This window comes from Setaria viridis, chromosome 2, assembly GCF_005286985.2.
Source record: "Setaria viridis chromosome 2, Setaria_viridis_v4.0, whole genome shotgun sequence".
NCBI classification, from domain to species: Eukaryota; Viridiplantae; Streptophyta; class Magnoliopsida; order Poales; family Poaceae; genus Setaria; species Setaria viridis.
The window spans coordinates 31,651,563-31,757,757 of record NC_048264.2 but is presented as its reverse complement, the minus strand read 5'-3'; the positions used below and the strand labels follow the sequence as shown (position 1 = coordinate 31,757,757).

General features: G+C 46.9%; 12 protein-coding genes and 1 long non-coding RNA gene across 15 annotated transcripts; 7 read left to right on the top strand and 6 right to left on the bottom strand.

Moving 5' to 3' along the window:
• The first annotated feature begins 24,624 nt into the window (after positions 1-24,624).
• LOC117842019 (uncharacterized) lies at positions 24,625-26,572 on the top strand. The gene is made up of 3 exons (XM_034722350.2): positions 24,625-25,636; positions 25,767-25,995; positions 26,096-26,572. The coding sequence occupies exons 1-3, from the start codon at positions 24,798-24,800 to the stop codon at positions 26,258-26,260; spliced, it is 1,233 nt and encodes a 410-aa protein (XP_034578241.1). The 5' UTR covers positions 24,625-24,797; the 3' UTR covers positions 26,261-26,572.
• A 4,955-nt stretch (positions 26,573-31,527) lies between these two features.
• LOC117844964 (uncharacterized) lies at positions 31,528-35,761 on the bottom strand. The gene is made up of 2 exons (XM_034725825.2): positions 35,511-35,761; positions 31,528-33,032 (listed from the first exon to the last, which is right to left on the bottom strand). The coding sequence occupies exons 1-2, from the start codon at positions 35,739-35,741 to the stop codon at positions 31,881-31,883; spliced, it is 1,383 nt and encodes a 460-aa protein (XP_034581716.1). The 5' UTR covers positions 35,742-35,761; the 3' UTR covers positions 31,528-31,880.
• Positions 35,762-39,203: 3,442 nt separating this feature from the next.
• LOC117843572 (uncharacterized) lies at positions 39,204-46,197 on the top strand. 2 transcript variants are annotated; one of them, XM_034724218.2, is made up of 11 exons: positions 39,204-39,915; positions 40,363-40,585; positions 40,676-40,817; positions 40,888-41,085; positions 41,366-41,500; positions 41,768-41,896; positions 42,366-42,769; positions 43,037-43,253; positions 44,011-44,201; positions 44,461-44,775; positions 45,354-46,197. In XM_034724218.2, exons 1-10 carry the CDS (start codon positions 39,378-39,380, stop codon positions 44,639-44,641), a joined length of 2,358 nt encoding a protein of 785 aa, XP_034580109.1. In that variant the 5' UTR covers positions 39,204-39,377; the 3' UTR covers positions 44,642-44,775; positions 45,354-46,197. The 2 variants fall into 2 exon arrangements, with proteins under 2 accessions (XP_034580109.1, XP_034580108.1); XM_034724217.2 differs by having other exon boundaries at positions 45,013-46,197.
• A 326-nt stretch (positions 46,198-46,523) lies between these two features.
• LOC117843574 (nuclear pore complex protein NUP58) lies at positions 46,524-51,306 on the top strand. The gene is made up of 6 exons (XM_034724219.2): positions 46,524-47,009; positions 47,605-47,719; positions 49,422-49,844; positions 50,080-50,560; positions 50,821-50,861; positions 50,984-51,306. The coding sequence occupies exons 1-6, from the start codon at positions 46,654-46,656 to the stop codon at positions 51,014-51,016; spliced, it is 1,449 nt and encodes a 482-aa protein (XP_034580110.1). The 5' UTR covers positions 46,524-46,653; the 3' UTR covers positions 51,017-51,306.
• A 2,443-nt stretch (positions 51,307-53,749) lies between these two features.
• LOC117843575 (probable thylakoidal processing peptidase 2, chloroplastic) lies at positions 53,750-56,170 on the top strand. Its single transcript, XM_034724220.2, has 5 exons — positions 53,750-54,804; positions 54,899-55,036; positions 55,150-55,236; positions 55,612-55,679; positions 55,778-56,170. Exons 1-5 carry the CDS (start codon positions 53,998-54,000, stop codon positions 55,899-55,901), a joined length of 1,224 nt encoding a protein of 407 aa, XP_034580111.1. The 5' UTR covers positions 53,750-53,997; the 3' UTR covers positions 55,902-56,170.
• A 1,912-nt stretch (positions 56,171-58,082) lies between these two features.
• On the top strand, positions 58,083-60,340 carry LOC117846127 (annexin Gh1). Of its 2 annotated transcripts, XR_004638232.2 has the most exons (6): positions 58,083-58,589; positions 58,676-58,906; positions 59,029-59,250; positions 59,357-59,446; positions 59,582-59,857; positions 60,058-60,340. XR_004638232.2 is itself a non-coding variant. In XM_034727239.2 (5 exons), the coding sequence occupies exons 1-5, from the start codon at positions 58,386-58,388 to the stop codon at positions 59,792-59,794; spliced, it is 960 nt and encodes a 319-aa protein (XP_034583130.1). In that variant the 5' UTR covers positions 58,088-58,385; the 3' UTR covers positions 59,795-59,940. The 2 variants fall into 2 exon arrangements, 1 of the variants encoding a protein (XP_034583130.1); XM_034727239.2 differs by lacking the exon at positions 60,058-60,340 and having other exon boundaries at positions 58,088-58,589; positions 59,582-59,940.
• Positions 59,888-62,026, bottom strand: LOC117846128 (transmembrane emp24 domain-containing protein p24delta3). The gene is made up of 4 exons (XM_034727241.2): positions 61,776-62,026; positions 60,452-60,661; positions 60,268-60,344; positions 59,888-60,180 (listed from the first exon to the last, which is right to left on the bottom strand). Exons 1-4 carry the CDS (start codon positions 61,974-61,976, stop codon positions 60,036-60,038), a joined length of 633 nt encoding a protein of 210 aa, XP_034583132.1. The 5' UTR covers positions 61,977-62,026; the 3' UTR covers positions 59,888-60,035.
• Positions 62,027-62,212: 186 nt separating this feature from the next.
• Positions 62,213-64,807, top strand: LOC117846129 (uncharacterized). The gene is made up of 4 exons (XM_034727242.2): positions 62,213-62,430; positions 62,537-62,636; positions 64,214-64,366; positions 64,578-64,807. Exons 1-4 carry the CDS (start codon positions 62,295-62,297, stop codon positions 64,612-64,614), a joined length of 426 nt encoding a protein of 141 aa, XP_034583133.1. The 5' UTR covers positions 62,213-62,294; the 3' UTR covers positions 64,615-64,807.
• A 1,705-nt stretch (positions 64,808-66,512) lies between these two features.
• LOC117842752 (beta-1,3-galactosyltransferase 7) lies at positions 66,513-70,036 on the top strand. The gene is made up of 11 exons (XM_034723261.2): positions 66,513-66,807; positions 66,937-67,027; positions 67,512-67,570; positions 67,666-67,856; positions 68,085-68,148; positions 68,543-68,615; positions 68,770-68,890; positions 68,976-69,063; positions 69,144-69,269; positions 69,351-69,460; positions 69,560-70,036. The coding sequence occupies exons 1-11, from the start codon at positions 66,701-66,703 to the stop codon at positions 69,706-69,708; spliced, it is 1,179 nt and encodes a 392-aa protein (XP_034579152.1). The 5' UTR covers positions 66,513-66,700; the 3' UTR covers positions 69,709-70,036.
• Positions 70,037-72,401: 2,365 nt separating this feature from the next.
• Positions 72,402-74,274, bottom strand: LOC117842337 (aspartic proteinase nepenthesin-2). The gene has a single exon (XM_034722746.2). It carries the CDS (start codon positions 73,973-73,975, stop codon positions 72,614-72,616), a length of 1,362 nt encoding a protein of 453 aa, XP_034578637.1. The 5' UTR covers positions 73,976-74,274; the 3' UTR covers positions 72,402-72,613.
• A 2,037-nt stretch (positions 74,275-76,311) lies between these two features.
• LOC117845905 (aspartic proteinase nepenthesin-1) lies at positions 76,312-78,069 on the bottom strand. The gene has a single exon (XM_034726979.2). It carries the CDS (start codon positions 77,916-77,918, stop codon positions 76,575-76,577), a length of 1,344 nt encoding a protein of 447 aa, XP_034582870.1. The 5' UTR covers positions 77,919-78,069; the 3' UTR covers positions 76,312-76,574.
• Positions 78,070-80,349: 2,280 nt separating this feature from the next.
• Positions 80,350-83,272, bottom strand: LOC117842540 (lysM domain-containing GPI-anchored protein LYP4). The gene is made up of 5 exons (XM_034723015.2): positions 82,372-83,272; positions 81,299-81,416; positions 81,050-81,214; positions 80,945-80,976; positions 80,350-80,839 (listed from the first exon to the last, which is right to left on the bottom strand). The coding sequence occupies exons 1-5, from the start codon at positions 83,030-83,032 to the stop codon at positions 80,604-80,606; spliced, it is 1,212 nt and encodes a 403-aa protein (XP_034578906.1). The 5' UTR covers positions 83,033-83,272; the 3' UTR covers positions 80,350-80,603.
• Positions 83,273-84,084: 812 nt separating this feature from the next.
• LOC140222067 (uncharacterized) lies at positions 84,085-94,122 on the bottom strand. Its single transcript, XR_011897653.1, has 2 exons — positions 93,380-94,122; positions 84,085-87,187 (listed from the first exon to the last, which is right to left on the bottom strand). It is a non-coding gene; the product is annotated as an uncharacterized lncRNA (long non-coding RNA).
• Between the last annotated feature and the right edge of the window lie 12,073 nt (positions 94,123-106,195).

The following is a 106,195-nucleotide window of genomic DNA, read 5'->3' as shown; positions in this document are numbered from 1 at the left end:
GGAGGGAGAGGCATTAAACCTTTTGCCACGTTCTACGAGTATATACGTTTTTTTAGTCAACAGGAGTCATGCCTCACGTGAACTCTCGATTAATTTTGACCACAAGTCAAAGGAGTCCAAAGTTTTCTTTGTGTAAAACAACAAATGGAAGGCAAGCAATTATCAAAAAAGGAAACAAATGGAAGGCAAGCCAGGGAAGCGACCAAATAGGCTGTTACATTCAAAGAGTGTTTCACGCCATTCTTGAGCAAGGTGATTGCCTTCTCCCTATTAGGGGCTACGGCTGTCGTCAGTCGTCACAACAACACCTGCAGGCTGCAGCTAGCGATGGCCGATGGATCAGCTTGCGCTGCTGCACTTAGCAGTGGCTGGCTGTAAGATGAAAGCGCAGGGTGGATTGGATGGTGCAGTGTCAGTTCAGGTGCAGGCTCATATGGGTGCGTTTGACAGCTGGGATGGAGGTTGGGCCAGGCTCAGCTGGTGCCACCAGCTATGATTGGTAGCCTGGTCGGCCTCCTAGGTCAGGTCGTCGCGGTGCAAAAAGGCCCACCAGCCTTTGGCGTTATAAATTGGGCCGGCTAGAGTTACCTCCCGCCGGTATAAAGTGGTGGCCACCCGGTCGCGTCGCCTCCTTCCCCTCAATCGTGCCCTCTCCACCGACTCCTCCACTACTCTCCCATGTCTTCCTTTCGCACTCGACTCCTCCACTCCTCTCCTCTCATCCCGACGACTTGGAGGTGACGGCGCGGTTGGTGGTAGGGCGCCTGATTCGGAGGTGTCTGTGGTCGCCTGCGGTTGTGGGCGAGGGTACATTAGCAACGAACACTGGATCCGTGCTTTGTCTTCGTCACGGAGCATATCTGCTACCTCTTCGTCCCCGGCCACTTGAGCAACCTCTTTGTCCCCGGCGTGACCTGCTTCTTTCTCTCCACCGAGCAGATCTGCCTCATCTACTTGATGTTCAAGTCATCCCTCGGGTCATCCACCGGCACGCGCTACTTCCTCATCTACCCCACGATGGTTGTCTTCATCTCCGCGGAGGTATGGCCCAGATCCACGATTACCTTGTAGTTAGGGTGGCGGTTCTTGTTGTTTGCGATGGGGTATGGTCTCATACGATGGAGTCTTGCTGTTGTTCTTCGATCTTTTACTACTTGTTGCATAGATTCCGGTTAGGGTTGTGAATGGTTAGGGTTCCCTCGGATGGGATCTGTCTGTTACGGTTTATTTGTGCGGTTAGTGGGGTATCCTCGCCGGATCTGCATGTCTAGTCTATGAACTATCCTAGTTTCTATGCATTGGCTTACTTTTTACAGTCGATTCATGATGTTATTTACGATTCATGTGTAGTTACCGTGCGGATGTGGACTTGTTGCCATGAACCTATCTCTATTTTTGGTCTATCTTGCCCACGAGGAGCCAGTTCATGGATAATATAGTTGTTTTGTGATGTCTATTGAGCCTCTGGGAGGCTACCTTGGGTAGCAGCCGTGGCAATGATGTTGTTGTGGGGTTTTATTCATTGGATGACATTAAGGAGGAGCTGTCGGTGTTTTAGACCGGCAACCCGCCTAGGGGGTACCCTAGGTGGTCTTTTGTGCGGTGGGTGTCGTCGAGAATCAAGGAGTCGATGGTGACGCAAGGGATATGATTTAGACAGATTCAGGCCGCTAGATCGTGTAATACCCTACGTCCTGTGTGTTGATTGTATTGATCGAGTTGTGTTCTCTGTTTTGGAGGGGGTCCCTACCCGCCCTTATATAGTCGGGGGAGCAGGGTTATAGGGCGGATTGTAAAAGTCTTAGTCGAGTACGTTTTACAGAGTCCTACTCGAACTTGGTAGAGTAGTTTCCTCCTGACCCGACTAGTCTTCGGGGAGTACATGAAGTCTACGCGCCCTGCGGAGTAGTCTTCATGTCCGATTAGGTTTCGGGTACATTCCCTTGAGTGGGTTCGTAAGTCTTCTGGTGGGCCCAGGGGTTCCTAGCCGACAAGCCCCCGAGTACTTTGTAGTCGAGAGAAACAGCTCTGAGCACTTGAGGATGTCGCTCGAGTTCCTCCTGGTGCTCCTTGAGTATTCCTCGATGCGGCCAACACTCGAGTACCAGTGCTGTCGCGTGACTGGAAGGTACTCATCAGTGTCCGATATTTGCTTCGAGTAGTCTTTGCCTTGAGACTCCTTTTTTGGTATGGTAGTGCGATGACAATCGCACTCCATATGGAGTAGCCCCCGAGCCTTGGGTTGAATCAAAGAATCAAGCTGAGGGTCAATATTGTAATTTTATTTTGAGTTGCCTTAATATTCGAAAAAAGAAAACTTTATTCGACAGTATACGTAGCCCCCAAGCACTTGGACGACTACTTTTTAGTCGGTGAAGGGATCAATCTTTTGGTCAGAGTAGCCGTTGGCCATTATGGTGGTAAACCTGAGTCGTATCTAACTGTTGCTTAATTGACGCTTGAAATCTGGAGATGCTGCTGATATAATAGTGAAGCTCAGCACTAATTAGTAATACGCTTGTTTTAACAGATGATTAATTTGTGCCCCTTTCTTGCGACCCCAGCACCGCTTGCTCCTCCTTACGCCGCCGCCGCCATTGTTGCTTTTGCTTGTTCTTTAGGAGAGAGATCTGCTGCAGTCCTTTCCTCCCTCCTTTTTTTCTCAAGATCAATTGATGCGCGTCAAGAAGATAGGAAAGAAACCTGAGAAGATCCAGGGGGAGGTCGCGGCCACCAGTAAGTTAATATCTAAATCCAAGAGGGGCAAGGAGCTCGTATTCCCGGCGCCCAAGTGTGCCTGATGAATCAAACTGCGCCGCCGCCTCCTGGGATCACCTGGCAGCATTTCGTGATGAAGGAGATGGTGGTCCAGGCTTTGGTCGACGCAAAGCTTCTTCAACCAAGAGTTGAGCTTGAGTGGAGGCCCGCATACGGTAATGCGTGGCAATTCGAGGAGCACCCCAAACAGACGGTGATGCTTGCGCATTTTGTTGAGAGAGGACTGATTGTGCCTTCTTCTGATTTCTTCAGAGGTATTCTTGAGTATTATAATCTTTAGTTAGTCCACTTGAATCCAAATGGTGTGCTGCACATGTCTATCTTTGTACACTTGTGCGAGGTGTACTTAGGTGTTCTGCCTAGTCTGGATCTATTTAGAAAGTTGTTTTGTTGTAAACCGCAACCCAGCGTGACTAGGACAGGAGTATTTGGAGGGGCTGGGTTTCAGTTGTGGAACTTGAGTGTATATCTCGAGTACGATTTGCTAGATTCTCATGGTGATTAGAAGAAGAGGTGGTTTTATATTGGCAATCATGATCCCATCTTGCCAGTAGTCACTGGCCATGCTCCCAAACATGCTGACAACTGGGTGATTGAGCCCGAGGAAACCCCTGAGATCACAAATTTGTTGGCGCAGATTTCTAAGTTTAGATCTTTGGGGTTGACTGGGATCAATGTAGCCGTCAGTTTCCTTAAGCGCAGAGTTTAGCCTCTGCAGCAACATGCTCACCCAGGCTTCGAGTATACGGGTTTTCATGACCCGTCGCGCATGTCTCCTAAAGACATATCCGATGACGATGTGGAGGTGTTGTTGGGTAAGTTATTCAGGAACTATCAAGGGACGCCAGTACTCCCGGGAGTCCTTCGTCAGTTTGATGGTTCGTATGGACCAACAGAGGTATTTTCTTCTTTACTTTGCTTACTATGGGTAGTCGAAGGTGTAGTAATACTTTCCGAATAACAATTGTTGTCTTGTGGTTTGTAGTCCCGGGTGCTTCTTGGTTTCTTGCCCATGTCGTCTGAGGGTAAGGACATTGCTATGGTTGATACTGAAACTGCTCCTTCTCCTCCTACTAAGAAACGTCGAGTAGTGCGGAAGAAAGCTGCTGCTCAGCATGTTACAACTTCATCGAGTTTGACCCCCGAGGGGTCACAGGGTACCAAGGTGCGTAGTTGCACGTTGTATTTGAGTACTTTTCAGTTTCTTGTTGACTTAGTCATATTACTTTGCAAAATACTAACAATATTAGTCTATGTGTTGGAAAGGCTGCCGACTTGACCTTTGACGATGATGAGGCCACTTCTGATGAAGTAGTCGCGATTGCTGGAGATGCAGTTGCCAATGTTGCGACTGTTGAAGAGCTGCCTGTGGAGGCGTCGCCTTTGAACTCGGGATCTGTAGCCTCCAAGCAGGTAGCCTCTGCACCGGTGGTCCCAGAGTTGATAGCCCCCGAGCAGGCTACTGGGCCATCGGTTGATTAGGCTACAGCTTCTGAGCTGGCAGATGCTGTGAAGACACCAGCGGTGGCTGCTGACGCTTTGTTGTCTAAGGATGTTGCCAGTGGTGAGTATGTGATCTATTCTGGTAGTCGTGCATTCGTAGTCTCAACCTTGGTTCTGTCAGGACTTGGCGGCGGAGTGGAGGACCTTCCTCTTGCGGCCCCTGTGGTGCCGAGTATCGAGCCGGTGGTGGCCGAGAAGAAGCGTGTTCATTTGCCACCGTGATCGTCTCAGTAAGAGTTTGTGTAATATTTCCTTTTGATGATTTTGTACTCTGTAGTCAGATTATGATCTTGTGACTTGGTTGATCCAAGAATGCAGAAGACATTATTCCTGTGGAGGTAGGGACGGAGGCTAATCCGCCGGCTATACTCTCTGGGCCCATGGTGGACTTGACTATGGATGATGCACTAGAGATTAACGACGCAAGTCGTCTAGGTACTACTATATCCATGCTTCAAGAGGTTATCTACTTAGTAGAGGGCCCGTCAGTCCCCGAGAGTTCTTCGGGTGTGCCGCCTTCAATGGTTGAAGTTGCGTCCACTGTGAGTACGACTGGTGCTAAAGCTTTGGCACTGGTTGTTGCAACAGAAATGGGTGAAGTCAGCGCAACAGGTACATAGATATTTTTTGGAAGGGGTACACTCTTGTATCTAGTAGCTGATCATGGTTTGTCTTCAGAGTTTGTTGTGGGTAGAGAGCCGGAGCCAGAAGTTGCCAAGAGTACCGATGGTCCGGTATTCGAATTGCCGCCAGAGTCGAAGATTAGGAGAGCTATCCAAAGCTTTCAGGTGTGTCATAACTTATTTTCTATCTTTTTGTGTTTTGACAAGTCTTGACGGCTTGTTTTGTGTTGAAGGATATGTATGACAAGGCTCAGAGAAACACTTGGGATCTTCAAGAGCGTAGTGAGGCCGCGCAGCAGGTAGCGCAACTGGAGCAAGAGTGTCACTGCCTTGCAGAATCCCTGAGATTTCATCAGGAGGCTGTCAAGTCTTTTGCAATTGAAAGGAATGATCGAAGTCCTCCAGGAATGATTGGAGAGTCGTTATAGATCTTTGAACCAGAGATATCAGGGTGAGTACTCATAGTTCTTGAGTATGCTTGATTGTAGTCATAAATTCTGATCTATGATATTTTTGGCGCAGAGCTTAAGAGCAAAGAGGCCGTTGCGAGTAGTCAATTGCTTGATTGGAGAAACGCTCACGATCGGGTAGCTGACGAGGCTGCCCATCTTAGGACAGCGTTGGCTGAAACTCAAGCGGCCTATGAGCGTGAGAAAGATAGGAAGAATCGGAACGCAGTGATGCTGGCGTTGGCTATAGTGTCCTGCCAAAGTCATGGTAGAACTATTGAGCGGCGGGAAGGCGATCTTCAGGATTTGACTACTGCTGCTTAGGATATAGTCAACGCCATTGCTCCACTTGAAGATGATGCTGAGCCTCGCTCGCTAGTCATGGGACTAAGAGCTGCCCCGGGTAGAGTTGCTGGACTGTGTAAGACTGTCTGTAAACAAGTCCTTGCAGTGGTCAAGTCGTATTACCCGAGGGCAGACTTGTCGGCGACTGTTGATGGAGTTGCCCGGAACTGCACAGAGGATGCCTATGTGCAGTATCTTGAGAAGGCTGAGCCGATTGCGGCAAAGATGTTATAGTTTGTATCTTTGGAGGAACCCTAATCTTTTGAACTTGGTGATATTTATTGTCGAATACTCGTTGGTGTACTTAAACAATTTGCCTTGTAAATCTTGTTTATTTGAGTTCTGTGATCGATGGTCTTCGTTTGATTGGCTTTGTAGTCGAGAAAACAAATCCGAGTAATCGAGTAGTCGTAGTATCCAGTATCCTCTTCAATTATTGGAGTTGCTGTTGAGGGTACCGTGACTTTTATTGCTTTGTACTTGCGGAGATGCATGGTTGTAGTGTTCATTTTTGTCTTTTGTGCTCAGTGTGGTCACGAGCGTGTAGTTAAAACGTATGCCTGGCTTTTGTTAGTGCCTCATGATGATCGTCATGAGCAAGCAGTAACTCTGAGTAGTTGGCGGCTATGGCCCTTCGGCTATAAATAAGCCCCTGGGTACTCGACCAAGGTCATGCTCTTCAGTATAGCGATGGCTTGCTTAAGGTTGTTGTTGTTTGATAGTAGAGAGCTTCCAATGAGCGCCCCGGTGCTAGAAGATTCCTCGTAGATTAGAGCCACCTTCCCTCCACAGACTCTTGCGCTCGTAGGGATAGCCGTGATGCTAGAAGAATCCTCGTAGGAGGGTTTGCCGCATGCCTCATCTTGCAAGTTGCGATCCAGCTCAGTCCGCATTGGAACTTGCGAGCGATGGGTGATGAGCGCCGCGGTCTTTATCCAGCTCTCTGATCAGAGGTGGAGGTGTGGCATACAGTGTGGATCTGTGCACTGGAGCTATCCAGAGAGTAGCTCGGGTAGTGCACTTCGTTTTCTTGGTACTTTTCTTCCTGATCCTGCGTCGAGGATTCATCTTTGTCGCCGTCGAGGGAGCGGCGGTGAAGGAGTTCCTGGTGTTGTCAGGGAAGGGTACCAGGTTATGGATGCAATACGTGCATGCCCTCTTTAACATGCTTGTGCATTTACGTATAGGAGTTGTTTGGAACCATAGATGCATAATCTAACTCCCTTGATCTGAACACTAGCTGTTGGACCGAGTAGATGCTTTGCTTAAGTAGGAAGCGGTAAAAGCCGAGTGATTTCCTGTCACTCGCGAGTTTATAGGAGTTGGTTGAGTTCTCTTCTGTTACAACTGTAAGGACGATGGACGGGGCAGGGTTTGGGTAACTCTTTGGTGGTCGGTTGATCGCCCTGTCTGTCTATGAAACTTGTTAAGGCCCAATAGTGGTGGTGTTCGTGATCAAGTGTTTGAAAGTACTAACCTCATACTTAGTATGGGATGAGGGAGCCTAGTACCGGATTGAACTTAGACGTGAGCGGTCGCCCCATTGTTCTTGGAAAGTAGTTTCCCCTGCTAGCTGTCGCACATGGCGGCAAGCGTGGTCACAGAACGACAGAGGTCGGGTCTGTGGAACCTTGCACCAAAGGAAATGGGCCCGACACGGGTTAGGGGATTGATGGGGAAGGCCGACACAGGAAGCGACCTTCGTGGTGCGCGGATGTCGTGAGGTTAGGTTCACCATGCATGGTTAAAGAACTCTAATCGATTCGTCTGCCTCTCACAGTTTGAGACTGCTTGATCGCTATGCTACCCTGAGTAAGAAACAATATGATGTTGACCTGGTCTTGATGATGATATATATATACCTTTTGGTGGGTTCTATGTCTGCTTAGAGTAAGTTGCTAACTTAGACCGGATAATGAACTCAGAACCTGAGCTAAAACTTGAAAATAGGGTTTTACTTAGTGCTTCTTGGCAAACAAACCCCTCAGCCAAAGAGCCTTGCATGTCTAGAATTGGTGGAGTAGCTTTACTCCTGTCGGTTAAGTCTTGTTGAGCTTAGTAGCTCAGCCTTGTTGTGGCCTTTCTTTTCAGGTGAAGTTGCTACTCCCGAGCCTTCTTCCGTTGGCACTTGGCCGCCCCAGCTCTCTCCGGGTTGGACAGTTGAGTGGGATCCCTCCTCGAACAGCGAGGAAAGGGATCCCTGACGTCTTGGCTGGCCTCACCAAGGACGTCCAACCCCTGCGTTTAGCTTCCGCTTGCTGTTTTACCTTCTGTTGTTTTCTTTGGAACTTGTAAAACTCTGATGTGTGTTTTATGACCAAACTAAATGGGTAATTTGTTAACTCGGTGGACTTGTTGTATTCACTGGAACCGCTCACCTTCGTGTGGGTTTGCTAAATGGTCCTGTTCAAGTGGTTAAATCGGAAGAAATCCGACGGCACTTCGTGTTTACTCGGTTTAGGCATGAGCGTCATGTATTATGCGGCTAAATCATGTTTTACCAAGTAGATCCGAAGTGGATCCGCCACACTCAAGCCATGTTAACGGTGCAGGTTCCATGCATATCGGGAAGTGAATGACCTTTGTATCATAGTTGCCCCCGGCTGCTTGAACTACTAGTGAGTAGCATCGTAGCTATTGGACTGGATCTTGCTTGCCATCATACTTGGTGATCCCGGTTGGCTTGAACATTTTGGGTAGTTTGTTCCTCATTACTCGTGTGGTGAATGTGGGAAAATGGTTATAGTCATCGACTTCGCATTCGCGTTCGCGGCGACGATCATTATTGATGACCTTTCTTAGGTCACTGAAAATTGAAGCTTCGCGATCAGCTCTGCGGTGACGAGGGCTCTTTGCAGAGTTAGTGCAGCTAGTTTCTTCTGCATCCTTATTTCGTCTTAGGGCCTCGCGTTCCTCTCTGTTTTGCTTTTGACTATGTTGCCTTGGCTGGTCGACTACTTCGTTACTTTTTCTTGGGGCCTCGCGATGGTCACCATGAGCTGCGATGTCTCTGCTACCGTCTTGATGGGCCGAGTTGCGAGGAACAGATGAGATTGGAGATTCTTTGTTGAGTAATTTGTAAGCTTGCTCTGCAAGTTGTGCTATTAACACGTTGCCTCGTTCCGCGAGTTGTGCTGTTAACTCGTTGTCTCTTTCATGAGGTATGGGAGTTGATATGAGATTGATTGAGGCAATTGCTGCAAGTGCACTATTATGCTCTCTGCACTGCGTCGAATGCTCTTTCGAGGTTTATGATAGGAATGTTTGTAGCTAGTAGTCGGCGACGATCTACTCGAGAAGCATTGCGTGCTCTTCTTTGATTTCTTTGTTCAAAAGTTTCATCTTGTGATGCGTTAGCTGATGATTCGTCTTGTGAAATGTCATCGAGTTGTGTAACTCAACGAGGAGTTCTCTGGAGGCTAGCGCCCGCATCGTTGTTTTATGATGTGATGACAAAGATTTCTCTATCCGGGTAGTAGCTTCTAGAGCTTGATGTTGCAATATCCGTAGTGCTTCCTTCTTCGTGTGTTTAAGTAAGCGGGACACCTTCCTGATACAGGAGGCTATGTATGTGGGCGACGAGGCGTGACTCGTGATTTTGTGCTATGAAAGATGGCTTGATTTCAGGCCAATAAACGAATCTTCCATGTGGCGTTGAAGTAATTACTAAGCCTTAAGCTAGGCCTGATGAAGGGATCTCTTGGACGTAGTCCGAGTCGTAGTCGTAGTCCTTGACTGACTCAGGTTCAAATTGGATTCAAGTGAGAAAACCTTGGTGGACCATGGCCGTGTTGCGGAGTCCGTGCGGGAATTGACTTTGAGTTGAAATCGACTTGCGGGATAGCTTGGGCGCCAGCCTGTGCGGACTAGTCTGAGTCGAGGTCAAGTCCGAACCTTAGTCGATCTCGTTGTCATTGAAATTTTTGATTTTCTTGGCAGAATCCTCTATTTTTTCAAGAAAATTCTCGTCGAGGTGCTTCTTTCCCTAGTTGCCGATGATGTGGCATTCAAAAGATCCAGCGCTGTCAGCGATGCAAAGCCAGGTGCCAAAAACAAAGGTTGTGCCCGCCACAAAGGAAAAAATGGGCTTGCTGACGATTGGTGTCATCAATCTCGTGCGGAGAAACTCGGCGACTTCCCCTACCTGGCGCGCCAGCTATCGGTGTTTTAGACCAGCAACCCGCCTAGGGGGTGTTGGAGGTATGCCCTAGAGGCAATCATAGAGATGATGATATTCCATTTGTATCCATGATTTGTATATTGTGTTCATTGAATATCCATTAAAGGCTACTTGAATTGATTTGTAATTATGTGAATTGTATGTGAAACTCTTTACTTGTATGGTTATTCTAAAGTTGTCCCTAGTCGGAGTTCATGTGAGGACACACATGAATATTAGACTAGCACATGTATTAGTTGATGACTATGTTTCACAAGTCATGGACATGGAGATGTTGAACTAATAATGTGGACACATGTGGAGACATGTGTTAGGACTGACCCAACACGAGAAGTAGTTCTCTCTTTAAACAACATATACGCTTTGTCCTTAGACCTGAGATTGTCGCATGTATTCTAGATGTGGATCGACCTACTTAGGGGCTATCAAACGCTACGCCGTAACAGGGTAGTTATAAAGGTAGCTTTCGGGTTTGTCAAGAAGCATGCTATGAGACATGGTCAATCAAGATGGGATTTGCCCCTCTCTGATTGAGAGTGATATCTCTGGGCCCCTCGAGTGATCGGATCCAAAAATGCATGGCCATGCTACGTACGGTTAAGAGTTAACCTACAAAGGGATTCCGAATCACAGGATCGAGAAAGAGCGGTCGGCTTGAAGCTAGATCAAATATCGTGAGGCAAAGGGAATAGCATGTATATTATGTTGTGATGGTTCGTCTGATATGATCTTCGTATGCGTATAGGAGTTGGCACGTCTTGCTAGAGGCCGCTACCGACTATTGGGCCGAGTAGGAGTACTCGGGCCATGTCTATACGTATCCGAACCCATAAGGGGCTGGAAGCCCAATTCGGATCTGATCCGAGTTGGATTAGGTTTAGGAGTACTAATGGGCCTCGGATCCAGAGGCCCATCAGGAACCTCTATAAATAGAGGGGTGGGGGCGCCCTAGGGTTGACACCTTTTTGGCTGAACACACTTGCCGCGCCTCCCACGCCCTCGCCTGTTGCAACTCGCGGATCTAGCAATCCGGCTTGCGACGCTTCCTCCCTGCACGTGTGGATACCTTGGAGGTGTTGCGCCTGCAGCACTTGGACGAGCCACCGACGAGCCACGACGAGCCGACGACGAGCCGCGGTACCGGAGGCGATCTTGCTGTGCACGTGGACGAGCTGCTGAGGAGCTGCCGGACGTGATCGACTACGTACGACTACGTGATCGTCTTCACTGCACCGACGCATATCTACATCTTCCGCACCAGTAGTGCGTCGAGTGGTAATCCCGTGATCCTTATACGGCAGTTCTTCCTGGTTATACGCGGTAGAAATTTTGATTTGCGCTAGCGTAGCCTACCTCGTATCCCAACAGGGGGTACTCTAGGTGGTCTTTTGCGTGGTGGGTGTCGTCGAGAATCAAGGAGTCGATGGGGATGCAAGGGACACGATTTAGACAGGTTCGGGCCGCTAGATCGTGTAATACCCTACGTCCTATGTGTTGATTGTATTGATCGAGTTGTGTTCTCTATTTTGGAGGGGGTCCCTGCCCGCCCTTATATAGTTGGGGGAGCAGGGTTACAGGGCAGATTGTACAAGTCCTAGTTGAGTACGTTTTATAGAGTTCTACTCGAACTCGGTAGAGTAGTTTCCTCCTGACCCGACTAGTCTTCGGGGAGTACATGAAGTCTACACACCCTGCGAAGTAGTCTTAATGTCTGATTAGGTTTCGAGTACGTTCCCTTGAGTGGGTCCGTAAGTCCTCTAGTGGGCCCAAGGGTACCTAGCCGACAGGAGCCTTTGGGAGGCTACTTTTTGTAGCAGCAGTGGCAATAATACATGTTGGACCTCTTTACTTATATGGTGGATGATGTGTTCAGGAGGAGACTCTGGGAGGCTACTTTTGTAGCTGCCAAGGCAGTGATACCTGTTGACTTGTTTGTTGTGTGGTTTTTGGTCAATGATGTGTTGAGGAGGAGTCTTTGGGAGGCTACTTTGGTAGCAGCCAAGGCAATAATCCCTCTGTTGCCATGTTGTCGTAGACTACCACACCGTAGGATGTCTTCAGTTCCATTTCAATAATCAAGTTCTAAAATTTCTTTATTTCCATGCAATAATGTAGATGGACTTGCATGAGTACCGTGCCAGGATGGCTTCCCAAGCTGCTGCTCTTGTTGTTGTATGCATTGCATTTCTATATGCTAGGCTTAGGAGGGCCAGGTCTAATTCATATGAGGAAGAGAACTATGTTTGGGTTTCTAGGGCAGTGGTCGATGCTGAGAGGCGGGCAAACCTAGATAAGATATATAACTGCATAGAGGTTGAGTCTGTAACATGCTAAGGATGCATAAAGCTCATTTCTTTCAGTTGGTTAACTTGTTTAGGGAAAGACACCTCCTAGAGGACAGCATATACACAATTGTTGAGGAACAGGTTGCCATGTTCCTCCTCATTGTGGGACACAACCAAAGATTCAAGGTGATCCATCACACCTTTTGGAGATCCATAGAGACCGTTAGTAGGTACTTCGCAAAGGTACTTTGTGCAGTTGGGGAGCTAAGGGTTGAGATGATCAGAGCCCCTGATGGTGCCACCCATCCTAATATCCTTGGGAGCCAGAGATGGAACCCATACTTCAACGTACTCGGGTAGTTAGTATTGTACATTGTTGTTGCGCTTTTATTTACCGAATATAGGGTACACTGATGCATGCATGTTAATTGTCCTAGAACTGCATTGGAACTATTGATGGCACCCACATTCTTGCTAGAGTGCCATTTAAGATGCAGGCTGCTTTTAGAGGATGTAAGAGCAGCACAACACAGAATGTGCTAGTTGCTGTTGATTTCGATATGAGGTTCACCTATGTATTTGCTGGGTGGGAAGGATCAGCTCATGATGCGCTGATTCTAGCTAATGCATTAGAGCGAGATGATGGGCTGAGGGTGCCACAAGGTACATTGTCCACCCAGCTTGTTACAGGCTTAAGTAAGTTTGTTTTCTTCCACTAGGTAGCTCATGTACCGTAAATCCATTCATGTGTAGGGAAATTCTACCTTGCTGATGCTAGCTATACTTTGCGGCCTGGCTTCCTTCCTCCGTATAGATTGTTAGGTACCACATGTAAGTTCGAAGGTAGGAGAACCTCTAACAACGCCAAGGAACTGTTCAACCTAAATCACTCATCCCTCCGCACATCAGTTGAGAGGGAATTTGCGACTCTTAAGAGTAGGTTTCAAATGCTAGACAATAAGCCTTATCATCCATACCCCTCACAAGTTAAGGTTGTCACTGTTTGTTGTATTCTGCATAACTGAATCTTGGGGTTTGGGGTAGATGTAGTTGTCCCAGAGAAGGATTTCTCCCCACCAGCCTCACAATCACAGCCTGCACCCACTCATGTAGCCATGTCACAAGAAGCTAGGGCCTGGGGTGTTCAGAGGGCTGAGTGGGCTTTGGCTATGTGGCAGAACAAGGGGTCTTCTAGGTTGTAGTGTCTTGTGCGATTTAGTGGAACTGTAAGGAACCATGGTATGGTAGTTATGTGATGGTTGCTGGACTTGCTGAGACCTCTACTGTACTAAATTTAATTTGCTTTCTCCTTGCATTTGTTGTTCTTTAGTTGCTGTTTGTTTCTACACAGTTTCTTTCAATGTTGTTTTCATGCTGCTGGGAGACCCTACAACAAAGGCCTCATAGTGTTTCCCGCCAACTCACCTCGGAAGTGTTTAAGGGTCCGTACAACCCGGCAAAAAGGGAAATCACGACTCGTGGGTAAAGTTGTACCACCTCTGCAGAGTGTAAACCTGTCATGACAGCTATGCTAACGGTCAAGAGCGGCCTGGACTCTTACATGGTTAGTTTGGTTTGGGTGAATCATAGAAGTGGTTTATGTGGTTTGGGTTTTGTGCTGGTTGATGAGAAGATTAACCCTAGGTTCAGGACAGGTGGGTGACCTGTGCCTTGTTGTGGTTATGGGAAGCTTATAACTATAGTATCTTTAGGTGCTTAATTAAAATATGACCTACTAAAAGTTGAGCTATGCAGTCCACTAAATAAAACCCTCCTTGCTCAAGCCTTCATGTCATTTTTTCCCTCCCACTTGCTAAGTGGCTTAATAAGTCCACTTACGCTTGCTACAGTCCATGATAGGGTAGATATAGCAAGAAGAAGAAGCTGGATCATGAACACCTGGAGTTGTAGGCAGGCGTACCCTCGGTCGATGTTACTGTGGAAGATGGTGTCGGGTTTATAAGCAACACGATCCACTAAGGGGTTACCCAAGTGGTTGATTTGTAGGTGAGGGCGATTGCAAAACCAAGATCTCGATTTCGCTTGTAGGTGGAAGATGGTGTCGGATTTTGCTTGTAGAAGTCATGTGTGCAAGTGTTCATTGCTCCATGGTTCACATGCAACTGTCATGCAACAAACCTCTTTATGATATTACCATACTTGTTAATTGCTTTGTGAAACTGTGGTAATTACCTTTCTATGTAATTTGTGTTATATTTCAACTGTTGACCTCCCTAATTAGGTGTTTTAAACAAGAGTTTATACATTCAACCTTTGTTCTATGCATTTCTGGGTGCCTGTGGTAACCTTCACCAGCGCTTGCGCATGGTAATGGGTGTTGATACCAAATTTTAGCTGATAAAATCCCAGAAAGTTCATAATAAGGAAAGGAATATTCTTTCTATAAAAGAAAAAGAAATCCTCAGAGAATCCAAGTGCAGCACGTTCAGGTTCATGAGGAGTCAAGCAGAAGACATGACGCTTAATAAGCAAGGTTGCATGTTAATGGCTCACGTATGAAAGAAAGAAGAAACAAAGACCCGATGGCAATACAAGACAAGGGAGCTTAATTAGTAAAGACTCTACGTAAGGGAAGTGAGAGTCAATGTATCTTAATATTTCCTTTCATTTTAGATATTTATGGATTAGGCAAGTTTTGTACGAGTAGTTATCGTAGCTAATAATCAGGAGTCTTTAGTCCATGGTATAAATATGTACCCCTGCTATTGTAAAGGGTTATCTCTCAATCAATCAATATAACTTTTCGGCGCCCCGCCTCCAACCCTTAGGAGTAGGAGTAATGTAGTTTCTCGATGAGTTTCTTCTAACGCGTAGGGTTGCATCGGTTTCGATCTCAGGCGAGCTTGTAAGTACTGTCACCTGATCATTATGATCTCTATCGGAACATTCTAAGTTAAGTCTTATATTCTGATATTTGGTTGTGTTGCTAGTTATCGAGTTAACTTAGATTGCAAGTAGAACTTTCTAGGCTCTGTCCAATATTCTGCTTGTCTTTGACGTTACTTACAGTTATTGAGTTGTTTGGTTTTATTAAGTTGTATCATTTTGATCTCTTAGTTTTATCAAGTGCTCACAATTATCGAATAGCTTAGATCTAGCTAGGTTGTCTTTATCGGCTCCCTTGCCTTGTTTAAACATTCACAGTTATCAGATTATACCGGCTGGTAGAATATGCATGCTTTTATTGCTTTATATATGTTAGGTCCGATAGATCTTTACTCCTGTCCCTCGTATTGCTAAACGTCACGCCTTTGACGTCAGCACGCTACTGTTAAGAGCTGATGCATCGGCCGTGTATCATCCGTATCTCACGGAAGCATGATGACATCATTAAGTCGATAGAGGTGCATACAAGGTCTTGCTGCCACGAGCTTGTCTGATTAAGTTAATGAGCCGAAGTTAATACCCTCTCACCGTATTACCTTGTCTAAGTTCAACTACATGGTCATGACATTGATTAGGTTTCATTAGTTTAATTAGTTTGTAAGCGATAGGCAAGAGGTTCTTGTTGCTATGTTCTAATCTTTTATATTAATAGGTTGATGTCAATGCCCTCTCATTCATGTTACCTTATCTAAGTTCAATTAGACATTGACTAGATTTGTTAATTTATCTTATGTGCGTATGGTGAATAAGAGCTCCTTTTATGACTGTTGTATTATAATGCTTCTATCTTAGCCCGTCGGCTTATACAACCGATGGCACATGCCATTAATGCTTCTATTTATTCACACCGTATGATTGTATTGAACATATCTTAACCGTGTTTAAAGAACAGGCTTCGCCACCTATCAACTTATTAATTTTACGTTTCCTTGTCAATTGCAGGTCAGATTGACTGGCACGCTGCGCACCTATGGGAACCAATTTAGAGCATGCACTGTAGTTAAGCAGATCTCCCAAGTCCTCGTGTGTTGCCGCCACAGAGTCCGCGATCTATATTTTGCGTCAAGAGCTCTGTGCAGCTACCAAACACATCTTGGGATAGTTATGAGGTCCACAACCGGCTTATCATAACAAATGTACTTCCGACCCAATCACCATGGGTACATATTTGTCAATCACCATCTCTGCGCTGGCGTGACCCGTCTGCCTCCGACCTGGCTCACAGGCCCGGCTGTCCAGGTTCACGGGTGATGAATCGACGACGGGAGGCTAGCTACCTGCAGGTGCAGCAGGGAAGGAGATGGGTGCATACTGCAGAGGAAGCGACAGGCAGGTAGCTGTGGGGCCGGGCACGCCTCGCGCTCCGATGTCCGATCCATGGCTGCAGGCCTGCAGCCTGCAGGGATGCGGAAGGGGATGTCATTTGTCATGTCCCTGTGTTCTTGGACAGGTCTGCTGTACATTTCTGATTTTCTGTTGCATACATGCGTCCTCTCCTCCCACGACATATCTGGGCTCAGCTATAGCTACTGGCCTCCTGCTCTACTTCTTTCTTGGCCAGAGCCCAGAGATCGGTTTGGTCTGGCTGGCTGGTTGTTCAGTCGGCAGTGGAGATTATATACATCTCCTCCTGCGATCCTAATCACAGCATCTGTCAAGCGGTGCGCAACTAGGTCTTGCTGTTAACTGGATTCATGTTACGTTGCCTAGGTGCTTTCAGTCTTAGTAACTCTCTCACTGTATAAATCATGTTAGGTCTGGCTTGGTTTCCGCTGCTTATTTTTAAGCACCTATCACATCGATGTTTAGATACTAATTAGAAGTATTAAACGTAGACTATTTACAAAACCCACTACATAAGCGGAAGCTAAACGGCGAGACGAATCTATTAAGCCTAATTAGTCCATAATTTGACAATGTGTTGCTACAGTAAATATTTGCTAATGATGGATTAATTAGGCTTAATAGATTAAATTATGGACTAATTAGGCTTAATAGATTCGTCTCGCCGTTTAGCCTCCACTTATATAATGAGTTTTGTAAATAGTCTACGTTTAATACTCCTAATTAGTATCTAAACATTCGATGTGACACGTGCTAAAAATAAGCAAACGGAACCAAACAAACCCTTATGTTACCAAAGAACTCCTCCAAGTTCGAGAAGTCATAGCAAAGTTTCCCTTCACATTCATTCCTAAGGTCATAGTACTGCAAAGAGGACACTGATGTTGAGGTTTCTCCACCTTTAGTCAACTGACAACAGCAACAGCAGGTTAGTATAGAGGGGTATTGCTTTTCCCTGTCCCAACAAGCTTCCTGATGGAGCTGAAAATATTATTGCAGACCATATAAGCTGCCACGCATGATGCTTTCCCATCGGACCTGAAACATTAGCTTAGGTTAATATGGAGTAGACCTCAGGACGTGCCATTCTAATAAACCTATTAGGTACTACACTAATCCTCTTCTGATAGATTCAGGAATGTCACCATACTTCAAAATAAAAGTTGTCAGATAACAAGAAATAGTGCTCGTATCTTAATTTAATGATGATTACTAAAAAAATAAAGTATCGTGCAATTCTCAAAGGCTTGTGTGTCGTAGTCACCACACCACACATCTTAATCGCAATTCACAGGGTGAGGTGAACCTGTTGATCCTTTCATAGTCAGATTTCTCGATAAGGTTTGTAGGCTTTGTATCGGCTGGATCTGTGAGACCATTACCGACAGCGAAAACCTAGATGAAAATTAGTCAATAATTGCATATGCATATGTTAACAAAAAGGGAACCGAGAATGAAGCGAAGTTGATTTAGAGAGGACAATAATCATACCTTTAAGTTTATATGAATGCCCTCGTTTGCTTTGTTTCCTAGGTGAACTCTGCTTGCAAATGCAGGAATGTAGTGCCCGGCATAGATCCTCCAATTATATCGAAGTCATTCTTTGCAAAATTCCGGTGCTTCTCAAAGAATACCTGAAATGTCAGTCAAGTACAATCAGCTACCACCCATGAGGCCATGACTGCTCTACTTTACTCAATTCAACCCAAACACAATCAAGCCATATACCGGTAGCCAATATATGACTCTGCTACAGAGGGATCCTTCTTTTCTGTTTAGTAAGAATTGAGATCCAACTTTTAGATCACAATAACACAACTGGTCTTTTACTATTGAATCAAGCTATCCAGCCAAATTTTCCATAATCCTTAATACTTTTATGAAAAAAAAGGTTCCTGGTTCCAGGTTGAACAGGGATTTATCTCGTTTGCATGAGCATCTTATCAGGACCTCTAACGATATCAAAGCAGAAATATCTACATTACCATGGCAGACATACATTCATAGAATATATAGCAATAGTATTGATATCCCAAAACTCTCGGTCTTGCTAATGCTAAGGCAACCGATCCTCGCAATGGACACGTTGAAGAGAATAAAAGATTAGGCATATGATGCCTCCACTGTTGGTGCCTTAGTAGTTATACCACCATGTAGGATTTTATTTTTTAAAAACCTTCGCTCTTTTTTAAAAAAAAATCTAGCCCAATAAATTTTCAAATCTGACAGATTAGCCAGACATGGGCCATGCTGTGGCCGAATCCTTGGTGCAGCAGCCCATTTAGACACCATGTGAAGGGTCCATGGCCTGCCCTAGCATGAGGCCTGCAACATTTTTCTTTTAGCGAGGGGGTGTTTGGATACCCTGCTAAACTTTAGCACATGTCACATCAGATGTTTAATACTAATTAGGAGTATTAAATATAGTCTAACTATAAAACTAATTGCACAGATAAAGTCTAATTCGCGAAACAAATCTATTAAGTCTAATTAGTCCATGATTTAACAATGTGGTGCTACAGTAACCATTTGATAATGATGAATTAATTAGCCTTAATAGATTCATCTCGCGAATTAAACTCCATCTGTGCAATTAGTCTTATAATTAGCTCATATTTAGTCCTTCTAATTAATATCCGAACATCCGATGTGACCCTACTAAAATTTAGCACCTTGTATCGTTGCAAGAGACAAGTAGGCCTGTATGGTCAACCAGTCAGAATGTGTATAGGTAAAAAAAAACAGGGCGTCCTAAAAAAAAAGGTAAAAAAACCGGGAGCCGCAGACGGAACCGGACGAATCGAAGCGAAAAAGCCGGCGGCTGGATCCAGCGTCCGGCCGGAGCGGATTCTATTCCAACTCCCCATAGGACAAGCAAAACGTGACAGTGTACCCTGTGGGCTCGTACTAGGCAAGTAGCAACTACCTTTCCCTGACAGAATCGTTCTAGCTAGTGCGATCGGGGGTGAGAAGCGTACAGACAGATCCGCGATCGTGCCCAACAGTAATCCTGTCGTCTCGTCCCGGCGTGGCGGCGTCGTAGGGATGGTGGACCGGCGAGCTGCGAGGCGAGCGCATGTGAGGGAATCGCGCAAGCAAGCTCGTCCCGTCAATTCAGGAGAGGCTCGCGTTCGAGGTCCGCTTTAGCTGAACCGTCGTCCGTCGACGGTGCCGGTGCGTGTCTGCAGAACAGCCTAACGACTCCGCTGAAAGTTCATCCTGCGGCTGATGGGGCGTTGCGTTCGAACCCAGCACGCGCACACGAAAACCGTCGCCTAACCGAGTTCTGACCCGTGACCTTTCCTGGCGAGAGGTCACGCCGGCCGGTCGACGCGGGCCACGTCGCTTGCATCAGTGCCGACGGGCATCGCACTAGGCGGGAGCAATGAGTAAAGGGGGCCTCCGCTCGGCGCTCCTCTGAAAGGCCGTGCTGCGGCCGGCGTCGGCGTGCCTTTTCCCGGGAGCTTCCCGTCCCGGCTCCGGCGCCGCGGCTCGCCTCGCCTGCCCGGCGTACTAGTCAAAACGTCAAATTCCTCAGCGCTTTTGAGGGCGCCGTGACTTGGATCGGATCAGGGCAGGGCAGCTCCATCATTCCGCCGAGGAATGGAGAGACGCGCCTCCACCAACTACTGCCAATAATTCATGGCGGGATCTCCAGAATCACTGGCGCGCGCACCGGCACCGCTGATATTCTTCCTGCCCATTCTTTCTGTTTCTTTGTTCTTGTCGCTTGTCAGAGTGCGAAGGAACTTCAGGGTGAAGGCTATTCAGTCACTATTCAGTCTGGTCTTGGACGGCATCAGATTAAGAGAAAAGGCCTTGACCGGTCATATTCATGCCCTTTCATAAGAATGTTTCAATGCTAACAATATTGCTTCAAGATCCTTGCAGCTTAGGAGTGCTAGTCCAATCCTATGTTTTCTGCATCGGAGAAAACATAAGGGCCTCCTTTGAAGTCAAGGAAAATTCAAGGAATTCCATAGTATTTGAATTCTGTAGGGAAAAAAATCATATAGAATTCTTTTTGTCAAACAAATGATTTTACCTCTAGAATTCCTAGAAAGTTCTTATAAATTGACCTTGTTCCATAGGAATTTAGGAGTATTTGTAATAAGAGGTCTAACCTCTTGGAAAAATTTTGTTTATTAATGTCTCTCTCTTTCCCCCGTTTCCTATGTTTTCTCCGTGCTCCATCCATTCCAAGCAGTCATTCTTGCATTTGGGCCTTGATTTTATGGCTTGAGATAAACTCTTTTTTCAACAAAGCTTGAGATAAACTATGACAGATAAAAGAAATTAGAATAACTTTATTTATATCAGCAGCCCAGCTCGATAGGGACAGCGATGGCCATCCCGGCCGGTGCAAATTGGGCATGCATTGCTCCGTGTCGGACGCCAAACTTTTCTTAAACGGAACGGCAAGCATCGGCGTGGATGGAAAATGTTATAGCGTCTTCTTCTTTCCGTCGCACGTCCTTTGTTAGGTCTTTCCACGAGTAAATCAAATCAAAAAAGGGGAGTAAAAACGAAGCTAGATGGAGAAAATTCGTAAAAGTACTTACCATGTGACAGCAAGAGGTTACATCGCAGTATGACCAAACTGAAAGGCAGCTTTTCTGCAGCTTCGTCGCAGAAGGACGAGGGTCTGAAGACTCTGCGTTGTCTGATGCAATGTACATGATGAGTGACGAGTGCGAGTTGAAATTCGCATTTGTTTTGGCTAAAATTAGTACCGATGCTTTTGTTTTTGTTTATGTCTTTTCTCCACTCGTATTTATTCTCTTCCTGGATTCATGTCGTGATGCAGCTGCTTTGGAGAGGTTCGAGCTACTTTTTTTTAATTAGTGCAGTGATTTCATTTATTCTTACTATATCTTGTTGGTTGAAAACTTGAAATGTTCGTAGATATTTTTTGCAAACAAAAGTACAAGTAGAAAATTTTATTCCTAGATCTGTCGCTCCTTTTCGCAAAAGCAAGTGCGATTTTCCTCTGCGCACGGCCCATACCGTAGCTTCTACTTTGTTTGAGACAAGACTGTGCTTCTGCTGGGCTTGGCGATTTGCTACTGTCTCACTACCTGTTTTACACGCTGCACGTTCTTCTCCAGTGGTGAAACTAGAAAGGGTGCTAATGACTGCATTCACAACATTTTTCTTTAGTTTCAGAAAGAGAAATGTACTCGTCGTAACTGAGATATTTTTGGTACGTGGTTTTGCCTGAGCATGTGCAGTACGTATGGGCCACTGCAGAAAGAAAGAGGGGGGCAAAAAGGCTATCTGATCTCGCGCAAGGACGTCAAAAAGATTGCTCCCCGGCTTTTCGCTTGGTGGGCGAGATGAGTAGTGGAGTGGAGCTCCAAAAAAGCTCAGGTATATGCTGTGGACCATCGGTGGGTAAGTTGAGAATTGAGATGATGGGCATCAGTCCATGACAATACAAGGAGCGTGACATGAACTCCTATCAGAGCACGCACAGTGTTAGTCTGGGCTGTTTCTTTCTGAACGGAATCCCTGGTTTGAGAGAAATTCAGCTCATTCCGTAGCTGAAAATGAAATCCATGGAATTGCAGTTTCTCACCGGTACTGAACTACTGATCTCACTGCGAGGGGATAAGAATGAGGTTTCTCTCGGTCCGTAATCGCACGCCGTGACGCCATACCGCCAAAAGGTCCAAAACATTTGTGCCGCCCATACGCTAGGCCGTTCTAGAACGAGACGAGGAACAGGGCTCGACGCGCCGTACGTCGTCCACGCCTAGAGAACCCCCCAAAGTCCAAAGAGGCCAAAGCCTACCGCACGCCGCAAGATACCGCCCCTACATACTACGGTCCTACGGCCTACGCACGCACGCCCCCAATTCGCCCACAGATTCGCCGCGGCAGACGTGCCGCCGGTGGCCGCCCGCGCGCCCCGCGCCCACACCCACCTGGCCACCTGCGCGCTCCGCTGCGGCGGCGGCCGCTGCCCGCCACCAATAATCCGTCCCGCACCGCTGCTGAATTCCTCGAGCAAAGCACGCCCGGTTTGGGAACCTAGCCGAAGCCGAGCGACTCCTGTTCCCGGAGGTGGCCACGGATTGGCCGGGCCCACGGTGTCTGGCGGGCTGGCGGCGGCTCGTGAGATGGGGAGCCCTGCCTGACGAGCGCGGCCGATGGATTGGCGGAGTCAGAGGCCTGCTTCCGCTTGCTGGCTAGTAACGCCGCCCTGACCGGACTCGGTCGCGCTGGGCGTTGGCCGCTCGGCGCCGGTTTTACTCCGCAATCCGCATCAATGCGGCCGAGCGTGTGAGCGCAGGGAACGTCGATGACACCGAGGATGTCAACGACGCCAGCCGGCCAGCATTCGTCGATGCAGATAGTTGAATACCGACGCTCTTCTGGCCACAGGTCCAAGATAAAATGGAGATTTGACACGGACAAGGTTTCTCCACGGGAAACGGGAGTTTGACTAGTGTTTTCATGTGGGAGTAGTAGTACGAAAGCACATTCAAAGCTGGTCCGAACATGCCATTTTCATATGCGAACATGTGGGAGTAGGAGTATTCACAAGGTTGCACGACCTCCTTTTCACATATGACAGTCAGCACCCAATTGCAACGTTTGTGGTTGCAAGTTTGGCTCTGAAAACGAAGAAACGCCAACCTACCACAAGCTTAACAGGGAACGAGAAGCCCGAATAAAGAGTTTTGTTTCCATTCAAGGATTTTGGAAACATTTCGCGCGGACACAATGCAGATGCAGGTGTTGTGGAGGGAAGTTCGCGGGTCATGTCAGCGGCTGTCCATGTAACGTGACGGTGGTGGCATGGCACTGGTCACCGGTGCAACCGGAACCACCCATGACCCGGAGGGCCGGAACGCTCCAAACGGAAGCACTAGCAGGGAACCGACCCGATTGGTTGGCCTCGAGTCCCTCTCGTCTGGTCCGTCTCTCCTCCACTGGCGCCACGCCGCGCGCAGCCTCTACCGGCGGAACGCGCCCGTCCCCCAGCCCAACTCGGCGGCCACCACCAATCCGTCGCCCGCGCCGGCCTGGTCCCTGGGCTAGCTAGCAAAAGCGCCCCGCGGGCACGTGCCCAAAGCTTGGACGCACTTGCGTCAGCGCACCACGCGACGCCTCCTGGCGTCTCCTGCCTTCCTCTCCATGCCCAGATCCGAAACCGGTGGGCGCCACCTCCCACAAACACGAACGGCCGCCAAACTGACCGCCCCGCTTCGTCTCCTTTTTTCTTCGGGGGGTGTTTGATACTCCTTCGCATGTTTGCATGCTAATTATAATTATAAATATTAAATATAGTCTAATAATAAATCTAATTGCATAAATAAATGAGGGCTAATTTCCGAGACGAATCTATTAAAACTAATTAGTTCACGATTAGTCCATATGATGCTACAGTAAACATGTGCTAATTATGGATTAATTAGGTTTAATAGATTCGTCTCGCGAATTAGCCCTCGTTTATGTAAATTTTATCATTAATCTATATTTAATACTTCTAATTAGTGGCCAAACATTCGATGTGACGATGTGATGGGATGCCCTTGGCATCCAAACACTCGATGTTTGGTCCAAGGACTAAAGTTTAATCCCTATCACATCGAATGTTTAGATACTATTTAGGAGTATTAAATATAGGTTAATTATAAAACAAATTGCATAAACAAAGGCTAATTCATAAGACAAATATATTAAACCTAATTAGTCTATGATTTGATCATATGATACTAAAGTAAATATGTGCTAATCATATATTAACTAGGCTTAATAGATTCATCTCGCAAATTAACCACGATTTATACAACTAATTTTATAATTAGTTCACATTCAGTTCTTCTAATTAATATTTAAATATCCAATACGACCTCAACTAAAAATTAGCGCGCGGATCGCAGCACCCCCTTCCTCGACTCGCTTCATCACATCGAGTCGGAGCCTGCTCTGCCTGCCCTGCGCAACCCCCAGCCAGCCGGCCAGCCCAAACCCCTCGGCGCGCGCCTCCCGCCCGGGCCAACCAAACCGCAGCCGCGAGACGCCCGCCCGGGCCGCGCCGCGGGATGCGCCAACATCCCTCTGCCGCCGGGGCCCACGCGGCAGCGAGACGCGACAGGTCGGCGCTGCGCACGCGGAGCTGGTCACCTCACCCTCCTCCCTCCCCCTCCCGTCCCGCGGTGGTTGTACTAGTAGCTTATAAGAGACCCCTCCGCCCCGTCCTCTCCTCTCTTCTCTCCGCTCCACCCACTCCCGCTCTGCTCCCATCGATCTGCCATCACGCCTGGCCCCCGCGCCTGCTCTAGGGATTTGAGACGGAGATCCGCCGGAGATTGAGGACAGGGAGGGCGGCGTCGGGGCCGGGGAGCGGCGGCGGCGAGGAGGGGGCGGAGGGATGGACGGCCACGGCGGCGGGGCGGGGCCCGGCGGCGCGGGCAAGCTGACGCGGACGCCCTCTTCGCTGCTGCGCTCCCCCACGGTGCGGAACTGCTCCTCGTTCCAGGCCGTGGTGGTCGAGGACCCGGAGCCCGACGACAAGAAGGCCCAGGCGCACCCCAAGGCCTCGCCCCACCAGTTCCACCCCGGCGCCGGCCCCGCCCACCCACTCCTCGTCCTCGCGCTCCCGCTCGCCTTCCTGCTCCTGCTCCTCCTGCTCCGCGGCGGGGACGGCCACCACCTCGCCCTCCTCGCGGCCTCCGCGGCCGCCGCGCTCGGCGCCGCGGCGGGGGCCGCGCGCCTGCTCCGGGGCCGCATCCGCCTGCGCCGCTCGCCCGGGTCGGGGTCCGTGCAGTGGTTCATCGGCGACGACGACGACAAGCCCCAGAAGCGGGCGGACAAGGCCGCCGCCGCGCACGGCCGCGTCGTGCGCGAGGGCGTCGAGTTCTACAGCAATGGGGACTGCTACGAGGGCGAGTTCCACAAGGGCCGCTGCAACGGCAGCGGCGTCTACAACTTCTTCGGCAAGGGCAAGTACGAGGGCGACTGGGTCGACGGCAAGTACGACGGCTACGGCATCGAGAGCTGGGCGCGCGGCAGCCGATACCGCGGCCAGTACCGCCAGGGCCTCCGCCACGGCCACGGCGTCTACCGCTTCTACAGCGGCGACTGCTACGCGGGCGAGTGGGCCGGCGGACAGAGCCACGGCATCGGGGCGCAGACCTGCTCCGACGGGAGCTCATACCTCGGGGAATTCAAGTGCGGCGTCAAGCACGGCCTCGGGAGCTACCATTTCAGGTGAGCATCTAGCGAAATTCCATGCTTTGATTTGATCGAATCAACACCACACTGTTCCATTTACCATTTATTTGCAGTTATTTTGAACATGGGTTGCTAATTTCGATCGTGCTGCGCAAATTCGTTTCAGAAATGGTGATCGATACGCCGGTGAGTACTTTGGGGACAAGATCCACGGGTTCGGTGTCTACAGCTTCGCCAATGGCCATTGCTACGAAGGCTCCTGGCACGAAGGCAAGAAGCAGGGATTTGGGATGTACACGTTCCGGAACGGCGACAAGCGATCGGGGGACTGGGATTCTGGGACTCTCAAGACTCCCTTGCCTCCATCTGATCCTGCTGTTCAGCGTGCAGTGCAGGTATACAACAATGTCCCTGTGCACAATGATCTGCCCAAGATTCACCATTCTGTGGCAATTGCTTCGGGAATTCTAATGGTCGTTGCATTGTTCCATTCAGGCTGCTCAGCGGGCTGCAGAGGACGCCTTTCGCCTTCCCAGAGTGGATGAGCAGGTGCACAAGGCGGTCATGGCCGCGAACAGGGCAGCCACGGCTGCTCGTGTGGCAGCGATCAAGGCAGTCCAGAACAGGATGGATGGCAAATTTTGTGATACCTATGTGTGAATTGTTGTGTTGGAAGACCATGGTTTTTCCCCCTTCTAACTGTACGTTAGGGTAGTGAAGGACAATAACTAATCAGTGAGGTCCAGACGACCGGGGCAGCACAACCGCTAGCTCCGAGTCAGGGTTCTGCAACGAACGGGAGCTGACGAAGATCGGAGCTGGCAGATGGGGGCAAATCCCATTTGCGAGAAACGGCTCGGATTCTGCGACATCGCCGTCGCCATCGGCGGTCCCCTTCCTCCTCCTCTCCTCCTTGCAAGCTGTAACTGTACATAGATCCAAGTGTATCAATGGAAGAGCGAGTTTTTCCAATGCCCTTTCTACCACTTGCAGCTTACTCAGAGTTATCTGCCTGTGCGCAATGCATTGCTCATATGAATGTGGTTGCCTCTGCATATCTGCATTTCCATTGCTCCAACCTAAATCTTGACTGCTTCGTTGGACTCCCATGTGCAGTGATTCCCCATTTGCAAATGTACTTGGAGGTGCACATGGGGGGACTGTAAATTTTCCTCTTGTCCTGCAAGTTGTGGCTCTGGTGTAGGGCACACTTGACATAAATAATTTCCAGGACCCTGTGTTGTCGATCCACTCCCTGCACCTGAGCCCACGATGTTTTTGAAACCTCGGGAGGCAATTCATGGCTTTGGGTCCCCTGGCTGCTCCAGATTTTTGCACCAGAACGGCATGTCATGTACGCTGGGAAAATGATTCCAGAAATGTGAAGCTGGGCACAACGCATCGCTGGTTGCTGGGATCAGCTGTTGCTTCTGTTTTCTGCATCACGACAGCCATGCCCATCCCACAATTATTCTTCCAAATTATTATTATGTGAGATATGCCACTCATTCCATTTCATAGTGTCAGAGGTCGTAATAATTCTGGATCTTTTGTCCCCGTATATATGTTCTTATCGACCATTGTTTTGTGTAATGTGTGCTTGGGGAACAGTGTGGTGATGAAATGGTTTGACCTGTAAAACGTCGAGTTCAGGACCATGAACATGAGAACATGCAGGCATGGCCCATCTGCTGTGTCCTAGAAACTGTACCCTAGAAACAAATTTCACAGGCTCAACAGTCTGATCTGTGGCCTCGAGTACAGACCACACAGGAGATAATCTCGGAGCTTGTGATACTTAAGCGGCTATGTTTGCATTCGTGCTTATGAAATGGGATTAGATTAATGTTCACGATGTGCTGGAGATACGGAATTGTTGATGATGAAGTTCCCCCCACAAACACCAAAAAAAAAAAGAATTCACTAAAAAAAATTGTGCATGAAGCTGTCCCGGAAGTGCAATCCTGCAAACATTACAAAAATCTGCAGTTTGCTGTCCCGGCATCGACTTGTCGAACGGCATTGAATGACCGAACTGATCTGAACCTGATCTTATCTCAAAATCTTCAGACAGTTAACATATCTTGGCGACTGTTGTGCCCGCCGTCGGCCACTGTGCTTGGCTCGAGCTTGAGGAAAAAGATGGGCGGGCAGCCGGAAGAAATGGCAGCCGGTTTTCTGACAGGGGTATGATATAGTAGAAAGCAGGATCCAATCCAATTCGTGCTTCTCTTTCGTTCCCTTTTTCCTTTTCTTGTTCGACAGGGGCAGCAGGCTTGAGACATAATAATTGGGCACACTCATCATGCACAGACTAATTAAGCTCGGTTACGGGTCGAAGAAAGCATTATAACCTGCTTATTAATCCATGCTCAGGCCCTCAATCATCGAAACATGTCGATCGAAAGATAAGATCGGCATCTTGGAAGGTTTATCATTCCATATTCCAATTAGATTATTCATCCCATTATTTTTTCTTTTCCCCTGAATTTCCTGCGTGAAAGAAACTGTCTAGATCACCATGCTTCATGATGCTCGCTTGCGTGAGAAGCGAGGTCACACATACAGTGACCCCTTCTTCCCCCTTTCTTTAACCTTTACAGCTTCTCTCAAAGATCTCTCTGCCGGCCCCTCTCTCGCGGCTCCAAATTCAGCGACGGCGACGCCGCAAGTAAACGTCCCTTTCAGTGCCCATCAGGTGAGGTAGCCACCCTGCAAACAATTCACGGATTTTATATGCGCTTTGTGCAGCATCATACATCACTCATGAGGGCATGATACAGTCATATACAACGTCGTCGCCGATTAGGGGAAAAAAACGGAGGCGCCGTACGGGCGGGAGCGGGACCCGACAAGGGGGTGAGACTACGGCAGCCGGCCATGGAAAGCATCGCCTCGCCTCGCCCTCGCGCTCGCCTGGCTTGCAGTTTTCGCCTCCTGTCGGAAGCGTTCTTCACCCCAGACGCAACCACTCCGTAGGAAGGACTGGACGGTAGCGACCACCACCTTTGCCGGCTTTCCTCCCAGGAAGGAAGAATGCGTGCGTCCGATGCTTTTTGACATGGAGCGGCAGGAGTTTAATTTTTTTTTTCTGATCTCCTCGTGTGTCACAGTCACTTTCACCAAATAAACATGAAGGAAAGAAAAACTTCTCATGGAGTTGGTGTGAGGGTCTCTGCTGGTGTTGTGACGCGTCGAAATCGTGTGGGAAACCATCGTGGATTCGGTCGGATCGGTCGTTCGTGGGTTTGGAATTCGAAAGCTGAACGTTTTTGCTCGTGTGAGCGATCATGTCAAGGTGGTGACGCCGCAGGTTGGACTTGGACCCTGCGGTTTCGCTTGGGTTTGCCGGCGATGCATCAGTAGTCTGCCTCGGCGCGCCGGGTAGGTGGACGGTGGTGCGTGCGCTGACTGCCGCTGTTGGTGGGTGGTGGATCATGGAGCCGGGTAACACGGGCTCCTTTTCTGTTCTCCTTGATGAGTTGAAAAGAGATTAAAATCTGAGTGGACGGGGTTCTGCTGCATGCCGTTTCAGTTTTTCAAATCTGAGTTCTTGGGCGACTTATTTGACTGTTGAAAGGAAGGGAAGCTGTATTTGTTGAGCGATTCTTCTGGCTTGATCATCCTGGTTCTGAAGACCTGAGTAGTATGTCGAAGAGATGTTTCTGAGCTTCATTGAATTCAGGACTTCGACAGATAGAACCTTTTTCTTTTTCCATGCGTCTCTAGTCAATCATAGCTTGAGAAGCGCGTGCTATTCGGAGCCTGTTACCTATTTCTTTTTGTGAACCTATGAGTCTATGACACAGCTGCTTGTGAAATACCAGTCCCTTTTAATTTTTATTTGTATATGTTACATGATGTAAGCTCAAGACGTTGTGTTGATTCATCCATGATCAGTCATCCTAATTGCCAATTAATGTTCGAAAATCAAACTGACGATAACATAAGATAGTACTAGCACCTTAGAATAATCAGGATGTCCGATCATTGCATCTCGATGCTGGCATCGGCAGACTTGAGTCTTGGGACTGCACTGCGCTTTGTTTTTTTGCCCTCTCAAGCTACCAATCGAGGGAGCTGCGCACCCCTCATGGGAGAAAAATACTCCAGGATCTTGGAACACTACCACCACCGCTGCCCCCGTTCCGTCCAATCGGAGTTCCACGGTTCAGCCACCGCCTACACTTCTCATCCACGCCACTCTTTCGAAAGCATGTGAGCGAGGTCGGCGCCCAGCGCATGGATCGGGGCCTCGCCTCGGCACCCGGCAGCGGACAAGGCTCGCACGACGCAGCGGCCTCTCGCCCATATGCGGCTACGCCGAGACACTCAATTTACAAGTACGCAGATCTTGTCCGCCGCGGCGCATCACCCGGACAAAAATTATTGTCCGGTGGATAGGCTTCGATCGGGCGGCGTCTGTTGGGGCGCTGAGCGCCTGAGCCGGACGCTGCCAAGGCGACGCCGGTGGGGTTTGACGAGAGGACCCAACATGGCCAACGAACGATGCCGGTGGTGGATGGCGCGAAGCCGGTGGGGAGAGATAATGTATTTATTCGCTGTACCGGTCGCTGTCTGAGAGAAGGGAGAGGGATCGAGCAGGCAGGGCTGGCGGGCATGAACGGCGGCGTGGCGATGCGAGCGTGAGGTGTGTGTGAACCTGCAGCGAGGCTCGGCATCCGGAGGGGGGATATGGCCGTATGGGCGCACACGCCTAGTGTGATTGGATGATTTTTCATCGTCGTGTCGTCGCGCTTAGCTTGTTCTTATCATCTTCACGATCGTTTTCTCGGCGGTCTTTGGTTGGGCAGGAGAGGCAAGGTAGGGTGTGCTGGATGGAGATGTGACAAGCAGCGCAGGTGGCGTCGTGCGGAATTCTGCGCCGTGCATGCAACAAGTGATGTTAATTTCACCAAAATTTCTTAGAGGCTGTCACAAGAGGCTCACGGCTACGAGTTTCTCCAGGGTAGCGCGCGTGGTGGGCAACCGCTTTGGGCTTGTTGGACAAAATCGTGCGTGCAATATATAAAGAGGTGCCTGAATGACTGTTTCGTGAACGGTACCAGGATCTGAGCCGGTTACAGGTCTGTTCCTGGTCGTATTCAATTTTTCATTTTCTTATAAATGATAACATGATTGAATTGTAATAAAATCCAAACAAAGTTAAGAAATCCAACTCATCGCTGACGCCGAGTAGAAAATGATCTCATAATTTTTTTCAAGGACTTCGATATAGCACATGAACAAAAAAATTATTCTAGTACCAGATCTGCCAAACTATACGTTCGATTGTATACGTAGAATGGGTCTACCTACATATTGCCATGTAATAGTGTAGATTGATTACATAGTGATACTATTAATTGTGATCATCGATCGAGCACTAGTAAACATAAAACCTTATATAACAAAGAATAAAGATAGGTTTGGTGACACATAAGATTGTATTTGGGTCAATTTATTAGCTTCATTAGCATGAAATTCATTGCCCATCTACAGACTGCCCTAGCCTCAAGGCTTACCTGTTGCCGTCTTGCATGTTGCCACGGCAGCAGCGGACGCCCTGGGAGGATGGTGCTGGCGCATGGCGACGTCTCGGCGCACACGGAACGGAAGTGAAATCATCAAATAACTAATCGTTATGGTTATTGTCTCATGGGCCGGTGGGCTGATGATATTACTTTGGACTAATTGTGAGTCTTGCTTGAGGGGAGGTGATAATCTGTGATTACCAAAATGTTTAAGGGCTGATGTGGCTGTGGACTGTGGTGCTACGGCAGCAATTTTTTTTTTTTGGGGGGGTGGGGGGGGGGGGGGGGGGGGGGGGGGCAGGCCCCTGCCTACTCGGGTATCTTCTCATTGACAAGTCAGAAGTCTGAGAGCACTTGAATAAAGGTTGAAGAACAAAGTCACTGTAACAAAGGTTGAAGAACAAAGTCACTGTTGCAAAGATTTGCTTTGATCAGTTTATTGGTTGGTCTGGCGATAGGATAGGTTGAAAAGGGTGAACACATAGCGGCCGGCAAATTGCTCAGTAGCCTACAAAAAAGTGTACCGGCAGCTATCCTGATCCATCACCATCTCCTTGCACGGACAAGAGTGTAAAGACACAAGGTATGAAATCACTGACAGGATAACTATTGCTAGAAAAAGGGTAGTACAAGCATCCAGGCGCAGTTCAAATCTAGCAGATTATTCAGCATTCATGCATCCAGGCGCAGTTCAAACCTAGCAGATTATTCAGCAATCACCAGCCACATGGAATTTCCCACGCCCTTCATTTCTTCCTCAGCTTCGTCTTCATCCGCTCAACCGCTGCCCTCAGCGTATCTTCGTCCTTGCAGAAGGTGAACCTCACCAGGTTCTTCCCCTCCTCAGGGTTCAGGTAAAACACGCTTGGTGGTATGGCGGCAACGCCAACTTCACGAATTAAGTACTCGCAGAACTCTATGTCATTGTGAAAACCGAACGGGGTGTGATCGACCATGATGAAGTATGTCCCACTTGATGGGTAAACAATAAAACCCGCGGCTTTTAGTCCTTCTAATAGTATAGCTTTCTTTGCACCATAGTCCCTCTTCAGTTCCTCATAGTAACTATCTGGTGCTCTTAGAGCTGCTGCAGCTGCTGCTTGCATTGGAGTGCAGGTGGCAAATGTGAGGAATGAGTGTGCTTGCCTTAGACCCCATGTCAGGTGTGGCGGTGCAATTGCCCACCCAATCTTCCATCCTGTTAGAGAGAATGTCTTCCCCAGAGAGTTCATGGTCACAGTCCTCTCATACATGCCAGGAATAGAAGCCATTGATATATGATCAGCCTCAAATGCCAACTTGTCATAGACCTCATCAGAAAACAGCAAAACATCATTGTCCTTGCAGAGGGTGGCAATAAATTCAAGTTCCTCCCTCGTGAACATTTTCCCAGTTGGATTATGTGGTGTGTTTATCATTATTGCTTTGGTGTTCTTGGAGACTGCAGCCTTTAGCTCTTCAAGCGGAACTGCGAAATCTGGAGCTCGGAGGGTAAGGGCCTTTACATTGGCACCGGCCATTGATAGTGTGGCCTCATATGAGTCGTAGAATGGAGCGAACAATATCACCTCGTCACCAGGGTTGATCAGACCCAGTATTGTTGCAGCTATCGCTTCAGTGCATCCAGATGTAACAGTGACTTCTTTCTCTGGGTCAACTTGCAATCCACTGTCCTTCAGGAACCTTTCAGCAATAGCTGAGTTCAGCTCTGGCACACCAAACCCTCTGGCATACTGATTCTTCCCAGCATTGATAGCTTGAATAGCAGCCTCTTTCACAAAGTCTGGGCCATCAAAATTCGGAAAGCCCTGGCCGAGGTTTATTGCGCCATGCTTGATGGCCAGCATGCTCATCTGAGTGAAAATTGTTGTCTTAAACTTTTCCAATCGCTTCGCCACCTGCAATGGAGAAACCGAAAATGGATCAAATTGCATGCTCAAGGTAGTCTTGCAAACTAAAATGGAGAAACCGACCAAATTGCAAGCTCAAGGTAATTTGTACTGACTTCAACTAAACTTCCACTGGTACAAGGACAGACATAGTAAAATCATGGGTTACAATAGTTTCTTTTGAACATAATATGACTAAATCTTAAAGAAAACATTCACCCATCAGGCCTACTGGAGTTCAAAACAATGGAAACTGAAAGTGGCATATCTTATAAATAGTCAGCCGTGGACTCTATATCTATTGAACAGGTCATGGTCAACTGCAACCTTGCACTAAAGCGAATATACGAATTGTAAATGAATCTGAATACTACATAGAGCATTTTCCTGTCAAAAAGAAAAGTAAATGTATCATTTTTCAAAATTTGAGAGTCAAGAAATCTCAAGAAGACAAACAATGACCTAAGGATGGGGCACTTGATTTATTTCAAGAAATATTATACCTATCCAGCAACCTCTAACTATGAATCTTGCACTAATGCATTACTATTGCTTTAGCTCAGAACCCTTTTCTAGAGGTTTGGATGCAGAGTATTGGTTCCTGCCTTCCTGGTGAAAGTTGCCTTGGTTCAGCTATGTCTTGCAAATATTTAAAAGCAGATTGGTTGACAGCCTTGAGCTTTATTCTTTTAATATGTCTTACTTTTGATACAGTGAATTATTTCAAATTCATGAACTTCAGGTGCGTCGACGAGGCAAATAAATATTTTTTTTTTCAAGATGAGGTGTACTAGGACATGAACCAAGGCAACAAATTTTATCAGAACACAAAACAATGTACCAAACAGCTCAAAAGTAAATAAAGCATGATTTTGTCTAATAATTGCATCCTTGTCAAATTCGGTGATAAATGGCAGCATCTACAGGACAATCTCATTGCATTAGATAGTAGTTTTTTGCCATGGTCCTGAGAAAAAGGTCAACCAGGGTAGAAACTTCCATACAGGAACATCATTGGCCATGATGAAATTGGAAATTCATATAAATGACATCGTTTCTCATTATCAAGCCTATGTTTGCTGAATGTAGGGCAGAGCACTTCTATAACAAAGGGAACAAACTAAACTGCTATGGAAATTCTGCCACGGGTGCTCTTAAGAGGAGTGCACATATTGAATAGATATACCATTTCTCATAAAACAATATGGAATGCATATTCCTTGCAATGAAGAGTATGGCATGCATAGGAAATAGATGACTTGATCGGGTTACAGATTCAGATGGTTGAGTAGTTGACAGGTTTCAGCAATCTTCAGGTTTATTTTAAAATACGAACAATTAATGAATAGCAAGATTAATATGAAGCATGCATCTTTCAGATGTCTAATAAACACAGAAAGAAGTAGCAGGTGGAGAAATAACAATACATTGAAGAAAAGGAAGATACAAACAGGTATGAACAGCACAAATATAAAGTAGAAGCAACGCTCTGTAATATGGGTGCAGCAAACGAGATAGGAATTTGATACTCGTAGTAATCAGTAACAAAGTATAAATTGGTATAAGGGTAATAAGAGTTTCTTCATGATGAAGACCTTTGAAGCTTTGATATAAAGTATGAATCTAGGAAATGTACTAGCTGACTAGATAGCTAGCTAACTTATTATGCAAATAGCTGAAACATACAAACTAAATAAATTCACTTGACTTTGACAATTGTATTGACTAATGGAACAGTATATCGCAATTGCCAAAATAGTTTGAGGAATCGCTGCACAAATTTGCTCAAGGCAAATAGCTTCCCTCTTTCCTGGCATATACTGCGTGCTATGTGAGCTTGACACAGATGGTTTTGGATGGATTCAATTGTTCCAATATATCCATCACACACGAATTGGGGTCCACACTAGTGTGGTGCCAATTCATCAAAAGCTTCTTCACATTGACTCTAGTTAAGCTCTTCCCTAAGCTGAGGTAGTCCAAAATAACCTCGCATGTATCATAATATGGTACATGAAAGATGTAATAACTTCTTTTTTTTTAGGAAGGAACGGGGAGGCAAAGCCCCACCTGAAATTATTCTATTAAGGAGGTTGACCAGGGGTCAAAATCAAACCGAGAGTATGCAGGGTACAAATGCAGTTGAGGAAGGAGCAAAAAGGGGAAGAGCTAGCGCTAGTTGTTTACATTCAGAAGGCTACGGCACCATTCAGCAGCAAGGTGAGGCAGGTCAACAACCTTAGCCCGGCAAGACTAGGGATCAGCATGCTCAGACAGGAGTGGCAAGACGGCCGGTACCCCAAGGTGAACAACTAAAGTAGAAGGTCAGCACAACATACTAACGATTACAGCATCAAGTTCGGTATTACTACACTAAGCCGATCAAAGACGCGCAAGGTGCGATACGCTTCAGTTAACAGCGCCGGGCGCAGAAGCGCCGCCCAAATCTCAGTACAGGAACCCGAAAAGCCAGGGAAGAGAGCCGACCTGGACGGGCCGCTGCTCCGTCGCCTTCGCGGCACCGTTCTCGGCGGCGATGGCGGGCGCGGAGGTGGGGGCGGCGGCGGAGGCCATCGGGGAGATCCTCCGGAGGGACGCGCGGAGCGAGCGGCAGAGCAGCGAGGAGCAGAAAGCGGAGGAGGGATTTAATGGCATCTCATGGCCGGGGAGGGCCGCGGGCTTGGGCGTGGCAAGGGAGCAGAAGGCGGCTAGATTCATGATGCCCAGCCGGGTCGCGTCCGGTCGTGCCTGCGCCGCCCCCGTCCTCCGTCACTTGCGGCTGCTGTGGGTAGACTGAGAGGCGGGGCTACCAGCGAGGTGTGGATGACTTACCGCGGATGACGGGTGGGGCAAATGGTTTCCGGGCCAACTTGTCATGTGTGTACCGGTAGCGTTGTGGGTCGAGTTGGTCTCGCCGATCATATATATATATATAGCATATGCTGCAGAATAGCGATGTGTCGCCTTCTAGCGTCGGAAGGCGTCCGCACGTGGGCCGACCCGACTGATTCGGCCTCTTTTTTTTCCCCATCCGGAAGAGTTCATCCCGCTCGGCCCGTCGTTTATTTTCATCCGGCCCAACTAAGAAGTTTTTTCTTCGACCGGCCCAATACGCAGATAAATTAAGCAAAAATAGAGTAAGAGACGAGAATCAAACTCGCGACCCGCTACAGGGACATTCACAAGCTACCACTGTGCTACTCAGTGCTTTGTGAGAAATTTGCACGACGGAGCTATTTTAGTACTAAATGGTTTTTTTCTCTCTTTTCGTTTTTGTTCTTAGTTATTTTCTTTGTTGTCGTTTTCCTTTTCATGTCTCTTTGTTTTATTTTTCATTCTTTATTGTTTTATTTTTATTTTTTCTTTCTTCTCTTTTATTTATTATTTTCATCCCTTCTTCTTTTTCCATATTCTCTTTTTCTTCTTTTTTCTTCTCTCTTCTTCTTTTCTTTTCTTTACCATCTTGCGGTTACACCTTTTTTTTCTCATTCCTTTTTTTCTCTTTCATTTCATTTTCTTTTTATTATTTTAATTCATGTTTTATTTTTATATTTAATTTAGATATCTATATATTCCTTCTTGTTATGTAGTTTATATTTAACATTTTCTTTTTTTCTTTTTGTGATTATTCATTTTATTTTACTTTATTTTTATTTATTATTCATTTGTTTCTTTTCTTTTTTAGTTTTTTATATTCTAGCCGTTCTTTTTCCTGTAAAATAGGCAAGACAACACTACGAGGTGTAGCGACTACGGTCGTTGATGTATTTTTTCTTGATCTTTTGTTACGATGTTCTTCAAGTGTGCATATTTTTTATTTAGTTTTTGTTTAGTTCGTCGAGTGAGCATATTTTTATTTTGTCAAGTGTGCATAATTTCCCTTCTCTTTCTTTCGTTCTTCCTTTAGACACAAGCCGAACCGAGTTGATTGGCAACTTCTCGGGCCAAATCCCCAATCCTCCCACAAATCAAACAAACCCACCAATCGCTAGCGCAATTGTAGAATGGTTGAATGAAATAAATTCAACAAAACCACCAACCGCTAGCCACCAATTGTCTGATCTCGCCTCACGGAATAAATCAAATCAAGGAGCACAAAGTGTGCGGAACCAATCGAATCAACAACTAGCCAGCAAAGGAATTAACTTATACCAGCATCAAGCCTAGGATGGCTCTGCTGAGATGTCCCCATTGAGCGGTAGGAGAACATGTCCCTACTCGCTAGGATGGGTCCTGACCTGCCGCTGCCCGCCCCCTTCCCCGCTGGCCCCAACATCGAGGTGGAGCCGTCGCCGCCGTCGTCGGAGGGGCAGCCCATCTTCCATCCATGTGAGCGCCAGCAGGAGTGATGGTTCCGGTTGGACTTCGATGGCAGCCGCGAGCGTTGGCGGAGGAGCTGTGATTGATCTGGGCAATGGGGAGCTGAAGGGGTTGTTCCTCTGCTAAACTTTATCACCTATCACATCGGATATTCGATACTAATTATGATTATTAAATATAATCTAATTATAAAACTAATTGCATAGATGGAGTCTAATTCGTGAGACGAATCTATTAAACCTAATTAGTCCATAATTTGACAATGTGGTGCTACTGTAACCATTTGCTAATGATGAATTAATTAGCCTTAATAGATTCGTCTCGCGAATTAGACTCCATCTATGCAATTAGTTTTGTAATTAGCTCATATTTAGTTCTCCTAATTAGTATCTGAACATTCAATGTGACCCTGCTAAAGTTTAGCACACAGTAAAAACTTTAGCGTACGCTGGCGGACCTCTTTTGCCACCGCGTGGTCTAATCTGAGACCCCGCTGCACACCTGGTTGCATGGTCCAACCTCCCTTCGGACTACCAAACCAGCCCATGGTATCCGTTTTGTTTGGGGCTTGTGGCAGACGCCGCTTTGTGGGGTAGCGGTAGCGGACAAGACAAGCGGTTGGAGCGTTGGAGCCTTGTCCGTGTCCGAAGCCAGGTGAATAGGTGATGAATGGGTTTCGCGTCAGCGTGTTTGTTCCACTTGAATCTAGACTGGTTTTCAGCTTTTCGCTGATGGGGAGGGAAAGAAATTGTGAAACAGTCGGCACCTTGCACGGCATGAATCCAGTTGCCTCGTATGGGTCGTGGACTCGTCACCGTCAGTCTGCGCTTTTGTTTAAAAAAAAAACCCGACTAGCGCCGCAAAGATGATGATGTTAATTCGTTAGTCACCACCAGAAGCCCCCGATAGGTCCGGTTTGGTCGATTTGGTTTTCTAAGTACATATTTTTTCTAATACACTTAGATATATTGTATGTCTGAATACATAGAAAAATTATAAACATAGAAAAATCAAAATGACCTACAATTTAAAATAGAGAGACTAACTTTTACAATGAGCTTGCAATTCAAAATAGAGCCTAGGGTTTATGAGTTCCATCAATCCGAACAGCTTCTTTTTATTACAATAAATTTTGGCTGTATGGACTCAACCTCCTCGTACCTATGTTCATCTGGGAAACAAATATTCTCACCGATATGATATGAACTCGAATAGAGTGGACGATCTCTAAAGTCTCTGTCAACAAGGATGCTCTGTCCAATCATGGATAAGTGATATTTATCTTGTCAATCATTCTAAATTTGATTTCAAATCGCTTGCATGTGTCGATCACATTTGAAAACGTTATGAGAATTGTATCAAGAAGTGGTTTCATACTTGAATAATTTTTCCTTGTGTTAGAAAATATTGTAACAAAAATATGTTCAAATTCATGCTTTGATGACCATGCCAATGTCCAAAAATGGAAGTACTTTTGGACAATGAAATATGAGATAAAGAGAACAATAAAATGCCTCCTAGAAAGTTTAATTCAGAAAAATCCTGACAATTTTCTTCTTTAATCACCTCTTTTAAAGTATATTGCTTTTATTAGTTGTAGAGATAGTTTGTTTTGATACTTTTAGAGGCCTTTGTAAGTTGTAAGTTTTAATTAGTTTCCCTATAAGGCCCCTCTTATTTTTTTTTAGAGAAAGGGTTGGATTTTATTGATACGGTAGTCTTACAACCGTCCCTCAGATTGAGCACCCCTGAATGGCTGAATAAAAGAAACTTACACAACAATCCTTTAAAGGAGCACCCAGTCTTTGCATGGTCGTTCATCTACAAAAGTAGCCCACCCACGTCTTGTACTTTCAGTGACCAGCCCAAAAGGCCCAACAAAACCAACTTCCCATTCCGGTCACCCAAATCCTCGCCATTTCACCTCGCCTGAATCCGGCGAACCCAAGGCCAAAAACCCACCTAAAACCTCTCCTCCGGCGTCCCGTTTCCTCCCCCGCCGCCCCAGCACCGGCGATTCCGGCTGCGTCGACCATGCGCGGCCGTCTCGACCTCCTCCCGCGCCTACTATTCCGCCGCCACGCCCACCGGCGCTCCAAGCCCTCGTCCCCACCGCCCCCTCCCCCTCCCCCCAACCCCCCGCGCCCGCCGCAGAAGCCGGACCCCGTCTCCATCCACGGGGAGACGTGGCACGACAACTACGCCTGGATGGGCGCGCTCTCCGACGCCGCCGCCATGCGCCACATGGACGTCCACATGGAGGCCGAGGAGAAGTACGCCGAGGCCTGCCTCGCCGCCTGCGGCGCCGACCGCCTCGCCCGGAAGATCCAGCTCGAGATGGCCTCCCGCCTCGCCTCGGACGCCTGCACCCCGCCCGTCCGCTGGGGCCCCTGGCTCTACTACCGACGCACGGACGAGGGCAAGCAGTACCCCGTGCTCTGCCGCCGCTCCGCTGCGCTCCACAGTGAGTTTGTCTCGTACAGTGACCCCTCCGCGGGGTTCGACTTCACGGCTGGGAAGCGCATCGAGCAGAAATTGGTGGACTACAATAAGGAGGCCGAGCGGTTCGGAGGTAAAACCACCGGGACAAAGTTTTGCCACAATTCCAGTTCCTTTCGAGGGCTTAAGTTTGCTGTTTGCCTCTGTTGATGTGTCCTACAATATACTATACTACTAACTCATTGTTCTTAATTATGTTTTCAATCCTACGGTCTTGTTATGTATCATTCATCCTGTATTTTACACTTATCTAATGTAGAAATGTCATCTATGGATTTTTGTATGTTTACAGTTTGATCAGTGCCTTACATTCTGCCTATGTTCCTGTTATAAGAGAATTTATGCAAAACATGTGATCTGTAAAATTCTCTATAAGTTTTGCATGCCTTATATGCATAACATTTTCAACACAGTACACTATAGATATGCAATGCTACACTTTTGAAGGTAGAAAGTTTTTGCATCATTTTCTCTCATTATTGAACAGATCATTAAGCTATGTGCAATCATTGACATGTAGGATACTCATATGAGGAGCTGTCTGAAGTATCTCCAGATCACAGGTTCATTGCATACACAATGTATGACAAAGATAAGGACTCCTTCACCTTGATGGTCAGGGACCTAGTAACAGGGACACTTTGTGATAAGCCTCGTGCTGATTGGGTATCAAATATTTCATGGGCTATGGACGGGAAAGCATTGGTTTATATTGTTACAAATGAGGAAAGAAGGCCACATCGGTTAGTGATTTTCTTTTCTTTTCTTTCTCGGAACTGCTCATCTGTGCTTTAGTTCATTGCAGTAGAACTTTAATTTTTCTTTTTCTTTAGATTATTTTGCAGCATGATTGGATCCAACAAGGATGACATTCTCATTTTGGAAGAACCTGATGAGAATATTTTTCTAAATATCAGGCATACTAAGGATTTTCGTTATATAACGTTAAATGTATTTTCGGACATTCACTCAAAGGTACTGTTTATTGTACACCTTATCCGTGTTTTATTTTGTTTGCTGCTCATGCCTATCTGTTCTTTTTCAGGTGTATTTAATAAAAGCTTCCGATCCCTTGTCCCAAATGAAACTTGTATGGGAAGGGGAATCCCAAGTTCATTGCATTGTTGAACATCATCGCGGATGTCTTTATTTATTTACAGATGCTGCAAGAGAAGGTGTCCCTGTTGATTCACATTATCTAATGCAGTCTGATGTGGAATCTTCTGGGCCTAAGAGTTGGAAGGTTTAAAAATCTGCTATGTTATGTTGATGTTTTCTGTACCCTTGTTTTCCAGATACACATTTGCAGTTCCTTCGTAGCTATATAAGCAGTTCTAAGAAAATGAAATGTTGTATTTTTAATATATAATTTTTTTGCAAATGCATTACAAACATCACATATTTAATTTAACTAAGCTGATTAGGACTTGGTTATTACTGCTGTATAAATATATTCTACTCAAATCAATTCAGGGAAGTGTCTTTGTGCATTTTATTTTACTCACTTTTGATGTCCGAACCAGAATGTTTTTATCGAGGAACCTGGTGTCATTCTTGAAGATGTTGATTTTTGTGATACTCATATGGTGCTCACGTTGAGACAAGGCAGAAAACTTAGACTCTGTGCAGTTAATTTGCCTCTAACTGAGGGCATCAATGTAAGTGAATTGCTTGTCCTTATATATGAGAGGACTGTATGGTGAAAGTTTATAAATTCTTGATGGTCTTGCACGTTGTAAAGATATGTTGCTTGTTAGTTTACTTTTTCCATAGTTATTCCACCTATTGGATATCTGAGAACTGCTCTCATATCTAGCTGGAAAAACTTCATGTTGTCATTACACATATATTGCAATCACGATTCTCATGAAAGCATTTAATGTTATGGAATGATAGCTTATATCTTCGTTCATTTCACTTCTCAGGTACCTGCTCATCTATCTGATTTCCACCCATTTGACCTGCCTCTTCCCAGTGATGTGTGTCAGATTGTATCTGGGCCGAATTATGATTATTGTTCCTCAACAATGCGTTTCACAATATCATCACCTGTGGTATGCATATTTTTCTGGTGTTTTTCTTAGTCCTTTCTTCCATCCTTCTAGTAGCCTTTCCCGTCTTGAGAAGCATCTTAACTAGTGTAGAATTTATTTACTGTTACTACTTTGTGTACATTTTATGCAATAATACTGCCTTGTTCTCCTCCTTTCTCATGTGTGAATTTCTGAAGTGCATCCCATTGTTCTCATCTTTTCCATATTGTGCCTTGTTGCTAGTTTCTCTTGCTTTGTTATTTCTCAAAGAGGAATGGTTTATGGAAGATCAAAATACATTAGCTCTGGGTTCGCTTGAGTTCTGTTTTCATTAAAGTTTAAAATAACATTATGGATGGATGATGTAGTTATGGAAGAAGCTATCCCATTTCTCTATCATAACCTTTTTCTGTTTCGTTCTCTGTGACTATAATGATATTCATGTTTTTCAATGCATTTTCTTCTTGACAGTAAGTTTACCATCTTGCAGATGCCTGATGCTGTTGTTGACTACAACTTACTGAACGGAAAGTGGCAGATAGTACAACAACAAAACATGCTTCATGAGCGAACAAAAGCACTATATGGTACTGCTTTTGCTGCAAATATGGGCAGGCTATCCTCAGATAGAGCTGATATTTCAATTGAAGATTCTGAAGATTGTGCTTGGAATGAGCTCTCTGAATACTATGCTTGTGAATACTACGATGTTCCATCAAAGGATGGCGTTTCGGTTCCCCTTACTTTAGTATATTCACAGAAGCATAAGCAAGACGGAAATCCAGGATTACTTCATGGACATGGTGCTTATGGTGAGATTCTGGATAAACGTTGGCGCAGTGAGTTAAAGAGCTTACTGGATCGTGGTTGGGTGATTGCATATGCTGATGTTAGGTATGTCTAGTCTACTTGGCTACTTTCTTTATTTGTGTAACTAACTAATGAATTCTTGCTCAAAAGATACTATAAATAAACTTGGGAAGATTCATATTAATTCCCACCGTCTTCATGGATAACTTCTGCACATGGCATATAATATTAAAAAGAGCCAAATATTTGTTGGTTCATGTTAGCTATATGTCATACTCACAGAATTCCAGATTTTGCCTTTTGAATTTTTTATGGTGTGAAGTATTATTCACTTAAAGCATTTTTATTCAGGGGTGGTGGAGGTTATGGTAAGAAGTGGCACCAAGAAGGTTCACGTACCAAAAAAATGAATTCTGTGTCTGATTTTGTTTCTTGTGGAGAGTTTCTTCTTGACAAGGGCATCATACAAGAAAATAAGCTTGCTGGATGGGGATATAGTGCTGGAGGACTTCTAGTGGCTTCAGCAATTAATACTCGTCCAGATTTGTTTCGTGCTGCTGTTTTGAAGGTATACAATATGTAATTAAATGTGTACATCTAGAAGACTAGAGATCAAGTGTGCTACCTTTAGACATTCCTTAATTGACGCGTCTGGAATTAGTTCCTTGACATGCTCTGTTCTCAGCTTCCCTTAAATTGCACTGAAATTGATAAATAAAATGATTAAAATGTGGAAAACCTCAGATGAAAACTAAGCATTTCAAGAGACAGCAAAACCTCCTTTTAGTGCAGTTTGATTCAATTATGTGCTTCCTTTTTTCCAAAGTTAGAATCTTCCCTTACTCTCTGCAGGGAAAGAAAGAGAATTAGGTTCTTGTACCTCATTGGAAACTTTCTGTAAAATCATTGCATTTTACTCCATATTATTCGAAGTAAATCTAAAACAAACTGCCTTCTTGGCAACTCCGCTGCAGTATGACTGCAAAAATTGACTCTTGTGGTGGCTTTTGTGTCTGATTGGTAGTTGTCTAGTTGAAGCTACAGTTCCTTGCAAGCTATATCGGTCGACAACACATTGCAGATTTAGAGGCTGTTTTTGTTCATTTTATGCTAATATCTGTCATTAAAGCTAAGGATAAAATCGATTAGCGATCATTTGAAGTAGCAGGTTAGCAATATGCAACATAGTGCTCTTGGGTTCTTCTTTGAGATTGGAATTGCCACAATAGTCATGTTTTCATCTCTGTAATCTCGAAGATGTGCTATTATCTTGTCTGATATTTCTACTGATGTTGCATTACCACAACTTCTATTTTTTACTCCAGGTCCCTTTCTTGGATGTTTGCAACACCCTTCTCCATCCTATTCTACCTCTTACAGCCATTGATTATGAAGAGTTTGGGTTCCCTGTGGACCATGAAGAGTTCCTTGCAATCAGAAAGTATTCTCCTTATGATAACATTCAGAGGGATGTTCCTTATCCAGCTGTGTTTGTGACATCATCATTTAATACAAGGTGTATGACTATACAGTTACCTGGGCACTAAGTTACTTCTCTTGTGGCCTGAATCATTGGTGTCTCTGGCATGAAATTTCCATCATTTTAATAGTTTCATATATTCCAGCACTGTAGCCTTTACTCTTTACTATATTCTTAGGCCAGATATGTGCAAAAAGAAACAGTTGTCCCTTTTTTTTTCTTACGTTGCATTGCACTTAAATCTCCTTTTAGTCAAATACTGGAACTCAAACTTTTGTTACATTTGAAATGATAGGTTTGGTGTATGGGAAGCAGCTAAATGGGTTGCAAAAGTCCGTGAAATTACTCAATATGATCCAGAGAGGCCTGTGATTCTCAACTTGACTACAGATGTTGTAGAAGAAAGCAAGTATTTGCAGACTAAGGAATTGGCGTTGGAAACTGCTTTCTTAATCAAGATGGTAAACAATGTGTGAGCAGCAAGTTTAATCTTTTGGAATTAAAAACCTGTTGCTCAAAGATGCGAAGCTGAGGCTGACAGGTTCTGATATCAATCCTCTCCATGCAACACGATCTGAAGTATCAATCCACTAACTGGAGCTTTTATGAGGTACTCTACTTACCATGCACATTTTGCTTCTCTGAAATTATCTTATCTGGCAAATTCGTGAATTTCCTTGACATTTCTTGCACCTATGGTAAATAAACCTGATTTGTTCTCTTATATTTTCACCCCCAGAATTCTTGATGAAATCATGTGCATATCCTTGAATCATTTGGGATAGTCTCATACTTGCAACCTATCTCTAATTGGTCTGGTTGTCTTTCACCATTGTTGAATTTGCAGATCTGTGATCTACTTGTCTCAAGGGGCATGCTGATGCTCGACAAGGGCATAAAACATACAATATACCTGCTGCTAAGTGTTCCCACCTTTAATCTATAAAATCAAAATGCTGTGGGGAACTCCCCCACAGTTTACCTTCAAAAAAAAAGAGTGTTGACATGCCCTCCCTGATGCTGAAATTTACATTTGGTATGCTGCTACAATGGACGTGTCTCAACTCATGGTTTATTAGCTATCATCAAATCAAGTTTTGCTATCTTCATTATTTCAACATTGAATCGACACTGATTGCTGCATAAGTTAATAGTACCTTACCAATCTCATATCGTTATGGAGGCTAGGTGGAGTAAAATTTGACTCAGACAAAGCACTGCAGAATGTAACACTGCAGTTAGGGCCATGTGCACTATGGCAGAGGCAGACAAAGCAGAACATATGTCATAGCGGCAGCTACAATTTCGTCCTGAAACTCATGACAGCTTATGAATAGCCATAGGAGGGCACAAAAGTGGACATAGCCAACTTGTTGCTATGGAATGCTCGGGTTGATTATAGGAGCATGTGCAACCTGATGCTTGATAGGGGACATCTGGAAACCACAAGCTGCAAATATGTCGCAGGCGTGTCAGCACAATATATTGAGGCTCGGTTGGAGTGCATTTATCTGTCGAAAGTGGACCTGCTGTACAAATATGTTCCTCTAATTTTCATCTCTAAATTTAAGTTTGCACGGGTGATCTCATTATCGGATTTGAAGTGTTCCAAGTTGCAATTTTAGACTGTCTGGTGTTGATGCCTTGCAAGTCGGACCACATTTGCCATTGTACTTTTCAGAACATGGACACAACCAGTGGAGTTCCTGTATGCTGGCGGTCAGTTCATTGCTCCCTAGTTACTAGTACAGTAGTATTAGTAGATTACTATGCACAGGGCTCAGGACCTCGTTCGTAGCAACACCGTCAGCATTACTTCAAATGTTTCCAGCAGCACCTGATCGTCTTAACATGCTTTACATGGAAGTTGTGGAGCTTTAAATCTGTCGCCCGTCGATTTGATCTTTTTTATCATAGCTGCAGTCTTCAGGTTCAGGATCAAGGAGCGTATCACAGAGTGGGCTTTCTAACTGGTTCTTGCTATGCGATTGATAACAAGGCTTTCAAAAGAGGTGGAATTTTCCATTTTTCCTTTCCAAATCGACCGTACTGCACCAGCAGGCACGAACTCGAGTCCATCAGTCCAACACAACACGGTCCATCATGGTCCGACCCAACCCGATCGTGATTCCTCTCCGCCCCCGACTCACTCACCGGCTCAACGCACAGCCGACAGCTCCCCTGCTTTCCAAAAGCTAACGATTCCAGCAAATACCCCTCCCCAATAGCCAGAATCCTCCATCTTGCCCTTGCCCTCCGCCTGCTCCTGCGACTCTCTGCGAGTCGTCTTTCTCCACTACTAGTAGGGGGGCAAAGGCGTCAGTTTCCCGCTCCACTCCTTTCGTTTTTCTAGTCTAGGGTTTAAGAGCTCGCCGAGCCCGCCCGGCCCAGCTAGAGCCCAGGAACACCCCCGCGGCCCCACCCTCCCGTCTTGCCGGCGCCTCGCGCCGCCGTTGCCGGAGCCAAGCTCTCCGCCGCCGAGTGCGCAATGGCGTTCTCCTTCGCCTCGCCGGCGGCGTCGAACCCGTTCCAGACGCCGGCGGCGTCGAACCCCTTCCAGACGCTCCAGACGCCAGCGGCGCCGAACCCCTTTCAGACGCCGGCCCCGGCCACAACGCAGGCGCCGTCCTCCTCGCCCTCGCCGTTCCAGTTCAGCTTCCAGCAGCCGCAGCAGCAGCAGCCACAGCAGCAGGTGGCTCCGGCGGCGCAGCCTCAGCAGCCGCAGCCGCAGCCGCAGCAGCAGCAGAAGCTGATGCTGTACACGACGGATATGAAGCCCGCGGGGTACAACACCAAGTGGGAGGAGCTGCACGCCGAGTCGCAGAAGGCGCTGCTCCAGATCGAGTAGGGTTCTTCTCTGTGTCTTTTTTTTCCTGTCCTGTTTTCTGGTAATGGTGTGCGGTTACTTGGGCACGGCGTACCTTTGCTTAGATGTGAGCTTTCGTGTCGATTTGTGCCTTCAACTAGATTTGTTCCATCTGATTAGCAAAAATTACCCCTTTTCCGTTGTTTTTCTTGCGCGGTGCAGGTGTACTTGGCCAAACTGGTAAAATGTGATTGCGTTTGTTCTCTGCCAGTGGAGGCAGTACTTTTTTAAAAAGCCTTTTTATTTGAATAAAATGTTTTGGGGGAGTAGCCCAGTAATTTTTTTTTGTTTTGCTTGTATTGAGGGACTGAGGCCTTCTATTTCTGAATGTTATTAGCATCCACTGTTTTGAACTTTTTTGTTTTGGGCGAAAAGATACATCTTTTGTGGTCTATCATCTGATTTGCCTCTGTCACATTTGATGTTCACCTGGTGATCTTAAGAGTAGTTTTGTCTGCTTTAATGTTCATCTATTTGATGTTGTTTATTGCAGTTTATGGACGACTATTTGATGTTTGAATTGTTCACTTTAAGTTGTTTTCTAAAAAATGTTGTGTAACACTGGTTTTGCAGGGATAAGATACGTGAGTACAAAGATGAGAGTGAGAGGTTGGATCAGTGCAGTCGTCTTTATGACTCCTCAATCTCGAATGTCAATTTTGAGCTTGATGCGAGTCGCATTGCTCAGGTTAGAAATTTCATCACAATCTTTGCTTTCTTGGGATTTTTTTCTTAGCTTTAGTGCAGGTTTGATTGTTTTTGTCATGCTCCACAACCAGAAGATTATTTTAGTTTTAGCTGATAGCCCGACTCGTGGTGTTGCTAGTAGGTTGTCCGAAAGTGTAGAACCGTAGAAACTGTTTTCTAGAATGTCATGTCATTGCAAACAGCTAAGGTGCCGTTTGGTTCTGAAAACGTAACACAAACGTAAAAGGAATGTGATTGCAGCGTGAATGCTTACAGAATAAGCGATCTCCCGTTTTGTTTGGTTCGAGTACTCTATAACCAAAGCTGTGCAAGCTCATCATCGCGCATAGAGGGCGATCGCCAACTCCCATGAGTTGTCACCTCCGATCTCTGTGTCCTGCTCGCCTTCTTCCTCACTCTCTCTCGATTCCATTGCTGATGCTCATGAGGTGATTGCCGCGGTGCTTGCACAGGTCATCACGCGAGCCGCCAGCAACACTGCCATACCATGCCGCTCCATATCTCCGCCGCACTCCATTGCACTTTGGGCATGATGCTGTGCCAGGCTAATCTCGTGCGGCTGCCATCGTCCCATCCCTAATTCCGGATTGAGCTACGATTCTCCTTCGTGCTCAACAAGCTGCCACACCATAGCTCGAGCTTGAGCTATGGTTCTCCTTCGTGCTCAACAAGCTGCCAGTTGCAGTCTCAGGCTCTCGGCCTCAGCAGCGATGGTGCATGGGCTCTCGAACACACTGAGGCGCAGATGTGCGGGGGCTGCCCCAAGGCAGCGCAGCAGTTGCTCCTGGCCATGAAGATCGAGCTGGGGTGTAATGTGCGAGGTCTCCTCTGCAAGTCCGATCCAATCATTATGGTGCTGCAACACGGAGAATTTTGAGCGTTATCGGCTTTGTATAGCACTGTTATCGATCCCGCGTTATCTGATTACAGAGCACACAAACCAAACACCAGCTAACATAATCAGTTTGCAGCGTAAACGGATCACGCCCTAAAACAGTCGAACCAAACACCACATAAGAGTCACATGTAGATCTTTTAACCATTTGAAATTTCATGAGGTAGACCTGTATGTTGGACAATAAGTACTGTGCCCCCTCACCGTCATAAATCCCAGAACTCTGAAACCCCCTTGCTCTTCTTCGCTAGGTAAATTTATATAAGATTAACCTTTTTCCACTACCCACTAATATTTTATCATTTTTATGTATTAGATATGAGCTTGTCCCCAGTTAGAGGTTGTCTAAATGCTATCATGGTTTAGTCATGTCCTGAACAAAACAAATTAGCATAGTATGTTGCAACCGAACTTAAGCTAGTAACAAGAGAAGCTTCATAATTAGGGGCAGTTTTCTCCTGCTGGTGCAGTAGTAAATATTCATCATAGGAGAGCTGCATATCTTGGTATTATAGAGAGATGGTGCAGTAATAAATCTAATCATCATCGCAGGGTTATTTAGTTTGAGCTTACATCCAGCTTGAATGTTGATATGCTTCTTTGGCAAAACATGACTTGCTGCGTGGAAAAATAATGTATGTTGCATAACTGGAAATTGATATATGGACGCTGAATATTTCCTTTCGTATATTGTTGTAGTGCCATTGTGGTAGCCTGATCAGTGTCTGCTCTAGCAGGATCCTGGATTCATGAATCATGAATAAATATTTGCTGTCTGTTCTAACAGGAACTCGGAGGTACCACCACTGTGATGGAGAGAGAGAAGGCTTCCATCCAGGAATTGATGACTGTCGTTAACGAAATGATGTGGAACACGGAATTTGCTATGAGGTCATACTTGATGTTGAGGCCAAGATTCATCCGTCCAGGTGCTGGTGTTGCCAATGGTGGTTCTTCAAATCCTTCTGCAGGTGCTCCACCCAATCAGCCAGTGGTAGATTTCTACAGTGGAGTCCCAAAGCGCCCTTCCCTTTTTATGCAGCATACTGTCAATAGATTTGAATGTTATCTCGCTGAGTGTTGCAAGTGGATCGGTGAGCTAGAGCAGCTGGTTCAGATGGAGAATAATAAAAGATCATCAGATTCTCTGGAGTCTCTTCCAAAAGTTATGTCAAATGTGCATGACTACTTCATTTATGTTGCTTCTAAGGTAATATTTTGCTCAAAAGGAAGTTATACCAAAACAATACCGGGTTCTTTAGTTTTGAAAGATACTCCCATGATGTGCCAATATCTCTACGTATGATGAGTCAAATATAAAGCTCTAAACTGATCAAACTTTTAGCAACAGCAACATACTGTGAGCAAAATGAGAACATTTATTTAGTTATCATTTACTAGGCTCAGTATTGCCTAAGGCATTCTCTTATGTTGCTATTTTTCAGGTGGAAAATCTTCATCAGTATGTTGAGTCAATGAAAACTGAATATCTTAATGAACAGCGTCATATGGGTAATGGGAATGATCCGTTTCTGGAGGCAAACAGAAGAGAAGCAGCTAAACAAGAAGCAGCTGCCAAAAGGGTCCATCCAACTTTGCATTTGCCTGCTCCTGCACAGCCCACAACACAAATTGCTGCACCAGCAGCAAGCCAACCACAGCAATCTTTTTTTCCATCTGGCGCAACTTCGTCAAGTGGTTTTTCAGCTTTTAGCACTCCTGCTGCCGCTCCATCCTCATCTAGTCTCTTTGCAACTCCAACAACTCCAGCTCCATCAGGCGGCCTTTTTGGCGCATCTGGATCAGCTCAATTGACCACACCATTTGGAACAGCATCCACTCCTACACTAGCATCAACACCAGCTCCTGGATTTGGGACTAGCACATCTTTGGGTGGAACATCATTATTTTCTACACCATTTGGAGGTAAACATACTTTCTCAACCAATATTATGTGCTGGAAGCTATATGTTGGAAAATTTCATGCTATTTTACTTGGAGCAACTTGGAGTTGCACATGCTTTCATACTGATGTGGCTTAACCATATTACCAATGTTTTTGCCATCCATCATATTGCTCGTTGCACTTGTACCCCCCCTAATGGGAATTAGTTCAATGTTCATTGTAAAAGACTGCTCGACATGAGGATGAAATGCACTTCATGACACACTGGTGTATTTTTCAGGTGGAGCTACAGCTTCAGGCTCCAGCTTCGGTGGTGCATCGGTGAGTAAAATTTACATCAGTTTACATGACTTTTTTCAGTCGGTTGTGCTTGGAAGAAATATAACTTTGTCAAGCTTCCCTGTTCAGCTTACCATGTTTACCCCTTTTTTTTAATGGTGCAGAAAGGGAGGTCTAAGCCCCGGGGGCGTCGCTGAACCAATGTGAAACGTGGGTGCTCTTGTTTCTCCTCTTGGCCCCATTCCCTTTTCCTCTGTCTTATGCAAAACTTGTAATTAACTTCCAATTCTAGTGGAGTTTGGAGTGATTTATCTTGATGCATGCTTAGCTTACTATTAGATCTGTTTGGATACTATTGTAATACTTGTCCATTATTGCTCTGTTCTTAGTCTTGCCAGAATATTCCGTGCTGAACTGCTACTCAAGATTTCCTATAAAGTGGTAAAGGCTGTAACCCACTAATATGCATCCCATTGGTTTCCACTAATGATATGTTTTTGCCCGAGCCTTGATTTTGAAGCATGTCTACTTTTTTGGTAACCTGAGAAGTAATATTTTTTTGGATTGGGCCGTCAAGTGATGTCTATTGTTCTTTGTTTCCGTATTCACCTGAAATTAAGCTGGCCCCAATTTGTAGAACTTGAACACTATGATCAAGACTTGTAGCAAAACATCAATGCAATAACTAGCAAGTTCTGATGGAGTCTTTTATGTGGTTATACAGAACCCCTTATGTGTCACTGTCCCAAGCTGCGATGCTATGCATTGCATTGCAGTAGGGTTGAAGGTTCATCCTGGTCCAAGAAATAGCACGACTTTTTGCTGCTTTGACTATGACATGATTTTGTAGTATGCACATGACAAAGCTAGTTTCGACATCATCCGTAGATGCATCTAGCATTTTTTGACTTGGTTGCTTGCAGCTAGTGTCCCCGCGCATCACCTCACAGATGCGCGTTTTGGACCTGTCTGTATCTTGGTGCAGTCACATATTTTCTTTTTTTTTTTTGAATAAAGTGTGGTCACATAGTGATGAACACATTTAGAGTTGAACCTGTCAGTCGGAATGTTACTACTGTTCCTTCTTCCATCCAAGTTCTAGACCTTTAACCTTTTCATCCCAGCTTACCGCATCAGTTTCAGAATTTTCTCTTCCAGTTCTTTTTTATCATTCTTTTTGTTTAAGTTACTTCATACTGTCAGTGTCACCCATATCTTAGACAGGAGTTCATCGATTATAGCACGCTTCTGTCCATCTTTTTTTTTTCTGTCCGTCATCAGATTGCGATGCTTCCTGGTTTCTTCCTAGTTTCTTTGTGCTTATATCAATAGGTCCGTGATGCTATTCTTTTCCCTGCCTCATTGGTATGATTGGTGGTATCCTTGGGCTCTGAAACGTAAGTGCTTACGACTGCGGAGACATCATATCCCAAAAAATATCGAGTCCATTGGGTTTTTATAAAGAGTCAATTGCTTAGCCTTTGACATTTTGCTAAAGCAATCGTTACTGGCGGTTGTTAGGGGATCATGGAAGTCTAGTGTGGATAGGGGGTGGTAATGGATAATGACCCTCATGTCTCCTGCACAATCCAACTCAGCTTTATCTATTTGAAAGTCATATAATATTATGGTTCAGTTCTTATTGAGCCCGATCCAAGCTAAATTAGAGAGCTCTTTACGACCCCTAGCGTCAATGGGCTGTCAGTGTACACGAAATTTTAAGTGGCCGAGCGCAGCTTGTTGAGTGTTTCCCTTTTTCTAGCGCTGGCATGAGGATTTGACCGATGTTATTTTACTGCGCTGAACATTTCTTCCTGTCGGTTTTTTTCTGCTGTGTGCATTACGCTGTTTCAGTCTCTGACTTCCAGGGGACATTACTTTTCTGATTGAGTTATCCTGTACCATTTCCTGTTCTGAATCTTTGAAACAAGTTGTTTATCTGGAACGAGCATGGACTAGGTTCCCAGCGGTCCAAGATGATTCTGGACATGTGAATGCGGGGATCTCTGTTTCCTCATCCAGATCTCTGTTTCCTCGTCCGTTCGTCTTGAAATCCCTCTCCGAGGCACCGATTCTTCTGAAATTCTCTCCCTTTTGAGGAATTGAGTAACTGCTGTGGGCCTGTGATTCGTTTCTGGGTAGTGTGACGTGCCTGGTACAGTTGGGGCAGTGGAAGCTTCAGCGAAGCAACCCGGCAGCGTTTGAGCTTCCAGTGCTGGGATGAGCGTGAACCGAGTCGCTTTCGTGGCTCGGTGCTGCACGCTCGTATGGACGCCTGTTTTGGCTGTGCTTGCTTTTTCAGTTGGGATGGTTGTGGATTATTAGTCTCGTTTTTCGAAGTCTTCTCCCGCTTTTTCCTGGCAGCGACGGTGCTGTTTACCTAACGAGAAGCAGGGGTCTTCGGTAGCCGTTTGTCAGTCACTCGATTGTCAATCGTTTTGATTTTTCTAAATTTATAAATATTAATTTAAAAAATAAACGAATGGAGGAAGTACAAAGTATTCATGAAAAATTGTGATAAGATTCTCCATTGTGTAATTCTTAAGATATTACTCATCCCATCCTTCTTTTTCTTGAGAACCCAAACACAAATGGCATGATCTTTTACAAACGCATGATGAAACTATGAAACTTTGGTGATGGATATGTTTTGAAACATGGAATGTTTATATGGTACTAATTTTGTGTGGAAATTGTTACTTAAATCATAGTAAAAATATGCTGAACTTGGGCGGATTTCGTATAAATTTCGTTTGAATTGGGAAATATCCCCCCCCCCAAAAAAAATCGCGTGTAGAATTAATTTAATTTTGCAGGGAAAAGAGGAAACATAAAAAAATCTCCAAAATCCAGGGGGCTCCATTCCTCCACGTTCTCAGAAAAGTAAACGTCCACGCGTCTATAAAACACACCTCTCTCGTCGCCCTCCCGCTTTCTCTCTCCAATTCGCCCTCACCTCGCCGCCTCCCCCCTTGACCGCCACCCTTGACCCCGTCTTCCGGCGAGGCAGCTCGCCGGAAGACCCCCCACCTCGACCTCCCCGACGCAACCTCCCACCCTGTAACCCTCCGGAATGTCCGCCGGCTTCTAACTCTCCCGCGCCCCGGTCTCCGCTTGCTTCCTCGACAGCCCAATCCGCCTCCTCTCGCTCTCGCTACGGCTCCTCTGCCTGGTCGCCATGGCGATCCGCATCACCGTGTCCTACTCCGGCTACGTGGTGCAGAACCTCGCCGCCTCTCTCGGACACCGCTTCTGCTCGGCCTCGGCCTCCGCCACCGGCGGCCGCCTCCTCCACGACGGCGCCTGGCGCCCCTTCTGCATCTTCACCTCCACCCGCCAACCAGAGCAGCACCGCAGTGGCGGCGGCGGCAACGACCGCCATGACGGCGGCGACCACAACCACCCCAAGCCCCAGGCGATCGCCGCCGGAGCTCACTCGCTGCTGCTCACGCGGGCGTGCCTGTCGTCCAAGTCGCCGCCGCCGTCTCTCGCCGTGGGACTGCTGTCGGTGCTCACGCAAGCAACAGGGCCGACGGCTGGGATCACCGGGTCGGCGGCGCCCCTGTCAGGTTCGTCGTCGATTTCCCTCGGCTTCAACCCCACGTCCTTCCTCCCGTTCCTGCAGACGGCGAAGTGGCTCCCCTGCAGCGACCTTGCCACCTCGTCGTCTTCGGCGCCCTCTTCCCCTCCCCGTTCGCTGGCGCCTTCGCCCTCCTCCAAGAAGGCGTTGATTGGTGGTGCTAGCTCTGGTGCTGGTGCGTCTGGTCCTGCGGGAATTGCGACGAGCAGTGGTGCTAGTGCAGCGATGAGCAGGAGTAACTGGTTGTCGAGGTGGATGAACTCCTGCTCCGATGAGGCCAAGACGGCGTTTGCAGCTGTGACCGTGCCACTCCTCTACGGCTCGTCCCTGGCCGAGCCAAGGTCCATCCCGTCCAAGTCCATGTACCCGACTTTCGACATCGGCGATCGGATTCTTGCCGAGAAGGTAGAGCTTCGTTTGATGAGCATTTTAGTACTTATTAGAGCTGTACTGGATCATTGTTATGTTTGCTGATGATTGGTGTTATTGTGATCTGCAGGTCTCGTACATATTCCGGGAACCGGAAATTTTGGACATTGTAATCTTCCGGGCTCCTCCAGCTCTTCAGGCTTACGGCTACAGCTCAGGGGATGTGTTCATCAAGAGAGTTGTGGCCAAGGGAGGAGACTATGTCGAAGTAAGCTTTTATCCCAATGGTAGTGCAGCCTTCTGTTTGTTTCTGGTGTTATTATGCTGCAAACAGTTTGATTCTTTCTGCTTGAGTTGCTGATAATCTTGGCTCTTTAATAGGTGCGTGATGGCAAGCTGTTGGTCAATGGAGTAGTTCAGGATGAGGAATTTGTGCTCGAGCCACACAACTACGAATTGGGACCATTGGTATGTCATACGTTCTTTCCTCCATTATATACTGCATCTGTTGGATTTCTGCCTTCATGTTTTGAACTTTTGGTTAGGTTAGGCTTAGGCATATTATTATGATCCGCGTGCTTGGTTTTGCTACTTAAAGCCATCAAAATGCAAAGTTCGAAATTTGGATTGTGCGTGATACAGAAGTATCGATTGGCTGCATTTCCAGTGCCTGACTGATAATCAGTTGAACTATCGAACGCTCAAACTAGACACATAGAATATCTCATGAAGTTGTGTTCCCTTAGGCATACTTGTTAGCATTTTACATTTCTTTTAGCATGGTGGTTCATCATGTTGTTCAAGGGTTCTAACTCTTCTCATTTCTGCTGATCATTGTTGCAGCTTGTACCGGAAGGTTATGTGTTCGTGCTGGGAGACAACCGCAACAACAGCTTCGATTCCCATATCTGGTATGTTGCAACCCAATTCAATCTGTTTTATACACGAGTTCACTTGGTACTTTGGTAGAACGTATGCCTGATTCGTTTCGAACGTCTTGACGTTTCAGGGGTCCGCTTCCGGCAAGGAACATTGTCGGGAGATCTTTGCTCCGGTACTGGCCTCCATCGAAGATAACCGATACGATCCACGACTACGAGCCTGATGCAGCGCGCCACATGGTGCCGTCCTGATACGCAGTTTGCTCCAGCGATGCTGGATAGCTGATGTTTACAATAACATTTCATGGAGCTCCATTGATGAGCGGAGCTCCCAGTTTTTTTGTTGTCTCTCTCAGAATATTTGTTTCCTTGAGTGTTGTCTGTAAATTCCCTTTGGCTGACCGATTAGTTTTCCCATTAGCAAGTGCTTGTTTAGAGCACTTCCCCAAAAGTGTAACGCCTTGCAATTCGCAAGCTATGATGATCAGTACCTCCTATATGTATATAGAGCAATTGCTGAAGGAGCATTCGAGTTCTGCATTACTGCTCTTGCGGATCTGAAAACCTCGCGAGCTTTCTTGAGCTGCAGGAGATTCCGTGTACATGTAATGCAATGTTGAAGATAAACAAAAATTATGTGGAAAAAACATTTTCACGTTCTTTTTAGTAAGCTAAGGCAGGCGTTCTGCCGTTTCATCATTAGGAAAGAAGTGAAGTTTATTTGCATGCGTTCCCTGGCTGGAGGAGCCAGGACAGGAGGCGAAGTGAAAAAATAGATGAGGTCAGGGAAACAAAAAACACCAAGAGCCGGGAGAAGCTGATTACAGAAGTAATTCTTTTCACTGTTCTTACGGCAAGCCTTGTGTCTTCCTGGAACGATCATAAGCGCAGCGCTAAGTTGCGACTCGGGAAGCTCAAAATTCATCAGCAGAAGTCGGTCTGCCATCTTTAAAAAAAGAAGAAGAAGAAGTGGGTCTGCCTGCAGCCCTGCACTGCCCCGTGTCTTTCCGTATCGGCCTATGCAGAGTGCGGTATGGTGTTTGTTGTTCACGGTGGCATCCGTTTAGTTGCTGCTCTGCTAATAATATTTGAGTTGCCTTTGTTGGGCCCGATCTCTACTAGAACCCGTGCGTGAGGGGCTGAGAGAGCGAGAGAGGAAACTAGCTCGCGGCCTCGGCCCTGCACCACATACATACACCCTGGCGCAGGGGCGCGGCACGCGGCCTGCGTCCCTGTGATTCTCTCTCGGCGGCCCCCCCCCCCCCCCCCCCCCCCCCCCCCCCCCCCCCCCCCCCCCCCGCCGCCGCGGCGTTCGTGCACGGCACCTTTTGCTTGGGGCCCCGGCCTGCTCACACTTGGTTCGCGCCGCGCACGGCGCACCAGCCACCAACCGCAGAGTCGCCGCAGCAGCCAGAATCATCATCAGCACGCGCGAGCCTCGTCTGCTAACGTCCCCGCCCGTGCGCGCTCATCGGACGTAACCACGTGAAGCACGGAATCGGGCCAGTCCAGTAGTCCACTACGCTGAACGGCCCAAGTGATTCGAACACGCACGCTGTCACTCAGGTGCAAACCGAACCGAAACACCTCGCTCGCGTGAGCCCAACGGAGCTGAGCAGGAACCAGGAAGGCACGCCACAGCTGCTTGACGTCGCGCCCAGCAGCACCCTGACCCAACCCAAAGCCAAAACGATGCCGAGGAGCGAGGCGGCACTCTGGCTCCGAACAAAGCCAAACGTATCACCCACTCACGTCTCAGATCACCAACATGCGCATCGCAGATTCGCAGTCTTCGCATAGTAGGTTTGGCTTTGGCAAACCATGAGCATCCGTGCCACCCGCACATTCCCAGCTGAGCTGACCGGTGCTTTTTGCCGAGGAAAAGAACAAACACCAACGCGACGCGCACGGACACCGCAGCCGAGACCGAGAAAATAAAGGCTCGGCCAAGAAAGCTCGCCGAGTTCCGGACGATTCATCTCTCGGCTGGGTAAAAGCGGGGAACGGAACCGGCAACAAAAAGGCAAAGCCACCGTCCAGAGGCGCGGCCTTGACTCGGCGTCTACTGGGACTCCACGACCACGAACGGGGGCACCACCCAGCCGCAAAAGTTGGTGAATGAATGTAGTGTAGTGTGAGTTCTCCACGGAAAGGGCCAGCTTTATGGATCCCCTTTTTCACAGTTCAGTGGGCAGCTGCCTTTGCAGCGCACCTCGTCGTCGGCTAGTATCTGGCGCCTAGGAGAGCAGACGAGCAGGATCTTTTCCGCCTGGCAACCACATCCTCACCTGTGAACGCCCCCACAGAAGACAGAACACACCTGCAATGAAAAACGAAAATGCTCCTCTTGTGTTCATTGGACAGAAAAGAATCGCGCACGCGACGTTTATCCGGAATCCCGGATGGTACGATAAAGTTGGCGTATTTATGCTATGCTATGCGATTCATTTGAATTCAGAGAGGATTACGAGAAGCTGAAAAGGCTGATCCCGAGATCATCAGCATCTCTGAAATCCTGACCCGGAATTCGCTCCCTCACGTAGTCACGTTTCCATTTCCTTCCTCTCTCGCCATTCGATTACCTTTCCTTTCTCCCTGCTTTAAGAGAAAGGAAACCGCGAGCAATGCCCGGTATTTAAACGGCCGGGCCGTGCGTGCGTCCGGCCGGCCTAGGCGAAGGCTAACCGAGTTCTCTACATCGAACACTTCATTTGTCCGGGCGGCGAGTCGGCGGCCATGGCCTCTGCGGGGTTCGAGGAGGCGTGCAGGGAGATCCGCGGCGCGCGCGGCCACCCGCGGCGCCTGGGCCAGCTCCTGGCTACGCGGAGCCCCGCCGAGAGGCAGCAGATCAGGGCGGCCTACCGCGCGTCCTTCGGCGAGGACCTCGTCGCGGCGCTGCAGGGGATCCTCGTCGCTGGCGCCGGCGGCCAGGAGGACGAGGTAAAAAGCGAAGGAGCAGAGCGTCTCGGCGCCGTCGAGGCGATTAGATTCCCTCACTTCTTTCTTTCTTTCTTCCATTCCAACAGCTCCGCAAGCTGCTCTACCTGTGGGCGCTGGACCCGGCGGAGCGGGACGCGGTGGTGGCGCGGGAGGCGGTGGAGGGCGGCGTCACCGTCGCCGGCTACCGCGCCCTCGTCGAGGTCTTCACGCGCCGGAAGCAGGACCAGCTCTTCTTCACCAAGCAGGCGTACCTGACAAGGTTCAGGAGGAATCTGGACCAGGACATGGTCACCGAGCCATCGCATTCGTACCAGAGGGTACATAGCTTTTTTCTAAAACTCTTCTTCAGTTAATCGTTTTTGCTGTCATGGCGTGTTAGCCAAGTGAAACTCAACTCAGCTTCTGACATTGATGTTTCCTGATGATCCGAGCTGAGCAGCTGCTGGTTGCTCTTGCGGCCTCACGCAAGTCGCACCACGACGAGCCCAGCCAGCACATCGCCAAATGCGACGCGAGGAGGCTGCACGACGCCAAGAACGGCGGCGCGGGATCGGTCGTCGACGAGGCTGTCATCCTCGAGATGTTCAGCAAGAGGAGCATCCCGCAGCTCAGGCTGGCCTTCTGCAGCTACAAGCACATATATGGGCATGACTACACCAAGGCAAGCGAACCCATCAACTACAGTAGCTCATAGCATCCACTTCATACACCCCCCTCCTCAATGACTCTGTTCTGAGGCTATCCTGAAACAATGTGTACGGATGCAGGCACTGAAGAAGAATGGCTCTGGTGAGTTTGAAGAAGCTCTGAGAGCTGTTGTCAAGTGCATCTACAGTCCTTCCAAGTATTACTCCAAGGTGATACAAACAGTTGATTCAGTATCTTTTTTCTTTGAAGAACCAAACAGTTGATTCAGTATCAGAAACAAACAGCTTATCGTACCTTACACATGTCTCATCTGATCCATTCTTTTCTGTTCTTGGTCTTTCCAGTTGCTGCAGAGAAGTATGCTATGCGCAGGAACTGACAAAAGGTTGTTAACAAGGGCGATATTGGGCAGCGACGATGTCGGTATAGATGAGATCAGATCAGCGTTCAAGAGTTGTTATGGGAGGAACCTTGCAGACTTCATCCATGAAAGCTTGCCTCAGAGTGATTACAGAGATTTTCTTGTGGCTGTGGCAAGAGGGTCAGCCGCCTCATGAAGTTGGCATAGAGGAAACCTTGACTTGTCCAGCGAAGCAAATACTGCTTTTCATGATGCAGGAGTAAGTAGAACATAAAAAACAGCAGTCTCGTGCCATCTGAACTTGGATTTCAGGTTATGAAATGTTACCAGTTTATTTACAAATTTGCTTGGCTTGTGACGGAGAAACCATCACATCTCATGCACAAAGTAAAACACAACAGTACGCTTATTGCAGAGGACTATATTACGAACGTCACTTAGATGAGCTTCTTTTTGCAGAAGTACTGTTGTAGATGCCACAACTGCAAAACAGAGACCGCAATGCAAACGCTTAGAGACAGCAAGCTCAACCACGTGATCCTAGCATTCGTCTTCTCACTGACATCTCTCAAGTTAGCTTCTCTGCACCGAGAACAATTTTGTTAAATAGAGTGCTGTGCCCTGGGAACAGACCAAAATGAAGCTAGAAAAACAAGTGGGTGCACAAACTTGGATTTGAGCAGAAGCAGGTTTTCATGGATTGATTGAACAGCTGTTTCAAGCTTGAGCATCTCTAGCTGAACTCCCTGGTTATGAAACCCCATGTGTATATGGAAGTAAATAAAGAAAAACAATAAATAATGGTATAAATAAATAAAATAACGGTATAACACAACATTTGCATGTAATTCACCTCGATCTTTTCCTTTTTAGCAACAGAATCCCAGTCTTTAGCAGCAATCCCAATTTTCCAATCAAGGTTTAGTTTCACCATTAACCCCCTGTCCTCTCCATCAATCCAAAAGCAAGCCAGGTAGTTTCCAGCTTCCGCTGTGGTGAATGAAAACCGGTCCATTGAAACCTTTTCTTTCTTATGCACAATGTCTCCAAAAGGGGATGTAACCTGAAATAATAATTTCCATCAGAAATGTAAACACGTTAGTAGAACAGAAAAGATCCAAAAGAAATGATATGCAATTAGACAACTCCCAGTCAATCTCCAGATCCCTTCACAGTAATGCTAACATTACTTTGTCGTCAATAAAGTAAAAAGGACAAAATATTTACTCGCTACTACTACCATAGTACCATGTGCAAATTAAGATGGAAACATGTGCAAATTAAGTTGGAAGCATGTGCAGATAGACTGGGAACCACTCCCCGTTTACAGGTTGACAAACAAGTTACAGAACATAATCATGAATGCAATTGGCAAACCAATCTGCAAATAATGGTGGATTCCACAACTCCTGATTCATAATCACAGCTCAATCCAACAAAATGTTGCCGGTTTTTAGAGTAACTCTACTTATTCAACGAAGGATTCCCTCTAAGTGATAGAAAAACTGTTTGACAAAAGGAAATACTGTAATATGTAAATACTCTAGGAAATGCTAAAGGAAAAAAATGCAGACCAAGGACAACAGGAACGAACAACTTGTCCTGCTCAGGATTATGTTGACTGAATCAGTGGCAAGGATACTGAGAGCCTCAAAGCAAATCACACTTCTTACTATCAGTTCTTCATCACAACGATTGTTAATGAATCTGTTCATGCATTTCAGCTACCAAAATGGTTTTCGAAGTATTTCCTATGCACGCCCACATACTGCGCTCAACACCAATGGATGGATGTATACAGTATACCCTCCCCAAATGCCAATGCCTAGTCATATGTACAATGTGCAGAGGTTGCCATCAAGTGTTATTGCTGTTTTTTTTCCGGGAATTGTTACTTTGCAACTGCTGTTTCGCAACTAATGCATTCCATAACATCAAAGAATTCACATATCAATCAGGTGTAACTTGTAACCGCAAGAGCAAGACCTATATGCAATTAATTTCCTCTTCATTTCCAATGTACAGACACAAGCACAGAAAACGCAGGGAGTCATAATTTCCAACCAATTTTGCTTCAAAAATATATTTTCCAACCAATCCTCACAATTTACCCCGTGTGGGACACTGATTTTCCCGTTGCCCCGATCAATCCTGATCCGACCGAAACGATTGGTTACCTTGACGGAGACGGTGGGGTGGGCGTGGTGGTGCTCGTAGAGGACGGAGTAGTCGCCGATGACGACGACGTTGGATTGGATCTCCTCCGACACGCACTTGGACCCGGACGGCGCAATCTCCAGCCACACTGCATCCGCCCCCGCCGCCATCCACCACACCGCCGCCGCCGCCGCCGCGGCCCACGCGCCACCTCGCGCCATCGTCGTCGACTCTCTTCCGGCCGCGCAAACGACCAACCGCCGAACAAGCACACACCCCCGGTCCATCTCACTCGACGCGCGATTCGTTAGGCCCATAAACATGCGAGGCAAAACGGGCCCAATAAAATCCCGAGTTGGGCTCTATTTGGGTTACAAATTTTGTTCTCAGTCTCAGTTCGGCCCAAATCAGGAAGCCTCCACCCAACTCCAGGCAGGGTCCAGGCTCCACTTGGAAAAATAATTCGGCAGAAAAACGGAGGAGAGAGCAAGCAAGGAAGATTGCTTGGTGGGAGGAGTTGGTGAGGAGAGGTCGCGGCCATGGAGAACCTTGCGCTGCTGTGGGGGATCATCGGGCCAGGCGTGGCCGGGGCCGTCTTCGGGGCTGGATGGTGGTTCTGGGTGGACGCCGTCGTCTGCAGCGCCGTCTCGGTCTCCTTCCTCCACTACCTCCCAGGTGAGAGCGGGAGCCCTAAGATTCGGTCTTGTGATGCCCCTTTTTCAGCGCTACCTTTGGGATTGTAGTTGATGGGTGTGATTCTTTGGGCGCCGGCGTTTTGCAGGGATCTTCGCGTCGCTGGCGGCGCTCATGTTCAACTGCGTGAACAAGGATGAGATCGGATACGATTATTACTCGCCATATGGGGACGATTCAGAGTGGAGGTGAGGTTATTGGTCGATTTGATATGGATTGATCGAATTGCTGAAAAAAATTTAGTGCTTTATTAAGTAATTGAACCAGGTTAAAGTGAACCCTGATTTTATGATGCATTTTTCAAGGAAACTAAAACTAAAAATATTAACGAAAGAATTTATAATTAATTAGTTGCACATGATTAAGAAGTTCTTAAATTGTGTAGAATGTGTACAAAAATAGTTCAGTCCACAACAACAGACACTGGCTTCCTGCTTAACTCTGCTAAACAGAAATGTGCAACTAGTTATTCTCATGTAGTCATGTCTACCCTTCCTCTTTTCTTGGGTATCCTGAATTTTTCTTCACTGTGTTTTCCTGTGATGTAACAATGACATTCGACTTGTTGATTGCTTTTAAATATCATCAAGGAAGAGATCATGGCTTCTGATTTTTAAAATTAGTGAATTTCGTTGGATAAGTTTTCGACAACCTGATTTGGTGCTAGAGGGAGTTAGTTGTGTGAATTAGGACACTAATGTGTCTATAATTTGAAAATAGTTTGTAATGTTGTTGGGATTTTTCCTACTTCTTGTCAGCCAGTTACATTCTAATTCCAATAACATGTCCTTAATAACTACCTTCACATATATGTAACTCTGTTATTTATTGAGAAGAGGTGAAGAAAGAATAGTCTTATGTTGAATCTAGTCTGATTCTTAAATCATCCTTAAAGTTCATCTTATTTTGAGAGGTCCACTAATCTGATTTGAAGTTAAGTGGGTCAGAGAAGTCCTAAAAAATGTTTTCGATGTTACTATGGTACTTACGACTTAGACAACTAAGTCAACTACTTGACTTCTCTTTTGGTTGTTTTCAACTAGACCAGTTTATATATTTGGAGGCTAGCATATCCAGTGTTAACTGATCCCTGTCTGTAGGTCGCTGTGTGTCTGTGTCTATGGGCGACCCATGAACAATGATGTGTAACATCTCTCTCTGTCAACTACAACCTGTTTTTGGTACAACTAGGACTCCACGGAAGCACTTGTAGAGTTCAAAGATGCATGTTCCATGCGATGATCTAGAAAACAAAATGTCATAACTTAAAACATGTCTTGCACGATGAGCCATAATTGTAAGTCCCATGCGATGATTCCTCTGAAGACCAATGCCAAAATTTGCTAAACCAGTTCAATGGAACTTGAAAGAATGCGTGTGATAGCTTCAAAATTGAATCTTCAACTTGAGTAGCCTAAACTTGTCATCCAGTAATCCAGTGACAAGGACGTGAACCACTTAGCTGAAGTTTCTTCTGTCCAAGTTCATGAGGGCACATAAGGATTTCAGGGTTTTTTTTAATGATTTATGCTGTGCAGTAGATATCTAAACTAAATTTTGTACTTTATACGAAAAGAGCCTCAAGTTTGTAGCATTGTGTTGTATGGTTGCATCACTTTTGGTCAGGTTCAGTAAGTCACCACACAGTCCTTGTTAGTCTTCCTCATTGGTTCTATCGCATGAGCTTAATAGACCTGTGTTGGGGTGAATGATTTTCTTCTGATGCTGCACTGAAGTATTCTAACATTGGTTTCTTAATTTGCAGAGTGAAGCTCTGGCTTTTTGTTGCATACGTCGTTTCTTTTGTCTGCCTAGCTGGATCTGTTGGTTTATTGGTGCAAGATGCGCTGACAGACAAGGGCCCATCTGTCTGGACTGGTGTTGCTGGTGTTCTGCAATGCGTTCTCGTGTTGATAAGGTATATCTGTATTTCTCATCTACTTCCGGTCTGTTCGGTTGAGATTGCTCTTGTAGCTGCAGCAGCCAAGTGAGCAACCTGAGGCTGGGTTGTGGGCATGTTGCCTTGTGCAGCTGCAGCTGCTTGTGCAGCCGGCACAAATGAACAGCTTCTTCATCTTTCACATGTTCAATTGTCCAGTGTGCGTTCTGACTTCTGGTCATCCTTGCAGTGGGTTGACATATTGGACATGCCACTCTGAAGATTAAGCGTGTAATGTTCTGAGCGAATGGTTTGCAAGGTTGGCAATCGCTTGAAGAAAATTATTTCTGGCAACTTATGGTCGTGTGTGATGGGAAAACGTGCCTACTGTATAGTGGAACGGCTATATGTTTCATTTGTGCATATCTGACTGTTTTTCGGAAACGATGCTTAACACCACTTCACGTTTTTTTCTTCCAACCTGTGATGCGTCAAGATCATGCATATTAATTATCCTGAGGGTAAAACTGAAACTGACAGTGAATTGGTCCCAGTGTCGCAACTGACAGTCTCCTGCAGGCTGCACTAAGTTACTGCCTGACGCCTCCTAGTCAGTTCCGGTTGACTTCATTTAATCCAGATGCCGTGTCATCGTTACTGCTGCTGATCGGTATACTGCCTTGGTTGCATCGAAGCTAACGTCCAGCTTTCACAGTCTGTTGTTATACCGTAGGGCTTACTGAAAACGTCATTTCCCTTCTATTTCTTTTAAGCTAGAGGACGCCGTTTCTGAACTGCCGGTACCCAGCTTTCTTTTTACGTTTTCTCGAAGACGGCGTAGGGACCACCTGCCATGGCCCTGTGTCACCTCGACCGAGAGCATCTGAACTGAATCCATTGCGTTCAGCTCGATAGCAATGTTGGGAGTAGTATAACAATTTCTACAGCAGCCGATGCCGTTCCGTTGAAAGCAACAACATTCCGTTGGCGCCTGGCGCGTCGTTCGCAGCTTCGTCGCTTTTCCTGAAGCGTACACTGTGGGTTTCGACCAGGCAAGATATGCCTTGGAATTACCGATCGCGTGTTTGTAATCCAACGACTTGGGCAAGGCTTTCGGGGTATCGGTACAGAACTTGTACTAGAATTGCAGAAACTTCGTGGCTGTACACTTGTACTGAGGGCGAAGGAGACGTCGAAAGACCACGCATGGTTGTTCTGAGGCTAGCCATAGGTTGATTCAAAAGGCTTATGTCACAATCTGTCAATTTGCAACATTGGGATTTCAGACAGGTTGGAAAACCAAGACGAATCCTGCTATCCAAACATGGCTTTTTAAGTCGTAGGAAAGATTTGTCCCAGCGAAAATTAAACTACCATACCGTACCAAGTTCCTTAGAAATTCCTGGCCAGTTCCAATCATGGCCTAATGTACAGAAATAGGCTGGCGCGCCGCCACGGCTAGTCACCGTACGTGGATTCTCCGGTGAAACTGCGTTGCTGGACCTGCCCCCGTGGCCGGTGGCAGCGTGCGAATCTATTGTCTATGGGAACGCCCCTGCTTTGCGCCCCCATTCACGAAGACGCCGCGCGCCTTGCCGTCGCCGGCGGCTGCTGGCGCGGCGCCCTCGAGGGCGCGTCCGTCTGAGAGAGACAGGCGGGGGGTGCGGCGACGCCACGGGCGCTCGCCAGATGGGCGACGCGCGTGGGTCTCCGCGGTCTCACGTGTCCGGTGCATTTAAAATTCTTTTACATGCATAAAACCTATCGATGAGTTAGAGCAAGTGAATTCGATGAGTTAGAACAAAAGAATCACTTTTCTAGTGTTGAAAGAAGTTTTTAAAAATAATGTCTAAAGAAACTGAAAATAGCCCCTATGGCTATCTTCTCTTGCATAATTAAATGAAAGAGGTATTGTCTCGTGCCCATTTAGTAAAAAAGATTTGAAAAATAAACCTTACAATCTCTAACAATAACAAAACTTAGAGAGAGAGAAACTTACTCTAACAATCATGAACCTTTAGAGGAGAGGAAGAGAGAGAGGGAGAGTTAGCTAAAAAACAGTTTCCCTTAAAATCGTCGCTCTCTAACCATCCCCTGTTCTCTCTCTCCCTCTAGAAAAACAGCTTTCACATCTTTGCGCCGTGAACGTAGCATTTGCTCCGAGTCCACCATTAAACTAGTAGTCGTCTCCCTATTGTTGTTTCCCTCCTCTGCTTCGGTTACGTCGAACCTTCATAAAGCCTCCCTCCCCTCGCCCGCCTCTGCGCTGTGATCGTCCACGAAACGCATAGGACGAGCGCCCCGCAGGCCCAAGATAGCCACGGCGACGGAGCCGAGGAGAGAGAGAGGCAGAGCGATCCAAGGGGCGCATAGATGAAGCCCAAGAACGGCGCCGCCGCCTCGGAGAGGAGGCTGCTGTCGCGGCGGATACTGCTCCTCTGCTTCGCCAGCTTCTTCCTCGGCATGCTCGTCACCGACCGGTGAGTCAATAGATTGGTTTCGGTTCTTGCTGCTTTCTTCGAGCCATGGTTATGTCTCCTGTGTGTGTGCGGTGCGTGCGATGGATGCCGTGCTTACGGGTGCTGGGCCGGCGATGGTTTTCATTGCAGGTTTGGATCGGTGCCGAGCCATGTGGTGGTGCCGCAACGGCGGTACGGCACGGAGCTGCCGAGAGTATCCCAGGAGTTTGTTGCCAGGCCGGTAGGGCTGCTTAACCCCCTGAAATTAGTTTTTTTCCCCTTCAAAATTTCTGTTTATCTTATTTATTCGGATTTATGCACGCCTTGCTACTTCAGACATTGTTATATGCATCGTCTTCACGACTGCAGATTCATATTTCCTACTTTTCGCTTATGAGCCATGGCAGTATTTGTTAGGCTGGAAAACGTAGATTGGAAAACATGGCGGTTTAGGAACAATTGAAGCATTAATGAAGTACCTCTTGTAGTCTTGATGGTTGATACCACCTGTTTTTGGAAACTCCTGCATTTGACTACATTTTTCAATATAGTACATAGATACCGTGAAAACTTAAATCAAGCTTTTCCATGAAAGCTAAGGTACAATAGGTTGTTTTACTTTTACATGGACTTCTAAATTCTTGTGCCCTCAAATTCTTCAGTCTTCCTTCCTGAGATGTGATAGTTCTCTTAACGGAATGCATAGCTCCCTTTCTTGATTTCAGAAACCAGCTGACGATAGGGACATTATGGGGGAGGTGTCGAAGACTCATGAGGCCATACAGTATGTCGGCTTGAATCCTGAAAACTGTTTTTTATCTACCAGTGGCTCTCTAAACTGTCAATTTGGCACTAATTTGGATACCTTATTGGATTCAGATATCTGGAGAAATCAATCGACACACTGCAGATGGAGCTGGCAGCTAAGCGCAGTAGCAATGAGCTACATGGGGAAAGTACAGGTGGCATAAGTAAGCAGAGGAAAAGAGCATTTGTTGTGATTGGGATCAATACCGCCTTCAGTAGCAGGAAGCGTCGGGATTCTGTGAGGGAGACTTGGATGCCTCAAGGTTCGCACTCCCCGCCGGCCACTGCAGCTTGATATTTTTCCCCTGATGCTGGTTAGCGGTTGTTTATTGTGCTCCTTATTCCTAGGCTCCTAGCTAGAAGAAATGCTGCAAGAATCTTTTTCTTTTTGTTGAAAGATCCAATGCTGCAGGAGATCTCCATTAGGGCTGACTGTTCTTCTATTTTACTGTGCTTACTGTCTGTAGCAAACTAACTCTGCTATTTATTAGGTGAGAAACTCAAGAAACTGGAAGAGGAAAAGGGAATCATCATCCGATTTACAATAGGACATAGGTAGGGTAGATTGCATTATCTTTCCATTTTAAATTTGTGCAACTATTTTTTTCTGAACACCTCTGTGGAGGGCCTGTGTATATTTAGTGAAATGGTAATTCATTTGGCTCAAACTCCAAAAAAAACTTGACAGCAATTTTTCAACCAATGACTACTGCTGTTGTTTCAAACTGTTTAATTTTGATAAGAAGCAGCACGCTAACTACTGTATTGAAATTAGAAAAGGCATACAAAAGCATGTGTACAGTAGTTGGCAGTAGTTCCTCTTCAGTTTTCAAGCATTCTGGCAGCTGGTGCATATATATTTCCTGATTTTCTTACCACTCAAGTATTTTGTCTGTCATAAATTAAAATACGCATTACTGAAGTAATAACTGGCTTTTATGTGCTGCAGTGCTACATCAAACAATGTCCTTGATAAGGCTATAGACGCGGAGGATGAAATCCATCACGATTTTCTTCGGCTGGTATGATTATTTTCCCCAGCTATTGAACCACACCATTTTTTTCCTCCTTTCTGTTGAATAGCAATCATCGAAACCTGTGTTTTTGGCCCTGGTTTGGGAACTGTCATCTGTGCGAAACTTTGTTCTGATGAAACTGTACATGCATAACACATAGGACCATGTTGAAGGGTACCACAAGCTGTCTGCAAAGACCAAGATATTCTTCTCCACTGCTGTGGCATTATGGGATGCAGACTTCTATGTCAAGGTGGATGATGATGTTCACCTAAACATAGGTACTCTTCAATATGTACCTCTAAAATCACCAACCAAGAGTGAAGAAATTTGTCAATTATTTATTAACTGTCATAAAATATGCAGGAATGCTCGTCGCAACCCTTGGTCGACATAAACTAAAACCACGGGTCTACATTGGCTGTATGAAGTCAGGACCAGTCCTTTCCGACAAGTAATTCTTCTGAAAACAGCATCTCTACTTGAAGTTCCAATCCATCAAATTCTATAGGTAGTAACATTCCATTTCATCAGAAATGCAAAATACCACGAACCTGAATTCTGGAAGTTTGGGGAAGACGGGAACAAGTACTTCCGCCATGCCACCGGACAGATATATGCCATCTCCAAGGATCTTGCCACATACATCTCAATCAACCAGTGAGACCATAGAACTTCCGTGCTGATTCAGATAAAGTTTCCATTTCTTGAGTAGCTACTGACGTTCATCATTTCAACCAGGCCTATATTGCACAAATATGCAAATGAAGATGTATCACTCGGTGCATGGTTTATCGGGCTAGATGTGGAGCACATCGATGACAGGGACATGTGTTGTGGCACACCACCAGGTCAGTTTCTACAGCTGTTTTATTATAACATGCACAGTCCCTGAAACTGGAAGTCACTATGGCACTTACTAATCTTTGCTCTCTGAAACTGCCTCTCAGATTGCGAGTGGAAGGCGCAAGCAGGAAGCGTTTGTGTCGCATCATTCGATTGGAAATGCAGTGGGGTCTGCAATCCGGTCGAGAGGCTAAAATACGTACACTCGAGATGCAGTGAAGGTGAGGACGCCATTTGGAGCACCTCATTCTGACCGGGTGCTGAACTGCTGATAAGGTTCGCAGGCTGAAGAGGGTATGATCACGAGGCTCCATTGATTCAGGTATATACAAACACTGGAACACAGGCTGTAGCTCCCTCATGTTCCCTGGAAGACTCCTTTGTATGAGAACACAAAGGAAATTAAGAGAAGAGAAGCATATGCATATGTCTGATAAAGGAAAAAACTACAGGGATACATGAGTTTTTTTTTCTTTTTTTGGTTGAGAAATAGGTGTTGCAGCTACACAGGGCTCATGTACTGATGTGCGTATACATGTTTTTCAGTCAGTGCAGAAACACGATTGCATTCGATTAGTTCATTTGTCTCGTTTGAGAATGACTACTTTGTCTCAGCGTGTTCTACCCTTGTGGCAACAGATATATATATGTTTGGAGTATACCTTTGATCAGGTAGGCAGAGAAATATCTGCAAACAGTAGTCTCTTTTCAAGACTTACTGAACTTTCAGCGTTTCAGAGATAACAGTATGTACAGCATCTATGACTGTATTCCTAAAAAAACTGCACAGTTCCGAACCAAACAAACACAAATCGAAACCAGCTTACATGATTGTACGTGCACAGATCACAGTGGTCATCAGAATCACAAGCAATTATGCATCCGCAACCATGGGCAACATCAGACTGAGGGTTGCGCATGACACAGACACGGCGTGAGCATCTCCAATAGATCCCCTTTCCTTTTTATTTTTCTTAATCCTATTTTTCCCCTCCCTCTCCCCTTTATAAATGGGATTTCCAACCTCTCCCTTTCCTTCTCTTCATTCTCTCCTTACCATACAATCTCCAACCTGCGTTTTTTTCTTGACATCTCCTCAACAAATTTAGCTGGTGGATCCAAATACCCCTAGCTAAGGGCATGTTTGGGACTAGACCTGAGCAAAACTCGAGCCAGACCGAGCTAGAAAAAGCCCGATTTCTTTCGGACCCAAAGTCTCCACCCAAGCATGCCCATTAACTCAATCGGACCAACAAAATCGGGCCCAATTCGGGCCCGGTGCCCATCCTTTTTTATTGAAATGTAATTCATTTTATTATTCGGACCGAGCTCAAGCCCGTCCATTTTTTCGGATCGTGAAAATCAGCACCACGTCCGGCCCTAAACGAGCACCAGGTCGGGCCGGGCCAGGCCTATTTTGCTCAGGTCTATTTGGGACTGCTCCACTCTGGAAAAAAATATCTCTGCTCCACCAACTCCACTTTTTCGTAGCTCCACTCAACTAACTCCAGAAAAACATGGAGCCGATGAACTTTTTGGCTAATAGCATGATTCCAACTCTAGAATTTGTATTATTTGGTGTGAATAGTCTTTCTTACCCTTGTTTCTTGTTGTGGTTTTTTTTATTTTTTCCATATTGCTACAGGCCTTTATCAAGCTGTTCCGGTTGAAGTTACACAAAACTGTGTTCGATTACAAAACAGAATGCTGCTAATTACCATAAAAAATAAAAAGATACGAGATTTCGCTTTCTCTCGTTCTCAAATTATCTCACACACACACGCTCTCATAGGTCAGTGCAGAGCATGATGATTCACGAACATGCAGAAAATTGCATCCAACATGAATGACTAATTCACTGTTTCACGAACGAAATACAAGAAGCAAATTGGATGTTCTCAGCAGCGCCTCCACCTCTGGACGCCTATGGAGCTGCTCTGCCTAGCGCACCTTCTACACCGTCATCGAGGGTGAGGGCAGCGCGCTGGACCTCGCGCAGTCGTCCGCAAAGCGAACTGCTTCGCCACGTGTCGCGGCCACCCCCTCCATCATGGAGCTTCCGGATGTCGCCACCGGGCCAAGGCCACGCTAGAGCCATGGGCAGTAGTCGTCACTGCACATCAGCTCCATGCGTGCGTTCGCGAGGAGCGGCGCGACCGCAGCACCGAGAAGCGGCGGCGGGATTGGAGATAGAAGATGATCGGAATCGGGTGAGGACCACCGTATCCATCCGTTTTTCTTGTCTTCATGGCCGCGAAGAGTTCCAGCAGGCTGGAATTGTAGCTGCGGCGGCGGCAGCTAGGGCTTCTTGCGGCAGCACGGGAGGTGGCTACCGAAGGAGATGCCGGAGGAAGCATAAGCGAACGTGCGGTGTGTAACGAGTGGTATGGTCTCCATCTGAAGGTTTAGAACGTTGTTTTCTGGAGCACCTCTTGTGAGCTCCACAAAAAATTTGAAGTTGGCTATCAGATTCATATTTTTCTTGGAGCAGAGCTGTTGGACGGGAGCTCCACAAAAATTTGAAGTTGGCTATCAGATTCATATTTTTCTTGGAGCAGAGCTGTTGGACGGGAGCTCCACAAAAATTTGAAGTTGGCTATCAGATTCATATTTTTCTTGGAGCAGAGCTGTTGGACGGTCTCCACAAAAAATTTGAAGTTAGCTATTAGATTCATATTTTTCTTGGAGCGGAGCTGGTGGACTTGGAAGTGTTTGGTTTGAAGGTTTGGGAGTGAAGCAGTCCCAAATAAATTCTAAAATTTAGCTAGCTAATAAATAGGCACTAAAGTAGAAACTAGCGCACAAAATTTGGCTAAAATAAGAATAACCCAGTGGTCTCTATAGTATTTATTGTGGTCCTAACATTAAGAAAGGCTCATCGCTGGAATAACTTTATTCCTATTCTTGTTTAATTGGGAGATAGAAGAAGTAACGGGCGAGATCTCGTCCCAGACAAATTAAGCCGAGCTTAACATTTTTATTATCCGAATACAAGAACCTTAATCATGGGCTTGCCAACTGTACCAATTTCGAGTCCAGTGGGCTGCTGGCTACCCAGCAGATCACTTATTATTACAAGCCCTTGTTTTTTCGTGCAACCCAGTATGGTTGACTTTAGTTTGCATGGCAGCGCCCGGACCTTCTCCAACTAGCGCGCGTCAGCACTGCGCCGGAGCGAACGACAAGGTCTCGGCCTCCAAATCGTAGAGCACGCGCATGTCCTGCTGCACCAGGTTGCCGATCGTCGAGCCGTCGTCGCCGGAGTCCGCCAGGAGGAGGCACAGGCGGCCCCTCCTGTGGTCATCCAGGACGTAGTTGCGCCGCGGCAGGTCGAGGTCCGCGCCCTGGAAGTGGAGCACCATCCTCGGCACCGGCACCTGCGGCGCCGACGACGCGCGCCGCCAGGCCGCCGGCACCACGAAGCACACGCCGTCGTCGGGGCTGCTGCCGTTCGCGAACGGCAGCCTCAGCTGCACCTGGAACGCCCGCACCACCTCCGCGAGCACCGCGGGCGGGAGCAGCGTGAGCGCCGTGCCGGAGTCGACGATCACGCCGCCCGAGCCGTCGGGCTGGAGCGCGAACGCCGACTCCGGTATCCGCAGCCTCCTCGCGCCGACGGTCAGGCCGGCGAGGTGGACGTAGTAGAAGGTCGGGTTCTGGGGGCTCTGCAGGAGCGGCGTGGTCTGCACGGGCCCGGCGGCGGTGTCGTCGCCGTAGACGCCGTCCGCCACGGACCCGAACAGGAGGGTGCTCCTCCTGCCGCTGGCGTAGGGCGTGAGGCAGTAGGAGAAGCGGCGGATGGAGAGCTGGGACACCAGCGAGAGCGGATTCCGGCCGAAACCCACGATGCCGGATCCGTTGTTCAGGCTGCCGACGTTCATCGAGCCGCACCCGAACCCGAGCAGCACGCTCAGCGCGTCGTCGCCGGACGATGACGTGAAGGTGAAGCGCTCCGTGGCGTAGACGCCCATGGTCGTCGTCCCGTCGCCGTAGTTGTACCGGTAGGTACACGTGTCGGGCCTCATGCAGCTGTGGTGCAGAATGTCTGAGCAGAGCGGGCTGGCGCACCGCATGGGCTCGTACGACGCCGACTCGGCCGGCACGAACAGCGGGTCTGGCTGCGCGAGGCAGTTGGCGCACGGCGCGCACTGCGTCCAGATGAGGTCGCTGCCGGTGTCGAGCAGCGCCGAGACGCGCTGCGGCGGCGTGCCGATGGCGAGGTCGACGACGTACTCGAGGTCCCCCGACGGGCGCACCGGCGTGGCGCCGGGCGCCTGCTGCTGATCGCTCCCGCCGGAGAAGCGGGCGCTTCTGCCGCGGCTCCTCACCGCGGAGAGCGCGGCCGCCCTCGCCTTGCTCCGCCGCATGGCGCGCCGGATGAGCTCGGGCCTGGACAGCTGCTTCCCGGCGTCGACATGCTTCAGCGCGACGCGGACGTCTCCCCCGAACGCCGAGGCCACCGGGAAAGCGCACGCCACCGACGCTACCAAGAGCAGGAGCGCTACCAATCTCTGCTGCATGTTTAGCTCCCTAAATTAGCGCCGCCGATGTGACCTGGTATATGTAGACGGGGATGCCGCGCACGGCACTAGAGACGCTATACATATTCTTGCACCGTCTTGATGCAAACGCATCGATGCAAGCTGCGAAGGAAAGCAACGGGCAAGATTGTGCGCCAGACTTTACAAAATTCGGTTGCCGATGGTGCCATGGTGGTCTGGGCACCGAACAAGTCGGGGAATGCTCTTGGACCACTCGGCTGCGAGGGTGAAGAGGATGGTTGGCGACCTGTAACTCACCAGCTTGCACGAGGGCACTGGAGACTGTGTGGCTACAACTCTTGACGTGATCGCCGAATTCTGAGGCGAATTTGCACATGTTTTCCTGCCGGCGAAAAGAGGCCCGGAGCTAGCAGTGCTGCCGGGGTGACTGAAGGATCAAATATTCTAGCGATCCGAAGCTACATGAGCGGATCTAATTCGGACCTAATCGAAGTTCATTTACACGGCAAGTAAATTGTTTAGGCATACACGGCATGTAAATAAATAGCTGGAAGATCTAGAATAAGAGGAAGGGATCAGAGCATGTTTGGATGATGCAAGCAATCCAAATCGCCGCCCGGCCGGACGTGTCCCCGTTACTTCTTTCGGTCAGAATGAGAGCTCGAGTAAAACCGTGTGGAGATAACTTGACAGGAGGCCTCTTCAGGTTAATTGGGTCCATGCACCCCCTATCTGGGTGTACTCTGCTGAGCTAAAGCAGTATAGCACTGGGCATAGTCTATACGGCACTATATGCCGGCCAATTTCATCTGAACCAAAAGCTGCCTCGGTTTGCCACAGAATCGTGCCTTGCTTTTACATAATGGAATGCAGGTTGGTTTGATGTAACGCGACTGAAAATGTGCGCTCGTACTTTGGAGGGTGTGTCAACACGAGGCGTTAGGGCCAGTGCCCCTGGCAATATAACACAGTTTTTTTAAGTCCATATTTCGATCTTCAACTTTGAAACCGGCTGTTGACGTGTCAAAACTCAAAACCAATCCATTGCAAGCGCCATGTGGGATGAAAACCAAGACAGAATTGCTGCCGAGTTGAATAGTTGGCGGTTGCGTATGCGTAGTGCCTGATTTCCAAAGAGAGTCCCTCCACAATACAAGGATCCAAACTGCCCCTAACTTTTATAATACACCATACTACTGGCAGAAATATCAATTCATACTACTCCGTAATTTATACTACTGGCAGAAAGAAGGGAGTAGAGTAGTATGGTGTATTGTAAAAGTTCTCCGGTTTCGTTTGGAAGCATAATATGTGTGCCGAATCTGCTTGAACGTTAACAATAATCTTGGAATCCATGAGGACCATCACGGATGCAGTGATGTGACGTAAGACTCGTCGAATTTCCACTGCCTTTTTCTAAAGGCAGTGTTGATCAATGATCAGTATCAGACGCAAACATTTCATTTGTTCTATCAGCTTTCTCATTGGCTTAACTTAACTACGTAATGAACAAACTGATGCGGTGACACTAGATGCCCAGTTGATGTTGTACCTGCCTCACTACTGCACTAGCCATTTCCATCTCTGAATATAAGTAAAGTGTGGAATTTCTACCCTTTTTTGCTTTATTCTTTGTGGCAATGAAAGGATCGATTTTTTTTTTTTTGCTTTGTGACCGATTCGGTCTCTACGTCATATTTGGTCCAAATTCTTCGGTTGACTACTTGTAACTTGTCTGCACAATTCTAAAATTTTTGGCCCTTCTGTTCCAAATTATCAGCAATACACCTACAGCATCCTTGGTTTTCCGGCCCATGAGACAGGAGCAGGCCAAGGCTCCTACGCACCTCCACCCATGTTTTCTGGTAAGCCCATTCAGCCCATAAAAATATCAATATTTTATTTATGTTTTAATGCATCCGACATTTTGATAAACTAGGTTCAACATTTATTCATAGCTTGATAAAGTAGTCTTCGGGGACAGTTTACCTTTTGAATCGGTTAAACATTATGATAAGTTATATTAAAGATTTCTTCATACCTAATTCAACTTTTTGGGAAAATAGTTTAACATTTTTTTAGAAAAATATCAAAATGGTAATTTCACAATGCTGAAATAGTTCATCCAAATGTTAAATTTTATATTAAAAAATAAAAATCTATAATTATATATGAATAAGGGATTAATATCACACTTTTACAATACTTAAGGGATGGAAAAATATACTTTTTACCTTTTGAAATCAACTCTAAATTCCACTTGGAAGTCAGTTTATTTTATTGTCAATGTTTGTTTAAATCATATGTGACTGTTTTGTGCTAATTCAAATATTTGGTATCACACAAATAGCGTCTCTGAGAAATGACTAACTTTCAGAAAATTAGCATATCCCTGTTTGTACCTTACAGACACCTCTAAAAACAGATTAGTTGCTTATTAAATCCTCAGATGTTGTTGAGAAGACAACCATAATCTCCACTGAACAGATCACCGGCCTACAGTCAGAAATCAGAATCCCTTCCGAGCACCATACCAAACCTAAGGCGCATCTATGCATAATAACTAGAAATGGCCAAATGGGATCGAAATAGAGACGCATGAAAACCAGAGCTACAGCTAGATTAGATTGCACGGCTTCGGGACGAAGGACAGGAGGCTGTTCTCGAGGTCGTAGAGCACGTGGAAGTTCTGGTGCTGGAAGCTACCGATGATGGTGCCGTCGTCGGACGTTGCCATCGCCAGGCACAGTCCCCCCGAGACGGGTTCCACCAGCATGTAGTTCTGCAGGGGGAGCTCCATGTCCGCCCCGTCGAAGTGCAGCACCACTTCCGGCAGCGTCAGCGACTGGCGCGGTGGCGGCGGCCACTTGAAGCACGTGTCCAGCACCGACTCCTCCGTCACGTTCAGCAGCGGCAGCCTGATCTGCGACACGAACGCCGCGCGGACGGCGTCGTACGCCGGCTCGGCGAGATACGTGATCGTCGTGCCGGAGTCGATGATGGTCCCGCCCGTGCCGTCCTCGTCGTTGATGGCGAACACCGCCGGGTCGATGGGCAGCCGGTAGCCGCCGACGCTGATGCCGGTCATGTTCAGGAAGTACATCGTCGGGAGCGCCGGGTTGACGACGAACGGCGTGGACCGCACGGGCCCGCTGGTGCTGGCGTTGGTGCTGTTGAGCGTGGCGTAGACGCCGAAGTAGAGCCGGCTGGGCACCGGCGACAGGAAGGAGGTGAGGCAGTAGGAGAACCTGGGGGATCCGAGCTGGCTGACCAGCGACAGTGACCCCCGGCCGAACCCGACCATGCCGGAGCCGTTGGCTAGCGAGCCGGCGTTGAGGTTCCCGCACCCGAAGGAGATGCTGGGCACGGTGACCCGGGTGGTGTTGGTGCCGAACGTGAACGTCTCGTTGGCGAGGACGCCGGCGGTGCTGGCGCTGTCGCCGTAGAAGTACTGGTAGACGCAGACGTTCTGGAAGCAGAGCGGGTAGTAGAGGGCGTTGCAGATCGGGGACGCGCAGCCGAGTGCCCGGTACGTGGCCGACTGCGCCGGGTCGAAGTAGGGCGTGGGCTGGTCGACGCAGAGCAGGCACGGCGCGCACTGCGTCCAGATGAGGTCGCTGCCGGTGTCGAGGATCGCCGAGTAGTACCGCGGCGGCGTGCCGATGCCCATGTCCATCAGGTACTCGCCGTCGCTGGCGCGCACCAGGATGCGCGCCGCGGTGATGGCGTCCCCGGGCGCCAGCGTCGCCAGCGACTGCAGCGTGGCCGCGCGGGCGCGGCTGCGGGCGACGGCGCGGGCGAGCAGCTGCGCATTCGTGTACCCGGCGTCCGCGTCGACGTGCCGCAGCGTGGCCTCGAAGCCGAACCCGCCACGGGGGAGCGATGCGGCGGTGCCGACGACCGCGGAAAGGGAAAGCAGCAGCAGGGGCAGGACGACCAAGATTGCTGCGAGCCGTGGCATTTTGGGATCGAGGGGTGGCGAGTGCGGCACGCCAGTCGCCAGTAACTAAGATACCATGAAAGGGATGTTGTGAGCAAAAAGGCTTCTAGGATTCGCGTATAAATACGGTGGCCATGCACGCGTGCATCCACTAGCTCTCACTCGAGTACTCGACACTGCTCCTGAGAACATGAGGCCTTGCTTCTGCTTGGTGGGAATGGAATAACAGAATAAGCGCTGGTTTAGTTTAGGGCATTTGGCTGTGGAGATGGCAGGGAATCTGGGCGTGAAACCGAGGGAGAGCTAGCTCGCAACGATGCGTCGCTGTAAAATAATCCCCGGCTCTGCGTTCCTTAACGTCAACGTTAGCTAGCGTAGGATGAGGCTTAGAGATCTGCGTTCGTGTGCCCATTACACCGATTAGAAATCGTGATTTTAGTTTATGTCTAGTAACCAGGAGTTGGAGTCACCATGTGACCCTGTTTGGGAGGGTTTCTCCCAAAACGACTTCACTGGTGAAACTAAAAATAGTAGCTTCATCTAGTTTCTAGTACAAAACGGTTTCACACTACAATATCTTATTTTACGCAAAATATATGAAACCGAACCAAGATAAATCCTACCAAACGGAGCCTAGTCAACTGTACAGCTACATCAAGAACTACGGATCGTCTGTGGATCGAAAAAAAAACTACTGCTGTTCCTGACAGGAAAGAATAAGTGTATGCAATAAAAGGGTTGCTTAATGATGACATTGTTCATTGAATTCCGATTCCTTTTTTCTGGAATACGCAGGAGAGTTGTATATTTTTTATTAAGAAGAAAATAGTTTACAACGTGGACTTACCAGGATGCACGCACACAGTTTTCGTTCATCATTTAGGTTACATTTTGGGCATCGATGACAAAAATCAGAGCATTCTTTGATCGATTTTGTAGCGTGATGTAAATCGGACAGAAATTTACAGGCTCATAGCGCAGTGCTGAGATGCGCGAACTAGAGCGAGGTGGGGACAAACCATGAATCTACAAAGCACGGGACCAATGGCAGCGGCTCGACAAGGCTCGATCGAAATGGACGCGCCACGCCACGCCACGCCACAGACTAGCGGGGTGCGTGTCTGCCATGTGCACCGGCAAACGAAACGGGTGCGCCCCCGGGATCGGCTGCGCTGTGTGGGAGTCAGCAGTCGGGGTCGGGGGCTCGGGGGGCGCACGCGAAAAACTGCGAATCGATCGAGTTTGTTTCCCGATCCCCGCGCGGAGGTTCTTGCTTACTCCGCTGGGGTCTCTCGGACGGCGGAGCCCAAGAGTGATGGGCACGGCACCCTTGCAAGTTGTTTCGGCTTGAGCGCATGTGGCGCTGGCATCGCTGCGAGGCGCACGGAGACATTCGTGCCGCCGGTGCGTGGGGCGGTTTTAGTGAGACTCACCAAGTGTGCAGACCAAGTCATGCTCTCGGGTGTCCGGATCGTCCGAAGTGTGTAGACCAAGTTTACTCCCGTTTCAGCGTGCGCCAAGACTATGTTGCAAGCGACTTGCTTTAAAACCGTGCTTCCCCTAGCCACCATGCCGAGAACTGGAAATCCGGGCATACGCGAGCACACTCAGGATGTGTGGCCTACTAGGCATGTGTGGTTGAAACTTCGGATTGAGACACAGTACATTCCCGCGTGCATATGACCTGGCGCGTTTGCTTGTGCGTTCCACCAGGGGACAACTTCTCGTTTCGCACGGTATTTTTTTGATGAAAAGTTTCGCACGGTATTATGTGAATCTGCAACCTATCCACCTGCTGGATTCGAATCGTTGGCTTAGGGGGTGGTTGGTTCTTTAGAACATCCTAAAATTCCTATCACATCGAATGTTTAGATACTAATTAAAAGTATTAAATGTAGACTAATTACAAACCAATTGTACAGATGGAGGTTAATTTGCGAGATGAATCTATTAAGTCTAATTAGTCCATGATTTGACAATGTGATGCTACAGTAAACATGTGCTAATGATAGATTAATTAGGCTTAATAGATTCGTCTCGCGAATTAGCCTCCGTCTGTGTAATTAGTTCTATAATTAACTCATATTTAGTCCTCCTAATTAGCCTTCGAATATTCAATGTGACATGAATTTTAGTCCGAACTAAAGATCCAAACACCCCCTCTAGCGGTAGTGACTTTGTCAAAATGGTAGATCACGTAGTCAATCTCGGTATATGAGACATGTATAATCAGCAATCGTTGGCTTAGCAGCCATTGATGTGATAATCGGCTGAGACCAGAAATCTCCCGCGGAGGAAGATAAAGTGTCAATTTTTGCAATCTTTTCCCATTTTAGCATTGTAAAAATTGCAAATTTCAGCTGATTTCACAATAGCATTGCAAGTGGCACTTAATTATTCATTTCACAGAAATGGTAAAATCCTGATGTGCCCGTTTTCGTTTTCTATGCTGTAATACAGTTTCCGATCATTTTCATCTTCACTGACAGGAACAACAATACAATCGTTCTAGACAAATATGCTAGCGTGAGTTCATCATTTTTTTTTACATTTTTATTACAGGAACGACCAATCGAATGAGAAACAACAAAATTTGGCACAATAGCCCAGAAAGAGCTAGCCGACTGCTCCTGTACAAGAATGCCCTTCCGGACACGCTGTGCTGCTCAACATGATTCTCACACACAGGCTCATCACAGGCGTATGCTACCACAGCAAGTTGGCGACGAGGCAGAGAGCGACCAGCGCAAGAACATCCCCGACGCGCCTGTCTGCTGAGGCAGGACGACCGGAACTCGCCGGCGGGCTGCTTGTCGGCGCCATGCCAGCCATCTGCGGGCCAATGCCTCCTTCAGACGGCATCGGCGTCGGCGACGGGCCGAGGTACGTCTCGAAGAAGGACGTCGTCGGCGGCGGCATCAGCGGAGGGAACTGGTGCGGACCTGCAAGTGTTTGAAGAAATGATAATCAGCTGAGGCATTACTTCCACGAGGGCATGAGTAAAAAAATCAAGACCAGTAGAGCGGCATTACGGCAAGAAGAATTACCTGGGCACTGAGGCTTCAGCGACGTGGTTAACCTGAAAGATGCAAAAGATAGTGGCCGATTCAGAGAACAGTTCCCAAGCCAAGCGTGATGAAAGGTGAGCTTACGTGGTGAGGATGGTCCCGTTCACGTATCCGCCGTAGCTGCAGGAGGTGACGCTGCAACCGGCGCTGGTCATCTGGAGCGTGAAGTTGCCGAGCATCATGCTGCTGTTGCTGCACTGCATGCTGGAGCACGTCGAGTCCGCCAACGGCGCCGGCACGCAGAACAGGCTGCAACGATGACGGGCATCAGGAACACGATCGAGACGACTAAAAAGATCCGGAGGAGATGGGGGAGTCGAGATCGGCGCCTACTCCAGGTTGCCCGGGCCGCAGCTGCACTGGACGCAGCGGTTGGCGGTGATCGCGTAGGTCCCGTTCGCCACGGACAGGCCGGCGTCCGACGTGTAGGCCGGGAATGACGAAGCGCACGCTGAAACAGCAGACGGGAAAGAGTAAGAGGGTGTCAGTAACGTATCAAAATGACGACACAGCACATGATGGTGGGTTTGTGGATTGATGATGAAATCCATGACGAGAACATGATACATAGGCCTACTGGTTATGCTCAGGGATCAATCGTGGATGCTACTATTATTCTGTTAGTCCGTGACCTTACAGAATGTCTGGGGATAATGAGGGTTTCAAAATGGCTAGTAGATCAGAAAACGCCATACTGGAGTGTTTTACTTTTTCCAGCTGACACTGAAAACGGGAAAAGGGCAAAGATGGCAGGAACAACAGAGCGTCCAGGGCAATGCTGTTGCTGCGACCTTTATGCAGAAACAAATTTTCCAGCTAAAGTGCTCATCTGTCGGCCGTCCTCTGTTAACAACTGAAGACAGCCGACGCGCGCACACATGGAGCGCACTCTGTTTACTGCCGCGCTGGACAACAATTCCAGCGTCCAAAACAGAGTACCAACTCACACTTTTGGCGCAGCACTCGTGCTGCATGCTTCGCCCCTTTCTTATCCCCCTTTTCATGTCCGAACTAAAACATGGACGGGCCCTTGTAAAAGCCGGGAGGCCCCTGTCCAAATATACAAACTGAACAACCAACCTGGCTTTTGCTTTTACTGAACTACTCTGCAGAAATGTTGCACGATCAAGCACATTTCAAGAGTAAAAACCTGCTTGCTGCTTCAGGTCAGTGATCAGCTAGCAGCACTGGTTCTGGTTGTACTGCCAGGTGAGCAATTTTTTCACCAACCAAATTTGTCGGCAAGCATGTGATCTAACCAACCGACCACGCACGCGAGTGACCGCACGATAGTACATCTCAGGCTGAGCAACGGTCCACACCAGCAATGCCAAAAACCAGATCCAAGAAAACGTGCCAGTGGTTCAATTTCAATCGAAGGGACGAAGGCTAGCAAGCAAGCTCACCGGGCAGCGGCACGACGATGATGTCCCCGGTGGCGACGTCGGCGGTGGCCATGTCGTTGACGCTCATGAGGTCGTTGCCCGTGGTCCGGAACCTCCGCGCGATGGCCGGCACGGTGTCCCCCTCGGCCACCACGTAGGTCAGGTACACCGCGGGCACGCCGGCGTCGGCGCCGCCGAAGCAGGCGCAGTGGAGCGGCACGAACAGCGTGGTGCCGGCGTCGAGCGCGGCGCCCTCGGGCATCCCGTTGGAGTCGCGGATCCAGTCGGCCGTCGTGAGCCCGCCGTAGACGGAACCCGCGACGGAGTCCAGCGTGTCCCCGGCCCGGGCCACATAGCGCACGGAGGTGGCCTTGCGGATGCCGTCGGAGCAGGCGCATGGTACCGGCACGTGGAGCGGCAGGCCCGCCGGGAGGACGCGGTCGGCGGGGTCGGGCGCCGCGAAGTCGATGGCGTTGGCGGCCAGGATGGCGAGCGGGTCGGCGGCGAAGAGCGCCGCGAGCTCGGCGAGCTTCAGGTCCGCGTAGAGCGTGTAGGAGAGGAGCGCCGGGCAGGCGGTGGACGAGGCGCAGGACTCCAGCGTCGACTTGGACAGGGCGTTCGGCACGGCGGCGAGGAAGAGGAGGAGGATGAGGTGGAGTAGGGATGACGGTGGTGGCCGCATGACGGCTGTCGGGCGCGGTCGCGTGAGTCGCTGGCACCGATGCCGGCTCGGGCCGATCGGTGATTCGCCGGGCAGCGGCTGGCGAGAGCTGGGAGCGAGACTGGCGAGAGTGGCGTGGTGGAGGGAGGCCTGGGAGTGCGCGCGAGCTTTGGATCTTGGCCTGGGTTTGGTGTGTTCGCGCAGGATCCTCTGCGACTGCCAGTCTGGTGTAGTGCGTCTGGATGGACCATGTGGAATGGACTGTACGAAACACGGAGTAATAGCGTACGTAGCACATGCTACCGTAGGAAAAATAAAGGGCAGGCATAGGAAACATTGGTTTCAGGTCAGTCAGGAGGGCAGGCATAGGAAACATTGGTTTCAGGTCAGTCAGGTTGGATTTAGGATCCTCAGACTCAGCAATGGCTTTGCCAAAATTTTTGAGAAATTTAGGTTTCGTTGCACAGAACTAGCAACAATACTAGCATTTTCTTCCATCTTAAAAAATCATTTTAGAAATTTAATAGTGTCCAAAATACAAATGAATTGCTATGTGATTGTATTTGTAAGGTAATATAGAAATAGTGTAAAAATTGCAATTATGAAAACAATTAGCCTCCTTTTGAACTAATGAAAACATATGAAACAATATTGTTGCCTTTAGTTATAATAAAACGCAGAGGATCCAGATCTGTGTTGGTGGGCCTGATGAGGGCCGGCCTATCTGTTTGAAATTTACTAGATGCTTTTGGCACAAGTCGTTTTGGGCCGTTTGCACACTCATGCAGCCTGGTGATTAGTTTTCTGGTCGATCGAGTTTGCTTGCATGGCATCATCATTCCTGTACGGGGCCACAATGAGTGGCAGTAATGGCGTGAGAAGTGGTGAGTTAGTGTTCTGGGTTTTTCAAAAGCATCTCTAATACTCTATGGTCGTGTTTGGATCCTTGAAGGAACTGTTATCAACCTGCTATTTATTTTGGAATGTGATATTCCACAACTTTTTAAAGTTTTGTCACATCCGGTTTTAAAGGCAAAACCAGATGCATAAATTACATGTGCGACAGGATCAAATTACACACATGCGACGACTTCAGTGAATATCACAATCAATGTCATAATGTAAAGAGAGTATATTATTATTACATGACCGATAGTCTTTTAAACCGAATAGAAAAAAATTTATTATTATCACAGCGGATCTTCAACAAGCACGGCGACTCCACAGGCAGTTGACCGAGAACATGTACGCTTATTACTCCTCCCAATCTTGTAGAACCTCCACATCGTTGATTTGTTCTGAGCAGTAGTTTTAGCAAGGGCTCAACAAGTGTGGGAAATGTGTAGTGTAAGGCCAATCAAGGATAGGCTAAGGTTTAATAGCATTTCAGCATTTTATTTGGTTGGTCAAGTTTTTATTAGCATTTACTAAATGTAAGTTTATACCACCCACATGAACATAAATAGAGATAACAAAAATAAATAACAACAATTTAAATTGTCTTTCGATAATTTAATCATGTGAGGGTCTAGGCCGCTCTTGACAGTGAGCACGGCTGATCAATCAATTTTACACTCTGTAGAGGTTGCACATCTTTACCCATAAGTCGCGTAAAAGTTCAAAGAACTTTAGATCCAACCATGCTGTGCGGGCTAGGCACAATACCACACTTCCGAGGTGTGATTGCATAAGGACGCTACGAGACCTTTACAAAGATTCCCTAGTAAGTGGTAACCTGCTAAGGTTTCGGTGTCTAGCGTGCATAAACCTCCCTAGTGGGCAGCGCATAAACCTCCCTAGTAGGCATAGGGTCCCAGCCAAACTCCCTTACCAAGAGGACCGGGTTATACAACGACTCAGTCCCCCTTCTTGTCCTTTCGGTAAGATTACTCTAGACTAAAGTCTCTAACTAATTAGCCAAGATCAGAGCCATTTAGTTCTTGTGGTTGTACTGTTTTCCCGGGTGGTTCTCCATGTTCCAATTAAACATGATGATCTTGTATTAATGAAAGGTATAGCATAAATAAATCAAGATTAATAATTGAGTTCATTAATACCACCATATCCAAGTTGAGCAACTAAGCATGAACTACCCAACATTATGCACACCTAGGTTGATCAAGGTATAGGGAATAAAACTAGTCAATCCTTAATTAGGTCCCATCATGTTTATGACTTAAAGTGCATGGCATAAATGTTATTGAACATGAAAGTAAAAGTTCTTCGGATCAAACTGTGGTCAAGGACACGACTTTCCTTGTAGGACTTGCTCCAGCTGCTCGGACTCTTCAAAGTCTTGAGCTTCAAATCCCTCGAGCTGCGGTCCTTCTAAACGCATCACACGAGCACATACAAGCAATCAAGGGAATAAAATAAGAAAACAATACATCAAACAGTATAAACAGAGAAAAATAAGATCATAAGACTAATCTATGCGTTAAGATGAACTTGTGGACGCAAGAAGCACTTAAAAAGGTTCTAGGATGCTAAAGATACGCACTAAACAAAATGCAGGGGCTCGCTGGCGAAGATTTAAAACTTCCAGGGGCTAAACTTGAAGAAATCGAGGGCTAAAACATAAATGCGCGTATAAATCGAAGGTTTAATGCGCAAAAGAGCAAGGCTAGCTGTGGCAGATCCACTTCGGATCTACTTGGTTAAACATGATTTAGCCGCCTGATATGCGACGCTCATGCCTAAGCCTAGTAAACACGAAGTGTCGTCGGATTTTCCTCCGATTTAACCACTTGAACAGGACCGATTTAGCAGACTCACACGAAGGTGAGCGGTTCTAGGGAGTACAACAAGTCCACCGAGTTGACAAGTTGACCACTGGATTTAGTTGCGAAATGAACATCAGAGTTTTACAGGATTTCAGAAAAACAACAGAAGGTAAAACACTAGCGGAAGCAATCGTCAGGATTGGACGTCCTGGTGAGGCCAGCCGGGACATCACTGATCCCTCTCCTCGCCGTCCGAGGAGGGATCCCACTCGACCGTCCAACCCGGAGGGAGCTGGGGCGGCCAAGTGCCAGCAAGAGAAGGGTCGGGGTCAGCCACTTCACCTGAAAAACAGGAGCCACAACAAGGCTGAGCTACTAAGCTCAACAAGACTTAACCGACAGGAGTAAAACTACTCCCCCATTCTAGACATGCAGGTTTTTTTGGCTGGGAGGTTTGTTTGCCAAAAGCATTAAGTAAACCCTATTTTCAAGTTTTAGCTCCGATTCTAAGTTCTTTAACCAGTCTAGGTTTGCAATCTATTCTAAGCAATCATAGAGCCAAACAAGGTATGTATATCAACAAACCCATGTCATCATCAGATTCCTCATTTACTCAGGGTGACATAGCGATCAAGCAATCTCAAGCTGTGAGAGGCAGACGAATCGATTCGAGTTCTTTTAACCATGCATGGTGAACCTAACCTCACGACATCCGCGCACCCGGAGGTCGCTTCCTGTGTCGGCCTTCCCCATCAATCCCCTAACCCGTGTCGGGCCCAGTTCCTTTGGTGCAAGGTTCCACAGACCCGGCCTCTGCCGTTCTGTGACCACGCATGCCACCACGTGCGACATCCAGCAGGGGAAACTCCGTTCCAAGAACAATGGGGCGACCGCTCACGTCTAGGTTCAATCCGGTACTAGGCTTCCTCATCCCATACTAAGTATGAGGCTAGTACTTTCAAACACTTGATCACGAACACCACCACTGTCGGGCCTTAGCAAGTTTTCATAGACAGACGGGGCAACCATCCGACCACCAAAGAATTACCCAAAAACCCTGCCCCGTCCATCGTCCTTATAGTTGTAACAGAAGGGTAGACATCCAACTCCTACAACTCGCGAGTGACAGGGAATCACTCGGCTTTTACCGTCTCCTAGTTAAGCAAGGCAACTACTCGGTCCAACAGCTAGTATTCAGATCATAGGAAACTAGGTCATGCATCTAGGGTTTCAAACAACTCCTATACGTAAATGCACAAGCATGTTACAGAAGGCATGCGCAAGTCTGGTAAACACACAGGGTTTTCGTGCAACCGGGGCTTGCCTTCAAGCAAGGAGGAAGAGAACTGCTCGACTTCGGGGGCGACTTCGGCTTTTGGGGGCAGGAGCTCAGCTATAGCTTCGTCTTCTGGCGCCGGGTGTAGCTCGTAGAAGCCGTCGGCGAGGCGCAGCTCTACACGAATGCAATGCAAGAGTTAGCTTAGATGGTTATTTCAATAGCAACACTTGCTCGCCTGAGCCCAGAAACTCGCGACAAGGAGCAGGAGGGTGGGGAGGTTCAAAGGAGCTGGTGGAGATCAAGAGGTGAGGGTTGGAAAGGAACTTAGGATCTGGTCCTTCAACTAGAGGGTTTGGTATGCTAGGGATCCTCAGACGCAAGCGCTGAAGGGTTCCTATGTTTTACACATACACCCTCGGGTTGAAGAAAAAGATCACAGCCGAGCCCTCGGGCGAGGCGGATAAGGGTCGGCGGAACAGATAGGGTCGGGCGAGACGGAACCGGGGTCGGGCGGATAAGAGGGGTCGGGCGAAGCGGACTGGGGTTGGCAGCTTACCTTCTTCCTACAAGGAAAGCTTGGGGTCGGGAAGAAGCAGACTTGGGCGGAGGGACTAAGGCTTTGAACAACGGCTAAGACCGACAGTGCTCCGACGGCGGCGGTGCTTCTTGTGGATCACAAGTGAGCTTTTACGGAGCACGGAGGAGCAAGCAGCTGGGGTGGCTTGGGGAAAACGGAGGGGAGCTTAGAGGAGAGTTCCTCAAGAACTTTAGGGTGTGGTGCTAGGAGCTTGAGCAGGGAGCAAGAGAAATGGCGGAAGGCAACAATGGTGGAGGGAACTCCGGCGGGCTTGCGCATTCCCTTTTATAGCGGCTGGGACGGGGAAGGAAAGTGGCACGGGAGAGAGAGAAGGGGAGCGGCGCGAAGGCCGGGGAAGAAGCAATGGAGTGCTCTGCCTGGGCGGCGATTGAGCGACGGGGGCGGTGGTGCAGGACTTCGGAGATGACGCCAGCGGTCATTGGGTTCTGGCGTCAGGGCGGCGCAGGAGCGATCATGCCGGTGGTTGAGATTTGGCGGAGGCGGGCGTCGCCGTGCGGTGGATTTGATAGAAGCGACCGGTTTAACGGCGCTAGAATCAAGGGCGCACAGGTGAGAAGACAGGCAGCAGCGGGCGCGCGGGCGAGCGTGGAGCAACAGATTGTCGGGCGGCTTCTGACAAGGCGGGGGAAAAGGAGCTGTCGCTGCCATGGTCGGGGTTGGCGATGGAGGAATCGTCGTGTAGCGGAGACCAGGCGGCGCGACCATGTTCGAAGTGACGGAAAAGACGGGCGACATCGGGCTCTGCGGCCGGGATCTAGCGGTGTGATGATGGGCGCGGGAGGCGAGGCGCGGCAGAAAGGTTGCAGAGGGGCTTCCGCTGCCATTGGGGGAAGGGGGCGCGAGAATCCATTCGGTCGCGAGCCAGAGACAAAGCGGAGCGGCGGGCGTCGGAGAAGATGAGCCACGCGGCGGGAAGACTCTGAAGCGGGCATGCAACTCGAGTGCGCCTGCCGCGGAAGATCTGGGGGAAAAAGATCTCAAGGGTCCACTGGTTAGATAGAACGGGCGTTTGGGAAAGACTTAGAAGGATCCGATGGTGGGCTGGGTTTGGCGGGGTCGGGATCGGAGCGAAGCGGGGAGGGGTCGGGTCTCAGGGGTCGGAACCGGTCGAAAGATTGAACCCTTAGGCGCGAAAAAACAAGACAGATGATCAGGGGCTAGGATAAGATTAACCCGGAAAGATTAGGGGCCGGTCGTCACACTAGGATGGCGGGCACTATTATGCGAAGCTCAGGGGCTAAAATAAAAGAAAAACGACTAAAACCTAATTATTTTTGAACTGCGTTGGATCGCGGTGCAAAAAAGCAGAAAGTGCCGGGACTCTTTAGCAAAATCGGCATGCCTGACTCGGTTGACCGGTATGTGCAGACCGGTTGACTCTGTCAGATCTAATCCGAGCCATCGAATTTAGATCACGCAGCTGCGGTCGACTATGACTCCAACCCAGCGACGCGTGGCGGCGGCGGCGGACTCGCCGGAACCGAGCCGAACTCGAGCTTCCGGGCACAGTTTTGGACACAGTTTGGCCCTAGAGCAAGCTGAGGACACGGCGAACGCATCCAGGGTGTTGCCGTGAAGGATTGCAAGGCGGAGGCGACGTGTGGCTCGGCGGGGTGGGGTGGTGGTGATGGATGCGGCTTCGGCGAGCGTGAACACACGGGTAAAAGCCACTGGCGAGCACAAAAACCCCACGGGTGGCCTCCTCACCCTCTTGTGGATCTTTGGGCGGAGCTCTTGGCGATGGAGAGGCGACAGCGGTAGAGATTGATGGTGGCGGCGCTCGAGCTCGGGTGGCGGCTCGGTTTGCGACGGCGCTGGTAGCTCTGGTGTGGCTAGGGTTTGGTGAGGGAGCTCAGGGTGTGGCAACGCTATTTATATAGCTCGAGGAGGATAGAGCCTTGGCGTGCAGGGCAGCGGAAGACTCGGAGGAGGTGGTTGCGACCGGCTTGAAGATGAGTCCGAGTTGGTTGAGCAGATGGCAGAGGATAGGGGTGATAGGTAGGCCCCGCCTGTCATCGGGAGAGCGGCGCGGTGCTGGGCTGAGGCGGGAGGTGGGCCGACGCAGGAGCAGGCTGAGGTGGAGGAGGCGGGCGTGGCGCTAAGGAGGCGGGCTGCTGGGCTACTGGGCCGAAAAGGAAAAAGGAGGCGGGCCGAAAGAAGAACGGGCTGACAGAAAGAAAAGAAACAGGAAAAAGAAAAAAGTTTGAAAGGAAAACAAACATAAATTCAAAATTGAATTCTAACACAAATTTGAATTCAAACAACCAAAATAAATGCACCGGTATGAATGCAACAATGAACTCCTATGATTTATTAATTTATTTTGAAAAAGATTTATTTGCCTAAGAATTTAAATGCAACCTTAAAAACCTTAGACACATGCACTTAAATTCTAGCAAATTTTATTAAATTCCAAAATTTGAAATTTAGGGTGTTACAAGTTTAGATATAAGCCTATCTTAAATTCATGGGGTGGGAGATGGAAATTGATTCTAGATCCTCATGCTATGTTGCTAATGTGCAACTTATAGCATGCTTTTCGACTCGCTTCCCTATAGCAAAAGTGCAGTACATAAGTATCTCTCCCATATGACCAACAATAATATACAAATATACTTCACATACAACTATATTAGCTTAATTAATTTGTATCTAAATTATAATTATTAGAATGAAATTCAATTCTAAGGATCTAGCCATCATGATTCCATTTCCATCGATCGGTTCATAGAAATTGTACGTACTTGCCAATAATCAGAGAGCTAGCTTCTGGGTTCGGGTGTACAATTTCGAGCAAAAGTACAAGCCCACGATAAATCCCTAGGACACTTTGTTGACAAAGCATGACACGTGGCGTGCCATGTAGGATGAGGGATGATACTGGTCCCAAAATAAAAAAAATTGGGGAGTAAAATGGTCATTTTGATAGTTAAGGGACGAAACTGGGCTTCGGGCGATAGTTGAGGGGCAAAAATGGTTATTACGGCACCTCTAATTGACCAGATGGAGCCAATTATTTGGATGATGGGTATTTTGGTTTTTTTCTTTCGTGTCTAAAATTAGCCCCAATCAGCTGGGTTTGAAGGCTAATGAACTAAAGTTTAATTGGGGTTGGACCTTTGGGGTTGGACCTTTAATTCCTGTTTGTATCATAAAAAAACTAATTTTTAACTTATTAAAGTTTAACTCCTAGATCAAAATAGAGTCTTAGCCTTCTCAAATGTTTTTTAATGGAAAAGCATCGTTGGTGTGATGGTGGATTACCTGAACCAACCCACTAGGCGTCTAGGTTGGTCATGATCTCAATATATTAGATATTTGCGAGTTTAATGGCTGTGTGCGTCCCTAGTTGGCGCAGAGGCCCAAAGTTATCCCACCAAGGAAAATTCAACCCACCTATAAAATCGAAATGGGATATACATATATAGTCCTAATTATACATTTCAAGAGCAACTATATGAACTCGTATTTATGCCGTCCGTGGATTAATTACAGAGTATGTTAATTTCAGTATGGTTTGTTTTCGGTGAATCCCCTCGATCTATGTCCCTTCTAAATTTCATATTTCTCTTATATATTGCCACTGATGTCCCTATGACATGCGCGCGTGTCCCAGGTGCAACACCAGTACTACAAGTCCTTTACACGTGGTTGTTAACTTATCTTGCGAATACTATGTTTGTTCAAAGGAGATTTGTTGGGTGCATATTGCTAACTGTTCTCAAAGCCAAGGATTATGCTCAACCAAAATTTGCACTGTACGATGGCATGGGCGCAGTGCCATCTTCGTTTAATCTTGTAGGAACATATGGAAGGACCCTCCATCCTAGAAAATAACTCATTCTAAGTTTATTCTAAGTCAAACTTTTTTAAATTTGACCGACTATAAAAAAAACTACAAATATTTATGGTACGAATAAGTGCCACCAGATTCATCATTAGATATATTTTCAAAATATACCTATTTTATATCATAAATGTTAATACTTTTTCTATAAATTTAATCAAAGTTAAGAAAATTTGACTTAAGATAAATATAAAATGATTTATTTTTTTAGGATGGAGGGAGTAGAAGGGACCTTTCAATGCCAGGCTCTAACCAGCTCTTATTTCTAGCAAAGGAGGAAATCCTCGGTAATATAGAGGTACTGCAAGCGCCGGTGTATGTAATTTCCTAGATATTCTTACTTTAACACATGCTTATGTGTTCTGAGAGAGGGATTTTGTGTTACGTTACTGATAATCTCTCGTGCGGTCACACACACTCTTGCTTGCTGAGAGGGTGCTGGGTCATGAGTCTATATATATTATCAGATTTTGGAAGCCGCGTGCAGTGTTTTATTGTAAGAACTCTTATTCTTCTTTAGTTTAATGAATGGCAGAGCTCCTTCCTCATTTTGGAAACTAGAAGAAGTAATCTTTTTTTCTTCAAACTTATTATTCGTGACACAAATATATCTCGAATATCAGATATTATTGGACGAGCAGTAAGATATATAATATCTCTTGCAGCAATTTTTCATCGTCGTGGAGCAAGGACCGACATGTACATCACTCCACAGTCCGTTCAATAAATCAACGGTACATATGTAGGATATATATGCAATATGAAAGCACGTCATGCGCTCGCCAGTGTCATGAAATGTCCTACGACGTAGTACAGTAGTAGTACTTGCTCCAAGCCAACGTACACATCATTTTATTTGCAGCTAGCTAATAATCGAGTTTGCCACCGTGTAGATCAAAATTAAACATGCTTATACGTACATGATTTGCTTTTCGATCAGCATACATGTATTTACAGACGAATGCACACATCTACCATATACTCTAGTTCTGCGGTAATCGACGCTAAGCAGACCGACGCGCGACTAAGCATTTTGTTCTTTAGTTGTTTCACATGTTTCTGTACATCATGATATGCAAATTTAGGGCCAATATAGCTGCAGACAAATGCACGGTCGCATTGGCGAGATTTGGGATGGACCGTTTCACGGCGACCACGTGAGCGAAGTAATGAGCCTAGCTATTTCTCTTTCTGGCCAGATGTGCTTATTGTATTAAATGCTTCATTTCTCTCTTCAAATTAATCTCGTTCTAGCTAGAGTGCCAGTCTGCTATATATATATCTTAGCTCGCTGGTAACCAGTTACCAAATCACTCTATATATATTTTTCCAAAAAACATCACTCTCTCTCTCTATATATATATATATAGAGAGAGAGATATATATATATATATAGAGAGAGAGATTACAGATAGATAGATAGATAGATAGATAGATATAGACGCATACACTTCGAAATGAATACACATCTGCGTTATCGTTAGCTGAAACGACAAGCATGTCTGATTGTATGCTCTTCCAGGAAGAAAAATTCACTATTATATATTCAAATGCGTTGTATGAAAAGTGCAGAAATGCAAGCGCTGAAGTGCAGGTTCGCATGACAATATGGTTCAGAAATTCGTTCAGAGTCAGCAGCGAAACGTTCACAACATTAGGTATAGTTGATGTGTGTTCATGCATTTCTGCATTTCGAAGCCTAGTACTATACTAGTAGATGTCTTAATTGAGTAATGCACACATGCATGCTTTTCAAGCAAATGGATTGTTATATGTCCTTGGATAACAGGGTAATATAAGTTACTTTATATGCTACTGATGAGAGTGGAAATGTTGCATTGTCGGGCAAATCCAAGTTCTTGCTGTTTCTCTAACAGTGAAATGAAAAGAAAATTAGCTTAAACGGATGCAGATGCCTTACCAGCCCGTACCCCAGAGGCAAATTGCTTCAACGACTGATCAGAGCCAAAGCCAAGTATATGCAGATGCTGGTTAAAGGGATTGAAGCCTGGTCCGAGATCACCAATAGATCGAATACACCCATACTGCATGTTAAGCAAAATGGGCTTGCCTACTTGTGGTGACCTTGAACCAGACAACAACCCCCTTAACCTAACCTTCAACCCTGGGTAGCAACTGTGCTACAGAAACACAAGACTAGCTGAAATCGCCATGGCCATGGATGGAGCTGTCTAATGGAGGAGAGACGAGAGAAGAGAATGGAGAAACTACTGCAAGAGATAGGCGCGAGGGCTGGGGTTCTTGAAGGGAAGGGAAGCAGGAAGGCTACCGGGCTAGGGCAGGGGTTCTTGAAGGGCGGTGTCCTGGGTTGGATGGGCACTGAATTGCCATTTATTGGGAGGCGCTTACGACTGGGCAGGAACCGCAGTGATGGACAATGCAGGCAGGCTTTTATTGCGCGCTTGGGCTGCAGCCTGCGGCGTGCGACAGCTGACAACTGAGGAGAGACCGTGCGAGAGCGTACGTGAACCCCTTCCCTTCCATGTGAAAGTTTTCAGCCGTAGTAATACAAGGAGCATTATTCACATTTATTTGTGGTGCCAGAAGATGTACAAGGTACAAATTCTCAGTTTAAAACTCTATATGTACAAAATGTTTATAGATTTGTAATAACATATCAAAATTATACAGGAAACAACCGGATGAACAACGGGGCTTATTATTAGCTTTTCGAACCTAACCAAAGAACCTCACGCTAGAGGCTAGACCAACAATGGCAACGCAATGGATATGGATCGGAGAAAAATGTTTATTTCTCTGAAAAAATAATGGTAACATAACATATTCAAAGCTTTTTTTAAAAAAAAATCATAACAGATTCAATCATTCAAGTTCAGTATACTATAGTGTTCTTTACTCTTTACCCTTGCTGCCGTGAAACCATACTTCTTCGCCGGTCGCTGCAGCCACAAATTAAAACAGCCCAAGCCTCTGGGAAAACATAGACTCTCTTATCCGAAAGCCGGTTTGTAAAATGCCGAGCACCAACACGAAATTAACTTGAAATTTCGTAGCAGGAAACAACAGAACAGCTGTGCCACACGGCAGTGAGGGGGAGCAGACCAAGTTGGGCGGGGTGTAAACTCACATCCTTTGGCCAGTGAAATAGGGGCCAGTCGCCAGGGATGGCCATGAATTAACTTGCAACCGTGGAAGAAGCTCATTGGGTGCTGGCTGGTGCCCTGTGCCCTACGTTGCCAGCAATTATGAGGTCATGATGCCACTGTGATTGAGTGACTGGTGAAGGGAGAGAGATCACCTGGAAAAGCTGTGTTCTCGGGGAGCGCACACGATCTCAAATCCCAAGTAAGCATTCTGCATTTAATTCAACAAGTAGCTGTAGATCGATTTGATCAAATGACAATCAAATTCGGATAGCATTATTTGCTATATTTTAGAATACAAATACAAATATTATTGGATGCGAACACAAAATGGATGGATCGAATTCACATTTCCATTCAAATACCTAATCGATTTGGAAGATAACAAATATCCATTTGCTTTAACGATAATTTATACAATAGGAATAAAATATGAGTATATAAATATATAGTAAACGTATAAAGATTTAATAAAATAAATAAAATAGAATATATAGAAATAATTGCATCAATAAATAAATAAAATAAAATATTTAAAATTAATATCGGAGTCATACTAAAATGAATTAAACTTGGTCTTTAACTCTTTATATATCATTAGTAATATTAAAATTAATATTTCATTGATATCATTAGTCATTTTGCATATAGATGACTATTAAATATTTTAAATCGTGTACATAATTAGTAATATTAAAATTAATATCATTTGTCATTAGTAATCAGCCATATGTATAAGCTTTAGATGGTTTCACCAGGTAGGGAGGTACTATATTATTTGCAAACACAATTAACGTTGGATACTCAACATCTCTTTTAGATACGGATCTGGATTCAAATAAATGAAAATAATGGAAGAATAGATTTTGATACATCCGTTTGAGTACCCATACTAAAACTGGATGTGAATATGGATATCCATATTGACTTTTTAGCGATACGTATTCGGGTAGTTCAGATTTTTCTAATATCCATATCCATCCCTAAATTCAAGGTCCTTTTTAGAGCATCACCAAGGATTATAGATAGTTATGGCTATATAATTTTTAGTGCATGACTATTTGGATACATAAGGCTAATTGTTAACATCTAGAAGTACGTTCTAACTAATCCAAACAGGAGGACTAATAGATACATATCTACTAAAAAGTCAATATGGATATTCGCATTCACATTGAGTTTTAGTATGGGTACTAAAACAGATGTATCTGTTAGCCCATTAGCTGACCAAACCTAGCAAATTGGAGCTAATAGCAGCCACAGATCAAGAAATATCAAAAATACCCTCGTTCATTCCACCTTCTCCCCCTTGCCATACGCATGCACCCTCAAAACCAAGGGCAAAACAAACACTTGCTAGGACTCCAGTCTCCAGCTAACCATTAGCATATGTATGATGTATCCAAACAATATAGGGTTAATTTTAGTTGGCTAATAACTGTTAGCTAGCTAGCAATTAGCTCTATCCATTAGCCAACTAACAATTAGCCCAGCTGATCCAAATAGGACCTATATATTTCATATACTCCCTCTAGTTCAAAATATAAGTCATTTGGGGATTCCACCGAGTAAGATCTTTTTAACTTTAACCATCAACATATTTTTTTCAATGATTGGTGGTAAAAGATATATTAGTGGATTCATTATGAAAAGTATTTTTAAAATTGAATTACTAAAGATCTAGAGATAGGAACATTTAAGAAGGAGATAGAAATACGGCCTACTTCCATGCCGTAGCTTACCAAAGGAAGAGGGGGAAAAATCATCTCAGCCCTTCAAGGCCTAGAGGGTGAAATTGTGGACAATGATGCTCAACCTGGCTATCGACTTCTATAAGAAGCTTTTCGACCATGAAGGGAAACTTGATTTCCACCTAGGAGAGATAACTTTTGGAATGAGGAGCATAAAGTCACTAGTGAGGAAAATGATCGACTAGAAGCCCCTTTCACAGAAGAGGAGATTAAGGAAGATGTCTTTGGCTCTGTTGGGGGAACCACCTTCGGAATCCCCATCGGAGGAAGAAATCTTTTCGTCACTAACCATGGCGGTTTCTTTTATTTGTGGCGAACTCTAAGTGTAGGGAAGAGGAGGATGGAAACAAAGGTCCTTAGGAGTACGAAGGGGCCTTCGGGACTCGACGATGGCGAGACGGCCCTCAGGACTCCCTAAATGGAAGCTGCTACATTTGGCTCATCTTTAACGTGAGTTATCAGAAGACGAAGGAGCAAAGCGATCCCACGAAGAGTACCTCCACCTCCGAAGCAAGGCGAACGTTGAAAGACCACGTTGTCCGCCACGTGGAGAGAAGAAGCCGTACGAGGAGACAGCTGGAGAACTCCGTATGAAGACCGTATTTCCTGTTGTACCCTGGAATATTCTAGGAATCTAACCGTTGAGTAACGGTAAATTGCAAGTGTGCTTTGTGGCGTTTGATCTCCCTATAAATAGCGGAGCCATTGTAACTGATAGGATGGCTGGTCCGAAGTAAATGAAAATTAATGCCATTTATTGCTCTTCTTTACATTTCATTTATTATTCCGGTGATCTCGACTTTGGACCGTTAGAAGAAGAATAGGATAGACTCTTGGTTCTCTTCTCCCGACGAAGGGGGCCTTACCCCTTGGGAGGAAGAACTCCCAGGCTGTTGTGATGGAGTCCACTTCGGGGCCGTTTTCCACCAACAGGCTCCTATGCTGATGGGGCACTAGGACCTGATGGCTTCTCTTTCCTCTTTTATCAAAAATTCTTGGACCTAATCAAACATGACCTCTAGCACTCAGTGCACCAAACTTCGTGGCAAGCCTCCTAATTCGGTGTACTAAGCCTGTGGCGGAGCTTCCGAAACTTGGTGTGTTGCCCTACATGTGGAAAACACACCGGAAAAGTTATATAAATAATTAGAAAAGTGACTTAGCTTCATTCGTGGACAATTGTCGACGAAGCCGTGGTAGTCGTTGATGAAGCCATGATGATTGTTGATGAAACTGACTAGTCGGAGTTGATTTTGACTAGTTATTTGTTGTATGGAGCTAGTTCTTGACTAGTTTTAAGTCAAGATGAGTAGTCATTGGCGATTCGACATTCGTTATGGTGAAGAGTGCCATGGTGGAGTCATCGTCGCTGGCTGTTTGCCGCACAATCGGAGATCTCCTCTGGTAAGTCTTCCTTGAAGATTACGAAAGAATCTGGAACTTGTGTACACCGTGAATGCATAGTTGTCCAAGAGCTCATAGCCTCCTGGTATGCCTTGGGGGTGCACGTAGCAGTTTACAACAAATTGAATTTTCTACCGGACAAACATGGCAGGAGCCCAATGCTCTGCTCGTCCTGACCTTGTGCGAGTACTCAACAGGTGAAGCTTTGACCGTTGATCTTGATCGGTAGCTGCTTGTTCGACTTGCACTTGAACTCGGCCCTGGCTGGAACAGGAAGCCCATCAACTTCTCCTTGGAACGAGGTGTCGCATGCCACCATGAAGTATCATCGCGATGTTAGTTTCCTCCAACAGCGACGCGAAATTGACTCCAATTCGGGTAGCAGCAGAACAAGAAATCCAGCGAGATTCGAAGTGATTGATCTGCGCTGTTGAGTAGATTGATCTTGGAGATTAACGATGATAAGATCCTTCAAGCTCGCCCAATGATCTCGATGATCACCCCTACCTAGCGCGCCAGATGTCGGTGTTTTATACCCGGCAACCTACCGAGGGGTATCCTGAGGTAGTAGATTGGTTGGTGGGAAATCGTTGGACCTGGATTTCGAAGGTAAAAGAGAGGACATAAGACACAGATTTATACAGGTTCGGGCCACCAGAGTAGCGTAATACCCTACGTCCTATTTGTGGCGTTGTATATTGTGTCCTGCGCTTGGGTGTTGCTTTGTGTTGAGGATTTGGTCCTCTGTTGTGGTTCAGGTTGATCCTGAGGTGGTTCTCTATCTATTGATCTAGGTATCCCTGCCCTCCTTTATATACTCCAGGGGGCAGGATTACTAGTCGGTTACAAGGTAGGAGTCCTAGTAGGTTTACATGGTATGAGTGCTAGTAGGATTATAGGGGAATTGTAGTAGGATTCCGCCTTCTTCCTTCCTTGCGGGTACTAGGGATCTATTCTAGGCAATCTTGACATCGCCAGACTCAATTATGTGATGGTGACTCTGATCCCTAAGGAAGCTAAAGCAACTGAACTGAAGAAGTTTAGACCCATTGCTCTTATAAATTGCAGTTCAAAATCTTTGATAAGACCATCAGTAATAGGCTAAGTAAAATTAGTGAGAGGCTAATTTCTCCTAATCAAATGACCTTCAATTCATTAAAGGATGATACATCCTTGAGAGTGTAGTTGCCGCTTATGAAATTATTCATGAGATCAATAGGAGAGGCGAAGCTGTGGTAATTTTGAAACTAGACTAGAAGAAAGCTTATGATAGGGTTAATTGGAGTTTTCTTGAGGAAGTCCAAATATTCAGAGGCTTTGGAACTAAATGGACAGGTTGGATAAATAAAATCACTAGAGGTGGTTCGGTATGTATGAGGATCAATGAAGAAAATAGTAGGTATTTTGTGTGTAGGAAAGGGCTCAGGCAAGGAGACCACTTCCCCCTCCTGTTTAATCTAGTAGCTGATGCTTATGAAAGCAACCAACCAAGGTTTAATAGAAAGTTTGTTACCAAGTATATGAAAGGTGGTATTATTAGTTTAGAATATACCGACAACACTTTGCTCTTCCTAAAAATTAACATTGCGCAGCCACCCACTTTAAGTGGATGCTAGCTTGTTTTAAACAGCTTTCAGGCATGAAAATCAACTATGTCAAAATTGACCCGCTAACTCTAGGGATGATTGAGGAAGAAAGTAATAAGTATGATAGACTTTTCTATTGTAACATTGGTGATCTCCCTCTGAAATATCTAGGAGTACTACTCCATTACAATAAATTGAAAAGAGAGGACGTCCAACCAGTTGTAGACAAGCTAATTAAAAGAATTGATGGGTGGACAGGTAGACTCCTGTCTAGTGCTGCTAAGCTGACCCTTCTGAAATCCTGCCTAACAAGCATTCCTATCTACCTTCTCTCTGTAATTAACTTTCCAAAATGGCCATCAAGAACATTAACTCTCACGTGGCCAACTTCCTGCGGAATGATGCTGAAGGAAAGCATAGGTACGTACCACCTCTCTAACGAGCAAAACCTAGCATATAGAAAAGATCATGGTGGTGGGGGCTTCCTGACCTTAGTATCTTAAACCTTTGCCTTCTTGCTTCATGGATCAATAAATAATGGCTAAGTGATAGTGTTGTTTGGAAGAAAATTATTGATTTTAAGTAAAAAAATAGGCACCCAAATATTTTTTGTGCCCCCAAAGTGAATGCTTCTCCTTTTTGGAAAGGTGTTCTTTAGTCTAGTAAAGCAGCTCAGATTGGGGTGAAATGGAAAGTAGGTGATGGGAAATCCATTAGGTTTTGGGAGGACCACTGGTTCGACAATTGCAGCCTTGCTATCCAGTTCTAGCAGTTGTACACAATCGCTGACCAAAAAGATGTTTCTATTCCTGAAGTCTAGAATGGAGTTGATCTGAAAATCTTATTTAGGAGAAGAGTTACTCTGAGACAGATGTAGATGTGTCTGTAATTGGTCTCCATTGCGGAGTCTGTTTCGTATCTGGACGATTGCGATGCAATTATCTGATTGTTTGATTCTAGTGGCAAATTCTCAGTGCAAACTATTTATAAGACAGCTAGCTTTGGAGGTGTCAAACCAGTGTTTACCCCTTGACCTAGCACCTAAACATACCCCACAGAATCTATATTTTCTTATGGCTGACGTCCAACAACAAAACTCTCACTAGAGAGAACTTAGCAAATAGAAAAAAATGATGACATGAGTTGTCTATTCTACAGCGAGCTAGAAACAGTTCAACACTTGTTCTTTGAATGTTGTGTTGCCACAACGATGTGGAAGTATCTCACTGACATTTTTTACATTATTCTAGGTGCTAACTTTGAGTTAATAGCTTCTTCATTATGGAATAACCTCATCATTTCAAATATTATCATTTCATCATGTAACTACTACCATTAGAGTTGACCTTTCATTATTTTGATATACCATCAAGTCAGTATACAGTTTCAGTGATGATACATAGGTGAGACAAAACATAAAAAAAATCTATTTGGGTACTAAAAGTGGTTTTTTTTCTAGGTAAAGAAGAAGTTAAATAAATATAGTAGTTACATCATGGAATGATAATATGTGCAATGATATTTAGTTAATCTATGATGAATTTGCAGAAAATAGATATTTTTTGTTGGTTTGTAGTGCGATATATATCTAGAAATTCATTGTGAGATGATAATATATAGGTTAGACAAAATATCAACTTTAAATGTACTAATTAAATGATGATGATGATGATGGTGATGATGATGATGATGTATTCAATGATTAAAATTTATTTTAGATTGAAGCTACGAAAACATGTGCTTATATGTGAGTTTGTAGTAAGATATTTCTAAACTCATAAAAAATCATACTTGGTTGAATAAAGAAACCTTTTATATAAAATTATTGCTCTATTGGGGCAAATCGAGTTGCATGTGACCTTCGGAAGCTAGGACAACTTTAGGACGGAGAATGTCATCTTTGACGTGACGGAGTTCGACCTTCTGTACAACGCCATTGTGGGGCACCCGGTTCTGGCCAAATTCATGGCCGCCGTGCATTATGCGTACCCCACCGCCCTAGAAATACTGGGGCCATCTAGGGTTATCTTGATCAAGACCGACGTCAAGTGGGCAGCATACTGCATTGAGAAGCTCTATGAGGCCCTAGCATCCATCACCCCGCAATGACGAGGAATGGCTCGAAGCCTCCCCGCACCCATAAGCCAAGTAGCGGATTACCCCCGATGATGCTGCGCTCACCAAGATAGTCCAACTCGGGCAGGATCCCGAGAGGGTCATGAAGATCGGTGCCTAATTGAGCGTCAAATAGGAAAGCAAGCTCATCACCTTCCTCTGGGTGAACAAATGATTGATCGTGTGGAAACCGTTGGACATGCCCGATGTCCCTAGGGAGATGATCAAGCCCCGTTCGGTCGTGCATCCCAACGCGCGCCTAGTGTAGCAGAAGATCTGGCAGCAGGCTCCAGAGAGGTAGGACTTATCCGGGAGCAAGTCAGAAAGATGCTTGAGGTAGGGATCATCAGGGAGTTCCTCCATCTCGAATGGCTGGCAACCCCATCATCATGCCCAAAGAAAATGGAAGGTTCCGGATGTTGGAGGTATGCCCTAGAGGCAATCATAGAGATGATGATATTCCATTTGTATCCATGATTTGTATATTGTGTTCATTGAATATCCATTAAAGGCTACTTGAATTGATTTGCAATTATGTGAATTGTATGTGAAACTCTTTACTTGTATGGTTATTCTAAAGTTGTCCCTAGTCGGAGTTCATGTGAGGACACACATGAATATTAGACTAGCACATGTATTAGTTGATGACTATGTTTCACAAGTCATGGACATGGAGATGTTGAACTAATAATGTGGACACATGTGGAGACATGTGTTAGGACTGACCCAACACGAGAAGTAGTTCTCTCTTTAAACAACATATACGCTTTGTCCTTAGACCTGAGATTGTCGCATGTATTCTAGATGTGGATCGACCTACTTAGGGGCTATCAAACGCTACGCCGTAACAGGGTAGTTATAAAGGTAGCTTTCGGGTTTGTCAAGAAGCATGCTATGAGACATGGTCAATCAAGATGGGATTTGCCCCTCTCTGATTGAGAGTGATATCTCTGGGCCCCTCGAGTGATCGGATCCGAAAATGCATGGCCATGCTACGTACGGTTAAGAGTTAACCTACAAAGGGATTCCGAATCACAGGATCGAGAAAGAGCGGTCAGCTTGAAGCTAGACCAAATATCGTGAGGCAAAGGGAATAGCATGTATATTATGTTGTGATGGTTCGTCTGATATGATCTTCGTATGCGTATAGGAGTTGGCACGTCTTGCTAGAGGCCGCTACCGACTATTGGGCCGAGTAGGAGTACTCGGGCCATGTCTATACGTATCCGAACCCATAGGGTCACACACTTAAGGGGCTGGAAGCCCAATTCGGATCTGATCCGAGTTGGATTAGGTTTAGGAGTGCTAATGGGCCTCGGATCCAGAGGCCCATCAGGAACCTCTATAAATAGAGGGGTGGGGGCGCCCTAGGGTTTACACCTTTTGGCTGAACACACTTGCCGCGCCTCCCACGCCCTCGCCTGTTGCAACTCGCGGATCTAGCAATCCGGCTTGCGACGCTTCCTCCCTGCACGTGTGGATACCTTGGAGGTGTTGCGCCTGCAGCACTTGGACGAGCCATCGACGAGCCGCCGACGAGCCACGACGAGCCGACGACGAGCCGCGGCACCGGAGGCGATCTTGCTGTGCACGTGGACGAGCTGCTGAGGAGCCGCTGGACGTGATCGACTACGTACGACTACGTTGTTCGACTACGTACGACTACGTGATCGTCTTCACTGCACCGACGCATATCTACATCTTCCGCACCAGTAGTGCGTCGAGTGGTAATCCCGTGATCCTTATACGGCAGTTCTTCCTGGTTATACGCGGTAGAAATTTTGATTTGCGCTAGCGTAGCCTACCTCGTATCCCAACACCGGATGTGCGTTGACTACACGGACCTCAACAAAGCCTATTTAGAATATCTTTTCCTGCTTCCCCGCATCAACCAAGTCGTCGATTCCACGGCAAGATGCGACCTCCTTTGCTTCCTAAAGCATATGTCGACGACATAGTCATCAAGACCTGAGACCAAGCCACCTTACTTGAAGGCTTGGCAGAGACGTTTGACAACTTGCGGGCGACGCACATCAAGCTGAACCCGGAGAAGTGTGTCTTTGGAATTCCATCTGGAAAGCTTCCAGGCTTCCTCGTTTCCAACCGTGGAATAGAGGCGAACCAATAAAAGATCAAGGCCATTGATCGCATGCAGTCTCCCATGCACCTGAAGGAAGTACATCGCCTGATTGGGCGCATGGTGGCTTTGGGGCATTTCATATCCAAGTTGGGGTAGTGGGGGCTCCTGCTCTTCTGACTTCTTAAGAAGACGGGGTGATTCAAGTGGATCGAGGACGCGGATAGATCTTTGAAAGAGTTAAAATGATATCTGACGACCCCTTCGACTCTAGTGGCATGCCAGGATGGTGAGCCCCTACTACTATACATCTCCGCCATGCCTCAGGTGGTAAGCGTAGTGCTAGTAGTGGCGAGAGAGAGGAGCAGGAGCCTCCAGAGGCTAGGCTCGGCACCCCTCCTGGGAAGGCACCTCTCAACTTGCCCCTTATGGAGACATCAAGCGCTCGGGGGCTCAGCACGGCCCAGAGGCCCCTAGGGGAAAAGGGGGCAGCGCCCGCACCAAGAAGCCCCGCTACCCCGGAGGCGAAATAGACACCCCTGGGCAGAATCATATGGGTCCAACATCCTATTTACTTCGTGCGCTTGCGAATTTATTTGTAACTTAAGAAATACCAACAAAATGGTCAGTGTTTGGCGCCCAGCCTAGTCCCCAGACCCATGCGCCACTTGCACCTAGCGGGGTCCTCAATCACCACCATCCACGCTAGCATAGCAAACATGAAAACAGGACACCACGCCCGGGGAAGGATGAATAGAGATGCTTAATCAAAAAAGAATCCTTTTTATTCATAAGCCGTATCCGGCATCATTTCCTAGCTTACAAATAATGCTAGGTACTCTAAACATGCTCTTGGAGTCACGCATTACGTAGGGAAACATGACCAAAGGAAGGGCTCCACGAGGAAGGGATTCCCTGCAAGAGTGGGTCGTGTGGCCCACGGAGAGCTCGAATGGCGGAATGGCGATGCCTATCGCACACCCGGGCTGACACACGCAAGCTGAAGCACTGGGCACCTATTCCGGGTGCAGAGCTGCAATGTGCTCGGGTGCACGGTCACCATCGCCCACACGATGGAGGGGCAAAGGCCCCAAGCGAAAGGGGTGAGCAACTGATGAGGACATCACTTGCTCGGATACAACCACATTAGTAACTTTTGATTCACAGGTGAAATAATTCTTTACCATGATTGTATTTGATACATTTGATGAATTGATGTTGCACCATCATGTGTGTTCGTTGTCAATTTCAGAAATACATACGTGGATCAAAAATAGAGTTAAACACACATGGAAGCTATGGAGGACCAAAGAAGTAGATTGGGGGCCAAGTCCAAGTATTCCCAAAGTCCTCCACTAGGCCACCACGCCACTTTTGGCCCAAGGAAAGAAAGAGTTCCAATCCAACAGTTTTGGGGCTGGATTCGGACTGCAACTCTGTGCCAGCTTGCAACGGCCGTCATGACCTCATCCAGATTCCGTTTTAGACGTTAAAGTACTCCTTGGAATCCTTATAAAGTCTATTTTTATATGGATCTAGACTCATATCCATATATATTCTGAGTCGGCCGCAATCACCAAAATACTACCGAGAGGTTTTCTATCCAGAGGTGTTGCGTCGCCTTATTTTATTCCAATGGGCCGTGTATCAAGTTGGGTCCATTAGGGACATGTCCTAGGGTTGGAGCACGACCCAAACACCCCCCTGGTCGTCCTCCTAGGTATTAATAAGAATTAGAGCCACCACAAACAGGTTGGATTTTGTTTAGATCAAGTTTAGCTCTCGCTACTTGCTTTTAAGCGCGCGTGCTGGATCAGCCGCCCGTCTTCCTGTCTTCGGAACCCCACCTTATTGAGATTGAGTTGGAAACCTTCATCTTCATCTAGTAAATTTAGTACTTCTTATACTTGTTCTTTCTAGTTCTTCGATTGCTTGCAGGACGAGTGCCCTAGTGGCCGGGTGACGCGCTCCACAAGATCGCAGCAGCCATTGGAGGTGGTGTATCGGTTGCTAAGGCGCAGCTTGGAAGGCTGTAGTCGGGCTGTGAACGTCGTCTCCATCGACCAATCGAGTTATCCCAAGCCTCTCATCGAAAGATCGGGAATCAACCCTAGCGGGTTCATATCAGCAACGCCCAGCACCCCCACCATGACTGCAAGGATGAGGAAGAGGGTTGAGGCATCAGCCCTGCTCAGCCTCAAGAGAAGTGGCAGGTCAGGATCCACTCCTTGGTGATAATGGCATCCATCATGTCCGCAGAGGGCATGTTGCCCACGAAGGAGCCCTTGGCAACCACCATGTCTGCAAAGGGTGTGTTGCCCATGGGAGCAGGAGATGGCACTGCAGCCCAAACTGGAGGGGGAACTGTTGCATGATATTATAGCTCAGGAAAGGCGTTCCTGAGGATCCAACAGAGGTAGCCCTCCCTCTGGACGAAGCATGGGTGGCCAGCTCTAGCTGGGTATCCAGCTGGGCGATGCCCCTCCCTAGATGAGGCGACGCGGGGATCCACTAGGACCAACAAGACCCGCAGGGGCCGCCCACGAGCCCCACCAAACCCAACTACCTTCCCTCTTTCAACCCAACTCTCCCATGTTGATGGGAAAGGGGAAGGGAGGTTCGACGAGCGCACCGAGCAGATGCTCGGGGCCCCTCGTCGTCGCTAGGTGTGGGCCCATC

Excerpts from the sequence above, each read along its gene's own strand:
- LOC117842019 (XM_034722350.2), top strand. The coding sequence starts at position 24,798 with ATGGACGGCCACGGCGGCGGGGCGGGGCCCGGCGGCGCGGGCAAGCTG. Across the intron at positions 25,637-25,766 it reads CTCGGGAGCTACCATTTCAG|AAATGGTGATCGATACGCCG; the intron begins GTGAGCATCTAG and ends AATTCGTTTCAG. Across the intron at positions 25,996-26,095 it reads CTGTTCAGCGTGCAGTGCAG|GCTGCTCAGCGGGCTGCAGA; the intron begins GTATACAACAAT and ends TGTTCCATTCAG.
- LOC117844964 (XM_034725825.2), bottom strand. The coding sequence starts at position 35,741 with ATGAATCTAGCCGCCTTCTGCTCCCTTGCCACGCCCAAGCCCGCGGCC. Across the intron at positions 33,033-35,510 it reads CGGAGCAGCGGCCCGTCCAG|GTGGCGAAGCGATTGGAAAA; the intron begins GTCGGCTCTCTT and ends TCTCCATTGCAG.
- LOC117843572 (XM_034724218.2), top strand. The coding sequence starts at position 39,378 with ATGCGCGGCCGTCTCGACCTCCTCCCGCGCCTACTATTCCGCCGCCAC. Across the intron at positions 41,086-41,365 it reads CTGGGCCTAAGAGTTGGAAG|AATGTTTTTATCGAGGAACC; the intron begins GTTTAAAAATCT and ends TGTCCGAACCAG. Across the intron at positions 43,254-44,010 it reads TTCGTGCTGCTGTTTTGAAG|GTCCCTTTCTTGGATGTTTG; the intron begins GTATACAATATG and ends TTTTTACTCCAG.
- LOC117843574 (XM_034724219.2), top strand. The coding sequence starts at position 46,654 with ATGGCGTTCTCCTTCGCCTCGCCGGCGGCGTCGAACCCGTTCCAGACG. Across the intron at positions 47,010-47,604 it reads AAGGCGCTGCTCCAGATCGA|GGATAAGATACGTGAGTACA; the intron begins GTAGGGTTCTTC and ends CTGGTTTTGCAG. Across the intron at positions 49,845-50,079 it reads TCATTTATGTTGCTTCTAAG|GTGGAAAATCTTCATCAGTA; the intron begins GTAATATTTTGC and ends GCTATTTTTCAG.
- LOC117843575 (XM_034724220.2), top strand. The coding sequence starts at position 53,998 with ATGGCGATCCGCATCACCGTGTCCTACTCCGGCTACGTGGTGCAGAAC. Across the intron at positions 54,805-54,898 it reads ATCGGATTCTTGCCGAGAAG|GTCTCGTACATATTCCGGGA; the intron begins GTAGAGCTTCGT and ends TGTGATCTGCAG. Across the intron at positions 55,037-55,149 it reads AGGGAGGAGACTATGTCGAA|GTGCGTGATGGCAAGCTGTT; the intron begins GTAAGCTTTTAT and ends GCTCTTTAATAG.
- LOC117846127 (XM_034727239.2), top strand. The coding sequence starts at position 58,386 with ATGGCCTCTGCGGGGTTCGAGGAGGCGTGCAGGGAGATCCGCGGCGCG. Across the intron at positions 58,590-58,675 it reads CCGGCGGCCAGGAGGACGAG|CTCCGCAAGCTGCTCTACCT; the intron begins GTAAAAAGCGAA and ends CCATTCCAACAG. Across the intron at positions 59,251-59,356 it reads ATGGGCATGACTACACCAAG|GCACTGAAGAAGAATGGCTC; the intron begins GCAAGCGAACCC and ends GTACGGATGCAG.
- LOC117846128 (XM_034727241.2), bottom strand. The coding sequence starts at position 61,976 with ATGGCGCGAGGTGGCGCGTGGGCCGCGGCGGCGGCGGCGGCGGTGTGG. Across the intron at positions 60,662-61,775 it reads ACCCCACCGTCTCCGTCAAG|GTTACATCCCCTTTTGGAGA; the intron begins GTAACCAATCGT and ends TTATTATTTCAG. Across the intron at positions 60,345-60,451 it reads CTAAAAAGGAAAAGATCGAG|GGAGTTCAGCTAGAGATGCT; the intron begins GTGAATTACATG and ends TTTCATAACCAG.
- LOC117846129 (XM_034727242.2), top strand. The coding sequence starts at position 62,295 with ATGGAGAACCTTGCGCTGCTGTGGGGGATCATCGGGCCAGGCGTGGCC. Across the intron at positions 62,431-62,536 it reads CTTCCTCCACTACCTCCCAG|GGATCTTCGCGTCGCTGGCG; the intron begins GTGAGAGCGGGA and ends GGCGTTTTGCAG. Across the intron at positions 64,367-64,577 it reads TGCGTTCTCGTGTTGATAAG|TGGGTTGACATATTGGACAT; the intron begins GTATATCTGTAT and ends TCATCCTTGCAG.
- LOC117842752 (XM_034723261.2), top strand. The coding sequence starts at position 66,701 with ATGAAGCCCAAGAACGGCGCCGCCGCCTCGGAGAGGAGGCTGCTGTCG. Across the intron at positions 68,149-68,542 it reads CGATTTACAATAGGACATAG|TGCTACATCAAACAATGTCC; the intron begins GTAGGGTAGATT and ends TATGTGCTGCAG. Across the intron at positions 69,461-69,559 it reads GTGTTGTGGCACACCACCAG|ATTGCGAGTGGAAGGCGCAA; the intron begins GTCAGTTTCTAC and ends ACTGCCTCTCAG.
- LOC117842337 (XM_034722746.2), bottom strand. The coding sequence starts at position 73,975 with ATGCAGCAGAGATTGGTAGCGCTCCTGCTCTTGGTAGCGTCGGTGGCG.
- LOC117845905 (XM_034726979.2), bottom strand. The coding sequence starts at position 77,918 with ATGCCACGGCTCGCAGCAATCTTGGTCGTCCTGCCCCTGCTGCTGCTT.
- LOC117842540 (XM_034723015.2), bottom strand. The coding sequence starts at position 83,032 with ATGCGGCCACCACCGTCATCCCTACTCCACCTCATCCTCCTCCTCTTC. Across the intron at positions 81,215-81,298 it reads TGCGGCCCGGGCAACCTGGA|CCTGTTCTGCGTGCCGGCGC; the intron begins GTAGGCGCCGAT and ends TCATCGTTGCAG. Across the intron at positions 80,977-81,049 it reads AACGGGACCATCCTCACCAC|GTTAACCACGTCGCTGAAGC; the intron begins GTAAGCTCACCT and ends TGCATCTTTCAG.